Genomic DNA, 144,179 nt, shown 5'->3' with positions numbered 1-144,179 from the left:
CAGCATAAATTTGATTTAATGTTCTCAATATTGGGTTAAATATTTAGCATATTTGATGGTAATAAACACTTGGCAGTGCCGCAGAGTAAAATAATAAAAATTGCCAAAATTAGCTGTTAGAAAACATAAATCTGTAGAATTATGAGAGCAAACAAAAACAAAAAAGGACAAGAACCTCACTGCTAAGGAGGGGTTTAAAGGCGTGTCATCAGTTGGCAATGTTGAAGCTGTAAACTTGCTAACAGCAGTTCTGTGTTTACAGACAAAACTGTTGGTGCTGCTGTACCGAAAAATGTTAATCGGTACCTGAGTTGCCTGTTAACAGTATTCGACGGCATTAGATACCAGACAGTTGGGGAAATGTAAATGTGTTTAACAGGAGCTTAAGAAAATGGCTCTCAGAAGCATACAAGTATAGGAGTACATGTACATTCTTATGTAGAATTTCGATCAATGAACCAGTGCTATATTTTCATCTCACACCGAAGATCTGGAGAACCCAACTGACGATTTAAGAAATAAAAATAAAATATTTAAAAAAAAATTCATAATTTATGGCACATGAAGCTATATTTTGTGGAGGAAAAGTAGTTGCATTTGTATACAAATATTTTTTTAGTTTCTTTACTCTTAACTTAAGACTTTTTTTTCTCCTAACAAGCCATTTAGTGAGAAGCGTTGAAAAGTCGTTAAAACAGAAAAGTAAACTAAAATATATCACATTTTACAACTAAATCACAAATTACATGGTAATGAAATATGCTACTGCCAAAAACTGAAGCAACCCAAAAAAAGAAGAAAAAAAAAACGAAGAAAGTAATAAATAAAATAAAGCACCAAAGAAGAAACAGAAAAAGTTGCACAATCGGCGGGAAGCAATTAAAAGTTCATAAATCTTTTTTATCATATGCGGTGTTACTAGTTACTTTATGTTATATGAAATCAGTAATTAACTTGTTTGCATACAAAATAAAAACCAACAAAAAAAAGAGATCGTAAAATATATTATATGATAATAAAATCAATTACTGGGTTAATGAGAGTTTGTGAATTAGTATTATTACTGTTTTCACCAAAACTTCATCGAAGAAAGTGTGAAATTTTTCATATGCTTTGCTTTGGGGTATCCAGTTACCTCGTATGCGTTGAGGGTAAAGGTTGTGCCGCTTGAACACTTATCAAATGGAACTCTTAATGGCGATTTGTTTAGGTTAGTTAGAGGGGTTGTTCCAGATGGACATGGTAGATAGGTAGATTAGATGGCAAGAGTACCACAGGTACACTACAAGTAGCACTTTACGCGTCGTTTTGATACCATAATTTGGACTACTACCTGCGAAACAAATTTAGGGAAGAGAAAATCGTCTACAGCCATCCAGTGCTGTTGATGTAGTGGAGGAGAGAAAAGGGATCTAGGCTGGAGAATTTCTTTAAGCTGTCCCCAAAGGCCACCCTCGGGAATCTCAAGCGCTTAGCCGCCTGAGCCGGACCGACTGTCCAGAAGGACATAGTAAGAGAAAATAGTAAATGAATTTTTGAAAAGGCTTTGAAAGTTTTAAGGTGCATACATTTATTTGATCTTTTATTTTGTTGATTTGTAAAAAAAATTTTAAGACAGTGCCGAATATAACATCTTGTTTTAATTGTGTTTTTTTTCTAAATCTCTTCAAATAAATATTTTTTTTTCATAAATGGCGTAAAAATTGAATACGTTTATTTTGTTATAAAAATAAATAAATAAAATATTTATAAAAATAATATAAGTAAATAAAATATTAATAAATATAAATAAACATTACTTTCGAAATCCACTTCAAATATTTCCCCTCGTCAAATATTTCCATATGAAAAGATTTATGAGACAAACTGTATATACAAAGAATTGGCCTCTGTGAGTGCTTGACCAAGTTCCTTCTCCTACTTGTGGTGTGCGTCTTGTTATTGTTTGGAGGGACTTGCAGTTTTTAGCCGACTCCAAAGGGCAGATGCTTTTTTTGTTTTTATGAGCAGCGTTTTTGGCAAAAATTCATTCGGTGGTTTGCCATTGCCGAGAGGCGACCGGCAGCTATCAGAAAAACCTTATAAAATATAAATATATAAATTACCTCCAGCGCTTTTTGAATTTGCTTTTTACAATACTGAATACTGATTCTGGAAATAAATTCCCACAATTTATAACCGCTGCTTGGGTGTATACGAGTTTTGAAATTCCAAAGAATATTCATACCAAAGTAGTTATATTTTGGAAAACTTTCTTCCAGAAGGGCAATAGTTTAATAGTGGTGGTTTTACTTCCCACGCGACTACTTCTAAGGCAGTCACCTACAAAGTAAAGTGAAACTGTGCCTGACGGGCCATAAAAACGCTTAGGGATACTGGGTGTCTTTTCGTTCAACGAACTTTCTAATGATGAAATAAAAATTAAATAATAAGTAAAAATTTCTCCATAAATGGTTGCTACAAGGCTTACCGACTTCAGGACGTCAATTTAAAAATAAAATTCTGCAAAACACAAATCTATTCAAAAAAGAAATTGCGAAAGAATTGTATGAAAAAGTTGAAAAAAAAATTCGGCCGAAGTCTTTCTTCACAGATGCTTTAGACAGAAATACTGTGGAAGGCGAAATACAGAGCTGGTTCGATGAGGTTTCCAGAGGTTGTCTATATAAAATGGAGGTCAAGGCAAAAGCAAACTGTAACTTAGGTTTTTGTTTTTGGTGGGTGAGGTACGGTTCAAAATGCCTTCGCACTTACGGCGACCGTCGTCTACTGCGTCGTGTGGTGTGGCCACTAAAACCATTCCTCCTGTTCTTCTGGGGGCACACCCTTCGCGGAACTGCTTGCCATATTACTTCGGGAGGGCCCAGAACGGCATCCATAAAGGACCAATCCTCTTCACCTACGTCTGGGTCCACCATATTTGTAGCCAGCTTTCATGCTCGTTTTCTTGTGTCTCTGTCTGTGCGGCTTCGCTTTGTTGCACTGTGTCGAGGTCAATCTTTTTTCCGTAGTACGTTCCCGATAGATTTCTTTACCGCGTTCCAGCTGTCCTTGCGTTCGAGCACTTTGCTGATTATGTTGCTCAGGGCGATGTCGCCAATCTGCTCCCTCTGAGCATTTCTTTTCGCGAGCTATCTGTTACAACTAAAAACCTTGTGTTCAGCATCATCGCTCAGCGCTTCGCAGTATTGGAATCGGTTACCTTGCTCATACGGAATAGGAAGTATTCGTGGCCCGAGAGGAACTTTGGACCCATTTGTCAGTTGATGGAATAAATTTCGCCGTCCATCTGCATGGTTTGGCGTCTCCGTTCTGAGAAGCTAGTGATAACGTGTTTTTTCTTGGAGTCCCACGCATCCATTCGTTCTCGGACCATGAGGTCGACGTCTGCCCGCTGATCACGAAAATTGCTACACCTGAGACAGTGCGGTAGGCTGAAGCAACTCTGAGAGTCGCTGTTCGTTGCACAGCCTCCAGAGCTTTGCGCTTCGCTTTGCACTTTAGCACAATTCGCCATACTTCGCTGCCATACAGGAGAATTGAGTTTGTGAGAATTAATATTGCTTGCGAGTGAGAATGATTGTATTGCGATTATTTGTTATTTTTCAACAATTTATATCTTGAAAGTTTTTTGGTTTGCCTATTTTTTTCTTCTTTTATTTCTACGGCATTTCTATTTTGGACGTTTCAATTTCACGCGTCTATTTCACTCTTTTGATTATTCAATAAGATATTTTTGCTTGCATCTGCTCTTTTTGACAGTTTACTGCTCTGTTCACTGTCATTACTTGACATATTTTTGATTGACAGTCAAAGTTTGTCGGCTTCTTCGCTGTCCAGTGGCCGTCTCCAGTTACATGGCATAAGTCCGCTGTTCTTCTTCTCACATCTTTGCTTATCTATAGTTGAGCGTGTCTGCTGCTAATCAACCTAAATTTTTATGTTCTTTTAATGGCGTATTGTGATTATTTATATTTGTTTTTTGCTCAACACACCCACTAATTTTAATTTACATGCATACAATTATCTTGCCAACGCAAAAAAAAAAGAAAAAAAAAAACAAAATTGTACCAAATCTAAAGAAAAAATGCGCTAAAGAAAATTGATATTAGGTATGCTCCAGCCACTGAAAATCAACGCCTGTTTCGCGAACTACTCCCCCTACCTGCCAAACAACTTCCCCATCACACAACGCCATCTTCGACAAGAGTCGAACAACGTCGCTGTTGCAAAAGTCTGTAAGTAACTGTGCGCCAGCTGTCAGTTGGACATTGCTCAGTATGACCGTGTGGCTGTGTGTGCGGCCAAGCATGGAATTCAGTACAATTAGATGCATACTAATGTTGCTTAGCAGCTGAAGAAGTGATACCATGTACCATCCAACCAAGCAACCGCCCGACCAAAGACAACAATGTCACGCTCGCGCTCATCATTTTGACGAACTAGTTTGGTTTCGATTTAGTCGAGGTGGCGTAGTTTGGTTTCGCGGTCCGGTACGTACTTATAAATAAATTAGTTTGGAAGAAAATTACGCCTGGAGCGGAACTGAAAGCAAGAACAAACAAAAGCAAAAACAAAAAAAGTGTGTGGAAAAATATTAGCAGCAGCAAGCAAACAATCAAGCGGTGAGCAGTTAAAGAACTCGGCGGTTGGCTAACTAGTCACTGAGTATTAAGAACAGCTGGACTGTGGCTATTTGTGCGCTGGCATCAGCTGCTGTGGTTGGCATGCCACATAATAGTCGGGCTCAACCCGGCACTTACTTACAAGTAGATGTAGAGGTGCATGTAAATATGTTTATATGTACGGAAAAGTACCTTCAACAATTGGCAATGGCTGGCGAAATAATTTTCCACTCTGTTGCACAAAACTAAATGGCGAGGTAGTTGAGGAAACATAAGATTGAAGCAACCACAATTGTGCAGCATTTGAGGAATAAGAAGAAGAATTCGAAAAGAAAAAAATGCATAGCAGCATTTCAAAGAGTCGAGGCACTGAATGGGAAGCTTCTGGGTGGTTAAAGAGGCTCATCATTATTTCAAGAATAAAAAGTTATTGCAAGAAAATATTAAAAATGGGTTTATTTAAAGCGAATGGTGCAAAACTGATCAGGATTAGTCGATTTTTATGGATTTTCTAAAGTGTATAGAAGGCAAGAGAAAACAGTATAAGTTAAAATAGTACACTAAAGTAGAAAAGAGCGTAAAGAGAGAGGAAGGAGAGTAATTAGAGCAACAACAAGTAGGTTCAATTGCGCATGCAAATGCGATTTTTATAGCCAACGCAAGTGCGACTGAATGAAATTGAAATTTGAATAGGTCGAGCCAAGGAGCGCCAGGAGATTTGGCTGCTCCTAAAACACTCAGGCTAAAAATCCCATTGTATTTAGAGCTCTGGAAAGAGGGTAGATAGTCAAGGAGGGAATGAGGAAGGTATCAGAGAAAGACATAGGAAAGAATAGAGACAGAGATAAAGGTAGTTAGTCCTGTGTAAATTCTCCAGATTCTTTGGCATATCTGTAAATATCTTCCAGTTTTAGAGAACGAATATTACTCATTTTCACGACATCGGAACCAAAACTCGTAGCGTTGCTCTAGCAAAGGCTGCACACTCACAGAGAAAGTGCTCAGTGCTATCCGCCTCCTCCAAGCAAGACAGGCACATTGGATCCTCAATGATTCTAATGGTGGTGTGGTCATATGCTGACCCCATGGGTTGTGTCCCGACCATCAACCGAACTTCTTTTCTTCCAAGTTTTAGTAGAAAGTAAAAGTTAGTAAAATTTTATTAAATAAAAAAAAAGTTTGACTGTTTTCTCTTCGGACTTGTCACAAAACACTTTGCAGACCGGACCATCGCTCTTTATGTAGATTGCCTACATAATCGCTGATCCAATTCATGATTCCTGCGGAACTGATTCCGATTACCGGGTCTGGCCCTTGTGGGGGAACCGCTGATCCACGGTTGGCCGATTCATCGGAAATTTCGCTTCCTTGAACACCGGAGCGTACTGGAACCCATATAAGTACAAACCTGTTCTGTCTTGATTAATTGAGCCTAAAGTGGACGCTGTGGCCGAATGGGCTGGTGCGTGGCTATCATTCGGAAGTGCGTAGGTTTGAATCTCCTTGCATGAGACAGCAAAATTATAGAAACAGTGTGGGAGTATTTTCGCCACGAAAATGTTCCCCATAAAAAATCATTTGCAGTTCGGAATCGGCTTAAAACTGTAGCTGTAACTGTAAATTTGTGGAACAAAATCAAGAGGCACACCATAAATAGGAGGAGGAGCTCGGCCAAACACCCAACAGAAGTGTACGCGCCAATTATTTATTTCATTCTTTAATTGTTAATTAGCACTTCATATATAATGTGTATGTATCCTCTGTGCAAAAAGTACCTATAAAGTGTCACTAAAATAAAAGCAGTTCAACATTCATATTAATACTGCTTTTATTCTCTGCAAAGTATCGCCCTGAATTTGATGATGATGAAAGTAACCTCTATGGTAACCAGTAAAAATATTTCAATGTTTCTTCCAATCTTTAAAATACTCGTTAGGTCGATTTGGCAATCCGCTGCAATGATTCACAATTTCAACCACATATTCGTTATGTCTTGCTCAGCTGAAGCAGCAAATTTTGCTTCTAGCCAAAAAGGCGAGTAATATTTCATTTTCCTTCACAGTTTATTTCTTGTTTTTTCAAGCCTTGCACCAAATAATTTGAAGTCTCTTTATGATAAACAATTATTAACATCTTTGACATTAAAAGAGTTCTAAGAACTGTCTTTTGTCGTCACCATCGCCTCACTTTCTCGCTCTTTCTTCCTTGCTTTTTGCGAGGTTGAACTTCACTTGTGGAAAAAGTCGCACGCTGCAAGAGAGGTGAGGCGAGTACAGGACTTGCGGAAAGGTATTACATTTTTCTTAGACTTACAGTTTACACGATGTGTATGTCGGTATATCAGATAAAAAAATTTAATTCCGAAAAAAGTTTCCATACCTAATTCTAGACTGAGATTCCCAGTAAATGCGCCTGACCCTCTTCGAGACATGCAAAAATAAATATGTCGACACATCCAGATGCTTAAACCATCATACATAATAACGCAGCGATCCCACAAGTGGGTTGTAGTTTGACTTGTTCACCGAGAGCAAGACTCCTTTTAAGAATTACTGAGATAAAGCTGCCCTGAGCTTAACACACCTACAGTCTTTCTATGGCAGCCAAACGATATGTTATTTGGACAAATCTAAGTACTTAGCCAGGAAACCCTTGTACTACACCCGGATAGATTTCAGTAGAAAGAAAAGAGAGATAGGAAAGATAAAATGCGGGTGGTAAGACGGAAAAATTGATTTGAGGCCACTCTTTCACAAATCTCTTGGATTCATTGATGAATCTTAAGAGATACGGAAGAGGAAGGGAATAAACTTTATCCATATTCAGTATATCGTAACCCAATATCCTAAGTCTAATTCTGGAAAATGCCGGACAGCTACAGAGAAAATGCTCTGCAGTGTCGTCATCCTCAAGGCAGGATAGGCATATCGGCCTGTCGACGACCCCCATGGCAGCCATATGCTGACCACAGACGTTGTGCCCTGTGATTACACCCACCAGTACTCTCAGATCGTTTCTGCTGAGTTTTAGGGGAAACGTCGCTATTTTCCTGTTTGGTTCTTTCACAAAGCACTTGGCTACTCTGCACGGGTTCAACCAAGACCAACGTCCTCTATGGGTAGACCTCATGTGGTCGTCAATCCATAGTTGAATCGATGCAGAATTGACTCCTAGAAAGGGTTCAGAGTCGAGTGGCATACTTGCAGAGCCTTCATTCGCCAGTTTATCAGCGAATACTACATACAATGTTCAGGCACCCAGGTAGAGCAGCGTGGGTTTGCAAGGGCTTAGACTTGAGTTAAATAAGAAGTAAACTCTCACTACCACTGCGATAAGTTTTTCAAAAACGATTTTTTTTTATAAAAATATAGTTTATACAGCAAAAAAACATATAACGCAAAGTTTCAAAATAAAATTTGTCAAAATTTTTTGGTTAAAAACAAAAGTTTGAAAAATTTTATTTTGAAATTTTTTATTAGAACCTTTAACTTTTTATCCAGAATTTTTACAATTTTTCTGGGTATGCATTTTTAAATCCCATTGAATTTTAGTACCACAAAGTGCAAGTTTCGAGTAGCTCAAGATTCTCGTTGATTTCTGACAACTTTTTTTCGCAGAGGTGTACCGCGTTTTCTTCCATAATAAAGTAAATTTTTTTATATGGAAGTAAATGTCTAGCACCATCAACAATAGGGGTACGAATTAATTGTGGTTACGGCAAGTGCTATTGCTATTTTCAAAAGTGTAATCCAAATATGAAAATGTGAAAAGTGAGGTTGGGTTATTGACATTTTTTTGTGGTTACTTACAGGTGTGATTTGGATTGGCAAAAAGTATTATTAGACTGTTAAAATATTTAAGAAGAAGAACAAATGGTCATTTGCATAATTTTCTGCAATTTTGTGCGGTAAATACCTACAGATTATGAAGCAGATATTTCAAGAGCATAAAAACTTATCAAGTAATTTAATTACCGCTTATTACTTACTAAGCATTTTTAAACTAGCAGAAAATATGTATAATTAACCTTAGTGACATTTTACACGCCTCTGAAACATACATATGTATGTAAATACAACATTGACATTGTTTTTTTTTGTTTTTCTGTTGCTTTTGTTTTGTCTTTTTTGTGTAGGATTTCAGGTGACTTCTGTCAAGTCATTTGCCGCTGCTGTTATTATTCATTATTTCTGTAAATTTTTTCCAACAAAATTTTCAAACAGTTACAGACAGTTCAAACGTACATATATGTACATTGTTTATATACCTTTTTTCTCTTCATGCACACACACATACACGTATAATATATTTGTTTATTCTGCGACATTTTTCTGTCATTTTCCCACCACACGCGTAAGCAGTGTCAGCTGAGTATTGTAGTTGGTGTAGCGAAAATCTGAAAGACAATCAAAGCAATTACCAACGCAACTTCGTTCTTTCTGGTGCCATGCGCTAATGGGGTTCTTAACCCTTTCTGAAGATGAATCAAATTATGCATGGCAAAGTTTGTCGGCAGCGTGGGTATTTTGGTAGCAGCATTCAAATAAGCTTAAATATGAGAACAACAATTAGAAGTATAATTTTATATTTTTTTCTCAACTCAGTAGCAGGAAGTGCAGAAATCAATTTGTGGATTATAATTTGGGGTATCCACTTATTTATTTGTTATTACCCCAAAAAGAAAAATAAAAAAAATAAAAAATAAAAAAAAGAAGGAAATAATTGGTCTGAAAATTTTCCTACGTTGTTGACTTTGTCCGCACAAAAGCATGCTTGGGTCATCTAGTCGACTGATAAGCAATGCAAGACACGAATTTGCTGGCAAATGAGTTATGTTGTTCTAACTAAAGATAAGCAGTGAGATTATAACACAGGGTGGCTCGATTGCAATGCAATTTAATGCAAACTTCGAACATCTTACAATTTGTAAAGAAGTTCCTTTATTTTTTTGCGTGAAAATAAAGGGATTTTTTAAGAGATTAATAACTTAAAATTATAATAAAAAATAAATATTGTCGGCATGAATTTTTCTTTATTATAATCAAGCAGATAATTCCATGGCATTTATTTAATAAATATGATATATGGCATTTTATTTTAACACCAATTGGAGGAAGAAAAAGAGGACGCCCACGAAAGCGATGGTTAGATGACGTCGAATCAGATCTTAAGCAAATGAACGTACACAACTGGAGAGATGTAGCCATGGATAGAATAAAGTGGAGAAAAATTGTTGATGAAGCTATGGTCCACCACGGACTGTGAGGCTAAGAAGAAGAAGAAGAAGAAGAAGAAGAAGAAGAAGAAGAAGAAGATATATGGCATATATCCGCCAGGGCTAACGGTTTCATGGTTCATTCGAGTAGGCTAATGTTTGAATACTTTTTCCAATAAATCTGAATAATATGGTAAATCTAAATGAGCCCAATCAACAAAAATGCGTTCAGTGTTCAGTTGGCGTCAATTCTTTTACGAGCTGTATTTTTTAGGCACGTACTAATACGTTCACTAGGGCGGGTCGATTTAAAAATCGCTCATTGCTCTGTGAAAATCGTATTCTAGGGATCAAAATAAAAAACTTTGCCGAAGGAACCATATCTCTAAAACGAATTCTGATGTCCCCCAATTGTAATGTGAACATGCAGTTCAGTGAAGTTCCTATATTTTCGCTTTCAATATTTTAGTAATTTGCAGTTCATTTTAGCGACCCTGTGGTAGTACTCCAAACTAGTAGACGTGTGTGTGTGTACGTACGCTTTATGGATTAAAGGAAAAAATGCATTTATGCTTCACATCTTTTTGTGGCTGTTTAATTTATTACAAGCTAGGAAAAAACAAATTTAAATCAGAGATGTTGCAGCACTAAATTCTATTGAATACGAAGTTAGTTCTGCCTTTGACTTAAAAATAGCGGTACGCAAAACTAAGCCTTTGTCTCTCTCTCTCTGTTTTTGCTTTAGTCGCTAAATGCAGCTATTGTTGTGATAGAATCGGCATTGCGGCTACTTTTTGTATTGCAAAAGTTTGTTCTCAAATCAAGGTAGGTTTGCTTGTTACTGGCGGCTATTTGCACGCCTTTGTCTGCTTTAAAAAATCAACAAAAAAAAAAAAAACAAGAATGAAGCGCATTGAATTTGTGCTACCTTTTCTTAGAACTTTCTAGTCACTAGACTGGCCTTTTCTTCTCAGTGATATTGGGAGCAGATAAAGTTGGAAACAATAAAAAAATAATAAAATAATATTACATAAAGATGAGCAGATGAGTTAAAGAAAGCATGCAAACTGAGATTCAAGTTACGGAAGTTAAAATGCAGCATTCATTATAACCAAATTAGTGGCAGTAAATGGTAAAAAGTACGAGTATTCATAAAATGTGTGAAAAAAGCGCAGTAAAAACGAAGCAGCTGAGCAGCGGCAGTTCAGATTACATCAAAGTAAAAAGTAGTTACTTATGTTGGTATATCAAAAATAAACAAGGAAACAAAAAATAATAATAAAATTTGCTTTTAGTGCAGAGGTAAACTGTGAGCTACAGTTTAAAATATGAAGCACTAAAATGTGGGCTAACTTCAAATGGTTGGTTGGGATCAAATACTTGTGAACAGTTATTGACTAGCTGATAATTTAATTATTGGAAAAAATATGAGATTCACTTTTGATTTCGAGACTGAAGAGAAAATCTGAAAAACTTCAGTATTGACTGTGAGTGGAGCTTCTTCAAAAAATCAAAAAATATGTACCCCAAAGTTATGTACGATAAACAAATGAAAAATGGTATTGCCAGCGATAAACTTGTCGACTTTTTCATTAGAGAAAGTTCTGTTATAAGTGCACGTAGTCACGTGCTTAAAATCTAAAAAGTAAAATCAGTCTACAGGTCTGAGTCGGTGTACACAGCATAAAATGTCTTCTACAGGGCTCGACATTCGAAATGTAACTAATTAAAAAGCCCATTAATTTAGTTTGGAAAATTACTTTTATTCAATTCAAACTAAAAAATGTGTGAAAATAACACAAAATTAGGAATCAATTTATTTTTGCTCGATATGACCACCATTGGCCTTGATTATGGTCTTGAGGCTGTCCTGAAATCAATCGCAAGCTGCCCGAATGTGACCTGCAGATACTGGGGAACCTTTTAGTTCAGACCTTCCTCTTCAAAATGTCCCAAAAAGAATAATCCAGAATAGAAAGAGAATAATGAGAGCCATGTGGACGTTATGAAGTTCGAAACGTTGTTTTTTAGCCATTCTTGGTTCACTCGAGCTTTGTAAGACGGTGCCGAGTCCTGTTGCAACGTCCATGGTCTGCCTCTGAAATGTTTCTCTGGCCACGGCTTCAAAGCAACCTGCAGAATACTTTCCCGATAATATTTCGCATTTACCTTGGCGCCAGGCTCGATGAAAACGATTGGAGAGCACCCATCTGCGGCTACAGCGGCCCAAACTATTACCTGTGGCGGGCGCTGCCTTCTGGTGGTCAATCGATCGGTCAAATAAACCCTATCGTTTTGGGAGTTTACGAATTGCTCAATTTGAAAAATTTTCTCGTCAGAAAACACAATGTTCGGAAAGTCACCGCTTTCGGCCAAGCGAAGCAACTCCTTCGCTCTTTAAAGTCTGACTTGTTGCTTGTTTGATGTGAGACCATGTGCCTTTTGAATCTTGTAAGGCTTGACTTTGACATCATTTTTCAGTATGCGATGGATTATACGGTCAGATATTTTCAGTTCTTTCGCCATTTGATTGACACTTCGTCGAGGATTTCACTCAAGTTCCATCTTCACTTTTTGCACCGTTTCACGTAACGTTGCAGTCTTTCGATGACCACCTCCATGACGATGCTACCAGTATTATTGTAACGAGTACTGGTGCGATAAACAAAAAATGTATTTACTTTAAGGTGCTCGAGCTCACGATTCTTGCATAAAGTAGTCTTTTGAACCTAATATGCGAAAAGTCAAAACTACAAAATGTTCTAGGGGCAATGTTGAGATAAATCCTCCAATGTAGGGAGAATCAATCTCCAAGGCCACCATTGAGATTGAGATCTTCTAGTTTGCAGGAATTTCAAATTAATAAGAAAATATGTTGAATCCAGTATGAGGAAATGGGGTCAAGAAAATGCACCCTTCGCAAAGCAAAGCCAATGCAAGCTTTTTGGATGTGTTTAACTCGATCAATATGTCGGCATGATGCCATATATAATTTTATCTTTTGTATATTAAGTCAAAAATCCTTTATTGCACCGTTGATAGTGCGCCACCTAAATAAATTTTCTGACTACTCCTCAGTTTCGAGTCAATGACATAAGTGTTCACATGCCGATCCGATATGATTTTATCAACATTTTCGATAATACTAGACACCATAAAGCAATCATTGGAACCACAATTACATTCGGCACTGTACTGAGCTCATAAATATCATACATTTTGTTGGCCGTCTGCTCCAACATTTCATTTTTGTTCGCTGTAGCACACAACTGATATCGCCAAAAAATTTTTTCTTAAAAAATAAGAATGACTTGAAAATTAAGAATTCGGAAAAACTGTCTTAAAAAATTTTAAATTTTCAATCAGAATCTTTAGAAACTTTTATGGTATGCTGTTTGGTAGCCCATTCAATATCAGTGCAATAAAGTGAAAGTTTGGAGTTGCTTAAAAATTGCATTTTTTGTTACTTTTGTTTTTTTTTGCATGCGATGTTCATCATTTTCTTCCATATAAAATACGTCTGAAGATGTACTATATAAGGAACAAAATTGTAAAATAAAATTTTTTTATGTCATATATCCAAAAATTTATTTTTTTCTTCCTTAATTGCTGAGACGATGTTCATCCTTTTCTTCCATATAAAATACGTCTGAAGATGTACTATATAAGGAACAAAATTGTAAAATAAAATTTTTTTATTGTCATATGTATATCCAAAAATTTATTTTTTTCTTCCTTAATTGCTGAGACTATGTTTAGTATTATCTTAAAATTTCTTGGTAATATTCCCACAACTAATCAGTAACGTACAGCAAAGGAGTAGAAAATGAGCGCAAGAAACTGCTCTGGCGAAGTGTGCGTTTGCAAATCGATCGAAGCTACGTAAATTAGCAAGCAACACTTTAAAAACTTTATACCAACATCTTCAACACCGAATTTTAGTTTCTTCAGTCCACTTCTTACTTACCCCAAGCTAAAAAAACAAAACAAAAAAAAACCGATTTTCTGAAAGTACTTTGCTCACTCGGCATGCAGTCGTGCCCATATTAAAAACCAAGTCTGCAAAATTTTCTCAGAAATCGCTTAAGAAAGAACAAAAGAGCGTTCAAATGACGCTAAAGCCTCACTAATACCAAGTTGCCATTGCTAAACTCTTTCAATCAAAGTTCTATAAACCCATCAGTTTTCCTTTGATTTGCGTCAAATTTTCACATAAAATTACGGAAGCTTTAGCCTTTTTAAATATTTAAAAAACACAAAAATCTCTTCTTTACCCTCTTAAAGATGTTTCTCTGTTGTATTAAGGGTCAAGGCCGATTTTCTAAATTTTCTATTAAAATTCAATTGCTTTTCAATGACTGATTTGCTTCTCCGACTGCCTTTTTTTTATGTGCTGCACCAGCGCCATCTGCTTAGCAGGTAACATTTTTTTGAAAATTACCTTCTGAATGTAAACCAAATCGAAACATAAATACGAAATATCTTTGCTGCAGCAATACCTAGCGGTTCATTTTCTTTTTTCGCTATATAGATCACCATCTCACCAACTCAATCGACCCATAAGTGAGGTATTTCAAAGAGAGAAACGTAGTTTTCACTGCTGCTTCTCTATACCTTTCGAAAAAAAAAAAATCTTTAGCTCATTTCAGTCACAAGTTAAGGAGATCGATAGCCTGATTATATATAGGTGATTATTGTAAATTGCTTCAATACTATCTTCTTTCACCGAAGGTTGGCTGCTTATCAAATTTCATCTAAATATTTTATTGTAGATTGTTGAGGGTAATTCCGTACATCAGAAGAAATTTGGCAAAGAAAAAAAAAAAACAGAAACAAATTATGAATAATCTTGTTCAATGTATAAATAATCTTGTTCCTAGAAATATATTTAGTAAACAGTTTCTGCCAAAATTACGCACACATTTCCCTAACATACGCTGCCATTTATGTAACAGCATGACAGTTTGGCCTTCAAGCGACACCCATAAATGACAACAGTGGCTAATCATCGCCATTTCAACAAAGAAAAAAATATTAAATAATGAATTTGCAAATGAATGACTAACGGTGGCATTGTGATAAAAAACAAAATTGAGGAAATAATGTATTTGTAGAATTATAAAAGAATTATTGCGCTATGCTTTTATTATTTCTTCAGTGCTTTTACCAGGGTCGTTTGAAAAGTTTGGGCTAAAATGAAAACTACTGAAATGTTTGGGATAAACTTTTTTTTAAATTTTTCCACATAAGGAGACTATAGGCTTCCACACTTCGTTCAAGGCAGTTATAGTTTGTTAATCCCTTCCTATTAATAAGATTTGTCCAAGTCTGAAAAATAGACATTCATACCTGCAATCATATGGAACAAATAGTTGTCCAAGGGATCCGCGGGAGCCAAGTCTGGAGAATAGCGTGGATGTGAAATGAGTTGGAATCTTATTTCCATTAATTTTGTTGCCACAACTGCTGAGTCCTGAGTTGGTGCGTTGTCGTAATGGAAAAGGAAAATCACTCGACTTCCTCAATTCAAACGAATGCCAAGCGCAAAAAAATATACCGATTTGACTGAAACTTGGTGTGTGTTCTTCCAAGAGCTGCTACTAACCAAAAATAAGCTCGATAAGCGCAATTAGTGCCATTTCTCTAACGCTGCACGGACTTTTCAAGCGACCCTCGTAATACGTACCATATACGTACATATGTATTTTCGTACATAGGCGTATTTTTTCATGATTTTCAGCAATTTTAATTAAAATTTATTATTCGTTTTGAGTTTGTGACAACTGTAATTAAACAAATTTGCCTTCACTTCCAATTGGATGAATAAATGTCAAGAAAAAAGAAGACCACACACATACATACATTAATATAAAACATACATACCTACATATGCAGATACCGCCATCACTTGACAGCGCCTTGCTTTTCTGGCAAATTAATTATGATGCGCGTGCGTCATTTTGCTGAATTGGCGAGTGACTCAGTGGGCGAGTGAACCAGTAGCCGCTTACGCGCAAGCAATTTGGGCTTGCACTACATTTTTCCATTTAAATAATAAAGCAAATGATAAACTACTCAGCAGCGGCAGCAAAGAGTGATTGTAGCAATGAAAATAGAAAAATTGCAGAAAATCATCAAAATTGCGGGTTGAGTAACAGCACAAACATATGAGTGTGTCTGTATGTATGTACGTATAATACGCCAAACAATTTCAGAAGTATAGAAAAGGCACCACAATGAACTAGTCAACAATGAAGCTATATGTATGTATGTATTGCACATACACAAATAAAATCATTTTTTTAAATATATTTTTTGCATGCATTTGTGTGCAAAAGATGAGCAAGCGCTTAATTAGAGCAACATCTGTGTGGCACATTTTCATAAATTGAATCAGCACAATTGGCAAGAGGCTGCAGCAGCAACAGCAGCGAGAAAGCGAACAAACAAACTACAAAATAAATAAGTAATAAAAAAAAATAAAAATAAAAATTTAGTACTAACCCAGCAAAAAACACAATAACAGACAGATATTTCGTTATGTAATGCTTAGAAGCATTGAGCTTTCGAAAATCACAATTGGCGCTGCTCAAAGATAACAAAAAAATTATGATGAACCACAGATGATTTAGGTAGATTATGTTCAAAATTCAATGAAATTCTGAGCTCACTCACAGCTCACAGAAAACAAATAGGTATAAGTAGGTACCACATTAAAGTTGATTTTGTTTTTAAATTCAACAATTTCTATTTATTCTACCACATCATTTCGTTTACTTCAAAGTAAGCGGAGCTAAATCGGGCGAATACCGATATATGTACAGTCTGTGGCAGAAACAAGGACACGCTGTTATTCATGAAGTATAAAAGATATATAGTATATTTAAAAATTTTTTGCATGAAAGCATGTACAAAACTACGAGTTGCAATTACTCAATAAGCCGTGTAGTCTTCTTCGTTGTCGAATATAGCCTGACATCTTCTCGGCATGCTTTGAATCAGCTTTTCTGCGTAGCTCATCGACAAACTTGACTCACGACTTGCTTTAAATCATGGACTGGCCTTCCGGCAAGATGCGTTTTCATAGTTCCCCACAAATTTTCAATGGGGTTGTCGTCTGGGGACTGTGAAGGCCAGTCCAATACTGTGACGCCATTTGCTTCTTTTGCTGTTTCTCAATGTGTTTTTCTGAAAGCATTGGCCTTGATAATGTGGTGCGCTAGGATATGTTTACCTCCTTCAGCCGACATTCTATGGTGTTGATATTCACATTTATTTCCTTTTTAGCAAGAACTGGTCGTGCTTGGCGTAGTCGCAAAGAAGGGTCCCACTTAAAAAGTTAGACGATCACTTTATTCTGCTTTTTTGTTGTCACTCGCTTCAAGTCGCGCTCGGAAAAGCCATCGACAGTTTTGTACACCTTACACCTGATTGCATACACATCAGAACACACCTTTTTGATTTTTAATTACTTTTGCATCCACGGCGATAATTTCGGCCCTTTCGAATGCGTGCATAAAAATGTTACCTCAAAACGCTTTGCGTATTTCTCACTCATTTTTATTTGGTTGCGTTTACGGGAAAGTTTCGAACGACACTAACCTGAGTTAGCACTGGAGTCGTAGCCCTTGAGTGGGACTATTATGCAGCAAAGAGCAGAACGAAAAAAATATAATATACACTAAAAAAAAAAACAAAAAAGTACGTTGAGTGATCATCCATTGTTTGTTTGTCTATTGTGCAGTCTAGTTCACAATTGTCAAATACGAGTGACGTACGACTCCAATTATATGACAGCAATTTAGTAAGCTTCTACGACAACAACAGCAATTTAATGGCTTCTAAAAATGTTAAGCATTTGCTTTGTCTTTAAAGATATTTTCATATTGGAAGTAAAAAATTCTTCCAAGGTAGTTGTTTGTGCTTGAAGAAGGCAGCTTTGTCTTGATGAAAACAAAAAATATAAAAAATTACTCTTCTTCATAAACTGCCTCACTTTGCACTAATTTTATCTTCAAGCTACCCGCCAAGTTCGCATGCTAAGGTTTAACCCATTCAGTCCTGAATAATAGTCATTTTTACCTATTTTCGAGTAACAAATAAAATTTTAAGCGAAAAACTTATTGCCGTGTGTATACGCATTGGGTAGATGGAACTTCAGATTACTTGTTTTAGAGCCCTGAAAGTGAACGGCGGTTATCAACTCTATTTATGCTGCCTTTATTAGGAAGTGTTAGACATGGATATACTTTTTGGGAGTCCGAATTTGAATGAAAAGCAGTATAGTGAACACTTCAAGTTCCAACTATATATGTATATATATAATATATATATATATTAGGGCGGGTCGATTTAAAAATCACTCATTGCTCTGTGAAAATCGTATTCTAGGGATCAAAATAAGAAACTTTGCCGAAAGAACCATACCTCTAAAACGAATTCTGATGTCCCCCAATTTGGGTCGAACTTTTGGGTAGGGGCAAATTTTAAAAAATCCCACTTTGACTCATTTAGAGTGCTCCAATCGAGTCCAAATGTATGACCGACTCCCACTAACTTTGGACGGCCGATCCGCCCATGCCAGTGGCACACCCCCTGGAACTCCCCTGGGGGGTTCCCCATACAATCATTTCAAAATATCACCATTTTTGGCCTTTACATGAAAAAATCAGCTGAATGGCTATGTTTTTTCTTTATTTTTATTTATTTATAATAATATTTATTATTTATTTATAATAATATCTATTTTTTCTCTTAAGAAATTTATTTAGTCAGAACATATGTAAATGAAAAAATTAATTTAAGTGAGTTATAGAAAAGAAACTAAAACGTTCGACCCAAATTGGGGGACATCAGAATTCGTTTTAGAGGTATGGTTCCTTCGGCAAAGTTTCTTATTTTGATCCCTAGAATATGATTTTCACAGAGCAATGGGCGATTTTTTTGCGTCCCCACAAATCGACCCGGGCTAATATGGTATATATATACTAAATAATTGGCGCGTATACCCTTTTTGGGTGTTTGGCCGAGCTCCTCCTCGTATTGGTGGTGTGCGCCTTGATGTTGTTCCACCACTATATATATATAGGGTTATATAATAGGGGCCAAAGTTGTGTGATTCGATCCCAATATAATTTGTGATTAATCAAGCCTCACCTACGCGGCAAACGCATTGAAAATTAGATCTCTCAGATTTGTGCTACCTCATTTGAATGTATAGCGACGGAGGTCTTTCACAAAAAAAAAAAAAAAAAATTAGGTAATATCTTTTACCCAAAACAAAGATTTCTTACCATTTCGCAGCGTCCTTGTGGAAAATCATTCGACTTATTTTTAAATGAGGTTTAAAGGGCATATTTTCTTTCCAAATCCTTAAAACTTTAAAAACAAAAAAATAAGGTTTTGAATTTTATCCCAACTATTCAGCTCTGCATTTAAACTTACATGCAACTAACACTTTGATGCTCGCAAAAATATGTTTATACTCTGTAAAGTGTAAATTGAAGATCGAAAGTTGCTTGCGAAAGTTTTTTTCTCATTTTCCCTTTCATTTCAAACCGCAAATATGTTTGCAGAAACTTATTTTTTTAGCCTCACATAAACATTAAAAATTAAATCAGCTGTCAGACGGCTTTGACGTTAGCGCCAACTATGCTCGGCTGTCATTTAACGGTTTTCTATAACACTTGTACACACGCAACGCGGTGCTAGTCGTACGTATTGTGTGTTGTGGTGGTAGGTAGTAGCAGCAGCAGCAGCAATTAAGTGACTGAGCAAGCGCGTACAATGGCAAATACTCACCGCAGAAAAGCTGTAGGAGAGAGAAGAGAAGCCATAAGTGAATGAGTCGGTGCGAAAGCATAGACTGTGAGCATTTAATAAAATTTTCAGTTGCAAAAAATGAATGCACATATTTTATGTATGCACCATACACGCACACCAATACACATCCATACACACACGCAGATGTTTATGCGTGTGGCTAAGACAACTTTCACTAGCCCACCAATTGGCCGCAACAGATATTTTGCTTGCAACTTGTGGCTTCGATTTCAGCCACAAAGGCGCTTGCGGCTGTGGGCTTGAGAAGCGGGTGAAAAATATATAAATAATAAAAATTGAAAGTAAACAAACAAATAAAAATGCAGAAAATGCAGCTGTAAAGAGTAAAATATGCAAGTATTTTTTTTTTTTGTTGTACAATAGTTGACAAGTGCACTTTGTTGGCAACAAAATGTGGTTGCCTCATTGTGCATGCAACGTTGCTGCTGTTGCACGAACTAAACCATATAAAGCCATGGTCACAATACTTGAACAGTGACTTTTGGCCAAGTTTTGCATATTTTATAAATTTTTTTATTTTTAATTTTGAATTTTTTCCCATTTTTTTTAAATGTAGATATTAAATTCAATAAGTTTTCATCAAAATTTCAAACTCTTTAATCAGAATCTTTAGAAAAATTATTATAACTATTATAAAAATAAACATTACATTTATTACAAAAAATGTATTGTTCAAACAAATTTTTTTTAAGTTTATTTTTCTAAAAATTTTGAGTACGCAGTTTTATAGCTCATTTAATTATGTTTTTTATAAGAATATTGGTATACTACAACAAAAACCAAATAACTGAAAGATTCACACTTTGTAAAAATTTTTATGAAATTCAACAAATTTTTATCAAAGCTTCAAACCTTTTAGTTAGGATCTTGAGACAAATTGAGTTTATGCAGTTTTATTGAAAGTTTCATACTTTGTAAAATTTTTTATGAAATTCAACAGGTTTTCATCAAATTTCAGACGTTTTAGTCAGAATTTTTAGAAAATGTTTAGAAAAAAAAATTCTGCGCATGCAGTTTCATAGCTCATTTAATGTTTTTTTTTTAATATAGGTTACACCTTAACAAAAACTTTATAACTGAAAGTTTCACACTTTGTAAAAATTTTATGTTTTAAAAACAAATTTTCATCAAAATTTCAAACTTTTTATTGAGGTCCTGAGAAAATTTGTTGAAAGTTTCACACTTTGAAAAAAATTATATGAAAATCAACAAATTTTCATCAAATTTCAACTTTTTAGTCAAAATTTTTAGAAAAAAATTTTTTCTAAAACAAAATTTATCTAAAAATTTTTTTTTTTTTTAATTCTGGACATGCAGTTTTAATAGCTCATTTCAATTTTGTATAATAAAGTTGATTTAATTTTTTTTTTGTTACCCATGTTATGCATTTTTTTCCATACGAAAGCTCAAAACTGTTTTTATATGAAAAAAAAAACACTCAAGACAGTCGGAAAATTGTTTTTCATAAATCAGCCTGATTTTTGACACACTTAAAATTTGCAGTTTATTGAGCTTAAATGCAATGCGCTATAAAACTGCATACTCAAATTTGTTTCGAAAATTTTAATTAAAAAGTTGGAAATTTTGATGAAAATTTGTTGAATTTCATAAAAGTTTGTACAAAACGTAAAACTTGGAAGTATATGGGTCTCTTAGTTGGATGACTTATACTTTATAAAAAATAAATACAAATAAAAATAAATAACAAAAAGTCGTAATTTTGCAAAATGTTGCCATCTTATTATTATGGCTATGGCCGTACATGCGTTCTCTTGCTGAATATTTTTATATGTATATGTACATGCCTATGTGTATGTAGGTATATGTATGTGTATGCATGTATGCACATGTTCATGCCTGCCTACCGCCTTGTTTGTCTTTATTCGGCCTGTTAGCCGCTTGGTTAGTTCATTCATATGCTCGGTTGGTTTGATTGCTCGGCAGCCAATCTGCAGTGCATTGGCGTTTTGTTTTTGTTTTTGTACTTTTTCCCACCACCTGGTTTTTCTTTCGTATTTACATATTTTTTTCTGTCCCATTTTTTTGCTACATTAAAATGTGTGAAAAATGCCCATTGACGCAAAAATGTGTTCGCTCAATATTAAAGTTGCCTTTTCCATATATTTCATTAATTTGCGCTCACCTGGTATGCATTTTGTTATGAATACGCATACGTAGAAAGTCAATGAGCTATTGTTATCTGAATATTTAAAAGTACCTGAATTATTCTTTACTTACTTATTTTATGTTAATTTATTTTTATATTGCGCTTGTTTAATTACAATTGTTTTTTATTTCTAAGTGGCACTCCTCCTATATTTAGTATACAGGTGTAAGCCTCGCCTATACCCTGCAAGAAAATCAATTTGGAACTCTTAATTAATTCCTCTTCTGTCCTTTCCGGTGAATTTCACGCGGCAATACCTTTTTAGAAACAATAATTGCCATCCCTTACATCCTTCTTTTGTTATCAATAAATTATCTAGTAATAAATTCGATAGCTAGTTTTAGTTTTTTTTCGGGCAATAGTGCACTGCGATCTCTGATTTGATCTATTATGGTTAACCGCGAGCCTATAATTGAAGTCTTCTAAAAAAATTTGAGCACTTCCTTGAGTTTTTTATTCCATATTACCAATGGATTATCACCTTTGTAGCTAAGTCTTCGTCTTGTGAGAGCTCGACATCGCAGAGGATGTGCTTTGGTGTTTCATTGTCCTAGTTTTCTAAGATGATACGTTTTATTCTTCTATATCTGATCTCTTTTTGGTTGCTCTGAATCAGTTTACGGTAGCTTATGTGCTTGAAAGTCGTTGTTGTTGCCTGTACGGTGCCAGTGCGGTGTAATTACCGATCGTCATCGTCTGACTCATCTAATGGTAGACCCAAAAAAGGTGTTGTTTCGACGGGTTGGGTTCAGAGCAAGAGGGGTGTTAAGTGAATGGGTTTGAGAGGGCATGTGAATAGATAGTTAGTATTGTGTGTGTTACCTTCACACGCCGGACATGTATTAAGTAGGGGTTTAACCTGCTACAAAATATCCAAACCATAATAGAGTCAAAGTTATGCGGCCCTCACTAGGCAGCTGAAACTCTTCGTTAACCAGGGGGGTTATGGTTGGACTCCGATGATATTCATTCGAGGGTCGGGAGTTTATGAAGGGCGGACAACTCAGGTAGTTCGCGGACACCTCCCCCTGGGAGCGTAGACTGTTGGATATGGTCTAGTAGTGTGGAATTTCTGACTGTAACGAATGCTGACGCTACTAGGACAGTCTTTTCGCAGGGCCGGTTTTGGTTAAGCCCGCGACTAATCTAAGTGTTTATGACGGTATGTGCTATGATGGTATTGTGCACTCTATAGAACCCTTGCTGATGTGTACTCGTAGCTGGGGAGAGGTATTTCGTGAAAAGTGGGAATAGGCGTCTTGAGAGTCGTTCTGTATGAAGGCGTTGTGGACTGTTTTGTTCTTGCACTACTCATCTGATGATCTTCTGACATTCTTCCACCATAAAAAGAAGAACTTGAGAATCAAGGCAGCAAAATATTGGAAGTGACGCGAAACATGCCACAGTATGCCTTTGGCAATGGTCTCGTTGCCAGTTGTGCATGCCCTACTTTGCAGCAGGCAGAATTATGCCGTGGGTGATGGCGTAAGATATTCGTCCCATTAGCATGCATCACGATGTAGAAATTCCTGCAAACTTCAGTGCTTCTAAGAATATTTTTGCTGTCGATATCGTTGCTAGATCAGCTTTCAGATAACTTGAGCAGCGATGGGCGCAAGGGACACATTAACCCAGAATACCGGTTTTGGGCAGCACATCGGCTCTCTGAATTTCCTTCATCTATTTGTGTCCACGCACATAGTCTCGTCACTTAGTGTCAGCACTCGTCTATTAGTGTCAATAAACATTCACATGAGAGTTATGTAAGAACGATCACTGCGTCTGCACACTCAGCTCCTTTGTTCACAGTTTAGATCTCAGCTTGGAAAACACTGCAGTAATCTTGGCCGGGGAAAACGCTACAAGAAACAATCGCCGCAGCCGAATGGACTGGTCTGTGACTACCATTTCGATGTGTACAGGTCGAAAACCCCGGATGGTTGTTTCTCGGCAGGCAATGGTAAAACTCTGTGTGTTTTTCTGCCATGAAAAAGTTGCTCAAAAAAACCCATTTGCCGTTCGGAGGTGGCATAAAACTGTAGACGTACGCCACAAATTGAGGAGGAGCTCGGCTTAACACCCAAGAAGAGTATAAGTGCCAATTATAAACGACCCTATAAGAATTTAAGAAAAATATAGAAGCTTCCATTTCTTCAATGGTTTCAGGTACGTCTGTGAATGAGCTGTGGGTATGTTGATTTAACCAAAGTTGTTCCTTGAATGAATTAGTCCGAGCTGCCGGTCAATTCTCATGTATTACACTGGGCGAAAGACCGTTGTGTTAGTTTTCCATTATCTTGAGGTTCCACACCAGTTTCTCCGCTGATTGCCCTTATTAGAAAATCCTATATACAGGGTGCTAACAACATGATGTAAAATATTTGAAACGGTTGTTTGAATACCCAAGATTTTTGTGCTTCTTTTGGTCCATACTTTTTAAATATTACCTTTTTAAATATTGTATTTATTTGATATCCTTTTTTAACACCCTATATATTATATTTCTTACAAGTACGTAGCCGTACGAATATTTTAGAAGAAAGCAATAATTTCTTTTTAGTACCTATTCACGTCACATTTTCCTAATTGGATGCTTTTTGTGATAACATTTTGATTTGTATTCAATTCAATTGAAGTTGAAAAAAGCGTGTAATCAATTTCGCACCAACCATGAAAAACCTCTTCCCACTTTCATAAAAAGCTACTCTTAAACCCGTGAGAAGCTATTCACAAGCCAATTAGCTTGCTTTTAAAGAGGCAACATTGCTAAAAAATTAGAAATTTATTCGTTGGTTCGGCTTTCCCTACAGGGCATCTTCAAATATGCACACATGAGCATGCCAGTTTAAAAAAATTTCTTTCAATCTTTTTTTATGGCATTTTCCTTTCAAAATTGAAAGTCATTACTCATTTAACAACCTATTGCCTTCGACGCTTTAGTAGTTTAGCAGTTAATTGCAGCTACCTAACGCAATGCAATGTCTTTGTTTTCTACTGTCAAACTGCCATTTTGGCGTCTACAGTCTTTATGTATGGTCATCTGCTTAAATGGGAAATTGATTTGCAATCGTTTGAAGTAAGTGTTGTTCAGCTTTTAATGACATTTTTTGCCATCTGCTTAAGTAGCCTTTCCTTTAAAATCAGTCAGCTTAGAAAAAGTTAATTGAAATCGAAAGGTGAGTTGCGAGTGTAAATAAAACACATGCATTTGTAAACACATATGTATGAGTGAACACACATATACAAGTAAAGGAAATCGATATTGTATCTTAAGTCGATATGGTATACATTTCATCAAAACTCTGACGTGATGGACAATTTGGAAGCCGAATTGAGGACAGTCAGCAAATTTTTTTCATAAATCAAAGTTTTTTTTGGCGAAACGCGATTTTGATGAAAATTTGTTTAATTTCATAAAAGTTTGTACAAAACGCACAACTTGGAAATATATCGGTCCCTTAGTTATATGACTCATATTTTTATAAAAAAGAAATAAAAATAAATAAATAAACATTCGCACCACAGCGACCAAACTCTAATTACCTCCAGGTGGTATTAAAAAATATATTTTGTAGGGTATACCTATGCATGTAATTATAAATATTTGCTGTAAATTTTCCACGCATTCACCGAACGATGGTTTTTCGCAAAACTCTGATGTGCTGGACAGCTTTTGCAAGCGAATCCAGAATCAGTGCATTACAACTACCAAACTCGGCTAATAATTTTAGTGATAATGAAAAAATTAAATTTTTGTTGAATGGTGTACACATATATATATACAGTAATAATTATAATTAGTTAATTAATAATAAGATAATTTATACATATGTTTCGTGCACAATTTCGAGAGATTCTGTTTGTTATTTGTAAGGACGAACTGAAGTGTTTAACCTCTTCAGACAGTCAGCGCACGCTCGGAAGTCATTTATGTGGAAGAAAATTCTTAACACCTCAGCGAAAAAGTATTTTCAAAAATCAATGAGACTTTGAGCTACTTGAAACTCGCCCTTGTTACTCTAATATTAAATGAGCTATGAAACTGCGAACCCGACATTATTCTTAACTCTGGAAAAAAAAACTTAAGCATTTTGATTTATTTTCTTTTGAATTTATTAACGTTTTATGATTTTTGTGCATTATTTGGAGCCTATGAGTAAATGGTTTTCGCTGTAGTATGCACTATTCCTTAAAAAAATTAAATACAGACATAAAAAAGAAAAATTGTTGGAGCTTGGTACTTCGTTGTGCTACTATTATTTTGAACACTGGCGTAGGTGCATCTCTTTCTCTTGAAACCTTGTTTAAACAGAATATGTGTAGGTAGAATATAATAGCGATAGAAAATGATTAGGATTTTCACTACAAGTGCTTTGATTCGAAACTGCGTTTCCATTATATATATATATAAATAATTGGCGCGTACACCCGTTTTTGGGTGTTTGGCCGAGCTCCTCCTCCTATTTGTGGCGTGCGTCTTGATGTTGTTCCACTGCTTTTCCATTAAAGTAGGTAAATTTTACCTATTACTTGCGTTTGGAGACACTGAACTAATGTACCCTTGTTTCGGCGTGAAAATGATCAGTTTGGTTCGTTTTCGATTGAACTTCGATAAAGCTGACCAAAAAGTGATGTTCTGTTCTCCGAATATAGAGAATTTTGTTTGCCATGACGTATGATAAACTTCAAATCTTTCATTTCAGTTGTGAAGTGGGCGATATGGCGTATGATAAACATCGAGTCCTGATTATGCGCAGAATGGAAAATATTAGATATGCAATACACTTATTATGCAAGGTGGCACAAAATTAATCACCGTATTGATTTTAATTTTTTTAATTAATTTTTGCAAATGGCGGCCTTCATCAATCATATTTGACACGTTGAACTAGACAGCTGCCGAACTAGCGAAGCAAAAAAACCAATGGAGCGCGTAAAGGTCAAAATAAAGATTTCCATCAATCAAAAATTTAGTTTAGTTTCTTATCTAGTCAAAAAATTTTTTTTAAATTTTTTTTTTATTGATTTTGTGTCATCTTGTGCTCGTAATACTTTTTTTAAATAAATGTTTTTCACTTTTTGACTTCAATTGCATTCGAAAGTCATAAAAAGACGTGTCTAAATTAATATTGTAAGACGGTTGTGCTTTTGCTTATTTTTTTTTAACTATACAACTTCGGTAGTTAACGTATTGAGAAGTATGAAATTTGAATTTTCCCATACAGGTATAAGCTTTTTAGTTGTATTATAGTCATGCAGGACCGAATTTACACTAAGCGCCGCCATGGCGCACCATGAAAAATAGCGAACCATCATCTAAATTTGCATCAACTTATAATTTGAATTATTTCATTTAAATATTTGTAATCCATAAGTGGAATAATCACACAAAGAGCATTCCCTTTCAGTTTATAAAGATTAGAAATCTCAAGGGAATCGATTATGCATTAATTGAGAAATGTAATATAGGATAGTGTACATCGAAGTGAATTTCATGGTATCATTTTCTCCACTTGTGGTTCTATGTTCCAACTTGGAACTCTAGGATTTGATGATGCTCTCAATGTAGTATACGTACAAGTGCACAAATTCGCCATCTAACACGTTAGTACCTCTTATAGTAAAGTCATTTCATCTTTTGTGATCAGAAAAAATTTACTTTTAAGAAATTTTTGTCTATTTATTTGTGTATCTATTCATTTGTTTATTATTTTTCTACTCATAATAATTTGTAAAAAAATTTTATTGTATTATATAAATGCTTAAAACACAGCACTAACCTCGAGGGCTTGAACTCTCTTTTAAATTCTGATGCATTACACAAAACTCAAAGGAATACTCGAGTCTGAGAACCAAATTTTTTTTTTAATATCATATTTCGATATTTCACGATTTTAGCATTGCAAAATTCAGTGATAATTTTAAATCTTACGTGCATAATTTTATGTGCTAAGTTTTTACTTCATGATTTATTATCATTAACCCCTTGCCATGCCACTTAACTCGCCGAAACTCGGGCCCAAGTGTTACACGTCAACGCGTGGTAAACAGATCACAATAATATAAACTACTTTGTAACAGCAATTATGAGACTTGTGACGAAGTATGGTGGCGTACAGATAGAAATTAACATTCAATGACGACCCAGGCTCGTGATGTTTATGTTTGATCCGACTATCTGTACACGACCTCGGCTCGTGATATTTACTTTCGGCCTGACGATCTATTCACGAGCCTGGCTCGTCATATTCATGTTTGGACCAAAATTTGCATCACGTGTCAGACTCGTTAAAGCACGGCAAGGGGTTACTGTGAGATGAAAAACATCCATCCTGCATGACTGATAAGCGCAAGCTGGGACAATGCTAAGCCTTGTAGAGGCCCTATGCTTGTCAGAGCAGTAATCAAGAAAACAAAACTACCGATAAAAGTTGAAGATATTCATTTTAAGATGATCTGGACTTGGTAATCAAACTTCTTCGGTCTGAAATTTTTTTACTTTATTCTAGAGCAAAATGGCTTATATTTTTCAAACACTGAGATTTTTCAAGTCTTCCTCTCATATATTTCGAACGTTTTTAATGCATTCGCCACGACTTTGATTAGAAAATGAAAGCCATGAATCACAGCAGAATTGCCAGAATCGACTCTGTAGAATTTTTTGGTTGGCAGCGTTAATTTTTCCGGACAAAATATGTCAAAATATATCCATAAATGCTATGTGTTTGTACTTTTCAAATATTAACGTCTTTAAAAATTGTGCGCTATTGATTTTGTTGTGCCCCAGAAATATTGCCGCTCAGGGCATTAGGCGCTAGTGCCTCTAGCATAGATTAAGCGGATTTACTCACACATGATTATTTGTTGCTACATATTGCCATATAAGTTTAACAGCTCACTTTGAATGAAAATTAACATCCGATCAAGCATTAATTAAAACTGTTTTTGGAAACTAGAGCAATACAGCTATTCGTTGCCAACAAATTGCTTAAACATTTATGGCAAAAACGTGAGCTTACGACAGATATAAAAAAAAAATATATGCGAGAGATGTAGAGGCGGAAAGTCAGTTGCAAAAAGTTATGTATACGTATTTGCGTCGTAGTAAGCCACAAAAGTTAAAAAAAAAAATTTGTTCGCTTACATTTGGAAAGAAGTCAGTGCTGGTAGTAAATATCAATTAATTATTACTTTGGTTGTTTATTCTCACGCGGAATTAATAGACATATATTATTATATATCATATTAAATATTTTACATTCTCTTCTTAACACACTTTGTATAAGCTTTAAAAAAATGTATGTAAAAGCTTTCAAAGTTTCGCTTTATTTAAACTAAAATTTTTCACAGCAAATTTGTTATTAGCAGATGCTACCAAATTAATTTGCTTCAAACTTCCTGCTTTATGAAAGAAATTTTAAATTTTTTATTAGTTAGAAAGTTCATAGTTGCGCTAAGCTACACTTGAGTGCCATTAAGGCGCTGGTTAGAGGCAGCGAGCATTGGAATGCTAATAAGTACATAAAAATTATGCTAAGGTCCATGGCATTGGTGCGTCAAGACTATCAAGAGAAATCAAATGCAAGTTGTAAGTGCAATTCCACATCACTTTTTCGAGTAGCAGGGTGGCTAGTGTAGAGCAGGCTAGCGCAAACTTCACACATTTCCGAGGAAAATAAATAAAATAAATAAAAAAAAGTATTATATGACATCATGCGGTTGCTTCTTGTAATAAATTTATTGTCTCGTGCACTGCATGGGATATGGGCCTCGTTGAAGCCAAAGAAACCGCAGTCTCATTGAAGTCATTCAACTGGTTAATCAAAAGATCAGTGATTACGGAGTTATAACGAAATATTCTGGTTGACATCATCTCTAAAAAAAAGGTGAACGAATGTCACTATGAGCTCATGAAAAACATCGAAGAGTGCCATTTATTCTGGCTGTAGTCAACCTAAATGTCGTTTTCTTGAGTACCAAGATACCTTAGATCATCGCTTTAAGGTTCATTTCCTTCATGTTTGCTCATTTGCTCACAAGTGAGAACTAATGCATTGGTATAAAAACTTCAAAGAGGTGTTTAGTGATATTCAATCGCAATCCAAAAGAGTTTTGAGCCATTTCATAACCGTAGACGAAAATTTTTTTATCAAAAAATGTGACTCAGATTACTTAAGATTTAGATTAGATTTGTGGGCGGTTGGACTAGTCTACTACACCCGGATAGATTTCGGGGGAAAAATAGAGAGATAGGAAAGACAAAATGTGGATGGCTAAATTGGAACGATATAGGTATGTAGAGTAGAGAGAATACATAGGAGACTAAGTAGTGAAAAGGAACGCATTTGTTAAGTAAATAAAATTTGTTATGACAAGATTGCATTATATACACTTGCGCTCAAAATAATAGGAGCGCGGCGAATAACCAAAATTTAAATTTTTTGCACTTCAGTTTTTATAAAATTATGAAGCTTTCTACAACGAAAAAAATATAACTGAAGACTTTGAAATTTACAAAAATTTACAAATTTCACACAAAAAAAACTTAGAAAAATAAAAAAAAAACACATCAAAATTTCGAACTTCTCATATAGTATTTTTATAAAAATTCGGGTTATTCAATTTTACAGTTGATTCTGTATTTATTCGCGACAAATCATCAAATTTTACCTCTTTTTGCGCTTCTGTTTTTTAATTATATAGCATTCTACCTATAACAAAAAAACATATAACTCAAGGCTCTGAAATTTACGCGACATTTACAAAAATTTACATATTTCGAAAAAAAAAAAAATCTAAATTTAGAAATTTTTACATGCGTTTTAGAAAAATAAAAAAAAAACACATCAAAATTTCGAACTCTCATATATATTAGTATTTTTATAAAAATTCGGGTTATTCAATTTTACAGTTGATTCTGTATTCATTCGCGACAAATCATCAAATTTTACCTCTTTTTGCGCTTCTGTTTTTTTAATTATAAAGCATTCTACCTATAACAAAAAACCATATAACTCAAGACTCTGAAAGTTACGCGACATTTACAAAAATTTACAAATTTCAAAAAAAAAAACAAAAAAAAATATATCAAAAGTTAGAAATTTTGTTTTCACAAGTTTTAGAAAAATTCTGGATATTCAGTTTTATACTCCCTTCGATATTAATTTTAAAAAGTTTTTTTTAGCATTTTCTCCCATATTAAAGACCACCGAACTTTTACTTTATATGGAAAAAATTCTCAACGTGCAAATGCCAATTTTAGAGCGACTTCAAACTAACACTTTATTATTATTAGTAGGTTCGTAAAATGGCACACCTTAAAATTTTCGAAAGATTCTGATTGAAAAGGTGACATTTTTGATGATAATGTTATGAAATTAGTTGAATACTTGGTTAATTTTCTACAAAGTTTAGAGGTTGGGAGTATATGGTTTTTATTGTAGAATGCACTACCCATACAGTAAAAAGCATACAAAATTGCATAGAAAAAATTGTTAAAACATAGTAATTCGCACCGCTATTATGATTTTCAACACAGGTTTAGGCTACTAATCGGCCCCTTATTCAGAATGCCAACCTGTTGTTGCTTAGGAACAACGCCTTCTTACTGCTTGGAGCGCCATCTGTGTTTCACATTTTTCTGCCAAAAAGTTCGCACAGAAGGTTGAAGACTTCGCTAAATTTGGTGTGTCTGCGCTATTACTGCGATTGCCCGCTTCCTCTTGTTGGCGCCACTGATGCAATGTGTTACTGAGTGTTTTTATTTGATTTTGGCTATTTTACCAGCCACAATGCAAATAATGCGTTGGCTGTGGCAGTGAGGATGGAAAGGATAAGTTGGGGTTTGAGAAGCGAGTCTTGAAAATGTTTGTTTATGGAATGGAAAATTATTAGAAAAACGGAGTAGGTAAATTTGGAAAAGTGCGTGGACCGTGCGGAATTCAAACCCACAACCTCTGGGATGGCAGGCTAATGCACTTACGCTAGACTACCGAGACCTGCAAATAAGAAGGAGTTGATCGACTGTAAGAGATTTGTGTCGCATGAAAAAATCATCAAAGCAATAGGCGCCTATTTTGAGTGACTCGAGAATTCATATTACCTGATGGATATTTCATGATCATTTAACTAAATCATTTCTTGCCGAACAACGTTTTCTTTTTTCAATTTTCAGGCAGTCAAAGTGTCACTCTCTAACTAATATAACTACTGTGAAAATTTTTCTTGCCCATGCATTTGTGGGAAAATGATTTGGTTTCCGCCAACCGTCACTCATTTTATTGACTGCTGCAAATCATGATGTGATTTGTACGAGCTAGCAATTGTCGCATTGGTAGTCAATTACTTCCGCCTTTTAAGCTAAGCTCAATAAAGTGACACAGCTATTGAAAAATTGGTAATCTACTGCATGGCAATTTGTAATGTTTGCGCTCTCCAGATATAAAAAAGCAGATTAAATAAAAAAGTGAAGCATAAAATTATAAAAATAAAAACGAATATTTATCGCTACATGCAATAAATCTAGTTGTGGGCTGCATTCAAGGCAACCAAGCAAAGCAGAAATTTTAATTAAGCATTTGCGCATACAAGCAATTCCATGTGGCTCTCCCATCAATAGCCAAGTATGTGTACGCGTACTAAGTCATTTGCACACACACCTTTTTACTTGAGCAGTATTTAAATACTTACTTTAATTTATGTTTGCCAGCAGCTACATATCGCAGTGCATACATACACATGTCTTATAAACCTACTGTACGTTTACAGTTGTTAGCTGGCTGCGTTTCCCTCTCAAGCCAGCAGACAGCAGCCAGCAACCAGCCACCCACACGCTTGCGCACTGAACGCCAAAGCAAGCGATTTCATTGACAAATGAGTGGACGCACAAGACATGAATTGACACAAATTTGGCATTTCGTATGCCCACTGTGCATACATATGTATGCACATATGTACATATTAAAAATAAGCAAGTTGGCGGCATAATTGCTGATACGCTGTGTGTGAGTGAGTGGGTAAATAATTTACAATTATGTGGCTTAGTTTTGAGTTCCTTTTTTTCTTGATTTTTTTAGCTTTTTTAACTTTTTTTGTTATCATTTGTTATTTCTTTATTATTTTCTCTGATTTATCTTAGCGTTCGCCATTTGTTTGCGATTCAAAGCCTCTTCAAGCTCACTTGTTTCGATTTTTTCCCCAATTTTTCATTTCTTATTTAGTTTGCTATTATTTGCTTTTCTTCCATTCTTTGCCATAATCTTTCAAAACCATAAACCCGTAACGGCCGCCATCAGCGGCTGTGACTGGCGGGAGGAGCATATGCAGTAACAAAAATTACATCATTGATTATTATGGCATGACATAAGTGACATGGCGATGTCAAAGTGAAAAGCAAATCGGTGATTGCCATCGATTTGTTTTGGAAAATTTGAGAAATTGAGGAATGTGTGTCAGTTATGGGAAATGTGCCGATGGCAAAAATGAAGAGAAATATTTTTATGAGATGCAATGAAATGTTATGAAGTGAGGTGAATGATTTCAATGAAAATAAAGCTAAGTGATATAAAATTACAGTGGAGCCTCCATATAACGAAGATGAAGGGGAAGATTTATAATTTTCCATCACTCAAAATCATCTTCTTTATTTATTAAAAATGTTGGTTCGTTGGCCAGTGTAAGTGTTGTCTAAGCGACGCATCCCAGACCCAATTAGCACAAAGGATACCATTTTGATACGCCACTTGTAAAACTCCTGCTTTTTATTTATAGAACCCAATTGATTTGACTACGAATCTGCCTATGTAGTCAATTTTCTTTTCTGCAATTTCTTTCAAGTTAGCCATCGAGAATTTCTCCAACGTTCTGTATAATAGATCACCCAGACTTGGGCGCTCACATACATAGTAAAAAACTGTTTTCTAGATTCTTCTTGATTGCAGCTTCTACATTTATTGTTGAACGGCCACCCCATCTTCCTGGCAGGGTCTCCAAAAGGCCAGTGACCGGTTATTGTTGACGTAATATTGAAAATGTTTGCCCGTGGCTGTCTTAACAAGCCGTCAGCTCTCGATTTGTTGAAATTGGGTCTCGTTTGTTTAGATACTTTGCAGGTATCCGTGTAAGTCCAACTATCAACGGCCTGCTTCTGGAATAGCGAGAAGATCTGCCTTTTGCGCACTCCTTGGGCACAACCTATTTCTATTGCTTCTAATTCGTTATAGGGTTCCCCCTGCCCTGCCAGTTCATCAGCTTTCTTATTTGCTTCTATGTTCCTATGGCCAGGTACCCAGAGGAGCGTAATGTCTGTTGTGCGCGCTAAAGCATTAAGTTCTTCTTTGCGTTGTCCGACGATTTTTGAATTGGATATGGGTGACTTCAAAGTTACGATGGCTGCTTGACTATCTAAAAGAATACGCACTTCCGCTAGTTGTTGTGGATGGTTTTTAATCATCCTGGAAGCTTCTCTTATCCTGAGAGCTTCTGCTTGAAAAATATTATTCCAGTTCGCCAGGCGCAAGGACTTAAAAGTTTCGAGGTCTTTCGAGTACTGACCGGCGCCGACGCCACAATCCATCTTGGATCCGTTAGTGTAAAGTGCAGTTGTATTCTCTTTGACCACTGAATTCAAATCTCATTTCTTAAGCGTGGGTAACTTTACCTTAAATTCTATTCTGAAGTGTCTACAGTAGCGGTGGAAAATCTAATGGGCGTAAAAAAAACAAAAGTTATTCAAAAACAAAATTTGATAACCAAAGCTATATTAATAGAGCTCTAGAATCTTTCGATTTTTTTCATTGGTAGACATTTTCAAACTTTTAAACAATTTGAGCGGCTAAAAAAATTTTAATTTTATTTGCCAACATTTTTTTAGTTTTCCACTGTTTAGGAATAATTTGAAAAACGAAGTTACATGTGGCTGTCAGCTCAGAGTGAGACAAGACGAATTCGCTATTTGTTTTCTAGTTCTGATGCTTAGACTTGGAAAGTACTCTACGTGTACTTAGTTCGTGGCCGACTAGATTATTAATCACTAGGGCAGTAGCAATGCCAAACTCAAACGTGGAGTTTTATTCCCTTTGTTATGGTTTATAGTAGTCAACAATATCCTTTCCAAGTTCGACCGAAAGAGAATTAAGGCAGTGATGCATGCGGATGACAAAGTGATCATAGTTTCAGGAATGTTTCCGGCAATAAAAAGCGAGATCGTGGAACAAGTTCTGGGATTACTCTGCAATTGGGCCATAGACTGTAGTTGAAGTGTTAATCTGAGTGAGCTGATGCTGTTCACTAAGAAAACCAAAAAAGATCCTAAACTAAGCTGGAGGTCCAATGAAGAAAACAGGCTGAAGAAAGCTATCCAATTGGTCCTTCACAGCCATAATAAGACCGATACTAATATGCGCGGCATTAGGCTGGCGGCTCGCTATAGAAAGGAAATACGTGCAAACCAAGAATAAGAGCTGAACATGAGCTTGTATCCCAACCAAAGATCAGCTTGTCTCCTAACCACAGGGGCGTTTAGTATTAGTCCTACTGAAGCTGCTACCATTGGACTTACACATAAAAATAGTCGCTACATGCATCGCAGTAAGACTCAGAGACATAGAAAGCTGAACAACAAGATCGTACGGTCACAGAAAGATTCTCCTACAGGGATCCTCAAAGCTCAAAAACGAATCAGATTTCAAAATCCCCGAAGTTAACTTCAAGAACGTACGTTTTTCACGTTGTCGAGAGGCGAATGAAGTAAAGAGAAGGTGATTGGTAGATTTTAGATCGAAATCTACACTGACCTTTCTAAGATGAACTGTGGGGTGGGAGCTGGCCTCTTTTCGGAGCCGCTCGAAGCATCCAAATCAATTCGACTTCCTGACGATGTCAGCGTGTTTCAGGCAGAACTACTAGCAATCAGAAAGCAATCAAGAAATTTTTGCAAGAGTAGCTATTTTTTCAGACAGTCAAGTAGCTATCAAGGCCTTAGATTCCAATTCCATTTCATCCAAACTAGTTTTACAGTGTAGAGAGCAACTAAAATTGCTGGTCATTAGCTTCAAATTATTTTGAAATGTGTTCCCAATCATTAGAATAGAGAGGGTTATGAGATAGCGGATGAGCTAGCAAGAAAAGTTTCGGCACTAGACAGAACAGAGGCGGCGGCAGTTGTTACCCCATTCAAAAGCCTTGAAGGTAGAAAAATCTACTTTCGATTTTCCTTGTGTATAAGCTCTTGAATTCCAATATGAACTGCAGTAAGCTATTGAGTTTAATTAAACTTCAAACTGAGCATCAAAATTTAAGGCAGGTTGGTTCGTTCATTTGTAGATGAATGGCGAATAATGGTGAGATGCTTGCGATTCTAGAACAATTATCCTAACCTAGATTTTAGTCGAGGTTTATATAATTTTAAGCAATCTTTAACTAAATTCACAAGCACGTTTTTATTATATTCTGTAAAAATAAAGTTCAAGAAATTAAGGTCGAAAATACTAGCTCTTAAAATTTGACGGAACTCGAACTTAGCAAAGAAAATATATGAGCAAATGTTTGACTCATATTTCTCAAAAGAGTGATAATTATGAAACAACATATACATATGCACATATTTCAACTTTAAAAATATCAGGGCGGTGTTAAATTTATTGCAGCTACGCCTAAACAATAACACGCATTTAGTTGTGTAGAAAAAAAAACGATAAATTTTGATAATATTCAATACTGCTCTGACAGCAACCAGTGACAAAGTGCCTTAAGAGCTTTCGAAGAAGAATAGTCAACAAGTGATTTTCCCTACAAACAAATTAGTTATTGAAATTAGATAAGGTGAAAATAATCTGCAATCAACACAGCGAAAAAGTGCCACTTCTCTCAAAATACTCAGCAACACACCCATGCAATTTAGCTGAACTCCTCACCACACGCCCATCCAGTGAACACTGCCGCTACTAATAGCTAAAGTAAAAATAATAGAAAACAAAAACTCCAACATACATACTGTCGCTTCATAATGAGCAGCCAACCGGCCAGCCAGCCCGACAGCATCGACTTAGCCTATGACATGTGGGCTGGCCAATTCGAATTTGTCGGACCCGCCACGAATACGAACAGTAGTAACACCAGCAGCAGCAACAGCAACAGCACCACCAGCAGTACAATAACACTAAACAACGGCAACAACAACAGCAACGTACGTTTCGGCAGCGATAGAAATGCCAATCATAAAGGCTCCACAGACAGTTTAGAAGATTTGAATCTCAATTTCGATACCACACCCACACAATCGACACTGAATAGTAGCGCCTATTCGTTGGGTTGTAATCAATATCAATATAATTTTGGCAAACAACCGATATTGATTGATCAAGAACAATTTTTGAGTCTAAATCCTGCCGATTTTGAGGATATTGTGCCATCGGGTCCGAATTCATTGGTGTTTATTGAAAATAAATTGAGTGACGATAATAGTGAAAGTGAACAGATTAATAACAACAATAGCAATAATAATAATAATAACAATAATAAATTAGTGAATTTGGAATCATTAACGAGCAAATTTAATTCGAATAAAACGAATAATACAAACACGAACGGTTTTAAGTTGGAAAATTTGAAAAATTTCAAAAATAAATTACTCTGTGATTTCGAGGATAAAGCGTCAATGATGAACGGTAATTCCGGTGTTGTGAGTGTTGGTATTGGTATTAACGATAGTGGTGCGGTGGATGTTGGTGATATGCAAACACATCGCTGCTGCAACAACAAAATGAATGGCTTGAGTGCTGAAATCTGCGATAATCTGAACGAACAAGTAAGCATTTGGTTATAAATAGAGTTAATACAGTTGATTTAAACAAAATTTATAGAGAGAAAAAGTTAAAGCAATTTACCTATATATATATATTGTTAAAAAAAATAACAAAATAAAGAAAAGAAAAGAGAGGGTGTTTCAAAAGCCGAGCCTAGATGTTGTTTTAAGGCCTTCGCCTCATTCTAAATGGTGTTTTTGGTTGTTTTTTAAAATTTTGTAAAACGAAAACGAAATAAGATTTTTTATTTTTGTGTTGAATATTTTACTTTTTGGTGTATTGTTAAAAAATAAAATTTTTTTTTTGGCTTACAAGGTTCGTTCCAAAATTGGCAGTTTTGATTTTAAAAGTCCGAAAAAAAAATTCCGAACGTAGTTCACACGATAACAGGAGTAATATATACTAGACAGTAAATTGCTGTGGAAGCACAATTGTGAGGAAAGGGTGAAAAAGGCCAGTAACGCATTGTACGCATGTAAAAGAATGCTGGGCATTACTTGGGGTCTATCACCCTCTCTGATGCATTGGTGCTACACGGCACTAGTTAGACCGATATTGCTGTATGCGACCTTAGTATGGTGGACTGCGACAAGAAAACTGGCATACTTAATGCCACTGGAAAAGATTTAGCGACTCGCTGCTCTTTGCATAACAGGAGCGATGAAAAGCACTCCAACGGCGGCGCTGGAAATGATACTCAGCATGCCACCTATTGACCTTATGGCGAAAAACCTGGCAGCGCAATCCGCGAGGAGGTTAGTGGCTGCTGGGGGCTCAGGTTGCACAGACTACATGACACCGTACTTTAATTAGGGAACGAAATAGTAAATGAGATAGCAAAACGTGCTATTAGACTATCTTTTGAACAAGAGAACGACATACCAAAACCGTTAAATACAATATACAATGAAAGGGACGACTACATGAAAAGGCGAGTGAAAGCTAGATGGACTAATCTGGCAACAGGCAAAACAGCAAAAGTTATGTGTAGAACTAACAACAAAAAACTGACTCAATTCGTACTTACGCTCTCACGAAAAGACTACGGACTATCCTAGGTATGCTAACAGGTCATAATCTATTGGCTGTATATGCGTATAAGATAGAGATTGCTAACACGGACAAATGCAGGAAATGCAGAGAGGATGTTGAGGAAACTTTAGAACACCTTCTGTGCGTCTGTCCGGCATTATTAAAAACGCGTTTAAAATGCCTGGGAGCGCCATTGTTTGAGGGTCTGGAGGACGTCTCAAAAGCGGATCTCCCAGCGCTGCTTAGATTCGCTAAAAGCGCTGATATCCTACATGATGTCTACTTTCGGTATTCATAGAGATCGGTCTCCATCTGGTATCGCTAGGGACCAAAAGGTCTATGCGTGGCTTATTGCCAACCAGGCTAACCTAACCTCATGCGATAACAACATTAATTCTACGTCATTTAAATTATATTTCATCAAAATCGGTTCAGTAGAACCGGCTATATCTGTGTCTATTGCACATGTGTAGACCCATTTTGAAGGCTGAAGGACCTTAATATATAATATATAACATATAATAATAATACATTTAAAAATATAGATTCTTTCAGGTTTCACTATTTCTATTCGAAATACGGTTCTTAATAATTATATGTAATTAATACACATTAACGCATTGAGTTCAGCAATCTCGTTCCGAATGCTGTATTTCAGCTCTGGCATCATTGTTGGCTTCTTTACATGGTATTTACTTTCCATGAAACTTCAGTCTGGTCTGCCAGTCCTTTTTGTATACTCGACAGAACCATTTTCTTCAACATTTTTCACCAACGTTTGAATTGTTGACCCGTTCGGATGATTATTTCCACCGAAAAAAATCACGAGTTCCGCGATATGTTGTACTTAAAGATCGACCATAGGTTTCAATAATTTTAACGCCGTGTGTTCTATCCTGTAAAATTGTACATCTGCCCAATGGACGAATGGCGAAAATGATCAAAAAGGTACTGCGGGCAAATTATTCATTATTGCCAACTAGGTGTTACTTCTGAAAGACCTTTTACATCTAAATAATAAAGTGAGCTGAGCTTTACTAATTGAGCCAACAAACTATTCCTAACTTTAAAGAGCACTTTAATTCTTTTTGTCTTCCTAACTGCCCGAAAAAATAAATACCATTTAATTTTGACAATTTCTCAGTACTAGAATCATCAATCATTACACTTATTGCGCTTTCCTGTAAACAGCTGAGAGCTTGGGCTTTTCAAAAAGGCAGGTCAAATCGTCTGCATAGGTTTGGGCAATGATGTCAGAGCCATAATAATAGTAAGAGCAAGGTGGGAATCAATTGAGTAGTAGTTGAATGTATGCGGATCTATAAACCAGACTGAAGACCGTCAATTTTTGGATATTTTTGTTTTTGAATATTCTTTCCCATCCTGTTATGTGTAATTTTCACTCTTTCCTGCAAAAAAAACAAAAAGATTCATCTATCAAATATACTCTGCGAACAAAGCGTTTTACATACACGTGAAACTCTTTAAATCGCGACTGTTAACAATAGTCCCTAAACTTCGTGTGTAAAAGTCGCTAATCAGACAAATCCACAAATCCGCGGTTGTGAGTTATGGACCTTTAAAGCATCAGACATGGTAAAATTTAAAAAAAATAGTCAGAAAAATATATGGTCTGCATGGTAGAATTCCAAAAAATAGAGAAAGAAAAATAGGAAGAGCACAGAAAAGGTGGCTGGATTCTGTCGTAAAGGTACCAAGAGAAAAAGAAAAATAGCATTGCCAATTGGAAGAAACTACCAAATACTGTGAAGCGAATGATGATGGTTGAGGTTGGTTGGATTGAGGCAAAGCTAGAAAAGTTTCACGAAAATGTTTTTCATTATTTTTTCCATAGAAATGGTGTACACACCACGCATCTAAAATCGAAGGATACCATAGTTTGTTATGCCAATTTACTATAAGAATGTGCAAATGAGTGAAAACTTTGACCCATCCTAAACTAAAATGTAGACATAAACTTTTAAAATCGCTTAAACCGGTATTTTTTTTTCTGGCCTCTGCCAGAACGCATTGTCGGATCATTGTTATATGCAGGTATATTTTTTTCGCGCCTGTACTAGAATCCATTATCGGTACCTTGTTCTTTTTTTTTGTTCTTTGTTTTGTGGTTTTGTGTAGTTTGTTTTTTGCTTATACTGTGTTTGTACAAAAATTGAAAAATTTGCTTGAGTTTGTCACTGCCCCTTATATGATTACATACATTTTTATTTTATTTACTGAAATCTTCACAATCATTCAGATCTCAGTTCTGCAAAAATCAGAGATGTTCTAAAATTTCTGAAAAGCACACACTGGTTTTAAGAGAGATAGGGACAGGCTTCACACGCGGCATCGCAATGGGCTATGAGCCTCAGTGTGTCCCAGGGTACAACCGCTGCAACCTAACCTAACCTTTACAATAACTTGTTCAATTTTTAACTTGTAGTGAATTCTAACTATTTTGATTAGGAGGTATGTATATACAATGTGGCACAAAATTAATCATCCAAGTTTCTTTTAATACATTTTTTACTAAATAAAAAAAAAAAATTGAAAAAATGATTTTGAGTGTTGGAAATCTTTCTTTTGATTTTTATATGCTCCATTGCTTATCTATTTGTCTGCTACAGCTGTTAAGCCCACAAGTAGCAAAGAAGATTGACCTACGTCGCCATTTGCAAATATTATAAATCTTCCAATGGGATGATTAATTTTGCGCCACCTTGCACATATTAATGTATAAACAAAAATAAACAATAGAACAGGCAAATGATATTTCCAAGTTATGTTTCTTTGTAAAAACTCCTACTAATTTATCGCTTTACTTGAGCTTCACGTAACTATCGATCTAATGGCTGATGGATAATTTCACCCTGAAGTACTTTGCCCTAACCTCCGAGGGGAGTGGCATTTGTTCTTTTTCTATTTTGATTGTATGTATTTTGTCTTTCGTCCGATCCACACTACCCACTCACAGTCAACAAAAAGTACATCAACAACCCCCTTATTTTAACTTATCTGTACACTTTCGTTCTCCTGAGCACTCTTCTAGTGCTTAGGGGTAATTTGCTTAGAATCGAAGTGAAAACGTAAAATAAAGACTAGCGGGGTCAGCTAATATTGGGTTAAAAATTTCATTTGCTTACATTGAAATTTCCGTACATTTATTGTGTTGGTGCATTTTCCTATGAAGTTGTTGTGGGCAATTAATTGTGACCCATTAGATGACACTTGCATACACATATTAATGTATACTACGTACCCTGAAGGAAAAACTGAATCAATTTTTAACTACTATTTAGGAAAAAACGGACCATTGCGGCACTAATGGCATACATAGCGGCATCTGCCTTTAAATACAGAGTGTGACAGGAAAATACCGAGTTGTGGGTTTTCCACCAGAATTATAAAATATTTTTTTTGTATTTTAAGATTTTCCATTTGTGGAACAACATCACGACGCACACCACGAATAGAAGGAGTAGTTTGGTTAAACACTCAAGAAGGCTAAAAAGCCCATTATGTTTAGTGCTCTGGAAAGAGGGTAGATAGTCAAGGAGGAAAGGAGAAAAGTTTCAGAGAAAGAGATAGGAAAGAATAGAGATAGAGACAGAGGTAGTTAGTCCTATGAAAATTTTCTAAATTCTTTGGTAAATCTGTAAATATCCTCCAGTTTTAGAGAACGAATATTACTCATTCTCACGACATCGGAATCCAAAACTCGTAGCAATAATGTGGTTACAATTAAAACTTCTCAAAATGTATTCATCACCAAGTAGCCAACTGGCATTCGCTTTGTACTGGGTTCGATGGTTCTATGTGGGCAAAAAATATCCAATGCCAAGAGCCAATAATTTTTTCTTAATTTTAGGTAGGTATTTCTACTATAAATGCCAATGTGAATTCAACCGGCAGTGCATTTCCACGAGCTCCTCTTTACCACAAGGAAGCTACTCATCAAAGACATCTGCCGTTCAGAGGAGGCATGGCAACTGTAGTCATGCCAGTCCCTTTATTTCTAGATACACATAAAAAAATTGCAGCAGAAGCTCAAATACCCAAAAGGGGTTGTGCTCATATACGAGTACTTGAAGAAAAATGCTTATAAAAACAACTTCAATACAAAAGTTCCTTTTATTAAGGAGTTTTTTAGTTGCTGCTTTGCATTTGCTATAGAAAAAAAAGAACAAATTCTGTGCATTTGTGCATGTATGTATGTATTACCAATAATTTTAAGAAATTTAGAGCAATTTTAGGTGCGGAATTTTTGCGGAATGCAAACTAGTTATGCTTCTATATTTATTGGAGGCACACCAGTTCAGCACCAATGAATTTCCCTGCAGGGTGTGCTAAGAAACGCCGGGCGCGGCAATCCAGTCATATTTTATTAGATAGACAAATACTAAATATTTTATGGTGCTAGAAGGATACTAGCATACAAGTGTATGTGCATATTCACATTAGGGTGGGCAATGACTATGTTAAAAGTGATTAGTCCCGGTGCCACCAATAAACTTTAAATTTTATCAAGTAATTCAAATTTAAATTTGTACATTTCAATTCACAACTTTGCTGTTTGAAATGTCAATTTAGTCTGATAAATTTAAAATGTATTAGTGGAACCGGACATCAGAGATTGAACATTTTTGTGGGGCTGTTAATAGAGCAGCTTATAAGTAATTTTAAATATTTATTTAATTATTATTTTAGGGGTTTCTTGTTATACTTAATTGAAGTTATTAACATTTTTTAATAAAGTGTTCTCAAATAAGAGGTGTTATTTTGATATTCAAAGAAAAATGCTATTTTTTTATATAAATGATCGGATGTTTATTTCATTATAAAGAGGAAGGTAGGCATGCCGTTAGTAGTGGAAAATAACATCAGGCAAATTACCACCCTTACAGGGCAATATCCTTTTAATGAAAATTTCCATAACCCAGTTGCAAAGTGGCTCCCTATGTCCTCGACAGCCTCACGAATTCCATCTTTGAGGTCTTGAATCGACCCTGGGCTATTGGCGTAGACCTTCTCTTTCACGTAGCCCTAAAGAAAAAAGTCACAAGGCGTTAACTCACAAGATCTAGGTGACCAAATATCAATGGTTTCGTTGCTTGTGTGGCACGTAGCGCCGTCTTGTTGAAAATAAACGTTGTCCAGATCAATAGCATCCAATTCCGGCCATAAAAAATCGTTAATCATCTCTCGATAGTGATAGATAACACCTGTTATTGGAAAACCCTTTTTTAATTTTCTCATATACAAAATTCTATTCCATTATGACATTTGACCTCAAGCATATTTTTCAAGTTCAAGTTCACATTCGTTTTAATTCATGAATTTTATTTTTAAATGCTCCCGACTACCGTCTTGTGTTTAGCTTAATAAAAATTCTTTCATTTACATACATACACATACGAGGGTCGCTCTGTAGTTGGGTGTTCTATGGTACTTATAGCCTTTTTGTTGGTAATACGGCTTGTGTCACTTATTGGCTGCAAATTGAAATTGACTAGCTTTTTTTATTGATTTTATTCATATTCAGCTGTTTGAGCAATGCCTCCGTAGAATGTGAAATACGTGAAACGAAATTTTTAAAAGGTGTCATATATAAGCAGTTCAAAACTCTCAGCCGCCATACTCGATGATCATAAAATGGATACAAAAATATGAACTATCAGTCTACTGGCCTTCGCGGAGAGTGAAAGCAGTGAAGACCGCATAAAATTAGTAATGGTTGGCATGCAGCGCTAATTTGCGAGTTCTTGAGATTTTGTTTTGAAATAGTTCGGGTCGATTAAGATGCATTTCATAACCGTAACTCTTTTACTAAGGCGCAGCTGTAATATTCTTATACTGTGTACGCCAGCATGATTCCTAAAAATTGAAACCATTGAATCACAGCAACGCATAACAATAAGAAGAACCTTCGCACGATAGGCGGTTCTGTGTTCCTGGAATGACTCAGAATTTTAATCGGTCATGCATTAACACTTCAACAGAATTTTTCAAACAGTTTTGAGGCTAGAGAAGAAGAACAGATTGTTGAAAAGTAGAAAATATTGATTCTCTTCTAAAGGCGTTTAATCTTAGATGGCATTTCTGCGTCGAGTCGATGTCACGAATTTTTATTTTGACTATTTTTCATATTGACTCTCATAAAATTTCTATTTATTTTCAACTAATTATATACTTATACAAAAAATACTTATATAAAAAAACTACAAAGTGGCGCAAAATTAATCATCCGTTGTTTTTTTTTTGTTTTTTTTTTTAAATAAAGTGTTTACTAAATACTAAAAAACAAAATTATTTTGAGTGATTTAAATCTTTATTTCGACCTTTATGCGCTCCATTGCTTGTCTGTCTAGCTCACAATAATGACGTACGATGCCATTTGCAAAAATTATAAATACTCCGATGGGGTGATTAATTTTGAGCCACCTTGTATATTAGTTTTCTGCTATTTCTTTTAAAAAAAAAAAAATTCATATCAAATAGAAAATTCATTTAAAATAGGTTAGGTGAGGCTATACTGGCTGGCCAAAACCACCTAGAGACCATTTTGATCCAACAGCGATACCAGACCAGAGTCCTATTTTAGCCAAAATATGCTTCACTCAAGTTGCGCGTACAGTTCATGAATTTCAGCAACCGTTCGAACTCCACTTCAGGAATACATTCTAATGCTTCAAAACAGCGTCAAGGTAGCATAGTCTAGTTTTCGATAGAACCGGATAGTATAATATACTAGTTCCAGAGTTTCTCTTGTACTCGGCTCATTACATTTGATGTCAACTAAAATTCATTAAAACTAAAAGACCTTTTTTATATGGACAATAATTTGCAAGAAATCAAAAAAAGTAACTTATTGCACAAGCGGGTAGATCCTTCATACTAAGAGTACTATAAAATCACTACAATGAATAACGAATACTACAGTATTAACTTTAGTATGATATATGCGTTATAGTGACTCATGTTGTTCCGATGATAAATATCCTTGTATTGAAAATCACCTGTTTGTAACGCGGACCCCAAATCGTCCGCTGCCTTCCACAATGGAAGGACTAAATTCAAAATAACCATTCGCACTTGGTATGAAAAACTAATAAAATGTGATGGAATGATGCTGTTATAGATATTTTTTCGTCTCAACTGATAATCAAAATCATATAAGAAGAAGTAATTGTAAGAAAAAGTTGTGGGTGGGTCTTGAAAAAGAAATGACGCGTAATATGGTACGCAGATTTTGCAAGCCAACGTAACATATCAGTTTTACCACCTGTAATGCAGAACAAATCTTAGAACACAAAATATTGGCAGAATTTCGCTAGCCCTCCTATATTCCTAAACTGATATTGAGGAGTTTTTCTCGTTATGAGGAAAAAAAAAACCGAGCGTATAGCTGATGTTGCAGATTTTTCGAATTCAAAGAAATGAAGACTGCCATGAAACAACACTCTTTTCAAGGATAAATGTCTTTTTTGCGCTCCATTTCAAGTATTTTTATTGATATTTTCATACAAATGAGGCCTATACATCCTTACAATTTCGAACGGCAGACAGTTTCTGTGATCAATTTATTCCAAGCAGGAGTGCGTTGGGTGGAAGAAAACTATTTCTACAAGCATTTTAACGAGTTAGATATGCCCTCCATGCAAATCGAGCTTTACGCTATGATAGACGTTTATTGAAATATAAAAATTACAAACAACTTTATTTCCTCCAATAAAATGACTTAGGCTATGTACTTATCAGTCGCCTCTCGTACAAATATTCCATTGACTATTACTTGTGTTTTTTATGAATGTAGGCTGGTGTATTTATAGGTATGATTGCTTGTATGTTTTACTACCATGTCATATTGAGCGACACCCTTTCTTTCGTGCCTTACAGCCGTTTAATATAAAACTGACAACTTTGACCGCTCGCGAAATTAGTCGATTACAAATGTACGTAGTGAAATTATTAATGAAATACAAGTCGGCGCGAAAAGACGAGAATCGGTTAAAAGTGAACGGCGGAAAAAAGAAATGTTGAATGCCGATGAGGATACTGAGGTAATTGGATGACATTGGAAGAGAAATATAATAAAAATTAAAATGAGAAAAATAAAATATATATAACAAAAAAAAAAAAATATTAAAAAATCGAAATGAAAGAAAAATTAAAAAATGGGGTAAACATAAAATTATAATAAAATAAATTTAGAAAAACAATAAAAAATAACCAAATTAATTGGTGAATAATATATTAAAAAATAGTGAAGAAAAGTTCGAGAATAAAAATAACCAGCTATATAAAGAAAAAGATAATATCTAAAGAAATATGAATACATAAAGAAAGTTGAGAAAAATCAATAAACGCGCAATTAACTGTAATTTAACTGTGGTTTTACCTTCCTTTTGTTTCAACAGCCATAACTTTTTTGTGTTCGGTTGTTTCGCTTGTTAAGTTAGTGCGTTGGAAGTTACATCCCCAGCTGGCTTCCAATGAAAGCTTGGTGACATTCGGTTCAGTGGAAGCGAAATTATTGCGTCTAAAGTGTCAGTATGTTTGTGTCATCAGTACAAAAATGAGTTTCGAACAAAGAGCTAATATAAAATTTTGTTTTAAAATCGGTAAAACGTTTTCCGAAACATTTGAATTGATGAAAAAAGTTTATGCCAATGATTGTCTATCTCGTGCCGGAGTTCAGGACATAAATGATAATGATCATACGGGTCTCCCAAATCAGTAATCACTGAAAACTCCATCGAAATTGTTCGGAAATTTATCAACCATGAACCGAAATGATCGTTGAAATCCATGGAATTGGAGTTGAATATCTCCAAAACATTGATTTGTCGCATTTTAACTGATCATTTGGTCTGTGCACGTTTCATTTCACACAAGTTAACTGAGGACCAAAAATTGCTCAGAATTCAACATTCGAAAGACCTCACTAAAGAAGCGAGAAAAGACGAGAACTTTCTTTACAACATTATAACTGGTGATGAAACGTTGAACCTGAAACTAAGTGCCGACAGCTGGTATATTGCTAGTCGGATAGTGACAAGGGAATCGATAAGGTTTTCCTTATCTTCCTTTGAGAACTTTAAGTCCCCTGGACCTGACGGAATATATCCAGCAATGCTTAAAAAAGGAGGAGACAGGCTGATTGAGGCCCTGAAAAGGATCTTCACAGCCTGTCTTGCATTTGGTTATATACCATCCCAATGGCGACGCGTAAGAGTAGTATTTATTCCGAAACCAGGAAAAGATGACTATTCCCTAGCAAAAAGTTTCAGACCAATCAGTTTGACATCGTTCATGTTGAAAAGTCTGGAACGAGTGGTGGAGAAACATATTCGAGTGGGGGTATTGCCGAGAAGTCCACTTAGTAGAAATCAACACGCTTACCAGAGTGGAAAATCATGTGAATCAGCCTTACACGATCTTGTTAGCAAGATTGAAGCTGGGCTGGAAGCTGACGAATACACAATGGGCGTGTTCGTGGACATTGAGGGGGCTTTTGATAATGCCACTTTCGACTCGATATGTTCTTCTGCCGAACGACACGGAGTTAATCAAGCCATTATAAAATGGATATACTCCATGCTCTCTGAGAGGCTGTTAACCGCTGGTGGGAGCGATGACGAGCAAATCACAGTCAGGGCCAAGCAAGGATGTCCCCAAGGGGGTGTTCTTTCTCCGCTGCTGTGGTGCTTCGTCGTAGACTCCCTATTAGTGGAGATGCAGGAACTCGGCTTTCACGTCCAAGCATATGCGGACGACGTCTGTGCGCTAACATCGGATAAATCCTTAAGGAGGCTTTGCACGAAAGTGCAGAGGATTCTTGACAAAATCGATGATTGGTGCATGAGACAAGGTCTTTCCGTTAATCCGAACAAAACAACTATAGTCTTGTTTACGAGAAAACGGAAATTGGAGGGACTCAGTCTTCCAACACTGAAAGGTGTGACACTTGGTCTTTCCAACGAAGTTAAATATCTAGGAGTAATCTTGGATAAGAAGCTGACTTGGGAGACACACGTTTCACTGAAGGTGAAGGTGCCGTAGAGCCTTTGGCAAAACTTGGGGTCTGAAACCTGCTGTGGTCCTATGGATATACACGGCACTTATCTGACCAATCATCACTTACGCTTCTGTGGTCTGGTGGCGACGGAGCATGGTTAAGTCCACAATCCGGGAACTATACACGCTGCAAAGAAGTGTATGTTTATGCATCACGGGTGCCATGAGTACAACCTCTGGAGATGCCCTAAATGCTATGCTTGATTTGCTCCCCCTGGATCTTAAGATACAACAGGAAGCAATAAAAGCTATGTGTAGACTCCATAAATATGGTTTCTGGCACGAAGATGGAGCTTCGGGACACAGAGAAATCTTTAAGTTGCTGTCGGAGCAGTATCCACTGTTTTTGGCACCTAAAGATGACCTGATACCCACAGTTTCATTCGGAAGGAAATTTGATGTCAGATTTCCATTGCGTGAGCAATGGAGCAATCCAGGAGGCATGCAGGGAGGTTTGACGGATATTTTCTTTACCGATGGGTCCAAAACTGAAATAGGTTCTGGAGCCGGATGGTACTTAAACGATAGTAATAAGTATCACTACGCTATGGGGGGAATGGCAACTGTCTTCCAAACAGAAGTTTTTGCCATCCTAAAAGTAGCCGAATGGATAATCGAGAGGAGATGGAGCGGGAAACAGATTGGAGTCTTCAGTGACAGTCAGGCTGCATTGAAGGCCCTGGAGAACGCGAAGCAAACCTCAAAGATTGTTCAAGAATGTAAGAAGAAGCTTAATTCTGTCGCAAGACAGAACAGGCTTGTACTTATATGTGTTCCAGGACACTCCGGTGTTCAAGGAAACGAAATTGCCGACGAATTGGCCAACCGTGGATCAGCGGTGCCTCCACAGGGGCCAGAGCCAATAATCGGAATCAGTCCCGCAGGAATCAAGAACTGGATCAACGATTATGTAGGCAATCTACATAAAGAGCGATGGTCCGGTCTAGAACGCTGCAGAACTGCAAAGTGTTTTGTGACGAGTCCGAACAGAAAACTGTCAAACTTTCTACTAAAACTTAGAAGGAAAGACATTCGGTTGATGGTCGGCATCATTACAGGACACAACCCATGGGGTCAGCATATGGCCACCATTGGAATCATCGAGGACCCGGTATGCCTGTCGTGCTTGGAGGAGGCGGATAGCACTGAGCACTTTCTCTGTGAGTGTCCTGCCTTTGCTAGAGCGCGACTACGAGTATTGGGTTCCGATGTCATGAGAATGAGTATTATTCGTTCTCTAAAACTGGAGGATATTTACAAATTTGTCAAAGAATCTGGAAAATTCTCACAGGACTAACTATCTCTATCTCTGTCTCTATTCTTTCCTATCTCTTTCTATGATACTTTTCTCCCTCCCTCCTTGACTATCTACCCCCTTTCCAGAGCTTTAAATACAATGGGCTTTTTTAGCCTGAGTGTTTTAGGAGCCACCAAATCTCCTGGTGCTCCTTGGCTCGACCTTTTCAAATTCAAGTGCCGAATGGAGAGTCCCAGACGAGCAACCACACAAAAAAACGCGTTTGGAGAAGTCAAGAATTAAGTCGATGCTCATTTGATTTTACGATTCCAACGGAATTGTCCACTAGGAGTTCATGCCAATGGGCCCAACCGTCAATGTAATTTTCTATATTGGCGTTTTGAAGCGTTTGTTGGATCGCATTCGTCGAATTCGCTCTGAATAGAGCGAAGGAGGAAGCGGGCGCTTATTACATGATAACGCACCATCTCATCCATCCACTCTTGTTACTGAATTTGACTACAAATCACATTTTAACCATCAATCACTCACCGTATTTGCCTGATATAGCTCCCTGTAACTTCTACCTATTCGGAAAAATGTATTTGGCTAGGAAAGGAGAACGTTTTGCGTCCGTAGAGGCCATCCAAAAGGCTTGCACCGACATCATGAAGGACATTCCGCTCAATGAACTGAAACACTATTTCGAAAAGCTTTTAGATCGCGCAAAACAGTGTATAATAGAGGGACTATTTTGAATAAATAAACTCAAAGTTATCAGAACAAAACTCGTGCCGTTTCTATCTTAGCTCAGTCTTGTTTATTTTGGACTTCACCTTGTATATTTCTGTAACCTATAGGCAATTTAAATGAGCAATTTAAGGGGTAACACCACTGTAGAAATTTCAAAAAATTGATTTTTTTTTTATAAGCTTAAAAAATTCTTTGAACCTTTTAAATACAGAACAAAAAGTTTTATACGTTACCGAAGTTTATTTCATAAATATTTTAAGCTTTTAACCAAGCGTTAGTGACTGCTACCTAACGATTTCTCCAAATTTCCAAACTTTAAACGCGTTTTTCTCAAAACACGTTTTCTGAAATTGGCACGCAGCATAACTCAAACAATTTTAAATATTTTTAATCAGGTTTTTCACTACGTCTGTATAATAACCTTCTTAAGAGAAGAGCGTAGGGGATTTTCGATAGATTAATTTAAACGATTGTTATAATTATTTAAGTGCCGTTTTTTTAGTCCAAAATAGAGTATTTTCTTCAAATGCTTGCTAATTCCACAAAAATAAATATTTTTTAAATCCCCTACGTGTTTCTCTAGCTATTCTTATCTAGAATGAGAAAAAAAATGTTTCGTTGTTCCAGATTAAAATTTGCACCCTCTGTGCTGCGTGCCGCGGAGCTCCTTCAAGAGAAACCACATTACAAAAATGTCTCCAATGCCGCTATTTTGTAAAATTTTTCGATCAAACTTTGTAGTTTTGTATTTTAGTATATAAGTAATAACTTCCCAAATCAGAGTGATTGTTTTCCTTTTCTTTCTACACAAAAAAATTCTTTAAAAATCGTGTTTATTTTACGCGTGTAGAGTGGTGTTACCCCTTAAATGATCAGCTCCCGTTAATTTTTTCGCAAAATGTATGTCTCATATAACATCAAAGTTCTTCATCAGTATAAACTGAGCTGCTTATAAAAAAACTAGCTTAGAGAAATCGTTCCAAATAAAGTTTTCAATTATTATTTGCGATTTGATCCAATTAAATGTCATTATGTTAATGTAGTTGAAAAGCAAAAATTCAGAAAAATCAACTAAGCTTATCTTTGACTACGTACACACTCACATATGTACCTAAGAATGAATATGTATGTGTGTTTGTATTTCTAAAATTGTTTAATCTTCATATGCTCTCTAGCGCCCATTCTGCAGTCCAGCACAATGCCAGCTTGCCAGCCAGCCAGTCCGTTGGCCTATCACTTAATTAGTGCCATTGCCTTTCGAAATCACAAGTATTTAAGTGTGTATAATTAAATATGACTTTGCACTATAAATTGCAACATTGATGCCGAGCTGAGCGGCGCTACTCTTCCTTTCTCTAAACTGATAAGTGCAGTGAAGAAATAAAATAAAGTGGATAAACATATACGTACATATGTATGAGTATGTAAAAATATGTTTCACAACAATGGCTTTGTTGCAAGCATGTAATGCATACTAATGCATCCTATTAAATGTACATGCATATACTTATATGTAATTGTGTACTTCCACATATGCCAGCCCAATTATGCATGCCATTTATCTACAAAGTTTTTCCATTTGATTAGGCGGCGGAAATGCGCTTCGTGATTATTTCAACTGGCCCTAGAGTGCATGCTTTTTGAATAAAGAGTGAAAAAATCCGTAGAATTAAGAAATAAATTCATTAAAAAAATACGCAACTTTAAATGGTGAGTTAATTTAGAAAGACTTTTGCAGTCTAATTAGGGGGTCTGCTAGTGTAGAGGCATGAATTCCGCCGTTTTTGGAGCGCTGTACAAAGGAAACAAAAAAAGTTTTTAGTATCTACTTTTTTATCATTTGTTTATTGATTATTAATTATTACTATGAAAACTAACCCAAAAAACAATAAAATAAAATTTACAAAATTATGTGCGGTCAAAATAGGGGGTCCAGAGGATTTCTTGGCGTGCATTATTCCAACCCTCCTGGTGATCTGAAAAATAAAAACGAAACGGATTCTTAATTATTATAGATGCCGCTATCGAATGAGCCATGGACAAGTTAAAAAAAATTTTCTTCAGAATAAAAAATTTACACAAGCAAATTAAATAAAATTAAATTTAAAAATAATATTTTTTTTTGCATTTTTTTTCAACAATACCGATTTTTTTAAATACTAAATAAAAAGTTATAGTTTCGAGCAAGGGTCATCTGCCAGCTCGAAAGAAGTAGTTTTGTGAAAAACATGCTTCAAAGTTTTCAGAAGCCGTCAGATCGTAACCGATGCCATGTCACCAAAAAGGCTATAATTCATGAAATAACAGGAATTTAAAAAAATTATCTTAATGACATATTCTTAAATGTCTAAACTTTGAAAATATGCAAAAAAAGAACATTCGATTTTTTCAAAATTCTACACTAGAATACCCCCGTAACATAAGATTCAATCGAAGAGAGGGAAACAATGTTAGGCTAAGTTAATACTCGTACAATATACATATTTATGTAAATACATATGTACCTACATACTTAGCTAAGTACCATATATAAATATATATAATTGCCGCCTACACCCTTTCTGGATGTATGGCCGAGCTCCTCCTCCTATTTGTGGTGTGCGTCTTGAAGTCTTTCGACAAATGGAGGAGCCTACAGTTTTAAGCCGACTCTGAACAGCTGATGGTTTTTTATGAGTAGCTTATTCATGGCAGCAATACACACGCAGATTTGCTATTGTCTACCGAAAGGTGTCCGCTAATAGAATAAACTTTTTCTATCATTTGGAGTTTCGTGCCCGGAGATTCGAACCTGTGCACTTCTGAATCGTAGTTACACGCCAACTTATTTGACTGTGGCGCCCATTCCCACGACAGCTGGTCCTACGTAACCGGAACAACCCGGATTTATATCCGACGAAGAACTGTTACTTCAGTAGCATTATATGGTGAACGTTTATGCGCCTACAACCACAACAATAACTTTTATGGCGTCTGCTATTTACATAAGGATAACTGCCGCGATCACCGTTGTCCGAAATGGCATTTCCAGCAGCATTTTCGAATAGTGCCAATGATGGTTATTTTGTTTTTTTTACAAAGGCAACTTTTTACTTCATTTAATCGGTAAAAGCAACTGCACTGAATTTAATATTAAGAATTATAAAAACAGAAAAAACGTCTGTCTCTAAGTATAAACTTTCTTGCTCTAAAATCAATTCTAGTATAATTCGTTCATTCAAAATTTGTGCAAATAAATCGATATTTTCACTCAGCACAAATGCAAGAAATTCCCATCGATTTGCATGCACATACACACATGCATCTGCATGCACATATATATCTTCATATGCTGAAAATGAAATATGTACATTTATAAACAAATGCAAAATGCGTACATACAAACAATGCCACCACAAATTTCCATTAGTCAATCGCTTTGAAGTAATGAATTCATATTTAGCTTTCCGTCCACTGGCCACGAGTGTAATGAGCGCATTTTGTATTTTTAGAGCAAATGAAATGTAAAATTTTGCTTTTAAATGTGAATTTTTTCTTCAGACTTTTAATTTCATTTTAAATTTCATGATCTCGTTGTCGGCCCATGTGTCAAAAATTCGCTAAATTTCTCTGTCGATCTATTTTTGGGTATAACTTAGAACATATGTATGTACTTTTGTGAAAAAGTTGTATCCTTTTGAAATTTTCGGTTCTGCTAAAATGAAATTTCAAATCAAGTTTTTTATTAAAAAAAAAGTAATACAAAATTAAACAGCGATTAAAAATGAAGCTAAAATGTGATATAATAAAATAATATAAAATAAAATAAAATTATATAGAATAATTTTTGAAATCGAATTTTTTACTAAATGGGCATTAATAAATTTTTGTATGTTGTCCAGTGTCTACGGTGAGACCGCGGCTGTCTTAGCCGAATAGGTTAGTGCGTGATTATAATTCAGAATTCGGAATACGTTGATTCGAATCTCCATGAAACATCAGCCGTAGCCTCTGGGCAGGCAATGGCAAACATCCGGGTATATTTCTGCCACAAAAATAGTTCTCATAAAAAAGACCATTTGCCGTTCGGAGTCGGCTTAAAACTGAGTAACATCAAGACGTACGCCACAAACAGTAGAATGAGCTCGGCCAAAAAGGGTGTAAGCGCCAATTATATATAAATAATGTAAAATGAATGATATAAAATAAAATTTGAATTGGAATTTTTTCTTAACTGAGCAATAATTAATTATTATTTTTTGTATGTTGTCCAATGCCTGGGTACTCGTATTAATTAAATAAAGTAGAAACATTACATTTGGTAAAACAACACTTAAAAAAAGTCTATAAATAAAATAAAATAAAGTTAATTGTTAATAAATAATTAATAAATAATAATAATAAATATTGTTTTGTTATATAAAATAGACAAAAAAACATTAAAAGCTTGATTAAATTAATAAAAAAAAATTTTAATAAAATGATATAAAATAAAATTCGAAACCGAATTTTTATTACACGGGCGTTGATAAATAATCCTTTATGTTGTCAAGTGCTTGCGTACTGTATGAAAACAAAATAAAAAGTAATATAAATAAACTTAAAAAAAAAATAAAATTTAAAATAAAAATAAAAATTAAATAAAAATAAAAATAAAATGAAATAAAATTAAATTAAATTAAAAAAATCTTCAACAAAAATTAAAAATAAAAAATATAAAATAAAAAAGTTAACAATTAAATGAAACAAATTTAAATAATAGTCTTAAACCGACTTTGTTATTAAATTTGGCCAATGTCTTATTTGTATGTTTATAAAAAGGTAATATAAAATAAACAAAGTTTTAAATTAAATAAAAAATAGAATTAAATAAAAAATTTAAAACAAAAAATGTAATTAATTTTTTTTTTAATTAAAAAAATAAAATTAAATTACATTATAAAAAATAAAGTTTTAAAGCTATTTTTTTAAGCTGAACACTAATTTTTTTTTTCATATAGCCTAATTTTTTTTTCCAACTGAATATTAATAAATATCAGGCATGCAAAATTCTTAGGGAACGTGGGAGTAAGGGAGATACTAACATTTTCTCCTATAGCCAAGTCGCGATCACGGCTCTGACGAAGCCATGGTGCAAATCAAAACTGGTCAACTCCTGCAAGGAGGCGATTAAATCTCTTAAATCAAACATAGAGGTAAATGAAATGGTTGATGAGCTTGCCAGGAAGGGAACTGAATTGGCCTCAGATACCTGCTATCCAGTCAGCGGCATCCCCTTGACTGTTGTTAAAGAGGAATTGAACAACTTATTCTCCATGCCATTCAATTTCCAAACTCGTAGCTGTGTTTACCGGTTATTTTACGATCAGCTCATACTCAGAAAAGCTAGGTTTACCATTTAACTTCCATGGCAGAAGCTGCGGGGACCTTTCAGAGAAAGAGACTGTTGTGCACTTCCTCTGTAAATGTCCGCATTTGACCGCTAGACGACTAAGGTCACTGGGTGCTTCTTTCTTAGACAACCTGGAGCAGTGCGTCAACCTAAATCCCACCAATCTTCTTCACTACATCAACAGCTCTGGCTGGCTGTAGATATCTGCCTGTTGGAGGTGTCATAATGCTATCAAAACAGCGCCTTAGTGCTACTTGGGGAGTTCCAGAGTGGTACTTCAACCATTTCACGTACCTATGTACCTACCTAATGTATGCAAACTCGTAAGTAAATAAAATAAAGAAAAAAAAATTATTACAAAAATTTTAAAAAATTCAATCAAACTAAACAAAAAAATAAATAAAAAACAATTTGTTACCGAATACATTTTTTCTGTGTTGTACAGTGTATGTATGCTCGGAAACTGTTCTCCCGTCAGACCGAAAAAATTGCTAAGTGACATTAGTTCACATTTTTGTCACTGTGTTTCTTCCCCGGCTTATTGCAAGTGTACTTTTATATGGGAATGCCCGTACAAGCGTGTGGTGTTGTTTGCTGTGACCAAAAAATTCGAATATGTTCGCTGCATTACACACTCTTTCAAGTTTTTCACTCAACTGCTGGGTTAATGTGTTTTGTTTACACACAAATGAATTGTTTTATGGCTTTTCAGATTTCGTTATTTTTATGAATTTTAGTTTGCTTTTTCTGCTGTCCACTACTTGCGGCTATTAACTTACACAGACCGTGTGCATGCACACGAGTATGTATGTATGTATTATAGTTTATGTGCACATACATATTTATGTATTTTTATTTCTAGCTGCCTCATCTGCCTGTCTAGCAAAGTGTAAATATTTAGGCGAAAAATGTGAAAATAAAAGTCAACACAAATATTTGTGCAATAGAAAGAGAAGAAGAAGAGAAGTGTGTGGTAGCAGCATTTTTGGCAGCCACTACCATTTAGGCCGCAATTCAGTCTATTCCAACAAACATGCTCGCGCTCATTTGGCTACCGCTGCTGTGGCTCGTGCCCTGATTTGGGCGCCCAGACAGCAAGGCAACCAGTTAGTTGGGGTACAAAGTTGGGAAGTTCTCAAAAAATGTTCGTTTTTTCTGTTTGTCAGCTGTCAGTTTTCAGTGCTTTCTAAATGCATACACATACCTATATATGTGTGTGTGTGTATGTAGATGTTTAGTTGCTCTTTATTGTTGTGTGGGCAACACATGTGTACTATGTAGAACTGGGCAACTTTTGACGTCGGCCCGCCTCAGTCAAATGTGTGTCTCTAGCGTTGTTGGAAACGCGCGCGCCGGAATAAAGTGTTTTCGAAAATTCTCAAACTATAGTAGATATTTGAGCTGAGAAATATATATTTTTGTGTTTTCAAAACTGTTGTGTGTGTGTGTGTGTGTGTGCAAAAAAGAATTTGGCGAATCTATATTTTGCTAACAATGGGTTCAATGAATATATAGACAAATTTGCGCAGAATTTAAATTTAACTAAAAGTATCAGAATTCATTCAAAAAAGTGAATTTATGTATAAGTGATGTGCTAAAAAGTAAAAGATAAATAAATAACTATGAATATGAGGATATTTAGGATTTCAGTTTTCCAATTAGCAAATTCTTTTGAGTTCAATAATAATAATTTGATTTAATAAAATTTATTATTATTACAAATCAGTTTTTATGATTCTATTCTCATAAACTTTTCCATTTAAATATTTTGAGCGAAATGCGTTCCATTTCATTTTTAAAAACGTTATAGTTAATGGATATGTATATATATATGAGCAAGGTGGCGCAAAATTAGTCACCCCAACGAAGGATTTATAAATTTTGAAGGTGTGCAATATAAAAACAGACAAGCAATGAAGTACAGGTATAGTTCAAACGAAAGAATTCCATCAATTAAAATCATTTTTTAAATAATTTTAAATTTTATTCAGTAAAAAAGTTATTCAAATACACATTTGGATGATTAGTTTTGCGCCACCTTGTATAAGCATTTTTAGTAGGGTTTTCTGCTGATATTCTTCTAAATTTTTTTTTACTTATATTAATTTTTTGTATTTATGAGAAACTTTTTCATGACAAAAATAGCTTGGAGGTTTTCCTTTGTCGGTCGAAGGTCGACTGTTTCTAGAAAAAACTTGTTCTGTATATTAATTTCAAGCTTCATGCCTTCTCTTGAGTGCCCAACGGGGAAGTTAAGGTATTAATTTTAAGAACATAAAAAAATTTAAAATTTAAAATTAATTAAAATAAATATTTTGTTTTTGGAGTTATGCGAATTTCATTACCCAAAAAAACCCATGGAAATTCGTATGGTCCTTGGGCTCCTTTTTCCATGGGTCCTGTCTATGTTGTTGTTGTTGTCAATTCGTGTTTGCATACAGGCATACAATAAGTATGTTTTTACCTTATAACTGCGCTTTTATTTTCACCAACTCCGGCTATCGGTTTTTATAATAACCATTAGCAGTTGTCCTCTATATCGGTGCTATATACGTTTTTAAGACTTTTCCTGATATAAGACTGAAGCAAAATCCTTATTGCAGAAATATGTCGAAGGTAAACTTAGTAGAGTAGAATGGGGTAAGATAGGTCATTTTTTTTTGGAGAGCTCTTGCTACGGTGTTTTTGCATTGATTTTGAAAAATAAGCAAGATTTTGAAAGGTTATTTATCTGCTAACATTTTGGTTATACTGACTTATGTTTGGCTAAATATTTTTTGGAAGCTGCATTCAATAAGACAAAGGTACTTTTTTTCGATATTTTCAAAATCGGGGGGCACGATAGGTCACTATGTGTGAGAGGAAAAGAACAATGTACATGGCTTGGAAATTAACGTTTTAACTTTTATTTATAGAGTATGAACACTGCACATGTAATAAAAGTTAGGAATTTTTCTTTAATTCATCACGCGAGCACGTAATGTTTCGAACGGAATTTTAAATTGTTTAGAGGCTGATCGAACACTAGCGCCATCTCGGACTGCCGCGATTGCGTTTTTTACATCCTCTTCATTTCGTTTCGGCGTTTTTCGCACATAATTACGCACCATTTTGCTGCAAAAACAATTAAAATTTATTTTATTCAATTAAAAGTAGTGACCTATAATGCCCCCAGACGGCTGACCTATAGTGCCCCCAAGCACATGTTTTATGTTAGTGTCGATATTTTTTTTTAAAACAATAATATCAAAAAACTAACACATTATTCGTGTTCAGCATTATTTTCTACGTAAAATAAAACTCACCTGACAAATATTTACATACATTAAATGCACTGCACCATAGAATAAAAAAAATGCTATGTCGGAGAAAAGCTCACAAAAAACTAAACGACGCCAGAACTAGGATAACTAATGAATGGTGACGGCCGAAATGACAGTCGCAAACGTTGTTCCCCACCACGTATTCAATTCACATAAGACGAGTGACCTCTGCAAAAACAGTGCGACGAAAACCCCACCTACCTATTGTGCCCCCATACCTATCTTACCCCATTCTACTCTACTTAACACTCTGTATTTTTTTTTTTTTTGATAAAATATTAAGCATGCCACGGCTTTTCGGCATCACCTTTTCATTCATCTTAATTAAGTCTTTTGTAGAGTTCGACCTTAGCGTAGAATGTTGCCGAATCAATATACCCCAATCATGGCGTTGCAGTTGTATCGTAAATATGTGGGTCTTAAAATTGCATATCTAAAAACCAAAATCAACTAATTTGCTGACAAATCCATCAGTTTACTACTGGTGTTAATATTATAGCCAATGAGGAACTTGTATGATTTATTCTATTAAATACCAGCATCACAACTAGAATATTAATTTCTCCCATCTCTCTCTTGCCGCTCACACTGCATTTCCACTTCTTTAGCACACTTGCCAAAGTGTGATCGGCCAACAGTTGTTTTATATGTTGTATACATTCATACATACATTTGTATGTATATATCCACAAATTAGATAAGACATGTTGCTTGTCAGATTGTTACTGGTCGCGCGCATGGTTTGTATACAAGAATTCGCAAAGCATTTCACGCCTGTTAACCGGCAATGACTTCTCTACTGGAGAAGTTAGAGTGTGAATACAGTTTATTTGTATACGAGCATGCAAGTGTTTATGTGTGTATGTATACATTGTACGATAATAAATGAGTAACGACCGTACAAGGAAGGGGTTAACTATGAATGAAGGGGAAATAAAAAAAAAAGTCTACAAACAAAATTAAATAAATACCACAAAAAAAAAAACAATTAGTATTAGAATATGAGCAACTTACTAAATAACTTTGCATTTCTTGACAAAGTTGGAAGTGTAGGAAAAATTAGCTCTTAGTCGTTTATAGGCAAAAGCGGGGCTGGGATACACCAACGCTGAGTACTACTCAACTCTAAACATTGAACATTGAATGCCGCCGCCGCATCTGCTATTAACACCAATGCGGGCGTGAAAAGTCGTTACCACCAGTCGCTCATCGGCGCCTCCCTAAAAGCATATAAACAATTAACAGCAACTGTTTTACACCGATCTGAGTGTGCAGCAAAGTTCAGTTGTTGATGAGTGTGACTGCGCATAAGACGTGTGTAAATAAATATAATTTTAAATTTTTTATAAAAAAAACCAAATTTATTAAGAAATGTTTATCTACATTCAAGCAGCAGTGTAACGGGGGCCGCGACCCAATTCATATCATTTTTGCGATGGTGAATCATAAATTGTAAAGTGAATTTGAATTAGAATTTGAATGCGTGCCAACTAGCAAATCGCACACACACACACGCATGCACTTAGAACAGTTTAAAATTCTGTATTCAAAAAATTTAAGGAAAAATACGATTTTCCAAAAACTAGTCAATTGTGTCAAAAGTCTATAAAAAAAAGGAATAAAAACTTTAACAAATGCATTTTAAAACTCCAATGGCGGATGTGTTGCTAATTGATGATCTACTCGGCGATTTGCGTTTACTAAAGAGCGATTGTGTTAGTATTGTCATTAATTGAAATTAAAGAAAAACCCACAAAAAAAAATTAAGAGTTTATGAGTTTGACATTTGGCCTGCGAGACGCGGCAACTCGCAAATGATAGCCATTATACAACAATGTGATATTTATACGACGCTTTCTTATTCTTCTTTCTTATTCGTAATACTCGTTTAATATTTAAGTTGCTTGCCGCTTATCAGTTGGCTGCCCAACAACATTTGCCGCTCTTCTCTTATCAACATTAGATGAATGCTTATACTCGTGTACTCACACTCATACTCACCATCACTCTCTCTCTCTTTCTTTCCAGCTGGAACTGCTGCAGCGTCAAGTCACCGACTTGGCCGACACACAGAATATCGCCGAGGATCGCACGACGCGCACAAAGACGGAATATGCTGTGCTACAGACACGCTATCACATGCTCGAGGAGCAATACAGGGAGGTGAGTAAGGAATTAATTGATATTTTTTGCTACGAAAAATTACTTACAAATACTTTAAAGTATACGCAAATCGACTCAGAAATTTTGGGCTAAAAGATATCGTCTGATAAAGCTTGAGAGTTCCTTCAAGCTTCTTCAGAGACTTCCCAGAAGCTTGGAATCGAATCCACAACTTTTGCACTAACAACTAATTTGCGAGACTCTTTCAGAACAGTTTTAATTGGAAAATGTAATGGGGAAAATTTTGTTCCTAGTTCCCTGTTTAGAGAGATTTGACCATCAGTCGTAACAGGCGGACCACCCAAAATCCCATTGACCAGAACCCTTCTGCGGGCTTACCAAATCCCACATATCGGAAATTCTTAACAAGTGGGAGAACTCGGAGGTCATACGTCCCTGACTGGAAACTCTAAGACAGAAGCAGGCTGAACAATTTATACTTCCTTTTGGAGGAATGTCCAATAAACTCTTAAATCTGAATAAAGAAGTCTTACAAGCTCGCACTTGTTACTTAGTCTTCGTTATCATTTGAGAAAACTAGGATTAGTAGAAAAAAGTGTCTACCCTTTCTGTGACCTGGGCGGTGAAACACCAGAGCACATCCTCTGTGAAGGTGCAGCTCTGGCAAAACGAATACACACTCACCTTGCTGATACGACTCTTGGTCCATTGGTAATATTGAACAAAATGCTCTAAGAAGTGCTGAAACTCATTATATCCACAAACAGTTTAAGTCGACCATAAACGGCAGATGGTTTCTTATGAGGAGCTTTTTCATGGCAAAAATACACTCGGAGGTTTGCCATTGCTTACCGATCGGCGAGTGTTATTAGAAACAACTTTTTCATTTTTTTTTCATCATTTGGTAATTCATACGCGAAGATTCGAACCTCTGCACTTCCGAATGGCAGTCACGCACTAATCCGATCAGCTACGGCGGCCGAATTTAAATCCACTAGAAGCCTCCAATGATAGGCTCGCGAGCAAGCACAATAGAACACATTAGAGATCGCAGTGCACTATGATACAATAAACCTACTCAATCGCTCGTCGTCGTCATGATCGATATTTTCTAACAGTTGACCCAGTAAACGAGCTATTTCGCCAGGATCGGATCAGAAAGAAAGAGATGGATTTTAGAAAGTTTGTTTAAGCGTAAAAGTGAGTAGGTGGTTAGTTATCGAACGTCTTCTTAGTAAGCGTTTGGTCGACTTCAAAAAGGATTGAAAGGGAAATCTTGTCCACCTTGTCCACTTGATCTAACTTGCATCTTGACTTAATCTGTCTAATACTTTCAAGGGTGGAGTGTTTGTAACCACTCAAATGGCATGACTTAATCAGTAAAGCCGCTGTTCAGTGTCTTGTCGGCACTCTTCGCAAACTAAAAAAATCTCGAGCAAATCTCTTTCGATTACACTTTGTCTCTGCTCTCTTTCTGCTTTTCTTGAACTTGAAATGTGGCTTTTGTTGGGCTCCCTTGCTTCATTGTTAACCTTGGAGTTTTAAATTGAGGGGCATTGTATCTTTTTCTACTTGTCGCAGTATTTTTTGCAGTTTCTACTGCTCTCGACACTCATTGTTCCAATAGACATAGACACAATTGTTCCCGAGCAAAAAGCCGACAATTTCTTCATAAAATTTAAATATAAAATTATAGCCACGCTTGCGAAAATTTGTGCAATGGACTAAGCGTAGAAGTCAAAAGTTCTAGTACCAGTGATTAAGTGTCTTTATCTTAAAGACTTTCGTGCAGCATAATCGCCAAAATGGCATAGGTATCATAAAGAGTGTAGCATGAACAACTTTCTTTCCAGAGCAACTTTAGAGAAAACAAATAGTTTTTAGTTTTTGTTTTTTTTAGTCAGGAGGTGTGAATCAAAATGTTAGAAACATCATCAGAGGTGCTGTCACACCAATGGTATGCGGGGCATGCTCCCACTAACACTATAACATTCTTGCTCCTCGGCTGATTTCCACCCTGGGTCCGCGTTAACATATCTTCAAGGTGGAGCCGCGTTTATGTCATGCAGCTGTATTTGTAGGTCGGCTTTACTGACACACCCAGACTTAAAATGTCCTTTTATGTGTCAATTTTATTTCCAACAATTAATTTACTCATTTCTTCATCTAGTCCGAGCTACGCGCTGAAGAACGTCTGGCCGAAGAACAGAAACGCTATCGCGAACTACTGGCACGCGTTGAACGTGAAGCGGCACTCCAAAATGAAAATTGCCAAATAAAAATCAAAACTATTGAACTAGAAGCCAATACATTGCGCGAAGAGGCGCAACGTCTGCGTGTACTGTGCGACAAACAAGCCAACGATCTGCATCGCACAGAAGAAAAATATGAATTGGCGCGCGATCAAATTGTCGCTCTGCAACAGGATCTCGATGAGGCGACGCAACGTGAACGCAGATACGAAGGAGAAAAGAAGGCGGCCGAAGAGCTGATGTTGGAATTGAGTAAAGAATTGGAACGGTTGCGCGCTGAAACGGGTCCAGCGCTACCGACCACCTCACCGGAGACAATAAGACTGGAGGAACTGCATCAGGAGTTGGAAGAGATGCGGCAAAAGAATAAAGGTATGTTGAAATCAATATGCGGATCTCGGAAGCTTTTGTAAATAATAAATATTTCATAACTGCTTTAGCTTTGGAAGAGCAAAATGAGGAGCTGCAAGCGCAAGTGCTCACACGTGGCGTTGAGGAGGGACGCAATCTGCTTAACGGCACGCTTAACAGTTTGGCGCAAGAGCTGGAGGAAATGTCACAAGCACAGGTAGGTGGTGTCACTTTTTGAAGTTTCCTATGGAGAGTTTTAAGAAAAAATTTAAACTATTTCTATTCTACACTGCCTATGAGCTTTTGTAGTCAAGCTTTTATCGCTCTCTAACCCCCGTCGCTCATGCTTTCGCGTACAAAACTGTACACAGCACTGCACACGCCGCATTTAGCATAGCTTAGCATAGTTCGAAGGCTTACACACAAATACACACACGCGCAACGTGCACGCACACTGCAGGAATGCTTTTGAATACGTTTTTTTCGCAAGTTAAGCTGTTTCAAAGCTTTTCACAAGAGTTTGAAGCTTTTAAAAAGTAAATGAGGCAAGCGGCTAATATCGAAGAATTAGTAGATTTATTTCGATTTTAATTTTTTTCATTTATTTATTTTTGTTTTATGCAGCTTCTCTTCAAAGTCTGGCTTTAGTTTTAAGTTTGTTATTGAAGTTTTTAGTTTTAATTTTTTTTTTGTTGTCTTTTGTCGTTCGAATTTGTTTCTTGTTTGTTTCGTGTCCGCACACGTGCACATATTCGTTTACACCGTTATATCACTGCCATTATCTATGTATATGTATTCGTGTATGTTGTTTATTATTTTGTATTCTCCTTTCTTTTATTTATTTTTATTACAGGATTCTGTGGATTCAGCCACATTAGCATCCCTAAGTCAGGTAATAATCAACACAGCGCGAAAGCAAACAACAGAAAATTCGAAAATTGTTCAGGTTTATGTTGGAATGGTATATAACAGTGGTTTTGGATTGGTTATTGGTTAATTAAAAAATAACTAAACTTAACATAAATTTGAATGAAATAAAAATTTAGAGTATGGAATAGAAAATTTAAATAAAGTAGCGCTTTAATGGTATCAAAATGGCGCTTGAGTGCTACTTGAGGGGTGCCAGACTGGCACTTCAACCATTTCACCTACCTACCTAACCCCTTAAAAGTTGCTTAATAAAAAATCAGTAAACATATGAAGAAAATACGGCAACGAAATGGTTAAGGGTAATCGGCTAAACAGAAATAGGGCTTGAAGCTCCAAAACCGTCGTCCAACCTCAAAACAAAGAACCCAAAATGTCGATGAAAACTACTTTCGCGAGCCTAAAAAACTTCAAACAAAAAACCAAACAATTTCAAAATGTCGATGAAAAATACTTTCGCGAGCCTAAATAACTTAAAAAAAAAAAATTTCAAAATGTGGATAAAAAATACTTTCGCGAGCTTAAAAAACTTTCGAAGCAAATTTGTCGTGAAAAGTCGCTCGCTGCCCTGCACTCTAAATGGCAAAAAAAAATTAGAATTTGTTGAGAGAAAAAACTGTTATATTATGTATTTTTTCACTTACTCGTGGCAAAAAGTTTTTTTTAATGCCTTGTCTATTTGAAGTCTGATTAAATCACAATATGAGTAAACTACCAGATAATAGAATTTTGTAATTTTACAAGATTGCAGAGCAATGTGTACCCGAAATTTCAAGGATTTCAAGTTTTTCAGGCGTTTAAAAGAAATCTGCTCATAAAAAAGGTGCTCCTGAAAACTAATGCCTCTCATTATGAACCCAAAATATGCTGCAAGTATCCAAATTAAGTGAACAAAATAAGCATTTGGAAAAGGGAAATAAAAAGAAAAAGAAGAAAAGGTGAAACTTCCCTTGCATCGAAAATACTAAGAAAGCAGGACTGAGCTTCATTTGGTATCTCTAATAAGAAAAAAAGTGAAACTACTACGATCTTGGTATCCTTAATTGACTTCACCTACCACCAGCAGACACCAACGAATATCGCTTTTGGTTCTACGTTAGTGAAACGGCCCGGATTTATATCCGGCTAAGAATTATCGTTCCAGCAGCATTCTCGCTAAATGTATGGGAAATGTTTATGCTGCTACAAAAATAACAACGTTTTATTTTTTTATTTCGAAAAAAATGTGCTTGAAAAGTGTACTTTAATTTGAAGAAAGTATAACTTAACCGGGGATACCTAAAGATGAGCCTTATGAAAAGTTTAGATGGTCGCGCGCGAAAACAAAGCAAGACTGAAAAAATGATTCGCTGGAAATGCATGCGTTGAAGGACTAATGGAATATAACGCTAGTTTCTGAAATGAAAAAAAAAATTACCAAAAGTACTCAAGACCGTGGAAGAAAAAAACAGAATATAGATAATTGTTTTTTGTATTTTTAGGAAAATCATTATCATTAAAAAATGTAGAATTATGCACAGTGAATGTGCCTGAATCGTACAACTAATTTAAAAACACATTTTTTCGAAGTTAGTTTTTTTAGTAGTAGATACATATACACTCAACAGCATAAGTTTGCGTACAATGATTGTTTTTGCAATATTCACAAAGGGTTTTGTGTTAAATATTTTTTATTTATTTTTTTTTGTTTTTAATAAATTATTAATTTTTTTGTCAGTATGTTAATTACAATATAATTAAATTCATCATAATTTTAATTAAAAATAAAATAAATTTAATAAAACAATTAAATAAAAAAAAAATTTATAAAACAATTAAATAAAAAACAATATAAAAAAATAAATTTAACGAAACTATTAAATAAATTAAAATTGAATAAAACAATTAAAGAGAAAAAACATAATAAAATAAAATAAATTTTATAAAATATTTAAATAAAAAAAATATAAAAAAAAAATAAATTAATAAAAATATTAAATAAATAAAAATAATAATAAAATAAATTCAAGAAAACAATTAAATTAAAAAAAAAAAAATAAGAAAAAAAATTTTATTATTTTTTATTAATTTTTTTTTAATAAATTCAATCAATTAATACATAGTTTTCATTAGTGTGTTATTAGAATATAATTTCATTAATTATCATTTTAAGTGTAAAAATTAAATAATAATAATAAATAAAAATAATAAAATAAAATAAATTTAATAAAACAATTAAATAAAAAATAATAATTAAAAAAAAATTTAAATAAATAAATTCAACAATATAATATAAATCACATAAATCAAGGCTTAAAACTTATTTTTCTTGAATTTTTTCAATGTTGAAGGGGTTATATACAGTTAGAAGGCCGAAAAAAGCGAATTTTCCAGAATTTTTTCTGAGACATATTTTAAATTTATTGATCTAAAAACTTGTACACATATTATGTTATCTTTTAATTGTATTTTAAAACTTAGTATTAGTAAACATATTTATTTGGAAAGGAGCTACAGCTGATCTTCGGGAGCTCCGCTCAAGAAAGACGTTTTGCGGCGACCACTATATCCCTGAACTGGACCCTCTGAAATTAAAAAACGAAACAGGTTTCGTTAGAGTAATGTTAAATCTAGTAATTCATCGAAGGAATAAGCAAAATAAATATTTTAGACGAAATGGCGGTTTCTCAAAAACAAAAAAAAAATCGAATTTTGATCGAAATTTCTGCCTTAAATTTTTTATGAAAAAAATAATTTTTTTTCGGTGAGAAAAAATCTTCTTCTAATTACTAGAAAATATATTTAAGAAGCTTGTGTTAAAATTTGGGACTAATCGGTTTAGCCCTTTTGGAATAATGTTGGTCACCACTTTGAAAACACCATTTTGAGAAAAACGCGTTTAAGTCTGCCTTGTACTTTCAACCACTCTGAAACGGCTTTTTAAATTTGCGCGTAACTTCGAAAATATTCACCGGAACGATATTAATTTTTCTGTGTGTATTCAAATATATGTGCATTAAGAAAAACAATCGATTCTAACTGTATATAACCCCTTAAACTTTATTCGAATGAACCATAAAACAAAATAACGAAAAATATATTTAACAGAAACTTCATTGTTAAAATTCTGCTGTTGCGTGTATTACCAAAACTCGTACCTATATAGACCATATTCTAACAGAAATTGTATAAATCAAAGTCGCAATAGTTGTAAAAAATCTGTAAAAAAAATTAATAAAAGACAACCAACCCGCCAAAATTTCATCGTTTGTAAGACATTCGGTTCTGCCTTACTGGAATGACGCGGATTTATATTCGGCCAAAAACTGCAACTGCAGGTATGGGGTATGTTTATGCTGCTACAAGAATCCGAACATTAAAATTTGATCAAAGTTTAAAAACATTGTATCCAATTGTACTAAATTTTTTTAGGTTTTTTTTCTTTGCGGTATGCAGTTTTGTAGCGCATTATTTTTATCATATCGAAGTTATAAGGACTTCGCTATCAGTCTTGCACATTTTATACGCAGATAGTAAAATTACGTGAATAACGAACTCGCTGAGGGAAAGAACCTAATAACTGCTAAACTTGTTTTTCATATTTTTTTTTTAAGTCTGAGTTCATAAAATTTTTATTATTTCTACTATAACACCGTGCAATAGCAAAAATTATCCAGAAAAAATTTCAAAAGTATACTTTAAATTGCTTTAACAAAATTAATTGATGAGAAAACGAAAAAAATTAGTATGAAGCGATACTATGATATATAAAGTCCATAGTTCCATTTCATTTCATTTATTTATTTAAGTCTATGATTACAAGAACCTGACAGACTGGATACATACCCTGTGATCAGAAAGTACCAAGAATGCTTAAATAATACAAAACAGAGTTAAATTTCAGGCAAATTTATTTTATCTCCTTCAAATATGACCCATCTGAAGCAACACACATGTGCCAACGTTTAACCCAGTCCTCCATGCACACCTGATAGGCCGACGAAGGGATGGCCTTCAGCTACTTCGTCGCATTCTCTTTGATCTCCTCTATCGACTGAAATCTCCTTCCACGAAGTGGTAAGTTAAACTTGGGAAACAAAAAGAAGTCGCACGAGGCCATAACAGGTGAATACAGTGCTTGCACAATGGTATTTACTTGGTGTTTGGGCAAATAATTCAGCATAATTTGGGCTCAGTGCGGTAGCGCGTTATCATCATGCAAAATCCAAGAATAGCATCTCTCAAATGCTTCAAAACGGACAAATAGTGACACATGTGTGTCTTACAGTCCTACCAACATAAGAAAAATTGTTTAAATTAAACATTCCCGGTACTTCTTGATCATAGGCTATATTTATCTGAAAGTAATTCTTGCACGCTGGAACAAAAGGGAGTTATTATGAATAGTGGGACGCAATTCTCAAATGAAAAAGAAGTCTAGGCATAGCAAAATCTTGGTCGAGTTGTCTGTAGATACTTTTTCACTCAGTAAGAGTCCTCCTCAAAGGTTCGAATTGTCTGTCAAATGTACATATACCAAAATCGTAAAATTTTGTGAGGAATATTGAAATAAATCTGCTCAAGAACTTCGGGACAATCAACAGAACTATAAATAACATCGAAAACAAACATCAAGGACTGAAGCGTATGCCTATTGGCAAGGGACCTCAGATTTATTAGCATGCATCGAGCACTGTATGGTGGTAGTGGATCAGAAAAGTGAAGAGGTTGCAGAGGGAATCGGGTTTTACGGCCTTATAAATGTTTTTCTAGGTAATGAAAGAAAAGTTGATTTTTGTTGCATGGTGTTATACTGGGAAAAAGTTAGCTTCGACACAATAAATCAAAAAAAAGCTACATGATTTTCAACAATTGATTGAAAGTATTACCGTTATAATGTGAACTATCGTTCAAATAAAAAAATTGAATCTGAAAAAATTAAAAAAAAAATCTAAACGATTTTCAGTGGCATTCAAGTGAAAGTGAGAAAATTAGTGTTAAACAAGAATGACAGAAAAGAAAAGAAAACTAATTTTGAAGTAAAGAAGAAAACTAATTTTAAAATCAAGAAGAAAACTGAGAAGAAAACTAATTTTAAAATTAAGAAGAAAAAATACTGCTGATTAGCGGTTAGACGATTCCTCTTATGCTTCCTGTAAGATGTCTTTATTCAGAGTGAGACAGTCATTTTTTTTAGTAAGTCATTACAAATGTAAGCTAACATGAATAATAAGTTCTGTTATGTGTTAAATAATACAAAGGGCGTTAAATACAGGGTTGTAAGTAATCATTGGAATTGCTTCGTATTTGTTAGATATACGTTAATTTAAAGATCTTGAAGAGGAATGTTCATTTAATTTGATCTTTAATTTAAATCTGAATGCTTATAATGGCACAAAAGAGCACGAAATTAAGCACACGAAATGCAACAAATTATTCTATACCCTCGAATTTCAGAAAATTAAAAAATGGAATTTTTTTTGAAATTTTCAATATGATTTACACAGTTACGAGTATGCGCGAAGAAGGCGCAGTAGCAAACTGGGGAGTGCTCCTAAATACAATTTTTTTTTTGTGTTTTTGTTTTTTGTTTGTCGGGACAGACCAGCTAGTACAGCGCTCAGACACAATTAAGTCCATTGTACTGCACTCGGGTTCGCTTTTTAATTTTATATAAATTTACTCGACCTCCGAAGAAATCTGAGTAGATCTTGTGGTGCCAAGGAGTTGCACTCAATTCAATTGGAAGTAAAATTAATGCAAATTGAGAAGAAATTTATTATAAATGAAAAATTACAATTTCAAATACCATTCAAATTCAGTTGCAACTAATTTTTAAACTTATCACTTTTTAACACATTTACCATATCATTTATACATAAAGGGTATTCACTAGTTATGAAATAATGGTAATATGGACTCATTTTGTAGCGTACATATTTGTGGTAAAAGGCACAGGAAAATACGGTATACTAACAACTATTTTACGTAGAAAGACTTCTAACTTCGGAATTAATAGACAAATTAGTGCTTTAGCTATATACTATAAAAAATAAAAATAAAATATTTTTTTGTAGGTGGCGCAAAATCCAATTTTGGTTCTGAATAACTTCTACTAAATAAAATAAAAAAAAAAATGATTTTGAGGAATCGAAATGTTTCTTCTCTGTTTGTACACAGTAACTGTCTAGTTCACAAGTGTCAAATATAATTGATGTCCGACGCCATTTGTAAAAATTTTAAATCTTTCGAAAGGGTAAAATCATAATTTTTTTTTCTTGTTCACTCCTCTCCGGAGCAAAGGGCTTCGACAAGACTCTTCCGTCGTATACGGTTTTGTGCTACTATTTTTACACCGCCCCATGAGATGTCGGCATCTGATAGTTCGCGCAACATCGACCTTCTCCAAGTGTTTTTTGGTCGACCGCGACCTCTGCTCCCTTGTGGGTTCCAGTCCAGAGCCATTTTCGTGATGAAAACATAAAATATTTTTGTAAACCTTTTTTTATTTCAGTCTGGTAGATAACACAGGGCAACAAAAAAAAAAAAAAACCTGCGGCAATAATTTTGTTAATGGTTTTCATTAGCACTTGTATTATATATATTGAGTATGAAATTACATTTTTTGAATTGACTCTGGTTCTTGAGATAAACGCAAAGTTAAAAATTACTAAAAAGATTTAAAGTGCCCTCCTACAGTTGCACTAATCTGAGTAAACCTAACTACGGTTTCGTTATCTGTTTGCATATTTAGGTACAACACTTTCACTTATTTGCTGTTAGACTCAGAAGTTATCAGTTAGTGTCATTTTTCAGTTTTAAAGAAATTGTTGTCTCGAAAATATGAGTTCGTCACGAAAACCTTGTGTTAACGATTGCAACAGTTTTTGTTATATATGTGGCAAATTTTGTTCGCAAAAGCAAAGAAAACAGATCACAGAGCTTGTGAAAACAACCTACCAAGCATACTTTGAGATAAAGTATGTACAAAAGAATAAATATTGGGTGCCCAATATTGTGTGTGAGTCTTGTGGAAGTAGGAAAAGCAAATGTGGTTCATGAACCACTGATAAGCCGAGAAAATATTCTTCTTCCACCACTTCACATCAAGCTTGGGCTAATGAAACAGTTTATCAAAGCCCTTGATAAGACCGGTGACTGTTTTAAATATGTGTGTCAAAAATTTAGGTCTTTAAGTATGGAAAAATTAAAAGCAGGTGTCTTTGATGGGCCGCAGATCCGTACTCTTATAAAAGACATTGAATTTATAAACCATGTCACAAATTGAATCTAAAGCATGGCTAAGCTTTGTCTTAGTAGTCAAAAATTTTTTGGGGAATTATAACGCACCAGATTACCAAAAACTAGTTGATGAAATGCTTCGAAATTTCTGCAGTTTAGTAGCTAATATGAGCATTAAATTGCATTTTCTTCATAGCCATTTGGACAAATTCCCGAAAAACTTGGGCGATTATAGTGAGGAACAGGGAGAACGGTTCCACCAGGATATAAAAATAATGGAAGAAAGGTACCAAGGTCGATGGGACTGCCACATGATGGCAGACTACTGCTGGACCTTACTAAGGGATTGTCCTAAGCAAAACCATAACAGAAAAGCCAACAGAAAAACTTTTTTGTCATGTTTTTAAATTATTTAAGTTAACTGCAAATATATATTTTTGTTTTTGTATAATTTTTAATGATATATATTAATAAAAATATTTTTTTAGTGCATATTGGTATTTTAATACTGTTTTTTTCAGTGAAATAGATAATAGTCTTTATCTCAAAAACTAGAGTCAATTTGAGAAATCTAAAATTTTTCTAGTATTCAGCACACTAGTCTCACACAGAGTTGACTTAAACCAACCCTGCCGCAAAATGACTGTTCCCCAGTGTAATTTCATGGCATTTTTTTCTAAATATGAAATCCGGCATATATCCGCCGCGGCTACGAGTTGCATGGTTCATTCGATCGATCCAATTTTTACTACTTTCCCAATAAATCCGAGTAATAAATCTTAATGAGCTCAATCAACAAAAATATGACGTAAACGCTGGTCATTTGCACGAGCTGTATTTTAATAATACATAGACATGTAACATTTTCTACATATTCAAAGAACAAAGGCCAACGAATTGACATTTCGGCGCCTTCTTCAACACTTCCCTCTATGAATTTAAATGGTTCGTGATGGCCAAACCTTAATGAACTCAGCTGCGAAACCATAGTTACCGAAATTTTCTCCTGCAGCTAAAAAAAAACGCCCTATATATATGCCCGTCGATTAAAGTAGAGAAAAATAATTTTTTTTTAAATATCAAAATTATGGACCAATATGAATTTTGCAATGGGTAAACGGGTATATATATTGGAATGCGATTACTTGTAAATAGAAATTAGTAAAGAAAAGCTGTTGGCCAAAAATTAACTTTACTTAAGTACTTTTCCTGAGTAAATCTTTTACGAAAAACAAAATTAACTCCACTTAAGTTAAAAAAAAAAATTAAATAAGCTTATCCCAAACAACCTAAGTGCAATTCTTCACTTAAACGTTTGCTCTGTTTTCAAGCCGTATATAGAAACTGGGAATCATTCAGTTCACATTGTGGAAGATTTTACGTAGAAATTTTGATCTCTTATATTGACACCATTATTGGGTGTTTGGCTGAGCTCCTTCTCCAATTATCGGTGTGGTTCTTGATAAAGTTTCGCAAATGGAGGGAGCTATAGTTTTATGCCGAAATTTATCCGAACGTCCGATGGTTTTTTATGAGTAGCTTTTCATGGCAGAAATACAATCACAGGATTACCATTGACTACCGAAGGGCGTCTACTATTAGAAAAAGCCTTTGATGTTGTAAATTGGGGTTTCATGACCGCTGTAGGCTACAAACTCGAGCTCTACTGCATAATAATCATACACAATTTTGTTGCGCAACGGCGGCGTACGTTTTTAGTAACTAAAACTAACTCAAAAAGTGATGTGTCCTGAACATTTATAAATAGTAGCAAAGCTGCAGGAGCTCTGAAAAAATATCGAATGAGAAATTGACAACGCTGGACGGTATGTGTAGGCGTGATTAATAATTATGTAGCTCCAAGGATTTGATAGCCGCAAACGTGCTTGTGGTGGTCATATGAGCGATATTGAACGCCATATTTAAATTTGGCACTTCTTCTATAAAATAAAATACATGAATAATTGGCGCGTACACTTATATTAGGTCTTTGGCCGGTGTTTGGCGAAGAATAAATTTCAGCCGAGTATTGGAAATACTCTGTGTATTTTTTTAATACTAAATTTTAAGAACCCTATTATTTTCTTTCAACTATCGGTTTAGTGTTTTTAATTTGACTAACTTTTTCTAAGTTTACTTTTTAAGTTAGAAGTTTATATTTTGTGCATTTGTGAGAGCAAAAATTTTAACCCATAAACGTTTCACCTTTTCATTTATAGTTGCAGCAAGCCTTTCAAGAGAAGGAAGATGAGAATACCCGCCTAAAACATTATATCGATACGATACTATTGAACATCGTAGAGAATTATCCGCAGCTGTTGGAAGTGAAGCCAGTGGCGAAATAGAGCGTTGAACAGCAGCAAAAAAAGGAGAGAAATGGCAGTTGGCTATGAAACGGAGAGCGAACAAGGAAAAGGAAGCCAACAAAAGAGCAATTGATGCGAGAAGAAGGAGCGCCAATGCATTTGAGGAACAGCAGCAAAGGGGGCAAAAATTATAATTGGAATTTGCAGTTTAATGCTAAAGGAAATACCGTTACAAAGACATCGGCGACTGGTTGCAAACAAATAAGCCGCTATGAACTACATGCGAGCCACTATCGCATTTCATATGAACAGCAAGATGTGCCACCGAAGTCCTATCGAACTCGAGTTTTCCTGAGGGACTTCAAACAAATCTGTGTAGTTCCCGGTGGTACAGAGCTGTATTGGCATTGGTGTTCCTAAGTGGCTGAGCAGTTTTTCCTTATACAGCGCGCAGACAATCCCATGGCTGACTTATATTTTTCTTGTTTTTAATTTTTGGTTTAATTACAATATTACCGGAGTCACCGGAAACTGATGAAGAACAAATTTTGTAAAAATAAATATAATAATTTTAAAAATTATACATGCATACATACATAGGTATGTATGTGTGTAGTTGCATGCGCGCATAGATTAAAATATGTAGACTACACTAACAATAGCTAAGTATGAAAAAGATAATGAACTACTAAAATAATTAATAATATAATTAATTATATAGACTTAAATAATATTAAAAAAATAAAATAATATAATTAAATAAAATAATCTTAAAATGTAACCCATTTATACCATACCAGCTACGAGTATTTATAAGCAAACACAAGCAAAAAATATGCCAACATACACACATACAAAATAATTGAGAAAAAAGTCCACTAATAATCGTAATTCTGTATTAAAATAAGTTTTAAGCAATTTTAATGTTAAAATCCTTTGCTATTAGTTGTACGTGTAATCAAAAATTGTGTATAAATATTTGTTTTAAATTTTTGTATAAATTGGCAACACTAATTGTGAACAGAAATTTACATAAATGTTAAACAAAATTGTTGAATATCGATTGGTAGATTTTTTATGCAATAAAAATAAAAGAAATATTTAAGCGTGAAAAAGAGGAATGCTTAAGGGGTGAGCCTGGTTTATGAGGTCTAAAAATTGCATCTCTTTGCGATTATTTTGTTTAAGGAAAAAATTAATTTAGCACTGCAAAGTTTTTTCTATCTTTTAATGAACATTTAAAAAGTATAAAAAATTTTTGTACTGGTTAAAATAAGTTGAAAAAAATGTTTAACATAGAAATTAGTAGAGCGCTGCAACGCTGGAGTTTCCAACTGGCGTACAAGATACAGCTCTTAAATTATCTAAAGCGAAAAATTCAAATGGATTTCTAATTATCATGATTTTTTATTCTAGATGAACTAAGAAAACTGAGAGAGATTCCAAAATTTCAACTTTTTGGAGGTTTTAAAGAAAAAAAAAAGCCTTTCTATAAAAAAAAAATTCTCTTCAACTTGGTTTTTTTATCTATTTTGTTAGTTCAAATAGAAGAGAATTTAATACTGAAGGGAACAAACTATGATTCATTTCAAAAGGTTCATTAGTTTTTTTTCATTCATGTACGCCAATTCAAGGAAATCATAAAAATCAAAAATTCGAGAAAAGAAGATAAAGTTTGTACTATACTCGTAGCTGTCCGGTCACAGCGTAACTACCTAACGCTCGCCTACCTTTGGCTTTGTATCTACGGAAATATTGAGAATTAGGCTCCGTAACTTTGTGTGAATGTTTTGAAATATGTATATTAGGAATCGCTTAAAACGAAAAAACAAATTGATTTTTTTGACCTTATAAACCAAGCTCCCCCCTTAACACTGGCAAGTGTTATAAATGGTATTTGTAGGATCGCATGATATATGGAGGAATGAAATTATTAGTACGCAGATAATATCCCAATGGGGCTCACCTACCGGTTCCTGCTTGCATTCGCTCTTTTACCTAATTTATTGAAAGCGTAGCGAGTTGCTGGCTCAGATAGGCAATCATGCTGGACACGAAATGTATGGGGTCCCGGTGGTCTAGAGCTCGAAAATTCAGGGTATTTTCAGGATTATTTTTTAGAATATAAAAAATAAAACAACGATATTAAACTTTTTTTTAACTTCTTTTATTTAACTTCTTTTACACATAGAAATGAAAAACAAAATTGTTTTTAATTTTAATAATTTGAAAAATAGCGCTGAAGTTGCCCTCCCGAAAAATTGGGCCTGGACGATGTAGTCCATTTTGGCTCTTCTATTTATCTGAAACACAAAAAACAAAAAAAAAAAAATAATCAATCAGTATGACTGTAGGTATGCCCCGTCTCGGCCGCCATAGCCGAATGGGTTGGTGCGTGACTAGCATTCGGAATTCCCAGAGAGAACGTCGGTTCGAATCTCGGTGAAAGCACCAAAATTAATAAACACATTTTTCTAAAAGCGGTCGCCGCTCGGCAGGCAATGGCAAACCTCCGAGTGTATTTCTGCCATGAAAAAGCACCTCATAAAAAATATCTGCCGTTCGGAGTTGTCTTGAAACTGTAGGTTCCTCCATTTGTCGAACAACATCAAGACGCACACCACAAATAGGAGGAGGAGCTCGGCCAAACCCCCAAAAAGGTTGAACGCGCCAATTTTTTGTTTGCGTTAATAAATAAAAAATAAACAAAATTAAAACACGTTAAAAAAAATTTTAATTTAAAAAAAATTTAAGAAAAATTTAAAAAATAAAAACAAAATTTAAGAAAGAAATGAAACATATGTGATTGTTTATGTTTTTGGTTTTGTTATAAATAAATAACATAGCATAAATACTCTTAAATTTGATATTCTTTTTAAATGATATGATAAAGAAACTTATTTTTTCATATAAATGAATTTTGCTTACAAAAATGATAACAAAATTCAAAAAAAAAAAACAATATTTTTATAAATAAATAAAAAATGAAGTGACCATTTTTGTTAATAAAAAAATGATTTAAAAAACAAACAAAAAAAAATTATTTGCAATAATATAAGCAAACTACCAAGTTATATAAAAATAGTAGCCAAGAATAAAATGTAATAATAAATGCTTATTTTAATTCGAAAAAATTATAAACGCTTGGTCGCTAGGGAGGGTCAATTTTTTCGCCATCGTTGCAAGCAGATTCGTATTATGCACGAAATTATGAGAAAAAAATTCAATTAGAGCAAAGCTGTAAAGTCCACTTCGAGTCCCAGAAATTTGAAAAGAAGCTACCTTTTGTCAAGCTATCTGAATGGGAAAATTTATATCATTAACTAAAGTAGCATGAATGAATACTACAATGTATATACATGAGGATGCCTGAAAAATTACCTAACCTAACCTCGTTGATACGGCTCGATTCAAAAAGAACGACACCAAAAATTATCTCGTTATACAGGGTCCGCCATATAACTTTACGGAATTAAAAATGCTATAAAAAAGAAACTACTCAATAATTTTCCAAACTGTTTTTTTTTTTATTTTGAAGTGCAATCCTTCCGGTTAATGATGGAACACAACTTCATTCATATGGCTGCCTCGGCTAGCCATGCACCCTCCCATACGATCGGTTCAATTTTTCAACACATTTTCGATTGTATGCGGCTGTATTTCAGCTAGGACATAGCGTATGTTGGTCTTCAGTGCATCAATTGTTGCTGGTTTGTTGGCATAACACTGGTCTTTGACGGCACCCCAAAGATAATAATCCAACGGCGTCAAATCGCAACTCCAAGGCGGCCAAACGATATCAGAATTTCGGCTGATAATGCGATCTTCGAAGACAGTGCGCAAAAGATTGATCGTAGCATTCGCTGTGTGACAAGTAGCGCCATCTTGTTGGAACCAACTGCCACCAATATCCTCCTCTTCAATTTCTCGGAACAAAAATTCGTTCAAATGGCCCGGTAACGCTCTCCATTGACCAAACAGTGACTCGTTGTGAATGCATCGGCTTTTCTTCGAGTGCGTGCAGGTTTTCTGAGCCCCAAATGCGGCAATTTTTCTTGTTAACATACCCGCTTCATTCGGTGCTTTTCTTCTTCCCATTGCCGTACGTAATTTTCGTACACATTCTGCAACATTGCCATGATTTTTAAAGTAATAAAGCAATATTTCCCAGCGTTCTTTGAGCGTATACACAACCATTTTCGTTCAGCGGAAGAATAAAACTAATTTTCTGTCAAATCAGATGACAGCGAGGTGTTACCATTCTTCAAATAATACCTAGTTCAAGCCCGTAACGATCGATGGCGGGCCCTGTATTAGCTGAAAAATACAAATCTAAGCAGAGAATGAGGTATTAACAAAAGTAAAAAAAAAATCACACAGGGTTGCATTTTAAAATACGATATTACAAATATGATACATTTGACTAGTTAGATTTCCATATACAAATATACTTTGATCACAAAGTTGCCGGAATATACCCAGAGGGGGGGGTAGCTGCTCCAGACAACGAGTTTTTCAATCAGTTTTTGCGAAAAAGTGAGAGTATTTATTACCTTAAAATAAATTACATATTAATATTCATACTTAAATGAATATACAAAAAAAAATTTTTAATAAAAAAAAAAAACGAAATGGCGACGTTACAGCTACTTAAACTTGGTATTGAGGTACATGGATTTGAGGTACATGCAAAGACCAATACAGGCGAATATGTGAAAGAATTGTTTTTTTTTTTTTTTTGGTTTTTTCCTTGTCTCCTTTTGGGAGCCTTGGGCATCGATAAGATTCTTCCATCGTACACGGTTCTGTGCTGTTGTTTTTGCACCGTCCATGAGATGTCGGCATCTGCTAGTGTTTTTCGGTCGACCGCGACCTCTACTCCCTTGCGGGTTCCCGAATATAATATCTCTGTAAAGTTTTAAGTTGACATCTTGATTACTTTTTGAGTTATATTCGACAGCGCGGAAAACAACGTATTTCGAGAAAAACAGGATTAAAGTTTTTATTTTACTAATCTTTCGTTCGACGCTCATCACATCACTGACTTTATGGGGACTTTATAGATTTTCTATTAAGCTCAAAATATTGAAAAGATATTCTTTAGATTGTAAATGAATTTTTAAACCAAAAAATCAAAAAAAAAAAAAATAAAAACCAAATGGAAAACTTGAAAGTGCTGGGGGAGCTGCAATTCTTCATTCAAAAAGGTTATGCCTCGAAAGTGATGTTACCGCTTTCAAAGTACTCCCCACCAACTGCCACCGTTTGAACCAGCTCTCTAAACATTTCTATAACTCTATTTTCAGGATAGCTATCTGAGCCGTCTTCGATTTTTCCATCACTTCCTTTCGGCTACTAAAACGCGTTCTCCATAGTGGTTTTTTGACTCGATCAAACAGAAACAAATCGCTGAGAACCGTATCAGGTGATGGCTGTTGGTTGGTATTCGTTTTGTTCTTGATCAAAAATACACGTTGCAAAATCCACGAGTTGGTTTTCCACAAATCCTTTCGTTTTTTGGCGAAGCGCTTCACGTAAATGTCCCATAGTAGTCCTTATTAACTGTCAAGCTTCTGGCAAACATTCGTCATGTCTTGTAATCCATCAAAAACCGCGAGCATCGCTTTTTTTTACTGTAAACGACGCGGAATTTTAGTCGTGATTCGTTCGGAGCTCTCCATTCACTCGCCTGTTGTCTGGAGTGAGTGTCATACTCTTAAACCATGGTCTCATTTCCAGTAATGATGCGTTTGATTTGGTTTGATTCCGCCTTGGAAATAATGTTTTTGCATTAAATTCAGGTGCTTTGGACCAACTTTGTAACAACACGGCGCAAACCCAAATCATTAACTACAATATCCTAAACGGACTGAGCAATGTTGAAGTATTCTGCCAGTTCTCTGTTGCTTAATTTTCGTTTATTATTCAACTTCTCTTTCATTTTATTGATATTTTCATCAGTTTTCGATGTCGATGGACTGCCACAAATTGCTTCATCAGCGATGGATCCACGATCTCTTCTGACACGCTCATGCCACTCGTAAACGGCTGGTTTCTATACCGAACAGATTTCGACCATTTCTAAGGTTTTTGCACCATTGTATTTGCATCGCATTTTTACAGCAAAATTTAACACAAACTCTTGGTTGCAAATTCCAATCCATTTTTAAAACTGTAAAAAATCGAAAAACGTGCAAAAGTATATTAGATTTATTCACGACGGTGTAACTTTTACGAATGTTAAGCAATGGCGGTACAATTTTGGTAGACATTTTAATCACAGATGTCGTAATCTAACAAAGAAAAACCAAAAAGAAACAGAATTCAAATCAGTTCACTTAGAGCGCCACCTGCGGTTGTTCCCTGATTTTTGAAAAAAATGCGAATTTGACTTAACATCAGAAAATCAAATTAAAACAATAAAAAACGTAGAAGTAAGAGAAGTCTGTATATTTAAGGAAAACAAATTATATATGTTGCAAAATAAATAAAAAAGTTTAAAAAAATATCTATTGGGGCACATTTTTCACACAAAACGAGGCGATGTTGTTGTCAAATTGACATTAGGGGCTGAAGCGTGTTAAAAGACTCCAGGATGGCGTTGGAAAGCAAATTATTCTTAATAGGAAAAAATACTTCCTGTCATTTTTCCTTGTATGTAAATCAGCGCCGTAGCCGATGCGTGACTACCATTCGGAATTCAGAGAGAACGTAGGTTCGAGTCTCCATGAAACAACAAAATGAAGAAAAAGTGTTTTCTAATAGCGATCGCCCCTTGGCAGACAATGGCAAGCCTCCGAGTGTATGCTGCCATGAAAAAGCTTCTCATAAAAAATATCTGCCGTTCGCAGTCTGAAACTGTAGGTCCCTCCATTTGCGGAACAATATAAAGACGCACGCCGGAAATGGGAGCAGCAGCTCGGCCAAACACCCAATAAGAGTGTACGCCCCAATTATATATATAGGATTTTTCAGTAAGAGCGCTTCAACTTTTGAACTTTTTTGAATAAAACACAAACGGTTTGACTTTTTTAACTAATTTTTTTTTATTATCGAGTTTGAACATATATGTACATTTAAGTATGAAATTCGATTTCTTTTGCATGACCACCGCGTGCACGTTTTACGAAGTCCAATCGTTGAACCCAATTTTCGACCACTCTTTTGCATAAATCGGCCGAAATTCCAGCAATTTCGCGTTCAATATTGGCTCTGAGCTCACAAGTCGTCGCCGGCTTGTTACTGTAGACCAATGACTTCACATAACCCCAAAATGGGACGGCTTGTTAAATGGGCCGTAAAATGGCCGTAATGCTCTTAAAGTAGCAGCAACAGAACGATTATTTTCATAAAGAATTTGCACGATTTGCAATCGTTGCTCAAGTGTGTAGCGTTCCATGATGAAATGTATACTAATGAAGTTTACAAATGACAAGCGAAAAATAAAAAATATTGCGTCGTTCGCCCTCCCTATCGGAAAAAAGTTGAAGCGCACCTATTGAATAACCCTATATAAATATAAATCAAAGTAAAACTTGCAAAAAAAAAAAATAAATAAAATTTACTAATTTTTGAAAATTGAAAATAAAAAAAAATTTGTTTCATATCATTTATTTTTTTTTTTTTTAATTTTTTTCTTATCATTAATTTTTTTTTTTTTTTGTTTTCTATTTTTCAATTAACAACGTATTTACGATTATTTTGGTTTTAGATACTCTCTACATATTTTCAACATGTGGAGTCTTTTATGCTTTATATCTTCATAGCCATAACTGACCCTCCTTTTTTCATTTCATTAATGAAAAGAAGCTTATTTTAACTTTTGGAGTGTTCTAAATTATTTTTACAGCTTTACTCTAAGGGACTTTTTTTCCTAGAATTTAGTGTGTAATCAGAATCTACTTGGAACGATGTCGTAAAAAAATCGTTCAATACAAATTGACCCGCCCTAATGCATATATAAAAATTTTTCTTTTTCGAATTGAAATAATTTATAAAATTTATATATTTCTTAAAATAAAATTAAATATTTTGTAGACTAAAATGCATGCAATTGTTTTCGTGACACCACTAAGTTAGAGAATATTACGGATGAGAAAAACTGTAAAATAAAGTTTAAGGTGGGCAATACTTAGATGTTAATACAAAATTAGTATAGGAATAATATCATAGAATCATATGAAAATAGCAAAGAAAATTTAAAAAAATTATATAAAAATGTAAGAAAAATTTTAAAATATATAAAAAATAGAAGCATCTATCCATACATTTGCATATCAAGGCATTTCGTTGCATTGCAAAGCGATAATTTTATTATTGAGATGCTGTGAGAGATAAACTGAATAAATTTGCGTTGCTTAAGAATGGACAATCGCGCATAGAAAATAAAAATATAAGAATGTGTCAGTTAAAATAGGAAATTAAGACACAAAATATTTAATTAAAATAAACTAATAATAAAATGAAAATTAAAATAATTAATAAAGTAACAAAGTAACACATAAAAAATAGATTACAAAAATATTTACTGAAAGTAATTGGTATCAAAAAAGATTAACGAAACCAACGCAAGACTCTGAGTCTTGTCGAAGCCCTATGATCCCGAGAGAAGTGAACACGGAAAACAAAAATTTCAAGGAAATATCGAATCTTATGTTAGCTAATACCAAGTAAAGTAAATTTAGCCCATGCATTAAGAAAGTTATTAATTTGAAATTTTTAGTAATCTGAGAACTCTCAAGTATTTGAATATTTTAAAAATCCTTTTTATTTACTTTATAAATAAAAATTGCAACTAAAGTAATACTGCAATGTATAAAAGCAGCAAATTATTGTTCAATATCGTATAAATAGTACAAAATTTTATTTTCACTAGAAGCCAAGGAAAATCAAAATTAAGAGAGCAAAAAATTTAAAATTTAAACCAATCTTGAAGAATAAGTAAAATAAGCAGTAAATAAGTGAATAAGTAAATAAATGAAATGAGAAAAAAAATATTAAAATTTAGAAAATTGTAAACTATTAAACAAAAATTAAATGTGAAAAAAATAATCTAACATGAAAGCAACAACTATTTACTATTAATGAACTAATATCAAAATAATATTCTATGATAATTTAAGAAGTGCATCTGTTATGTGTAAAAAGTAGCTTTAACATTTTTTAAATAAAATCAATAATAATGAAAAATAAATAAATATTTATAAACCAAGTTCAGAAGCAACTTTTTCTTTGTTAAAAGGTAAAAATAAAAAAAAAGGAAAATTCATACTCACTATATGTGGCGCAATATTAATCATCGAATTCTGTTTTTGGAATAACTTTTTTCCCAACTTTTTTAGTTTTATAAAAAAAAAAACAAATGATTTTGAGGGATGTAAGATTTTTGGTCCTTTTACACGTTGGCAATGGCGAATATCACTGGCGATGGAACGATGAGCTGTATGAGTTTTACGACGACATAGACATAGCGCAGCGAATAAAGATCCAGCAGCTATGTTGGCTGGGTCATGTCGTCCAATGGATTCAAACGCGCCAGCTTTAAAAGTATTCGATGCTGTACCAGCTGGTGGTAGCAGAGAAAGAGGAAGGCCTCCTCTGCGTTGGAAAGATCAGGTGGAGGAGGTCTTGGCTCCTCTTGGTGTGTCCAATTGGTGTCGGTTAGCACGAGAAAGAAACGACTGTCGCGCTTTGTTAAACTCGGCCGAAATCGCGTAAGTGGTTATCGCGCCAATTAAGAAGAAGAAATGGTTTTGAGTGATACAAATCTTTAGCTTGACCATTACGCGCTTGTCTGTTTGTACTTAGTCTTGCCGTAAATTCTGTGACAAATTTTACAATGCATACGGCGAGAACAAATTCGGAGAAAAAGTTTTGCTTTGCATTATCTACTCATAAATTATACACAGATTCGCGGCAAATTTTGTTTGTTAACAATGGAGTGGGGAGCTAAGAAAAATCGCATTACAGTGATTGCATTACAAAAGTTGGGTAAAAGTGCAAGTGACATTTACGAAGTGCTGAAAAAAATTAATATTTCGAGAATTATTGTTTGCTGCAACATCAATCGGTTTTCCCAAACTTCTGAAGTGACAGTCAAAAAAAGAAATCAACGTCTTCGCGTGGTTCGAATCAGCCATAAGCCATAAGAGCCGTCCGCGAAAGAATTCGCAGAAATTTCCGTAGAAAGCAGAAAATCATGTCCAGAGAAATGAATGTATCGACCAGATCTATGTCAAGACTAATTAGAGATGATCTACACATGAAAGCCTTGCGTTGCTCAACTGGTCAGCTTCTGACTTAGACTCGACAGATGCAAGCCGCTTCTTCGGTGGCACGCGGTCAAGGGCCACGAAAATACTCTTCTCACAAATGAGAAAATTCTCCCTATTGAAGAAGTTTTTGATAGCGAAATGACAAAATCTATGCTAAAACTTCTAACATATATAATTTCCTTCGGATCCTGTTGGGGCGTGACCCTACGCAACATAATTATTGAAATCATGTCGATTATGATCAAGTCATTTTAAAGAATTCCATGTAGAATTTGAGTTTAATAGATCTGTATCCGCCATGCCCGAGGTCGAGGAGGTCCTTGGTCTTCCACGGTTCCTTACACCCTGCGGATGCCACCACAGAGCAGCCCTGCCAACTTCGCCGGCATCTTTGCGCAAAGTGTGACCTATCCAGCCAAATCGTCTGCGTTTGATGTTGAGCTCGATTGGGACTTCGTTGTTCGAGATAAGCAAATCCTGGTTTGAAATAACTCGAGGCTACCATATGCTCAAAATTTTGCATAAGCACGCGTTGTCTAGAAAACCTAAGCTAATCCCCCATCTTTCCGAATTACATCGATTACTGAGACCAGAAACAAAGTAAAGAAAAACTTCTAAAGACGCAAAATACAATATGTTGTTCTAAGGGCCAAATGTTTTTCAGCTTGGCCACCATCCAGCCTCCGTGACGATTTGGTTGGGAGTGTATTGTAAAGACGTCACATCTCTTCATTTCTGCGAAGAAGGGGTCAAGACTGGGGAAAAATGTTCCAGGAGGATGTCTTAGAAGGCAGTTGAGTAGTACTCTCTTCAATGGAGAGCGTTGGATCTTCCAGCAAGATCCCGCTCTCGCCCATAAGTAAAAACCAACCAGCAGTGGCTAAAAAACTATATTCCTGGGTTCTTAGCTGCAGAAGAGTGGCCGACTGGAAGTCCAGATCTGATTGTTAAAACTGCTGACTTAGAGCAAGACCACAAGGCTCCGTGACAGTTTCGAGCATTTCCCAACCAATATAGTTTTAAACAAGAGCATCTACTTACTTGTTTGCGACTTCCATAATTTGTTGTTGGAAAGCGTAAGAGCCGCCATGAGTAGCACAGGCAACTGAGCCACAAAATTACGTTGCTGCTGGCATACAAAGACGTCAGTCAGTGATTGTTGTTGTAGACTTAATATAAGGCCTGGGCCATCAACGATGAATAATTTCAAAATAAGTTAGCGCCTAGCAACAAGAAACTATTCTACGGGTATTGGCGCAAACATCACTGTTGGCAGTTGCAACTATTAAAATATTTTGCATACTTGGCTACCGTCAGCATCGTCACTGACAGAGTCAGGGTTCAGACCAAACGAAGAATAAATCTTACCAGCAGTTCATATTTTGGGCTCCAAAGATAAATGAAAATCAAAATCCTCTTCCGACGAACAAAATTCACACTAAAAGTCCCGCATCATTCAGCACAAACCAAGCAAAAATGAGAAGCCGCTTGAAACATGCCAATCAAATAGCATGCGCCAGATATATGGACTTGTCAGCGTGGGTGGCAGGTACCGAAGAAGAAGGGATTTTAACTATATGAGCTTTCCAATAGCACAGACATTGTGAACAGCTTAAAAGTTCAACGACTGCGTTGGCTAGGCGCTGATCAACCGGCGAAAAGATCTACCCACGAGTAGACATTGAAAGCTAGAACGGCCACGAACATAATGAAAGCACTAGGTTAGGTTAGGTTTCGCAGCCGCATCGCACATAGAGACAGCGATGCCACTTAGACCACGAAATGGGTCCGTTGTGAACCGCAGGGACTGGGCTAGAGTTCCCCTTTCATATTGAACCATCCTGAGCTTTTGAGAAAGCGTAAAAGGTTGTTGATACCAAAAAAGGCGTTGAAAAGTTTTCAACTCCTTCTCCTTCCTGCAGCTACAACAGAAATCATGCATGTAAACGTCTAATCTCCTTGCGTGATTTCCTGTGACGACCCATACTAAGGTCCTAATTCGAAGTCTACTCAATTTTATAAAATTCTTAGTTAGACGCAAGGCCGTGGAGAGAGTATTCGGGCTCCGGGGGAAACTTGAGATGCGGGCCCCTTCAAATTTTTTTTATTTATCAAAATGCGTATTACCCTCGAGTCCGGGCCCCTCTGAAAACTCCGGGCCCGGGGGAAACTTGAGATGCGGGCCCCTTCAAATTTTTTTTATTTATCAAAATGCGTATTACCCTCGAGTCCGGGCCCCTCTGAAAACTCCGGGCCCGGGGGAAAAAGTACCCGATCCCCCCGCCCCCCCCCTCGTCGGGCCTGGTTGGACGTAGATTTAGCCTTGGCCTTGGCCATCTCAGGTATTGGCATCCATCTTTGATTTACGGAACTGATTAGTGCGTTCATAACAAGAAGCTTACAAGCACTAATTTCAGATGAGCCTACCTGCTAGTACAGTTTCTGTGACGTAGGTATAATCGCGTCATGCTTTTTCAAAAATCGAAGAAGCCCATTCCCAATCTTCTCTTGTTACATTGGCTGGAGGTTACTTTCGGCAACACAGAGCCACATATGGTATCCTTCTGCACACGCTAGCTTGGGTTGATTGAAGGAATTGTAGGTGATACGTTTATTTTCCTAAATTAACCTTTAAATTAATGAGTCTAAGTTTTTTTGTGAGGCCATTTGAAGTTATTAATCAACATGAACAAACCAGCACCTATTGATGCTCAGGAAGCCAGTTTAATGCCTTCGCCACATTTAAAATGGTTTCTTTGGGTGTTTTTTAAGGAGTTAGGGGTAGTCAGTAGCCCGAAAAAAAATATAATTTACAAAACTTTTTTTTGCTAGTCAATTTCTTTATTCTACAAAAATAAAAACAAAGCAAACATTAGGAAAATTTCAAAAAAAATAATAATAATTGTAAAAGTTCGCTGATTGTGTAGATCCCGTTTCTCCAGAAGTCCCTTGCGGTCATCATCACAAAAACTTGGGGATTCATCTAAAATCAATCGGACAAGAGAAATTAGTTGTATTAATACATAATCTTGTGCCTGATCGAAGCTTTTTTCAAAATCAACAATATAGCGGCCTCAGGAAATATTTTTCAGATTTTCGAGAAAAAAACCGACAATTAAAAAACCGAAATTTTGAAAAAAAATCCTTCGATCAGGCACTAGTTTCATTAATTTTTTCAAAAGCAGTAAACATTTTATTGAAATCTACCAAGCGGCTTTTAAGTTACAGTAACCACCAATCAAAAAACAGAGTTTTGAGAAAACGCATTTAAAGTTTTGCTATCTGCCTATAACTCGAAAAGTATTTGTCGGATTGACTTCAAATTTTCATACAATATTTTTAAGATATTATACTTTAGGAAAATGCAAAAAAAAATTTTGAAAATACTGACTACCCCGAAACCCATAAAAACGTGTAAAACGGAAACGAGAAAATTTTTTTTATTTTTCTTTACTGTTTTTTATTTTTTATTTTATTTTATAAAGGTTTATAAATAACAATAAAATTATTATACAAACTGAAAGTAGTGATGATAATGATTCATTGTTAAAAAACAAAAACAAAATTTTTGGCTACAAGGTTCCTTCAAAAAGTTGTTAGCCTTCACAAAATGGTTTTCCAATAAAAGTTATGTTGCTGGCGACACGAATTCCGGACCTCACAGGTGTTAGAAGTCAAAAGACAAAACGGTTCTTGTTAAGTATGAATGAAATGTCTATGACTGACTATGTGTGAAGTTGCGCCCTCTATTCGCGAACAGATTGGATGCATAAGATTTCTATTAATTCGATTACTCGCCGACATGAAATTGTAGGGTTAATGGTAATGGTAATGGTTTTACGACTTAGGCTAAGGCCTTTATGCACTGCGATCAGATTGATCTATTGCGCCGCCCTCCTGTGGCCTAATTCCTCACACTTGGTGAGCGGAACCTGCATGATCTTGTACTAGATAACCCTATCGTGTTAAAGTGTTTATTACAGGCAAAGGGACCTGCAAGTACTCCACAGAGTAATCTGAGGCCCTTTTTATCTAGGGTCAGAGTAGATTTTGCTCTGTTGGCAATGAAGTTCAAAAACTTTTTGGAGGGATTAAGGCCACTTATGCCATTCCAGTGTTCCCTGAATTTAGTTTTGATTCAATTTTCTGCCCCTTTTTTGGCATAAAAGTCTGCCTTCTCGTGTCCTTCGTGTTCCTCATATCCTGGTACCCAAATCAGTAAGACCTGATTATGAGTGGCCAGTTTGTTGAGTGCATTATTGCACTCTATTAGGGCTTTTGACTTGAATGTGAAGCTATTCAAGGCATTGAGAACCGATTGGCTGTCCGAAAGCATTTTAATTTTTACTTTCTCGAACTCTATTTTGGATATGTTTTCCACTGTTTCCATTATGGCGAAGAGCTCCGCATGGAAAATTGTGGTTTCTGGTTTCCCTAACACTACGTCTATTCCATTTATTCCCAGGGTGGGTATATTTAGAACCCTTTTCATGGTAAATGGGATAATAGTGGTTTTTGGAAGGATGGATTGATAATCTCTCTTTTCTACACCACTCCCAGGTTATATTTAAGGCATCCTGCATTAAGTCTTTAATGGTTCTTTCGTGGTTGCCAATAATTATTAGAGAATTGTCATCTGCATACTCTATTGTTTTATACCTTTATTGTTAGGGGTTTGTACCAAATCATCAGCCAGGATAGACCAGAGCAATGACGATAGTACTTACCCCCTTTGTGGACATCCTTTCGCTGCTGTAACACTTAGGCCCAGAGAGGCTGTGATTATCCTTTGATTTAGCATGTTGCTTACCTATGTATTTAACAATTGCTGGATCGGCTCCCCTATTGGAGAGTGCCAGTTCTATTGCTAAAAACTACTTTTTTCTTCTCACAAAAGGAAACGCTGCAGTAGAAAGTCAAATTGTTTGAAGTCTAATGATTGTATACTTACCGCTATTGACTTTTCACCGCGCCTTCGAGTCATTGAATTGTGAGTATGCACTTGAATTTATTTATATGACCAAAATGTGTCAGAAATGTAAGTACGATTACATTGTATTAAACGAACTGCTGGGCTTGTGTCGGCGACACCTTTTCAAATTTATAAATGGATGTAATAAAAAAGTACGAATTAAAAACTTGTTTCAAATATTTAGGCTCATAACACAAAGAAGAAGTCGCTTAATACGAAAAACTAAATTAAACCAGTTGAACGAAACCTGCGATGCGATCGCAAGCAGCGATTATAGGATTAATTTGGATCAATAAAAAAATAACAGTCTAGACTCGTCATAATGCCTAAATGAATGTGTGTTTATAATTACATTGAAAAAGGTATGCAAATGCAAGCCATAACTCAATAACGCAGATCAGAACAATACAAGGAAGATATGGGGAAAAACAATGGAAGAAGTGAAATTTTATTAATAAGTCGCGCAAAATTATGTTTCGCCAAGTTCGTTATCAATTGCAACAATGGTAAAGTACATTTAATTTTAATCACATCAACTAACCGGAAACGAGCCAAATTTCAGACAAGTCTTGTATATAAAAGGGTCCGTTTTCAGGATAAGAGGCATAACTAAGTCAAACATCTACCGCACAACATGAAGTCGTTTGTGATTTTCGCCGCTGGTGAGTATAGAACAACTAAAGATTTTAGGGATTAAAAAAAAAAGTGTAACCACACTACCTTTTCCATTCCATTCTTCCGTTCTCGCAGCACTCGTATGCGTACAAGCCGTTCATCTGCCAGTGATAGTCTCCCGTTCTTCCGAATCCAGCGAGGAGGAATATAGCGTACTCTTGCCAGCTAAAGGTCAACGTCCTGTCAGCCTACCGGGTGTTGGCGTTGTTAATCAGCCTGTTTTAGAAGCAGTTAAGGTGAAGGTGCCAACCTATGCAAGTCCAGAAACTAAGCAACAACTCATCACGCAAGCCTTAGCTGCACGGGGCCATAGTGCGGCACAACCCTTAGTAGCGGAGAAAACCAACGTGGATCAGGAGCAAGTCTTGGTGGTGCGTGAACGACGTGCAGTGCCTGTTGTTACAACCGCAGCCAATAAAATGGTCTCAACAACTGCAGCTGGCGAGGTTTCAACTAGTAAAGTGACTGAGGTGCCACCAGTTGGAAACGTCACAAAAGCACCCGTCGTGGCCGCAGTTCCTGTTGGTGTTTAGTAAATTAGTGAACGCCATATGTCACATTTAGAAGCACTTTCCATTAAGCAGCAAGAAGGAACAAATTGCATATTTCCAGTTACATGTTTTCTTCGTAATCATTAAGATTTTTAATTTTAATTGCAAATTTTGAAAAACTTTTTCAAACATTTCGCATTTGCTCCGAAAATTCAAATTTACACATTTTTCTGATACTGTGCGCTATCGCGTAAATCGCAATAAAAACTGCCAAAAAATTCTATAAAAAGTATATGATTTTTATTACAGTGCTTTCCATTTTGCTTAGAAACCTTATGGCCAGTTCTTTTCAAGGGTGAAAAACTTAAAATTAAAGTTAAGAACTTTCAATTTAAGTGAATTCGCGCATGTCTTTGTTTACTTTTCTACGAGTTCCACGTTCCAGGAGTATTCGTTTTCGTTGCTTCAATACAATTAATTAATTTCATGGTAAACAATTTTCAAATCCTGAACTTATAACGATATATTTTAGCGGAGTACATTCTCAAGATTGCCTTCTTTTTACGATGCTCAGAATCGCTTAAGTGATTTGGCCAACAATCTCAACAAAGCGTGCCAGTTGTTTCATTTTCGCGCTAACCAACGTCAATTATGGACATCAAGGGAATCCAAGTCCTTCCTCTACTTCATCGGAGGTGCGCTTCCTCTTTTTCTGCCTTCACGAGCTGGTATTGCATCGAACTCTGAAAGTATTGAAGTATTTGTATAAATTTGTAAGAGAAGATCTAGCGAATATAGCCGCTGGATCGTTCTTCCACAAAGCTGTGTGAGGCTCATTCTCCCAAGCTCTGCAATATTTGCTGTTGCCAATGCGCAAAAGTCCATAAACCTTCAGTTGCATCTCTGAAACACTCTAAGTGGCGCCTTCTTGGATGCTGTCAACATCACAACCGTATTATATAACCAGATGGTAAGCGTCACTTTACTGGAAATACCCAGATTTTTATCGATGCTAGGACGTCACTTCAGCCGTATTCGCCAAACCTATGCTGGTACAATACCAACAACGTGATCATGATGAGGGATTAATGGAGTGCGGAATTTGTTCCCCGAGAGAAGTCGTTATTTCTATATGGTACTTAGTCCAAGGTAGAACCGCTCGAATTCAAGGTAGCTTCAGCCAGTTGGAGAAGCTCAGCATTCGAATTCTAGTCGGGGACTGTCTGCAAAGGAATTGCATCAATCCACTCTTGAGTTGAATGGCAGTCAAAAACTGTCTTCGGTTGCGTGAAATATTGCAGATGGACTCAACTTTTACACATTTTTTCAGGTAGTCCAAATAGAATTCTATATATTATGTAATAAAAATAAATATACTATATAATAAAATTAATAAAACTTAATTCCTTTTGGTATCTTTTTGGTATTTCTTTATTATAAAGAACAAACACTTCTATTATTTATTGACTACACTTTTCTTCAAGGGTTATTCACGATTTTCGGCTCTATTACATACATGTCTTGGAGCATTGCCTATTGGACTATTCGCACAACATTAGCCTTTAATGAAATCCTGCAAAAAAGTATTAAGAGGTCAATTGTCTTAACCCTTTGGGGACGCGTGTCGGCATATAGCCTCCCAAATTATTTCGTAGCTGCAAAGATCGCGACGCCTGCCGTTCTGAGCAATAAGATACGCATACGTATAGTAAAAGAGTCACGTTTTCATTCAAAGACATTAGGGCCATTAGTGATGAAGTCTTATCTTCCTTAAAATGTAAATTTGCGATGTGAAACGACGGTAGAATCAGAACGAATTTCAGTTCTTCGATTCAGTCTCTCAGTGTCACTGCCTTTTCTGGCAGCAGGCTTTTTATATATTTTATATTTTATCCTACGCACGATGGCTAAGCGATCTAGAGATGGTAAGTTATATAGCGACAGTTCTGATGAATATTATATTGAATCTGAAAAGACGGAAGATGACGTCATTACTTCGTCAAGTGGAAGTGAAATCCGTGCAATAAGGAATCCACTCAGGCATTTCAACATTAGCAGTGATACCAATTTGTTTATATTTATTTTTTGATTTTATGAAAAAATTTTCTTGTGTTAAATGAAGCCTTAGTTTTTATAACGTTCAACGTATTTATTTTCTTTACTGCGCACTCCAATACCTCTCGTCATCAGCGACGACCGGTTCCGTCCCCAAAGGGTTAAAAGCCATGCAACACTGTGCACTATTTCCATGAAACTGAAGATCGCCCAAATTCATATCTTCAGTTAAGCCTAAGAAAAACCTGTAATTATAGGTCAGGAACCGAAATGGTTACCGGACGAATTTTTGACGAAAAAAGAACACTATAATGATGTAATTTCTGCAATCCGTTGGTGTCGCAACAAGGGGTTTCCTATCACCAGGTTTAATTTCTCAAAACGTTGCTTCCAGAAAATTTAAAAATTCAGAGGAAAGGTTTTCGGTAATAACGAGGAGACAACGTCGAAGATGTAAAATTAATAAGCGGCTTCAGAGATATTTTTGAAGTTAAATGTGTATTAATGGCAATTATTTTGAAGAATTTAAGAAGTGAAAAGTTAAAGCTTCGCTAAAGATGGCGTAATGAAGGCACCTGCAAAATCGCCCGTCAACTGTGGCCGACTCTCAATGCTAAACGCACAGAAACTCTGCTAAGCCAAAATATACACATTCTTAGCACACTGATTTCAGTCATAACGGGGCACTGCCTAATAGGATAGGTGTACAAACACATGACTTCTGTGGATCTTCTCTAGATGAGGACGAGGAAGAGACAATCTCGCACCTACTGCGCCACTGTCCTGCTGCATCCAGACATTGGTTTACTATTCTAAGTAAGCAATTTTTTAATGAGTTGGATGATCTCAGTTCTGCAGTAATCAGAGATATTCTAAAATTTTTGAAAAGCACAAACTGGTTTTAGGAGAGATAGGGACAAGCTCCCCACGCGGCATCACAATGGGCTATAAGCCTGATTGTGTCTCACAGGACAACCGCTTCAACCTAAGCTAACCTAAAGTTAAGCGTATGGTCAAGCCGATTGAGAAAAAAAGTGAGATACGAGTATATGCGTATAAACTACCGTATTTTATCAACAAAACTCTAAACTTACATGAAATAACTTATTTAACTTCCTAGTTGTGTTTTTTTAAGGTTAGTTATAAAATCATTATTGCCTTAACGTATTGTCTCCTATAAATCATTCTTGCTTTTCGACCTCGGCGGTAATTGTTTGTGATCACAAATATATACATACATGCATTTACAAAAATATTCATTTTTTGAGACACTAAATTGGCTTCATAACAATAAGTAAAAAGGGGATGATTAAAATTTAAAATTACGACCCTGCTTTCGAAGTAGTACGCATGGCCCAAAAGCCAGCTAGCACCAATCGTTTAATGTGAAACCACTTATTTCGAATGCAGTACCTCTTTCGCTTTAAGGTTGTTTTTTGCATCGAGAGAAAGAGATTACAACTGAGAATATAATTGTTGAGAAACTTCACATGAAACTTGGAAAAAAACGTCCCTGAAACTATTAATTAATTGCGATAATTGATTTCAAGGAGACGGTTGGCAATGCCTATTTTCTGTATATTTAACCTTTACCTCGTAATATATTCATGAAATGAAATCGTTAATGTCCTCCACTTTTCTATATAATTTAGAATTGAGTGAAGTGCCATCTGATACACGGTTTTCTTAACCGACTTCTAAGAGAAAATCTGCAAATACGCATTAGATGGGATTTCCCTTTCGAGACCTTAAAGTTAAGTGGTAACGACACACATAAATCATTTTTATCAAAGTTTTTTTTTCTTTTTTTGAACATATTTTGATGCCCATATCCTAACTTTTGAACGAAGTTCGTTATTAATTAAATATTTTTATTTAAAATTAGCTGGCAGCGCCGTTTAAAAATATTTTTGGATTGAAGCTATCTTTACTCATATTTTGTTTTTTGGAATTAATATATTTTTCTAGTCAATTTCTTTATATATAGAAAAATGTGTGGCAACACCAGCTAAAATAATTTTTTATTACACCTACTTTAAACAATTTTCACCTAATATTCTTAATTAAGTATCCAAATTAAATCTGTGAAAAATTGACGTCTTTGCAATAAAAATCATGTGGCAGTACTGTATGAAAATATGTTTCTATTAAACCTTAGGTTAGGTTATGTTGGTATGGTTGTCCAGGGAGTGAGCACACCTGGACGAAGAAAGATTCGTCCTTTGTGATACCATTGTGAAGGAGGTGAGGTGAAAGGGAAAGACCGATAGGATGCAGGGAGAGGGCGAGGAGAGGTGGTATTAAACCTTATTTAAACACACTCCATTTCATACCTGTGTCTTGGAATAGGTTAGGTTAAACTGGTTGATTAGCAGTTACGCGTAAACCGGTTGTGTCCAATACGATGCCAGGTGGAGTTCATTAGTTACGCTTTTAAAAATAGTCCAGCTTGTTTCCATTGCGAATTTAAGAAAATATTTTGAAACTACTGCTGAGATATCTTCCCAGCCCTCAAACTGTGGTGTGCCCAGATATTTTAAGCGCGTTTTGAATAACGCAGGATGTACTGGACATTTTCCCTTGAGCCATGTTCCCTACATTTCCTACATTCGTTGCTGTCCGAGATTCCTTTCATATAAACATGCGCTGGTACTGGGTTATGTCCCGTCAGCACGCCTATCATAGTTTTACAATCTCTTCGACTTAGTGATAGTATGAATCGAGTACGACTGTGATCGTCATGTTTACACATAATCTTTGCATTCCTGTAAGTGTAGTTAAGTTATTTGTATAGTATTCGTATTGTCCTTTTAATTTCGTTGACAAAATCCGAGGATAGAGAGACTCCGTTTTCCGCTATATCGTATGTTCCCTTCAATGCCCTTATGGCCTGGCACCCAATAGATGTGAAGCTTACAATTCGCTGCCAACCTTTCTAGTGTCTCTCTGCTCTGAAGAATGATCTTGGACGTTATACTAAACGGCGTAATAGTATCAACGGCTAGTAGTATTATAAGCTAGGTATGCTGCCTTTCCAAGTTTATACGACTTCCTTACGTCAAATTCTGGACTATATATCCCCGCGCCTAATCTCTATTTTAGAACCGTACATATAAAAGTTAAGTGCATTGCGTTTTCGAGCTAAATCCCTTACGCCATCCTTCTTTTTCCATAGCAATCTGAACCTACGTCTTAATATTCAAGTGAAATTTGTGACAAGGTGCTATTTTTGCAATACCTTAAAAGATATGTTTTTCAAATAGATTTTTTTTTACTCCTTGATATCTCGATATTTATCACTAGACGTTGATTACTTGGTAAGAGCTATAATACTTATTTTTGTCTATGCTTTGACAAACTACTTATTTTAACACAAACATGTAGCATCTGCATACAAGCATCTACAACCCATAAGCGAACCCTAGATCATCAATAAATATCGTGATATTTAAATCGCAATACTCCATCGTGATATTTTTTGACCTTGTTGAGTGAAATATTCAAATTGAAAGTAATCCGAATCGCATAATATTTTAACATTTTTAAGTATCGGTCACGATTCAAAACTTTGGATGCACAGTGTGGTATTGACTGCTAAGTTCCAGCACTTTACCAGTGGCGCTGCCAGAGGTACGCAGTATGAGAAATTCAATTTGTATAGGAGATGCCACACACTTATTTGTCTAATCGAGACAAAAGCTATGCTTTACTTCAAGTTAACAGCAGTAAAATCGTAACAGCAAACAAAATCACTCGCACATATAAAATATTGGTAGGGACTGCTGATTTTTCAGGGAGAAGCCAACACATTGGCACAAGAAATAAATTTAACTTCTTCTAGATTTACGGGAAGAACAACTGCCGCAGCTTCGAAAAAAAAGTACAAATTTGGCAGTTGGTTATCAAATGTCGCGTTGGCCTGACTAGGTAAACTGGTGGATTAACGAACTTGATTTAAACGCGATAATGTTTATATGTAAACGTACTTCTGGGCTCGTTATTTAACTGGCAAATCTCGCATAATTGTTTTCTTCACCTCTATAATTATCTGTAAAGGACGAAATTGAGTAAATGAAACTAAATGAAAGGAAAGTTGGGAGTAAATTGATTTCAGTTGCAGTCAGCATAAAGAGCTCTATCGAGTTCCATTTTTTATATATGTCATTGCAAGCGGCGTATTCTTTACGCATGTCAAAATAAATTTTACACAGTGTTGACAAGGCAATTACCTTAAATCAAATATTTGCACGAAGTGCTACCAAATAAAAGGATCAAAAGTACAATACGAGTACAACACAAAAATAAACATAATATCAAATCAAACTGAGATGACGGGCAGTGGTTATTATTTCCAATGACAAACAGATGGAGAACAAGAGCAGAAGAACAAAGTAATTCAAATAAATTATTGAAATTAAGTAAACACGCATGCTTATTTAAATATACACACATACATGCATAATTAAAAATATATTTAATCGATCTTTACTAAGGAATTGAACTGTTGGGAGTGAATGCAACACTAAATGAAACGGGCTGCTTGTGACGACAATTGGAAGTGCACACATACACGCACACTGCAAGTACATACATACTAAAGATGTAATTTTTAAATTGTTTCGATCCCGGGATTTTCGGGATCACGATACTGGAATACCGAAATTCGGGATAGCTCTCGGGATTTTGGTATTAAGTATTTTGCAACAACTTAACCCGAAAAATTTAATCGATATTATTTGAGAAGCTCTCTTGCCATAAAATAAATTAAAAATAAATGGGTTTTAAACAGTTTTTTATTTAAAGGCCGAATTAAAAGGGCCATAAATTTAGTTTGGAAAATTACTTTTATTCAATTCGAAGTAAAAAATGTGTGAATATACCACGAAATTAGTAATCAATTTACTTTTGCTCAATATGAACACCTTTTGCCGTAGCTATGGCCTTGATATGGCCCAGAAACGGATCGCAAGCTGCCCGAATTTGGCTTGCAGGTATTTGGGCCCGCTCGCGAATAATGGCTGTTTTCAGCGCCCCGAGACTCGTGAATCTTTTAGTTCGGGCCTTGTTTTCCAAAATGACCCAAAGAGAATAATCCATCGGATTCGCGTCTGGTGAATTTGGGAGCTATTGTGTGGACGTTATGAAGTTGGGAACGTTATTTTTTCGCCTCCCTCGGCTCACTCGAGTTTTGTGAGACGGTGCTGAGTCCGGTTGAAACGTCCATGTTCTGTCGGCTACAAAGCAATCTCCAGAATACTTTCCCGATAATATTTCGGATTTACCTTTACGCTAGGCTCGATGGAAACGATTGGAGAGCGTCCATTTGCGGTTACAGCGGCCCAAACCATTACTTGTGGCGGGTACTGCCTCCTGGTGATCTCGTATTAACGGTCGGTCAAATAAACCCGATCGTTTTGGGAGTTTACGAATTGCTCAATTTGAAAAATTTTCTCGTCAGAAAACACAATGTTCGGAAATTGACCGTTTTCGGCGAAGCGAAGCAACTCCTTCGCTCCCTGAAGTCTGACTTGTTGCTGCTTTGGTATGAGATCATGCGCCGTTTGTTACTTGTAAGACTTGAATCTGAGATTTGATTTGATTTTTCAGTATGCGGCGGATACTACGGTCAGATATTTTTAGTTTTTTCGCCATTTGATTGGCACTTCGTCGGGGATTTCGCTCAAGTCGCTTCTTCACTTTTTGAACCATTTCACGTGACGTTGCAGTCTTTTGATTACCACTTCCATGACATTTCGCGATGCTACCAGTTTCAGTGTAACGAGTAATGCTGCGATAAACAAAAACTTTATTCACTTTAAGTTGCTCGACCTCACTAACAATCGTTGGTTGTGATTTTCCAGCCGTTTGAAATCCATTACTGATTTTCTTTTTTCGCGTTTACTCTCAGCAAAATGCTTCCGCGCGCTTGTAAACAATACTCTGGACTATCATTTCTGCCGCGCATCAGCTGCGCTGGCGGGTCTTAAAATAAACTGAAATCCCGTGGTCACGAGATTGACATCCCTCACTTATAAGTAAGTATTTGTGTAAACCGCAAAAAAAGTTAAATATAAATTTGTTTGCCTAAATCAGTTACATGACTCAGTGGATTTTAAATTAAAATTATATAAAACAGTGCATTTGAATGGAATCACAAACACTTCAGTACGAAACATACTGAGGAAAGGAACATGAGGGTGCTAGTGATATTTACCGCAGGTAAGTCTGATACAGGATATTCATATGAAATTTTGAAACTAACCGTATTTCACTTTCTATACACCTCCTCCTTTCGCCGTGCGCAGCGCTGCTATGCGTCCAAGCAGTTAGAGTGCCGTATATCATATCAGAATCCAGCGAGGAGGACTACCACATACTCTTGCCGCCTAATAAGAAAGGACAAGTGAATTTGGGTATAGTTAATCATCCCGTTATACAGGCGGTTAAAGTGAAAGTGCCACGCTATCCAGATCCTTTACTTAAACAACAAATTATCGAAGAGTTTCTAGCCGCTCAAGGATTGGATCCGAAAGGTTTTGCCGGTCAAAACTTAGACGCTAAGGAAATTAAGGCGAAAAATGTTGCTGCAGATAATTTGAATGCACGTAACTTCAATTTAGAAAACTTATACAATCTAGGTTTGGACCTGCAGTACGCAAATGCGCCGCGAAATGTAGCCACACAACCTACCGAGCAAAAGTCTACTAAAACCGCTAACGAGCCATTTTTGCTATATGCGCTCGCGCCGGTGCGCAATCGACGTCAAATTGCGGTAGGAAGCAGCACCACATCACCCTTAGATACCACAACAGTACCTGATGTAATCGAGACAAGTACAATTACTGAGTTACCAGCGATGGAGGGCGTTACAGAAATGCTGGACGCCGTATCGTCGGTAAGCAGCACTGAATCACCGATCATAACGACTTTACCACCACCAGCACCAGTAGCCACTACTGAAGCCGTGCCCTTTATCCCACTTTTTGGTTTCGGTTCTTTATTGCCAGCTGAAGTCTCACGCGTAGCCTTCGTGCCAAGAATTCCTATGGTCACGCCATCAACCAGCACTACTGAGGGACCAGTACCAACAATAGTCGCCCACAATCGTTTCGCACGCGCGGTGCCCTCCAATATCCAAGATCATACGCAGTTAACCAAAGCAACACCTGTGCCACCGGTGCCTCAAATGGATTTACGTGGTCCGAAAATGTCTGATTTGGCACGTTCGCGTAAATTGCGTGCTGCTGCTGACGTGGCTGTTGAGACACCACCAGCACCCGTGGATGGCGCAGTGGTTGCTGAGCAGAAGGAGACAACTGAACCGAATTGCGATATTGAGTGCACCAAATTTGATTTGAATCCCGTTTGTGCTTTTAATGGCGAGTGTTACCACGGATTCGCCAATCAATGCGTTATGGATACATTCCTGTGCAAACGTCCAGATTTGGGTTTCAAGGCAACGCCGAGAGAACGATGCACGATGCATTGGCTCAAGCCTTGTAATGCGGAGCAGCTGAAAATGGAATAGTGGGTGGGTAGCTGGACTTAAGAAATTTGTCGACTTACTCACAATATTTCACTATTAAATGTATTTTGTAAATAGTTAAACTTTTTGATGAATAAAAGAATCCTTGGAATCTCTTAATTGAGAAAGGTTAAATCGCAGTATTTGTATACGACTGTAAGCTAGCTTGCCATTGAACAAAGTATTTTTTAAATATCGCCCCTGACTTTAAAATTTACTACAACGCGGCTCGTAGTGGATCTAACTCGTAGTGACTCAGAATTTATCCTTGTTAAGAGAATAAAGAAAGAAATAATAAATAAATTCAGAGGTCACGTCGGAATGCAGCGATGAAACAAGAACGCTATGTGGCCTGGACAAAGAATGGCACAGTCTTAATGAGCCCTCCATACTATATATAATAGAGTGAGTTACTTGTTGTGAGGTATCAAATGATCCGAGTTACTGAGCAATTTATCGTTGAATTACAAAAGTGTGCAGATCAATTCAATGATTTCCAATATTTCATATCAGAAAAGCTTGGCATCTGAAACAAACTTTTATTGAATACATAAACTATTTAGCTTATAGATTATTTCTCAGCGCTCATAGATGAATTGCGAATCAAATTAGATTGAATTTGAATTTGAATTTGAAAAGGTCGAGCCAAGGAGCACCAGGAGATTTGGTGGATCCTAAAACACTCAGGCTGAAGAGCCCTTTGTATTTAAAGCTCTGGAAAGGGGGTAGATAGTCAAGGAGGGAAGGAGAAAAGTATTAGAGAGAGATATAGGAAAGAATAGAGACAGAGATAGAGATAGTTAGTCCTGTGAGAATTTCTCAGATTCTTTGGCAAATCTGTAAATATCCTCCAGTTTTAGAGAACGAATATTACTCATTCTCATGACATCGGAACCCAATACTCGTAGCCTTGCCCTAGCAAAGGCAAGACACTCACAGAGAAAGTGATCAGTGCTATCCGCCTCCTCTAAGCATGACAGGCATACCGGGTTCTCGATGATTCCAATGGTGGTAATATGCTGACCCCATGGGTTGTGTCCTGTAATGATGCCGACCATCAACCGAATATCTTTCCTTCTAAGTTTTAGTACAAAGTTTGACAGTTGTCTGCAGTTCTGCAGCGTTCCAGACCGGACCATAGATCTTTATGTAGATTGCCTACATAATCGCTGATCCAATTCTTGATTCCTGCGGGACTGATTCCGATTATTGGCTCTGGCCCCTGTGGGGGCCCGGATAAAATTAGATTAGAAATCCCACTTATTATCGGCGTAGTGCAACACTATTACTATTGTTATTAATATTGGAGATGGAGCACTGCAACCCCAAAATTTTTTATTGTGCTATCCACAAGGATTTAGAGAATATATTTGTATCATATTTCCTATAGGAGTCCAATGTTCGCGGAATGCATCATACCAACCGCAGATGGGCACTCTCCAATCGTTTTCATCGAGCCTGGTGTCAAGATAAATCTGAAATATTATCGGGAAAGTATTCTGGAGGTTGCTTTGAAACCGTGGACAGACAAACATTTCGGTGGCAGACCATGCACGTTTCAACAGGACTTGGTACCGTCTCGCAAAACTCGAGTGAACCAAGAATGGCTAAAAAACATCGTTCCGAACTTCATAACGTCCACACAATAGCTCTCAAATTCACCAGACGCGAATCCGATGGATTATTCTCTTTGAGCCATTTTGGAGAGCAAAGTCCGAACTAAAAGATTCAACAGTCTCGGGGCGCTGAAACAAGCCATTGTCCGTGAGTGGGCCAAAATATCTGCAAGTCACATTCGGGCAGCTTGCGATTCATTTCTGGACCATCTGAAGGTCATAGTCAAGGCAAAAGGTGGTCGTATCGAGCAAAAGTAAATTTATTCTTAATTTCGTATTATTTTCACACATTTTTTACTTTGAACTGAATAAAAAGAATTCTCAAAACTAAATTTATGGCCTTTTTAATTGATTACACTTCTAGTGCCGGACCCTGTATAACTTTCATACACATTTTTTTTTAAGTTCGTCGTTATTTTTGTCAGTCATAGAGGTAGAGATAATATGTTAACCCTGGCACGTTTCTCTTAAAATTATACTACTGTACGGAAATCTTAAAAAAAAAAATAATAGAGGTGTACACTTCTGTTAGTGTAGGCGCTCCTAAGGTTAGGTGCTCATCCTCCTATTTGTGGCGTGCGTATTGATGTTGTTCCACAAATGGAAGGACCTACAGTTTTATGCCGCCTCAGAATGGCAGATGGTTTTTACGACCGTCTTTTTGATGGCAGAAATACACTCGGAGATTTGCCATTGCCTGCCTAGGGGCTACTTCAATTCTTTACCTTATTATAATGAAATTGAGTTGGCTGCAAAAATTTTGTATATTGTAGGGTAAAAAAAAAATCGATTTTGGTTTATTTGAGAAAATGAATGTACATAATCTCAATAATGTTGTGTCCAAATTTTAAGGGTTTTTAGGGTAAAAAAAAATCGATTTTGGTTTATTTGAGAAAATGAATGTACATAATCTCAAGAATGTTGTGTCCAAATTTTAAGCCAATCGGTGCAAAACTCACAAAGTTAGAGCATTATAACCGTTGGCCGCTCCGACTCGGCTACCTGCTATGGTCGAACTTTAAATCGATTTTCTGGAAAACGACGTTTTTCAAGTCGGTGGACACTTTTTCTCTGAATCTACTCGACCGATCTTCCCGAAATTTTGTACACACTTTCTCTACATAATTACCGAGGTAACCCCGGGAGGTTTTTTTCAATTTTTATTTATTTTACAATAAACAATATTATGTGATTTATCGTCTAAAAATCGCACTTCTACTTCAAATGTTAAAAAAAATTGAAAAAAAATTTTTTTTAATAAAAATTCGACAGGGTTACCTCGGGCAATTGATTACCTAATGAAAACTCTTTGATTTTTTGATTTCAGATGATCCAATGCTGAGAAAAACTGTCCACGGCAAATTGCCTTTTTTCGAGACGTCTGCGTAGATCTGCTGTCAATGGCTCAATTTTGTATATTTTCTTGTGAAAATTTTTGAAAATATTTTTGAAATATGAGTTTACAGTATAGTAATTGGATAAATAAATTTTACATGAATCATCTTTCCAAAAAAAATTCATAAATAAGTGCATATTTTTAGTGGAATTAACCCTACCCCCCTTAAGGAATGATCACTGGACTTATTCCACTTTATCTTGTAGCCAAAGGGATGGCAATCAGTGCATCTCTAAGGCTTCCCAATCTGTTCCATCTGAAAGAAGGCAATCTGAACTCACCGTGCCTGGCAGTTCAAGATGGAAAGGAAATTAGAATTTTCCAAGAAATTCAAAGTGGCCATTAGTGACCGCTCAGCGTAGAAAAACAATGAAATATTCTTAAAACAGGAAGCACGGGTGTGGTTTACTGATGGGTCCAAAATGGAAAACGGTAGTGCTGGGGCTGGCATTGTGGGATTTCAAAAAAGCAATTGCAATGGAAAAAACCGCTTCCATTTTCCAAGCGGAGGTCCACGCCTTAGAGCTGTGTACCAGAGAATGTCTACGGAGAGGCACGCGCGAGGCCAATATTAACATTCTCTCTGACAGTGAAGCAGCTCTAAAATCGCTGGATAGCTTCTTATTCCAATCAAGGTTGATCTGGGAACGTTTTAAAATCCTCAACACCCTTGCGCCAAGAAACTTTGTTACCTTGATGTGGGTTTAAGGACGTGCCCCTCATACGAAGGGAATGAAATTGCGGACACTTTAGCGAAAAAGGGGGCAAACACTCGCTTAATAGGTCCCGAATCTTTCTGCGGGGTAAATAACAGCTTCAAAAGTGCCTTTCTGCGTAAGCAGGAACAACGAGACCTAATCGATTACTGGTGAGCCCAATCGGGCATGCGGCAATCAAAAAGACTCGGAGATCTAGAACGGATAAAGGCAGAAGCAATCCTTAACTTAAGCAGAAAGGACATACAACTTTACACTGAACTACTAACAGGACATAGTAAACTTAATTATCACATGAAAAAGATAGGTGCGATAGAAAACGATTCCTGTAGACTCTGCAAAGAGGCACAAGGAACAGCAGGAGACGTTCTATGCGACTGCCCAGTAGTGGCACGACGCAAACTAAATTACCTGGGAAATGGGGCTATAGATGCAAATCTTCTGGTAGAAATTAAGGCTACAGAAGTTTAAGGATTTATTAATGGTAAATTGTTCGAGTAGCCTACATGGCTGCGCTATAGATATATTCAGGTCGCAGTGCACAAACAGCCAATCAATAATAATAATAAACAAATTTTATTTTTTTTTATTTTTTATTAATCAACATATCAGCGTACACCTACATATTTGCGTACGTAAACATTTTAAATAAACGAAAATGTGTCAAATGTTGTAAAAAAATACCGAAGCATAGATTTTACGGTACAAGCAAATTCACGGTAGAAAGTTACAATCTGCATGAATGTAAAAAATTACATAAAAATTTATTTCAATTGAACAGTTCTTGTAGGTCAGCTTAGCACGTTGCCATTCAGTTGAGATATAAATACTAAAGTTGCAATTATGCAGATACATACATACACACACATATTCACTTAAATAATAATTTGTATTAATAAATTAAATAAAAAATTAAAAATTTATCTTTCTGGTAAAAATTTTACTGCCTCTGAGTTATAGAGGTGACACGTAGAAATATATAATGCAAGGTGGCGCAAAATTAATCAAACAATTTCTTTTTTTTTTTTAAATTTTTTAGTAAATACAAAAAAAAAAATGATTTTGTGTGATGGAAAATTTTATTTTGATATTTACACCTTCCATTGATTGTCTGTTGCAGTAGTTTAGTTTACAAGTGTCAAATATGGTTGTTCCTTCGTCGTCATTTGCAAAAATTATAAATCTTCCGATAGGATGATTAATTTTGCGCCACTTTCTACATTTCATTGTAGTACTTTTTACACCAAAATATGAGCCGTTATTTAAAAAAAAGGAAATATTTTTCAATCAAAGCACTTGGAGCAGCTCTTAGCGAAACTCCAAATCCGGCGCTTGGCACTCACTGGTCACCCAAATCCACTGCATTCCATATTTAAGAAAGATATTTCTTTTCACATACACATAGCAGCAATACTTCTTTAACTCTGTTTTGTTTCTTTAATCACCACGTAAATGCATTACAGCACTTAATAGTTCTGCTCACTTTTCCATCCCTTCACAATCGATGCAACGCCCGCTGCTGTTTGATTCAGCTTTTTGCTGCCCATTGCCTTGCTGCTCATATTGGAAATCATTATGATAGTATTGGTGGTATCGTTGATTTTCATTATACTGCTGATGCTGCTGTTGGTTGTTGATAAGAGCCCAGCTCGTCATTTTCGTAACGGTAATGTGGAAGAGCGCTAAAAATTAAATCGATATAAAAATTTCATTGCCAACAAAGTACAGTAATAATTTGATTAAGAAGAAGCACAAATTACTTAGGCAGAGAAAGGCGGTGAAGTATTTCATTATTTTGGACTGTTTTCTACGTGTCGTATAGAAGTATTTATTTTTTTGCAATTTTGTCATTGACTGTGTGGCCTCTTCTTCGATGATCGCAGTGTAAGTGCTAATGATGCTCAGGTGCTTTAGTGCTTTTATATTTCATGGCTCTGCCCTTATTTGGCTGCTTTGTTCAGTGGAAGTTAGTGAGGTTCGTTTTCTTATGTTCTTTACTTTTGTTTATATTTCTTATTATTCAGATTTTGTGCCTTTTGGTGCACAATTTTCGATTGATATTTATTTTTTGCATTATTAAATGATATGCAATAATTAAAATTTTTCTTCATTCTTAGTTTAATTTTGTGTATATTTGTGTACTTGCAGGTATGTGTGTGTGTGTGCATGCCTAACTCTTGCAATCTGGGTGTGTTTTGGTAATTTTGTCTGCTGACGTGAATAAAGCCGCATTATTGTCTTAATATACCCATAAAGACTGACTTTCTTAAGAGCATCGCTGCAGTTGGCGCATTTTTTTACACAAAGTGACGAACGACATTTGCATAAACACTATGCGCAAAAAGTGTCGAGAAGTGCTACGTATTGGGTATGGGAATAAGTTTTCGCCCTCGTAAAAGAGGTGTCGCTGCTGATACTATTTTTGTGTTAGCTCTAGTAATATACTGAAGATTTGAAGGTGTACAAGAATATGTGAGGTCTGAATCGTAGTAGTTCATATTCGTTTGAAGCGTAAAAATCCTTTTTTCTCTGACGTCAAAAATGTCTACGTTCGTCCCGAAAAAACAGCATTTGCGGGAAGTCATGCTTCAATATTATCTTTTAAAGAAAAGTGCAGCTAAAACGTGTCGTATACTGATCAATTTTTACGGTAATCACGCGCCATCAAATGCTACTTGTAAATAGTGGTTTCGACGCTTCCAAAGTGGCAATTTCGAAGTGATTGATAAAGATCGCGAAGGTAAAAAATCGAAGATACTCAACTACAACAATTATTGGATGAAGACGCATGTCGAACCTCGAACCCTTGATATATCTTAAGAGTTGGATGTTGACAAATCAACCGTCGGTAAACGTTTGCACACGATGGGAATGGTACAGAATGCAGGTCACTGGGTGCCACATCAATTGAAGGAGAGGGATATCGAGAGACTTTTGGTAACGTGGGAGATTTTCTGCATCGCATCGTCACTGGCGATGAAAAATAGATCTATTATGATAACCTCGAACTTCGAAATGTTGGAGCCTGCCAGGTGAACCAGGTGCATCGGCAGCGAAAAAAACTATTGATGCTTTAAAGGTTATGTTGTGCATCTTGTGGGAACAGAAGTGTTTCATCTATTATGAACTCCTTAAACTATCTGAAGCCACCACTGGTGATCACTGGCGGTCGTTACCGACTGCAGGTAATGCGTTTGAATCGAGCTCTCAAAGAAAAGCGGCCGGAATGGGACGGTAGACATGACAAACTGATTTTGCTGCATGACAACGCCAGGCCACACGTTGCTAAATCGATCCACAAATATTTAGAGGAACTGAATTGGAAAATCTTGCCGAAAACCCGCCGTATTCCCCAGACATTCCAACTTCGGATTACCATCACTTCCGATCAATGCAGTCAGCGGTTATTGGAGAGCGGTTCACTGCTTACGAGGGCATCACAAACTGGCTCAATGAATGGATCAAATAAAAAGAACTAGAATTTTTCGGCAGAAGAATCCGTATGCTGCCTAAAAGATGGAGTAAAGTTGTATGTAATGCATTATATAATAGTCTAAATAATTCATACCTTTGGCTAAGAAAGGACGGAAACTTATTCTCATACCCAATTTTGTTTTTTTTTTACTTTGTACTGTAAATTTTTGATAGTCGGAAATTGAAGCATTTAGTTCCACAGCATTTAGTTCCAACAAGACGGCGGACGGCGCTACTTTTCCATACAGCCCAATGGATTTACTGTTTCGTCGTTTGGGTGCGCAATTTATTTCTCGTCTCAGACCAGCGGATTAGCCACTAAGATCGTAATATATCATACTTTTGGTATTTTATTTGTGGGGTATGTGAAATCTAAATGCTTTATGGAGAAACCAGCTTCGATTGAGGTATTGGAAGGCAACATTACTAAAGTTATTCCCGAGATACCGAGCAAGTTTTGCAACGAGTCATTCAAAATTGGTGTTTATGGATGGCCAAATTACGGTGCAATTGCGGCCAACATTTGGAAGGAATTACTTCTAAGAAATAAATATCCTGAGTGGTTCTACACAAAAGTAATAAAGGCTGTCCAATCAATTTGAATATACGTTGTTTTATTTCAATTTCAAATCCGATTGCTCTAAATTGATTACTTTTTATATTAAATTTTTCGTAGTTAATAATTCCAGAAAAGATTCATTTTTTTGACCTCCTATAGAGTACTCGGTGAAGGTACTATGCAAAGAACAAGCAGGCTTTCGTCCCCACTGCTCTTGTGTCGATCATGTAAACTCCTTGAGAGCGATCGTGGAGCAATCGGTTGAGTGGCGCTCGCCTCTCTACCTCTACTTCATTCGACACTCTCAACCAAGAAGCAACAGGAAAGCTTTTGAATGCAAAGGAGTGCCTGAGAAAATTGTCACCACCATAAAAGAATTGTACTCGGGCGCTTCATGCCGCGTGAAATACGAAAATGCTCTAAGTGGTAGTGTCGAAGTTCAAACCGGTGTCAGACAAGGATGTGTATCATCTCCACTCTTGTTCAACCTACTTCTGGACCTATCGATGCGAGAAGTGTGTTCGGTCAGCAGGGGCATTTCCTGAGGTTTATTCGGCCGGCTTGAAGACCTAGACTATGCGGACGACATTTGCTTAGGGTTTAAAAATTAACATAGCAAAGACCAAAGTAATGCGGATTAACACCACCGAAACGCAAGCCCTTCAAATTGCCGACACTCCGCTTGAAGATGTAGAAGAATTTTGCTACCTTGGGAGCATAATTAAAAAAAAACGGCGGATCAACAATTGACATTCGCAACCGAATATCTAAGGAACGCGTTGCATTTGACATGCTTGACAAGGTATGGAGATCAACCCACATCTCTAGGCACACAAACCTGAAAATATTTGATGCCAACGTGAAGTCGGTAGTGCCGTATGGATGTGAAACATGGAACTTAACAACAAGCATATCACAATCATTTCAATCCTTCCTAAACCGTTGCCTACGAAAGAATGCGGATATTCTGGCCTTATATTATAAGCAACTAAGCAACGATGAACTTTGGGCGGCTACTGGGCAAACACCAGTTCACATAGAAATTATGTGTCGCAAGTGGAAATGGATCGGACGTATAGTGCGTAAACCACGGGATGACATCGCAAGGACAGCGCTGGACTGGAATCTCCAAGGAAGCCGTAGGTGCGGGAGACCAGCCAACACATGGAGGCGACAAGTAGTAACAGAGGCGGACAGAGCAGGCCGTTCCTGGAGTCAATCAAATTAAACCTCTAGCTCTAAACAAACCAAATTATAATTTATTTAATGATACCCTATGTTTCATCTAGGAGTTATGGGGAAAAAATATATATAGGGTACTAGTACTTAAAACTGTGTGTGTAGATGATAATAGTCAGTATTTTTTCTTCTCTGCCTACAACGATTGGTGTATAAGTACTTGTTTTGGCACTTTTTTTCGCTGTAACAAGGTGCTTCCTTTTTGGTTATGATGTGTCGAGGCAGAAGCTAGAAGAGAATTAGAATTAGGATGATCAAGAGATAAACAATTATACGATATTGTGTCCTGCAATCGTAAAATGCAAAGCCACGCGCCAGAGAGCGACAACGAAAATAAACTTACGTTGGGAATATTTTTAAAACACCAATTCATCTTTTTATACACCAAATGTTTATTTTAAAACGCCTAAAAGTATAAACGCTTAAACCAATAAAAATACGATATTTATAGCTGAGGGAAAGGTGAAAAAATGAGTGAATAAAATTGGAATAATTTAAAAATATAAATAAAATAAAAATGTATTATCATCTCTCATTTATTTTTATTCTCTGTTGCATTTTTTGTGTTTCCTTCTCGCCAGCTACTTCACTCAGCGTATTTTTAACACATTAACTTATAATTTATGGCCAATTGAGTGGATATAAATGGTTGGCAATAAAAACGGTTGCTAACCATAACTTGCGCCAGTGATGAATGGTGGTGTTTATTGAGCTCGCTGCGTTCGGTGAAATTTAATCTTGTTATTACGATTCGGCTAATCATTTCGTATTTTAATTAATATATTATTTTCGGCGTTAAACCTGGTTTGTATCACTCAAAGATTTGAATTTTTATAATTGTTTTATTCTATATAAGCAGCCATCCAGCTTATGAGGATAAATGTAGGCGGCCGTAAAATTGTCGCGTCCTCCCAAATTTAAGTGTACTCTATATACGAGGATCAAGGATCGAGGATAGGCACTTTGTCTATAGTCATTTGCTTTCTACGTATGTCAGATCATAGATCAGTAAGGTAGGAGTATTCTACTCCTCCTCATTTGGAAAACTAGACTGTCAGAGGCCACAATGATCGTTCGGCAGTGAGTGGCAGTCCCGGGGGAACTATAACAGGAATGTGTTGCGGGCCTCAGAGAACGACAGGAGAGAGATGGGAAAATATTAATTGAGAAGTATAATATGTAACGCCAAGAGTGATAGAATACAAGATTGTGCCCATCAGGGAGGTGTGACGTCTCACTAGTGCATTTGCGAGCGAGAAACGCGAAAATGTGAGCAAGAATGCAAGAAGAAGGGGAAATTAAACAAACAACACTGGAATAAATTGCACAAGTGTGACGTCACACATACAGCAATACTGTCAAATCCACTTAAAGCGAAATAGTGGTGCCTAATCATCTTCGTATTTTGTCCAACGCCCTGACATGTCTCAGATTTACAGGTAGATCTCACCACGTACAGAATATAGATGTCATATTTTACAGTTTCTAGATTAGAGATTATTATCGAAGAAGAGGAGACTATAAAACACTTTCTATGCGGGTAAATGGCTCTGGATAGGAAAAGTTGCCTGATAGGATTTTAGGAAAAAGTTGCCTGAATAACTTGGCAGAAGAAGCCAATATAAAAATAGCAAGTCTTGTTAGATATGCTAAAGCCACAGGTTGGTTCGATGAGGACAATGTAGAGTGAAGAGAGGTGACAGGCCTGGTGGTATCACAACGGGCCTACAGCAGTCCTAGGTGGGTCAACCGACAACCACTACACCCACCTACCTTAGAGATTACAGATTACAAATTACAAGATAAAAATTATACATTACAAACTTCCGAAAACGGCTACTAGACCCAGCAAGAGGGTTGTTATGGAGTGGGTGTCATGCGGGATACATTCACATGCCGGACATATATTGAGTATGTCGGAGTTGATTCTGGATAAGTAGGGCTGGATCTGCTACCATATCCAGACCGAAATGAGCCAAGGTTACGCGGGTCTCAAGAGCAAGCTGAAGTTCTTCGTCCGCTATGGGTGGTGGTTGGACTCCAAAAATGGCGTTCGGGGACGTTTGATGGCTGTCTACATATAGTAGTCTATATCCAGTAGTGGCAGTTGTATTTGGGCCTGGATCTGGTCATTGTAGTCGATGAAATGTCTTTTGACTCGCCTAGCAAATGTCTGATGGGATGATTTCTACGGTACCACCCAAACAAAAATTGCTTGCTAAGCATTTTACTGTGCTTCTTGACCGGGAAAACGGAAACCTCGTTGTGGAGATGTTGCAAGGGAGACATTAACTGCAGTTTGATTTTTTTTGTCCTGATGGTAAAGTGGATTACTGTGGATTTAGTGGGAGCGAAGATGGAGATTTTTCGCTGTGAAAAAGCGCGAAAGGCTCGTGAGGTAAACGTGCAGTTTGGCATACAAGTCGCCGATGCCATTACCGAATGGCACTATCGATCAATTGTCAGTAAGCGAGGCTAGTGAGACTCCCTATGGTCATTGGGACGCTTCGAGATATAGAAGTTGAAAAGCAAGGGTGAAAGGATACAACACTGCGGCCCACCTTGTTTAGTCCTCCTCTGTTTTGAGTTAAAAGTTGGCAGATGAGTGCCGACCAAACAGATAGTTCTCTCTCCAGACTCTCCGATGGTAGCTGATCAAAGGCGGCCGCTCCAGTAAATTAAGCCCGTCTAGTGCACTGAGTCTCACCCCTGAGACTGCATAGCAGAGATTGATCGTATTGTTTGATTGAGATGTCTTCTCACTATATTACGGAAAGTGGAGTCTAAATATGCAATCGCGAGGGGCATTGGAAATTCAACTATAGACCCCACTACAACGATTACGTAACAAAACAGTAATGCAGCACTCAATGCTGGCGCACTCTTCTTGATTGGGGTAAAATTTTGTGGTAACCGCTTCAGAGATTTTGGCCAAACTTAATAAAGGGTGTCGGTCCACGCGACAGCACTCAACCCATGCAGACTTCGAGTTGCAAGATACAGCTTATTTATTAGCGAAATATGTGCCGCAACTTATGCTAATATTTCTTTAGCTTTCCCTCATATCTTCAGCTCCCGTATTAGGCTTACGAAATGCATAGCTGACTTGACGTGTGCCTGCAAACCATAACGGCGCATGTCTGATCTTGATAAATATATCGCAAGAATAAGGCAGTCACTCTGACACTCCTTTATGACTTTTACTGTACTTCCAAATTATAAGTTTTTTTATTTAGTGAATATGAAATTACTAAACAAAAATGGAAGTTTATAAGTTATTTTTGAACAGCTGATGAAATTTTTCGTTGTTCAGAATGTTTTAGCTTCCATGAAATGTCTTGAGAAAATAATCATAATCAAGCATCTTTTGAGGAATTTTTAACCATTATTGACTCTCACTCTCACTCTCTCTCCACCTCAGCAAAAGAGGTGTTGTAGGCACAAGCACTAAAGATGAATGAGAGTGCAGTACCTCTATTAGATAGACCATTTCGTCTAGTCATAACGATGTCTCGCAGTGGCTGCTGTTGTCAAAAAGACGAGAAAGTCTCCTTATTGCCGAAAGGCTAAGTAAAAGCAGACAATACATATAAATAAATGTGTACTTACACACAGCCGTGTCACAAAAATTTTTTTCACGCAAATACTTTTTATAATTACACTTGAGGCAAAATTTCCGTGTTGCTAACAGCAGATAATACCCAAAGGCTACTCAATATACACATATGCAAATAATTTTTAAAATAACCAACAACAACAAACCATCGTCACAATGACCAGATAACAAGAAAATTATACAGATTCGAAATTTTTGCAAATACCTGTATTGAGTGAAATGTAAAATAAAAATAATAAAAAGGTATGCGATGCATTAAAGAATATCAGTGCAAACTTCGTGTAAACTTCGAAAAAATTATATGGGAAAGTAATTAGTGAAGATGCAAATTTGTAATAAAAAAGTACAAAAAGAAAATTCTCTTGATATTTCAGACAAAGGAAATGCAACGGTCACAAAGCGCAAGTGCACAGGTGCCGATGAGCCGAAAAATTCGGTATTCGGAGGTATAAAAAGCATTCGAAGTGGATTGTCTTGAGCACAGAACGGCTTTGAACGTTCATTGGAAAGCATTTGAACGATTTTTTTTTTATTTTTAATTTCCTACGTGGGGTGAAAATATGAGGGGTTACTTACTATACGGTGGGTAGCAAAAAAAATTTTATAACAACAGTTAACTCTCACGTAAACGTGGCGAAAAGTTAGCATTTTTTATTAAAATTTCAGAATTTATAAAATCTGAAAATCGATTTCTTAGTTTAATTTTTGTTTGAAAATATTTTCTCTCTCCAAACTTAGTACTCATTGTCAGCGCTTACGCGGTTGCTGTAACGGCACAGCATTACCAGCAGCAGCAACAAAGTGCTCACGGTCAACAGCATAATCAGCATGCACAAGCAATTCAGCAACATGTTGAACAACTTGTATCACATGGCCAGCAACATGTTTCGCATCTTCAGCATGGACAGCAGGTTGTTTCAAATCCTCTACAAGTTCATGAACATGTTTCGCATGGACAACCACATGTTCACCAACACGTGTCACACCACCACCAACAACAACAACAGCAACAACACCACCAATCACACCAACACGGATCACATGTACCACATGTACCCAAAATCACCATCACTAGTGTAGTGCAACATGTACCCATACCACATGAGGGCTATCAGGTCCCCAGTCGTATACAAAATATCGTCGACCGGGTCCACCAGCACATCCCACAGGTTTTGCACCATCAAAAACAAATAAAATCAGCAATTGTTGGTGATAATGTGGTGACTCCAGCAATAGTGCCCGCGCATGTGCAAAATATTGTAGAACAGGTACATGCACACATTCCACAAGTAGTAAATCACCATTTACAGCAGCAGAAGCAGCAGCAACAACAAGTGGTTAATCAAAAGCCGCAGGGTGTAGCCGCCGCTGAGAAGCAGCTACAATCGCAAGTGCCTGTTCAACATGTTCCACAAGTTCCAAATGGTCAACAACAAGTCTCTCAGGGAGTACAGGGTGTTGTTGCTGATCAGAGTAAGAAACCGGATGTGCAGCAACTTGTCGCAGAAATACATCAACACATTCCACAAATAATTCAATACTTAAATCAGCAAGCTCACCAATTACAGCAGATTGTTGACAAATTTCAACAACAACAAAAACAGCCACAAGGTGTTGCGGTTGGACAGCAAGTGCAGCCGGTGGTACCCGCTAAGGTGCAGCAAGTCGTCAATCACGTGCATCAACACATTCCACAAGTGATCAATCACACACAACAACATAAGCGCCATGTACAAAATCATCAACAACTGGAAGTTCCTCATGAGGTTGAAGGTGTTGTGATACCCCCACATGTTCGAAAAATTGTCGAGCACGTGCATCAACACATTCCACAAGTGATCCACCATGCACAACAACGCCATGGCGTTGCTCAGCAGTCACAGAATGTTGTAGTTGGGAACCAAGTCAAGCCCGACGTACCCGATAAAGTGCAACAAGTCGTCAACCAGGCGCATCAGCATATTCCACAGGTGATCAGCCAAGTACAGCAACACAAACGCCAAGTACAAAATCAACAACAACCACAAAAACTGGAAATTCCTCATCAAGTTCAAGGTGTTGTGATACCCCCAGAAGTTCGAAAAATTGTCGAGCACGTGCATCAACACATTCCACAAGTGATCTCTCATGTACAACAACAGCAACAGGGTGCGGCGAAACAACCCGAGGCACCCGCTAAGGTGCAACAAGTCGTCAACCAGGTGCATCAACACATTCCACAAGTGATCAGCCAAGTACAACAACATAAACGCCAAGTACAAAATCAACAAAAAACACAACAATTAGAACTTCCTCATGAGGTTGAAGGTGTTGTGATACCCCCACAAGTACGAAAAATTGTCGAGCACGTGCACCAACACATTCCACAAGTGATCTCTCATGTACAGCAGCAACAGGGTGTTGTTCAGAAGCCACAGAGTGGCGTTGCTGCAAGCCAAGTGCGTCCTGAGATACCCGCTAAAGTACAAAATGTGGTAAATCAAGTGCATCAACACATTCCACAGGTAATCAATCATGCACAACAACAACAACAGCAGCATCACCACAGTCAACAAAATGCACAGCCGGCACAGGGAGGCCAACAAGGTGTTAAGGTCTAGGAGATGATCGCAGTGAGCGCGCACTAGGACTTTACCACTTAAACATTAGTCGAATTTTCCCAATAACTACGTGTGCACATACAATTTTGTTAATAATTTTTAGACAAATTTTCATTTAACCCAAAAATGTTTTTAACCCAAAAATGTAAAATTGTTTTGTTTTTTTTTCTTGGGGTGCTTACATAGAATCTCAACAAAAAGGATAGAAAAACTGAGATATATAATATATCTCGTGCTATCTCTGTTGAAGTATCGGTATGGCGTCGAAGGGCTAAATAAAATGTCTCAATTATTAACTCTGTACCTATCCCATTCCTCACATAAAGTATTAATAAAAATTTTTATTTTAATTAATTAATTCGACAGCTCAATAAATATACTGTGTCCCAGTTGTGCCGTTTTCCACATTCACGTTTCCATATTAAGTCTAGGTTAGGTTAGGTTAGCAACCTGTTATCTAAACCAAGACACTCGGTGGTCCTAAGGCCAATTGTCACACCTGCATTTTATTTCCATCCCCTTACTAAGTTGTTTAAACCACTTAGATCTTTTTAAGAAGGCAACTAGTCCCTTCAGTCTCAGGCCTTCAAAAAAATAATCACCAAGATATTTGGCACGGCTTCTTTGGATTGCAAGACATTCACAGGGAGGTGTACCGAAGTTATTGTGAGGTAGACCCATTCCACTGGCTAGGGTGCCAATAGCGCAATGAACCGTTATAACATCTGTGAGGACGCTGTCATTTGACCTTTTGAATTCAAGCAGGCATTTTGTACTTTTAAGATCCAGTTTGCTGATCTAAGGTTTGCTGGAGATAAGTTCATCAGTCTTATTCTTTTTGCTGTTTGCTCTGTAGCGTAGATCTCAACATGGAAGACGCTACACCGATTTGGGAGTCTAAAAGAGCATTTCAAGGATAATTGTTTCGAGGATATATTAACTCTATGGTAGTAAAACTTTGCTGCAGCTGAAGCACAGGGTATCTTAGTTTGTACGCTCTGTAAACACCTTTAGCCTAATATTTTGAATAATTTCTGTTCTGACTCTGGCTGAAAGTGAGAAATTGAGCAATGGTGTGCAAGATCTCCAGGAAGTGCATATCCAAAAGTATTTCATAGTCTTTTTCTTGTACAACTCCCAGAGACAGGCGTCTAGTTAGTGTAAGCTGAATGAACTCCAAGGAATCTGGAAGTTTTGGATATGTCTTCATATCGTCAAAAAGAAAAAAGTCACTGCAAGACGACCTCACGATGACTTACATCTAACTTTCAAAAAAAAAGGTCGTGGTAAAGGTAAGAGTAGAGCTACTCTCAACAAGATTCATAGTGTCAGCCTGGGTGGATGCTAGGAATGAGGACCTCAGTAAAGCAATTGATCAGAATGTAAGAAAATAAAAACTGTGTATTCCAAAAGTGATTTTATTGATTGGCAAGTCTAAATGTTTACATATCCAGTCTCTTGGATTTTTTTTTTAAGCAAACATTATAATTCATTATTGTACACGAATGGAATAAGAAAATCAGTTCTTCTGCCACTTTTCTCCACCTAATTTAAAACTTTTTTTTGTAATTTCACAAATAATTAGCCCAAATTTAAATTATTAATTTCTCTCATCTGTTAACTAACACCTGCCACCTTCACCATTTTTAGATCTCATTCTCATCAATATTGTTGGACGATTCACCATTAAGCTTCAATACTGGCCAGCGCTTTCCTGCCTTGGTTTCTTGTGTATTTTTGTCGTCAGCTTTTCCATCAAGGTCACCTAAGTTTTGTTCCTTTACGTCTTGCGCCGCTAAAACTGGAGTGAGTAAAAGATTATTTTCAATTCCATTCGACTTAGGTGGCTCTGTCACTTTAACAGTCTGTAGAATAGGTAGTGTGACTACACCTACGCCCGTTAATGTCAGCTGTTGCTTTCCACCAGTAGGAATATATAGAATCTCTTCACTCGATGCAGAGGAAACGGAGTCAATTTGTGGCAAAGGCAACGACGGTGGTGGCTTTCCTACAGATGGATTATTCAGAATCTCTTCACTCGATGCAGAGGAAACGGAGTCAATTTGTGGCAAAGGCAACGACGGTGGTGGCTTTCCTACAGATGGATTATTCAGAATCTCTTCACTCGATGCAGAGGAAACGGAGTCAATTTGGGGCAAAGCCAACGGTGGTAGTGGCTTTCTTGCAGAAGGATTATTCAAAATCTCTTCACTCGATGCAGAGGAAACAGAGTCAAGTTGTGGCAAAAGCAAAGGTGGTGGTGGCCTTCCAGCAGAAGGATTATTCAGAATCTCTTCACTCGATGCAGAGGAAACGGAGTCAATTTGGGGCAAAGGCAACAAAGGCGCTTTGGGCTTTCCACCAGTACGACCATACTGGATCTCTTCACTGGACTCAGAGCTAACGGAGTCGATGTATGGCAATGCATCTACCTGACCACATATCAGCACTGTGAAGGAAGTGGGGAAGAAATATGTAAAGAGAATTGACTTATTAAAGGTGCTCATTGGCAATGGCCAAGTTTTTTCACTTACATGCCACAAATAGCACAAGTAGCTCCATGATCTTCTTCTGCTTAAATTCAAATTTAAACTGACTATTTTTCAGGCAATAATTCCTTTTATAAACACAGCGTGAGTTGGAAAGTGCTGCGTCATATGACCTCATCTGCTTGAGCTGGATAAGCTCTGCGTCATCTGACCTCATCTGAGGAATTTTAATATTATTTATTTTATGGTGTGCAAACAGTGTTTTTTTTTTTGTTTTTGTATAATTGGTATATGAGTCTGTGCAAGCATGTCTTTTCTACTCTCACTACCTTAACATACATATGGGCTGCTCTTCGCAAATATACTCGTATGTAAGAATGTATTCCAAAGAGTAAGTGCACAGCGTCAGAACTACGTTCTCGCATGCATGTTCCAATTACATGCTTATGCATTTTTGCATTTCTTTTGCGGTTTTGCGACATTATTCTTCACTTATTGACTTCCTCGTGGAATTTTGAGCATCATATTCATTTGCACCTTTTTTACACCCCCCTATGCTACATACTTAGATATACCGGAAACATATTTAAGCAAATATTGCGGATGAGTGCCTCTAAACAGGTTTGATATTTTTTGAACTTTTGGTCAAGAAGTTTGAGCTCAAATGAAGTAATAAAACATTCATATGTCGCCTTTAATTTTGTGAGTATTTTTGATTAATAACTTCATTAACAGTGTGTTAAAATAATTTATGGCTAAGATGATTGGGGCAACAGTTAATGAATGTTATCAGCGCTACTTTGCGAAAACGTGCCCATAATTCACTTTCGTGGGGAGAAGATGAAGGAAATTGTACAGGGTTTTCCAAACAGAGGTGTTATTTTGATATTCAAAGAAAAATGGTATTTTTTAATATAAATGATCGGGTGCTTATTTCATTATAAAGAGGAAGGTAGGCATGCCGTTAATAGTGGAAAATAACATCAGGCAAATGCCCACCACGACCACGCTTACAAGACAATATCCTTTTCATTAAATAATTTCCATAACCGAATTGCAAAGTGTCAATCTCCTCGATAACCTCACGAGTTCCATCTTTGAGGTCTTGAATCGACCCTGGGCTGTTGGCTGGCCTTCTCTTTCACGTGAGAAAAGTCACAAGGTGTTAAATCACAAGATCTCGGTGGCCAATTGTGATCACCTCTTCGAGAGATAACACGGTCCGGAAACTTTTCCCGTAAAAGATCAATGGTTTCGTAAAAGATCAAACATCGTTTCGACGTTACTAAAAAAAATAGTTGTATAAAATTATTGTTATACGAGGTGTGTTCAAAAAATATGGTAAATTTTCATTTCTCTCAAAAAATATTTATTTTTTCATCAATTTCTATTTTATCTCCTTCAAAGTAGTCCCCGTATATATAGTCCCCATATAAATATAATACACTTATGCCATCGTTTTTTCCAATCCTCGAAGCAGCGGTGTCCAGGTGCATTATCATGATGCAAAAATCCATACATTTTTCTCCACAACTCCGTGCGTTTTTTTCGTATTGCTTCACGCAAACGGCTCATTACTCCTTATTTAGCGTATGACCTTGTGGTAAGAACTCCTGATGCACTACGCCATGGTAATCAAAGAAAACAGTGAGCAAAACCTTGACATTTGATCGAACTTGGTGTGCTTTTTTTGGACTTGGCTCTTATTTACTCTTACATTGGGCCCAATCGTTCGATATTTCGTTGTCATAACGCTATACCCATAATTCGTCACCAGTTATGACCCTTTTAAGCAAATCTGGATCATCGTTGACGTCACTCAACAATTCCTGAGCGATGCTGATGCGACGTTGGTTTTGGTCTGCTGAAAATTCAGCAATTTTGGGCCGAATTTCGCTGTCCCACGCTTCATGCCCAAAATTTTCGAAAATATTGCATAGCATGAGCCAACCGATATGTCGACATCCTCAACAACTTCTTTAATTGTGATTCGATGATTCTCTCTAACAATTTTCTTCACTTTCTCAACATTTTCATTGGTTGTTGATGTTCTGAAGCGTGCAGAGCAAGCAGCGTCATTCACATCTTTTCGACCTTCTGTGAAAAGCTTGTACCACTTGCAAACATTTTTTTGACTGAGATTACTATCACTGTATGCCACTGTCAACATTTCACGTACTTTTGAGCACTTAGTTCCGTTTTTTAAGCCAAATTTGATGTAACTTCTTTGATCCATTTTTTTCAAAGATAATCGCCGAACACGCAAAACACTTGTCTTATCTATGCATCTGACAAACAAACTAAACATGAAATATTGCTAAAACTGTGGACATATCTTCGAGACGAGAGTACCAACATAAAAAAAATGATAATCGGAAGTCGAATGTATGTAGTCCGTGAAATTTGAAAAAATTCACATTATTTTTTTAACACACCTCGTATGATCAAACGAACTCTAGAGCATTTAGCAATTGTACGTCATGTACGTACCACAACAACAACGTACCACTAAGAATTATCGTTGACCATTTTTTTATAAATGGTGGACCAGGCAAAAGCAGACAACATTAGCAAAAGTAGTAGGTACGACAGAATTATCTGATATGTCTATGTTTCCGCAAAGTATGATAGTAAATTATATAAATTCTATGCGCCTGGTCTCGGGTCTAATGAACAGAGTAGACATCGAAAATGAAATGATAAAATAATTTTTTCTAATAGAGGCTGCCCTATAAAGGTATTGACAAGTCTCCGAGTACATTACAGCCGTTCTAAAATGGCATAGAATTTTAGGTCTCCCTCGGGCAAACACCTAATAAGAAATGCCTCTTTATGTTCGATAGAATAAGCTGATCTATAAATAAGGTTCTTAGATGGCTCGAAAATGCAAAGTTGTGCCTTCGTTGACCTCTGAATCATTCTGATAAAAATACACAAATGAGGAAAATGGATATTCGGAATTTAATAACCTTTTTCTTCAGTATTCATGCTTACTATAAGTACTGTACGGATTTCACCACTTCCCGTATTTGCCTGGGCTTAGAGAATATTGCGCGCGGTCCCGAACCCGGGAAAAAATAACTACCTCCGAACGGCCGATAGTGTTTTATGAGGAGCTTTTTGATGGGAGAAACACACTCGGAGGTTTGTCATTGCCTAACGAGGATGTGTGATATTAGAAGAAAAATGTTTCAATCATTTGATATTTCATGCCGGCGTAAGTATACTCATTTTCTTCCTGACTATGCCAGCGTATTCTAGGCAGAACTACTACCAATCAGAGAAACATGGAAATCACTAGAATACTACAAAGAAATTTGTGCAAGAGTAGCTATTTTTCTCAGACAGTCGAGGTCCAAGTCCATTTTATCCAAACTAGTATTACAGTATAGAAAGAAACCAGAACTACTTGGTCATTGGCTTGAAGTTACTCTGATATGGGTTCCCGGGCATTGGAATATAGAGGGTGATGAGATAGCGGATGAGCTGGCAAGAAAAGGTTCAGCATTAGACATAACAAAGGCGGTGGTAGTTGCTACCCCATTCAACGCAATAAATATATTCATTGCACATTGCACTCAACATTCATTCACACTAATATGCTTTAGCTGTGGAAGATGGAATCAATGTAGCACCACAATAAGAAAAACATGGCCGTCGTACAACATCCAGAGGACGAGTTACATATCTATTAGAAAGCTCTCGTATAATCCTTTTAATCCCATCTGCAGAAGCTGTCAGGCGGAGGGGGTAAAAGAAAGTCTGTTTTACTGCTTATGCGAATGTCCAAGTTTAGCTAGAAACGTCGATAAAAAGTTTGCTGTTATACTTGGATCTCACGAAATGGATTTGACTGACACAAAAAAAAAAAACACAAGACATCACTTCAACAACAACAACATACTCATTTCCGATCATCTGGGTAAATTCTCGTTCTTGCTCTTCCATCGTCAAGATCTTTGACCAAAGTAGCTGTGTTGCTTTACTAATGGGTGCTCTATTTAAGGTGGTACTTTCAATTAGCTGATACCATTAGGTTGGGTTAGGTTGAAGCGGTTGTCCATTGTAGGACACATTCAGGCTCATGGCCCATTGTGATGCCGCGTGGGGAACTAGCCTCTATCCCTCTTGAAACCAGTGTGTGCTATTCAAAAATTTCGCAAGATCCTTAATTTCGACAGAGCCGAGGTGTTCTAACTCGTTGAAGAAATGTCCGCCCAAAATGGCGAGTTTACGTCTGGATAGAGCAGGGCAGTGACACAGAAGGTGCGGGATCGTCTCTTCCTAGTCTAGAAAACTTCTGCAGAAGTCACCCATTCTCTGGGCGATTAGGTAGTGCCCCGTAATATTTGAAATCAGTGTGTTAAGACTATGCTTATCTCTTCTTAGTAGAAGTTCTGTGCGTTTAGCATTGAGAGTCGGCCACATCTGTCGGGCTATTTTGCAAGTGGCTTCGTTACGCCATCTTTCGTTCGCTACTCTAACAATTTCCTCGCGGATACGTAGCCCCAACGTCCCATCCAGGATTTGGCTGTGGCAATAGTCTGTGTTTGACCACTAACTTAAAGTTCTCAGCCTTATTGCTGCACTGCGCGCAATGTACTTTGCTTGCAGGTCTACCGGAAGGAAGTTTAATATCACATATAGTGCTTTCGATGGAGTGGTTGACATTGCACCGGTTATAAGAATAGATGCAAGTCTTTGGACCCTGTCAACTTTTTTATTGTTCACGCCCTTCTCCAGGGCATTCCACCATATTGCAAACGTCGTAGTAGAGAAGTGGTCTAATTACTGCTGTGTTAAACCAGTGTATGATTCAGGGTTTCAAACTCCATTTTTTCCCAATGAGCCTTCCGCAGGGGCATAGCGCCGTCGTAGCTTTGCGTACTCTATCGGGCCCCCAATTTAGCTTCCTATCTAGTACAAGTCCTAGATATTTAGCGTTTTCTGTTACCCTAAGGGGTTTTCCTCCTAAAAGTATTTATTGAAGAGCAGGTATTTTATGTTTTCTGCTGAACAGTATCACTTCCGTTTTTTCCGGATTTACTTCTAGTCCTCGACTTTTGCACCATAGTGATAGTCTGTTGAGAGCTCTTTGTTGAAGATCGCACATAGTTGGGAGGTGTTTACCAGAGATTACTATTACAATATCATCGGCAGAAGTCGGCACAGAAGTGGGGAAATCACCCCATCCTGATGTGTACCCCTGATCGGGAATTTCTTAATGGATGTTTCACCCAAATCTGCGCGTATCGTCCGCCCGACCAGCATTCGTTCGTTCTGATACCATTACATCCAGTAAAGGTCTACATTTGTTGCACCTTAATGGCCAGCGGAGTCACCGGCAGGCTAACTTAGATTACTTAAACTTTCTGTGAGAGTATTTGAAGTCAAACTAGAAACAACTGACTTTTCTTTCCGCAGTTCACATATTTCAGGGGCTCTATGTTCCATTCGGGAAAAAAGGAATTGATGTTGTTGATGAACTGAGCTTCCAGACGCGTTATTACCGAAATACGATCTGAAGAGTGTGTAAAAATATTACCTACAGATAACGCCATGTGTGAGGCAATTGTGGTATTCACATATTCAAATAAAGAAAGCCAAACAACTTTTTTTTTGTTTTTCCATTTAAGCTTCTGCGTGAAAGAAAAAGAGAAAATGTAGGCTAACGTTTTAAGAGGTTATTAGAGGATCGTTACGCCGAATATGCACAGAGCCTTGATTGCCTTGATTGAACTTCAAGAATGGATATAGTAGGATCCAAGTAGTTTGAGTCTTAGCCTGGCGATGATTTCACCTCGTTTGTTTTCTAAACAATTTCCATAATAAGGATTCAAAATTATGTAGAGAGTAGATTCCTGTCGAACTAAGCTCAGTTTAGTTATCCAACATTGACCAAATTCGTGGCTGAATTGCTCTGAAACCCACTACAGATTACATTTATGCAGTGCAAGAAGTTTTAGGAATTCTGATAGGACTTTGTCTGCTTCGAAAAAGCCGTAATCGACACCAACGCTGTCAGTTACATACATTTGGTCACTTTGATAACTCTATTTTACTGGCTAACATCCGCGGTTAGAACAGTAGGGATATTGATAAAGTGAGTTTCTTAGACTCACGGAAATAAGATCCCTGAAGAGATGATGTTATATGCTTACAGCGCATCCGAATATCTCCTACAAAAGATAAAATTAAATAATGTCAATCTCACGAGCGATCCTATCAAACAGTACTCTCATAAGATGCCAACCCTCGTGGTTACCATGAACTGATTTGAGGAAGTTGAAGAAACTCTTTTGCACACTCACTAGTCATATGGCTAGGGGGACTCTTGTAATGAGTCTGGATCTGAACGAATACAACAGAGTTTTATTCTGTAGCCCACACATAAGGGCAACTAAGTTCACACCAGCTTCACTGCCTTGCCAGTTACATAAATCTGGCTTAATAGCGATGCGGAAGTTTAAAGGTTGTCAGGCAAATTCCATAAGAAACTACACGCGATATCGTTTCAATATCAATTCTTAAGACTTCTTTAAAAACTTGAATCTTCACTAGGCCAGATATTAATGCAAAACTTCATTGGTTAATTTTCCTTCAAAACAGATTAATTGCCATTGAAAAATAAATGTGTTAAGTTTGTCCGCCAATTTAGAGGGTTAAAGGTGCATCAACGCATTTTCTTCTATTGCATATCTACGGACAAATGTTGCTTATAAATTCTACAATGCGCAGTTAGTTTTTGCGTTACCAACACGAAATCTGTGAAAACATGTGTACTAACACTGATGAAGATGGGCAAGTGCCGAAGAAAAGCAGGCAATGGAGGTGCGAAAATGGGCAAACTGAGATAACGCATTTAATCTATTTTGAGCCGGTAGCCAAAGTCTCGAAAATCCTGTTTGGTAGTAGAGATACCATATGCCAGCAGCATGCAACATGCGTGTTGCACTATCAATTTTCGCTTATATCCATTTTCATTGCCGCTACACGCACACGAATTTTTCACTATGCCACTGCGACACATTTATCACGAAGAAAAATGCGTTATTGGCAAATGTTCCGGCGAAGGCGTGGTGGAAAATACAAGCTGCTAACCGCCCGAATCTTGGAAATAAATTGGAAATGCGCCTATCGCTAAGTGTTGTGCAAGAAGGATTTAAGCTGACAAATATCTAAGCGCGAATAAGTAAAAAGTAGGTGGTAATAAATTAGTGCGTGTGGAGGGTGTTCACAAAGGAAATGCAATTAGCGCTGCCGTAGTGCGTGCATAAAAATAACGTTCGTAAAAATAACGGAACATGTTTCTTTCAACTCTCTTTTATTTTTTAATGATAATTCCGTCGAATTTTAGTGGCGCGAAATGATAACTGGGAGCATAAAATTATAACTCCAAATTCTATATACTCCGAAATTTCAGACATCACACACTTTTTCTCCGAAAAATGTGCAAGCTTACCGAAAAGGAGAATCACGTGGAAATAAGACAAAATTATTAACTCCGAAATTTTTGGGTACTCCGAAAATAACTAACCATCTAAAAACTATGAAAACAAGCGCAAACGGGCAAAGCACAAATACTTGAAAATATAAGAACATTACAACTCCGAAATGTTTGGGTAGTCCGAAAATAATTCACGTTAAGAAAACTATTCAAACAAGCAAAAAAAGACAAATACATTAAAAACAATTAAGAAAAAGACACTCCGAAAAAAAATTTTAACTCCGAAAACTTGTAATTCACAAAAACGAAATGCGAAAACTTTTCTGAGGAACTTATTATTAAAGAATAAATACAATTTTCGCCGATTTGCAAATTTTATGCCAACACATAGCAAAAAATCTGCACACAGTGAAATTTTCTCCAAAAGTTTTTGTTTAAAGCAATGCTTAAACATTTATGTAAAGTATTTTAAACAAAACGGTTCAATCATTTAAGAGAAATGTATACTCCGAAATATTAGTTTGATATGTATTTGCTTTGAAATTCGACAAATATTATAAATTACTACTTCGTTGTTAGAATATATCGCGGTTTTTATACTCCTTAGCCAAATATCTCAAACACCTACTATGCTGGGGTCTGGTTCCTAGCTCATAAAGGTAGCTGGTAAAGAGTTTCCCGAAAACAGGTGTTACAGGTGAATGGATTGCGCTATTGAGAGATGATTAAAGATTTTTATGGCTGGAATTGGATGGTATTGATCGAGACAACGTTAATTTTCAACAAAACGGCGCTACGTGCCCCACAGCGTGGTCGTGGTGGTGGTCATTTGCCTGATGTTATTATCCACTATTAACGACATACCTTCCTCTTTATAATGAAATAAACATCCGATCATTTATATTAAAAAAATATCATTTTTTCTTTGAATATCAAAATAACACCTCTTATTAAAAACCCATAAGTTGTCTAGTGACTGAAACGGGATGACTCGAAGTGGTGATTGACAAAGAGAGAACTTTCGGAAAGGCGAGAAAGTCAGCTGGAGCCGTATAAAAAAAGAATAATTGGTGTCAGGTATTTGGCCGACCTCCTCCTCCTATTTGTGGCGTGCGTTTTGATGTTGTTCCACAAAAGGGGGGGTTCTACAATTTTAAGCCCACTCCGAATGGCAAATGGTTTTTTTTATGAGGACCTTTTCTATGGCAGAAATACACTTGGAGGTTTGACATTGCTTGCCGAGGGGCGACAGCTATTGGATAAAAACTTTTTCCACAATTTTGCTGTTTCATGTACGGATACGGAGCTTACACACCCCCAAATAATAGTCACGGACCAACTCATCCAGCAACTTCGGCCGCGGAGCCATATAGGAGCAAATATTAGCTATTGATGGATGATATTTGTTGCGTTCTTGGCCTAAGATTCGTTCACAGCGATAGCCTTGTGTGACGGTGCGCTATCGTGATGCAGGATCTTCGGATTTTTCCACATACTAGGTTGTTCAATAAGTTCTGCGGTTCTATAAGAAAAACAGAATTTTATGGTTTGAAATGCACTTTATTATTCAGTATAGTTTCCCTGAACATCTATACTCTTGTTCCCACGAGATTCCAATACATGAATTCCATACCTGAGGTGAGAATTTGGAAAGACCGCAAAATACACTTCCACAGCTGTTATGACCTCATCCTTTGAAAAAACGCTTTCCACACATGAATTGTTTTAGGTCTGGAGACAGAAGGAAGTCACTAGAGACCAAATACGGTGAATATGGTGGCTGCTCCAACAATGCGATTCTTACATTTTAGCCATTCTCAAAAAAGCCGTTGTGACACGGTGTATTGTCCTAATGAAAACATTTTTTTTCTTTTGGAAACTGGGTTTCTTGTCACGAATTGTTTCATCACAGAATTGTCAGAATTTTTCCTTCAACAGGTTACACTAAAACTAACTAGTTTCTCTAGTTTGCAAGTAATCCACAAACGAAATTCTTTTCGCATCCCAAAACACTGATGCTAACACCTTCTTGGCCGATTTCTCGACACGAATTCGTTTCGGAACCGAAGAGCCAGGTTCATACCACTCTTTAACCTCTTGTTTTGATTTGGGATCTTAGTGATAGACCCAGGTCCCATAGTGTTGAATCCACGCACAAAATTCACTTTGTCATTTTAGAAACGCTCTAAATGTTCCTGAGAAAGTCGGATTCGAATGTGTTTTTGTTCCATTGTTAGCGAATGCGGCACACAGCTTTCTGAAACCCCACAGTTCTGTGAAAATATTGCTTACACTGCCCAGAGCTTCTACCTAACCTCTTTCAGTCCCTCGACGATTTTCCAATACGATTTCCTGTATTTTTTCTACGATATCTGCTGTTGTTGCTTTTTTTTTGGACGTTCTTGACGTGGATCGTCTTCAAGGCTTGTAGGACCACATTTAAATTCAGCAACCCATCTTTCTATATTACATACTATCAAGCATTTGTGGTATTTTTTTAGCTCTACCAGAAAATATTCTGTAAATATTGTACCATTTGATCTTTCCTTGGCAATCCCTTTAAATGAGCTTTAGATCACTTACCAAATTCCAATATTTTGTGACAAAATATACTGTAGTTGAAAATAATACGCACGACTAAAAGTATTTTATATTTTATATATTTATTGTTATATAATGTCTCTATGTCGCTTAGAGCATCATGGCCAACCTTTAAGTGAATAAATTTGTACTGGTTACTACTTACCAAAGAGGTTGCGATACAATAGCTAAGCTCAATGGAGCGGATAAATGATTTAAAAATTTTTTTATCAGTTTTGTTGACCTACAAAGCGACCTCTAGGCTAATATGTGAACACTTGAACAAAAGAAAGGAACTTTGTGTATTTTTTTCTAAGCAATTTTGTTGGAGCAAATACTTCTAGCAACTAATGCCGCATAAGCTCCAAAATTTCGAAAACCAATTTTGCGCTTATTTGCGCACATAGAAGTACGCGAAAACAAACACTACTACAAACCATACACATACGAGTATGTGTGCGCTACAACTAGCAAGGAGGTGCATGATGTTCCAAATCGCAGCCAATGCATTCAGGTGTGGCAAGTTCAGCCCAAGTGGCATGAAGAGCCAGTCCCATATGCTGCCCACACATACATACGGACGTGGAAGAAATGTTTTTTTTTTAGTGGGAGGCTGATTCGTTAAATGCAGATGGTAGCAACAGTTTTCAAAGTATTTTTGCTGACTTGTTTGAGAGCAAGGAAAATTTTTGCAATTTAACAGTTGATTGAGTTTTGAGAGAAAGGTAAACAGAACAAGGATAGAAGTAAGATCAGCGAAAAAGTAACGTAAAGTAAAAGATATTAAATTTTTTTTCATAAACGACTACTGTTAGTTTACTGCTATGGATACAAAATAATTACGAATGTAACGCGAACGTTTAACTGTGAACCTTAGTGTAAATTAAAAGTGCGTGCAAAAGTAAAAAAAGTTAAAGTAATTATCTTTTGCTGATTTTAATATAACCAAATTATTTTGCAAGAAAATATTTTTTTATAAATACCGAGCAGAAGAAGAAAAATGAAAAAAATTAACGCATATTATGACAAAGGACTAGGCAAATTCCGATATTTACAGTCTTTATGAGACCAAAAGATAAGAACGGGCATCACTGATAGAAGGTAAGACCAGAACAGATAATTTGTAATTATCTTATATTAAATTTTTTAGGTATTTAAATCATCTTCGATAGTCTCGATCTACTTTTCATTGTAATGAGGCTATAAAAAATTAGTTTTGATAGTTATGGATTGGATTATGATTGATGTTATGGAAGCTGAGAAACGGAAAGCGAAAGCCGTGGAATAGAATATTCTCAAACCAGTTATGCGAATATAGGAATAGTGTAGGTGATAATAATAGTCGAATAGTCTCATTCACGCGGTGTAGCAGGGCAACGTAGAGCTCCTTGTTGACCATGGCATTATTGTCGAGTATTTGCCAATGCACCATGCCAGGCTAAAAACATATTATGATCTTCTTTGGATGAAGGTCTGGCTTGACTGTCAGCTTTGGCGTATCTCCTGGAGCCACCCATTCCTTTCTTTGCTTCATATTGATGAATAGACACCATTTCTCATCTCCCGTGACGATTCTGTACAAAAACCGCTGTTTATGATCGCGTATTGCTCGATGGTGGGCGAGATGCTGAGTAGCAATTTGAAGGCGACTTTCTTTGTTGTTTTCGTTGAGCCCGTGAGGCATCCAGACTCCCAATTTTTTGGTAAACCCAATTGAATGAAGGTGATTAAGAATCGTTTTACGAGTATGATCCCAGTTCATTTTTTCCGCCAATTCCCAATTGGTTTGGCGACCGATCTGCTTCAAAAGTGATTTAGAATTTAAAAGACCTTCCGCTGCGGAACGTGCCATCGACGTCAAAGTCGACACTTTTGAACCTTGCAAGCCATTTTCGTGCTGTAGACTCGGTTTAGCAGAACCTTTGGGCTCTGAGGCCAACTTCTTTGGCCGGAACTTTTCTGCAACCATCAAAGCCACGGTTAGCAAACGGGTTACTGTAACCCACAAGCGAGCTTGGCACGCTGAGAGAGGCTGCAGATGAACAAAACTGATCTACTCAAATGTCTTCGGAGGTCGAGTAGATTTAAAGAAAATTAAAAAGGGAATCCGAGTACAATGGACTTAATGTTGTTTGAGTGCTGTGCTTGCTAGTCTGTGTCAACAAAAACACTCGCCCATGACACCTTCTCCACACACGCCGCACATGTCCCAGGTTCTTTCGGCAGCTTTTCGACCTCGATGAAAAGCAGAGAAGAAGAGCAAGTGTCGGAAATGTTGATTTTCGTCTGCTGGGTATTCTTCATTTCAAAGCCTCAAAACTAATAAAAATTAAATAACTCAAAAATGAACTTAACATAGTTTTGTAGAGCAGAAAGAGTTCTATCGAATGAATACTTACCCTTTGCCAAACAGCAAACAAATCGTTGTAAAATGAAAGACAATACGAGGGGTGCCTTTTATATTTCGGGATTTGGCAACCCTGGTGTTGCAATCTGGCAACTGACAGCTGTATCGCAGAGTTTGCCATTTTTTGGCTTTTACGTACTCAGAACGTTTTGAAATACCAGCGCTATTTGTGTCACAAGAAACATAAATCATTGCGAGAAATCGGTTGTTCAATAGATAGGAGTTTTGCTACAGTTCAAAAGTTTGTGAATAAATATAAAAGTGCGGGAAGCACCACTAATAAAGAGCATTGTGGGCGTCCGCCGCTCTTAAGTCCCAGAGAAAAAAGCTTAGTCGTACGGAAAATCAGGACAAACCCCAAAATAAGTGCCCCCAAATTGAAATCTGAAGTTGAAAATGAGACTGGAAAACAATTAAGCACCCAAACTATTCGCCGGGCTTTGCATAGTGCTGGTTATCATTGGGCAATGTTAGGAAAAAGTCCTTCGTGAGTAGTGTCAATCGGAGTAAACGGATTTCATTCGCAAAAGATCATGAAAAATATGACCAAACGTTTTGGAACCAAGTCATATTTTCTGATGAGTGTAAGTTCAGTATCTGTGGATCTGATGGCCGTGAAAAAGTTTGGAGAAAAGTTAACGCGGAATTGGATCCAAACAATATGCCCGGCACTGTGAAGCATGGAGGGGGCTCTGTGATGGTTTGGGGATGTATGGTGGCGAACGGGGTTGGAAACTTGGTATTTATCGAAAATATTATGGACCGATATGGTCACTTAAATATTTTGAAAAATATTTCAAAAGAAAGCGCTACGAAATTGGGCCTTGGAGCAACGTTTATCTTCCAGCAGAATAATGACCCCAAGCACACATCCAACATTGTACGAGAGTGGCTGTTATACTCGTAGAAAATCGATACACAGATACACGAAATTTAGCGAAGTCTTCAACCATCTGTGCGATCCTTCTGCCAGAAGAATGGTAAACACATGGCGTTGTTCCTAAGCAGCGACAAGTAGGCACTCCCACTACTTAGGACTGGTAGCGGCAGGCTAATCACCTACCCTGTCAGAAATCAAAAACAGATTAACGAAACCAACTCAAGACTGAGGCTTGTCGAGGCCCTATGCTCCCGAGAGGATTGAACAAGGGGGGAAAAAACACATGAACTTGAATTGTATGAAAAAAAATTCAATAGTTTAAAATGCCAATCACGTTACTTAATATCACCACCTCGTGGAAAAAGTGTTCATTTAAAGTAACCGCCGTCGGATTAAATGCATGAAGTATCATTTCTAATTATTTACCGGTTATTACTGCTAAAATTGATATTAAATATTTATCAGTGACAGATAGCTGCGAAAGCTTTGCTGCCAATTCATTAGATATTAAAGCGAATTTCCTTTAGAAGGTAAGCCGATTACAAGCATGCAAACTGTTTACAATTAATCTGTGCCATGCTTCAAAGACTTCAACGAATTATTGCTGCTCTCTGGCCTGCTAATTTGTGGATAAAGTGAATAAAGTCTTCACATACATCCGCGTACATCAGCAGCCTAGCCCCTCCGCTTAATAAGGGAATTGTCATATCCTGCAGTGACCACAAAGAAAAAGACTATGCACTTACGAGTACATAGACAATAAACATGTACATATATCCACACATACATGCATGCGCTAGATTGCACTTATATTTGATTATATACGTATGTAGATAAGTGGTCAGCGCAACTTAAATACAAGCTTATGATTTTCGATGATCATGCAGATTTTACCATGCATTTCAAGCGGTAAGCAACCAGAAGCAATAGGAGCCACAAAAGCAGTCATAAGCAACTGCAACCTAATGCCGTGTAACGTTGATGTCGGCTAGGCAAATTATTTTAAAGGCTGACCAATAATAAAGCAATTATAGTCGCAGAAACAAAAATATAAAAAAAAGTGAAGCGTGAGGCTGGGAAAGTGGTGAAAAAATGCCAGGAATCTATTCACATTCAAAAGAAAGAATGAACGGTGCTGGTAGTATGTACTGTCTGCCAGGCGTGAATAGAGATGCTTAAGAATTACAACAGCGAAACAGGTAGCGCTAAAGCACAAAACTTAACTATAACTTTGGAGGCACTTCAATGAAAAGCGATAATTGGCCTTCGTTACAATTTATAAATACAAAGAGAGTTCAATACAGCAATAACAACAATTAAGCGGTGCATACGGTGTACCAAATGTGTACTCATACTAAATACCGCTAGCTTCTACATTATAGAATTTCGAGTTATAGTATCAGGTCAGTCCATAAGTTCGTACGTTTTTTAAAGGTGGTTTTATAATTAATAAAAATGATGTTTAAAGTATTTATTAATCAATAATATAATTTCCTTCATTATTCACAATATCTTCCCAACGTTAACGAAAATTTTTAATTCCCTGCTCAAAAAATTGTTTGTCCTTGGAGCCAAAATACGCTTCGATATACCTTTTTATAGCTTCTTTTGAGGAGTAGTTCTTGTTACTCATATGGGATTGAAGTCCACGGAAAAGGTGATAATCACAAGGTGCAATATCCGGAGAGTATGGTGGATGCGGCATTAGCTCCCATCCGAGCTCATTCAGCTTGCCTAATGTTTGCCTTGCGGTGTGAGGTCTTGCGTTGACGTGGCGAAACAAAGCTTTGCGTCTATTCACTAAAGACGGTCGATTTTTTTTAAGTGCTTCATTCAGGTTTGATAGCTGATGGGAATAATAATAAGCAGTTATCGTCTGGTTTGGTTCCAGAAGTTCATAATAAACAATACCGGCTATATCCCATCAAATAGACAGAAGAATATTCTTGGGGTGAAGGCCATCTCTAGGGGTCGGTTCTGGTGTTTCATCTTTATCTAACCATTGGCGTTTGCGAACAGGATTATTGTAAAGGACCCATTTTTCATCACCAGTAACGATACGGTTCAAAAAACTTTCATTTTTAAGCCGTTGCAGCAGCTGAGAAAACACATTCACTCTCGGCTGAAGGTTGGCGACCGAGAATCTATGCGGAACCCATTTTCCCAGCTTTGAAACCTTTGCCAACTGAACCAGGTGCCTGTGAACTGTTTCATGCGATGAATTTAACCTCTGAGCTATCATATCGACTGTCAAATTAAGCTCAGCTTCCAGGAGTTCGAGCAAGGCGTCGGAGTTACAGACTTTAGGACGACCAACGCGCGGGCCATCCTCCACGTCGCAGTTACCACTTCGGAATTTTGAAAACCACTTTTGCGCAGTCCTTACACTCACGGTATCCTCTCCGTGAACAGTGTTTATTTCTGCAGCAGCAGTTGTTACATTTTTACCACTTTTATAAAAAAAATACAAGGTAGGCCTATTATACGCGTTCGAAGATTCCATTTTATTTTTTAACAACACGTGCCTCTGCCCGCGATTAAAATCACTTGTTGAATGCACAATATATCAAAGAAAATATAATATATTGTACAATAAATAGTTCCGTTACATTCCGCGAATAATTTTTTGTATGCAAAAATCGTACAAAAGTGAAATTATGGGTAAAATACGCACGAACTTATAGACTGACCTGATACATCGACCGCATTTTTCTATGCTTAAATCTCCAGTTTACAATACTACAAGCTTTTCTCAAGACCCCACTTTTTCTAGCATCAATTACATTATGTCTTAAAAATATCGGGAATTGTTTATTTAAGGGATTAGGGGTAGTCAGAGCTGATTTTCAATAATTTTTTTTTTGCAGTCAGCTGCTTTATTTTACAAAAATAAAAACATAGCAAAAACATTAGCAAAATTTCAAAAAAAAAAAATTAATAATGGTAAAAGTTATCGCTGTTTGTGTGGAGCCCGTTTCTCCAAAAGTACCTTACGGTGATCATCACAAGTCTTTGGAGACTCATCTAAAATCAATCCGACGAGAGAAATCAGTTAATAAATAATCTTGTGCCTGATCGAAGTTTTTTTTTCAAAATTAACAATATGGCGGCCTCAGGAAATATCTTTCGGATTTCCGAGAAAAACACCGACAATTAGTTAAAAAAAAAATCGAAATTTTAGAAAAAAAAATCCTTCAATTAGGCACGAGTCTTTATTGAAGTCTACCAAGCGGTTTTTATGGTAACAGTGACCACCAATTCAAAAAACAGAGTTGTGAGAAAAAAGCATTTAACGAAAATGTATAATATCTAAAAATGTTGCAGAAAGCCGATTGCGAGTGTGCTTTATAAAAACCACGGGTCTACGATTGGTATAGGGCTTTTGCAGAGGGTCGAAAAGTCGTGAAAGAATTGCCCCGATCTGGTCGCCCATCAACGTCTTCAACGGATGAAAGCGTCGACAAAGTCAAAGAAATGGTGCGAGAAAACCATCATTTAAGTTTGAGAGAGGTAGCTCGTGACACCATCACCGTCAATTGGGCATGAGCCGCGTGGCTGCTCGATTAGTTCCAATAGAGTTGAATTGCTTTCAATAAATTCATCAGAAGGAGATGGCTGAAGGCATGCTTGAGCAAGTGAATTCGGACCCACCGTATCATAACCCCAGCGCATCATAACAGGTGATGAGATGGGGGTATATGAGTTTGACACGCAAACTAGTCAACAGGCGGCTGAATGGCGATATCCATATGAGCCGAAACCCAAAAAAACACGTCAAAGTCGGTCAAAAGTGAAAGTGATGCTACTTATTTTCATTGATTATCATGGTGTTGTGCACTCGGAATTTGTTCCAAATGGTTCTACGGTAAATAAATAATATTATTTGGAAGTTATACGACATTTGAGAGAGAATGTGGGTAGGAAACGGCACAATTTGTGGGAAGAAAACTCATGGATCTTGCACCATGACAACACACCGTCTTACAAGGCTTTTTCTTTCTTCCAAAATTTAAATTGCCACTCGGCGGACGCCGCATTGAGTCGATAGAGCCCATTAGGGAGAATTCGCTGAAGGAGCTGAAGAAGATCTCTTGAAACGCGCTTAAAAGGTGCTTTGATGACTGGACTAATCGTTGGTGTATTGCTTCGAATGGAGCCTATTTGGAAGGCGACAAAATAAATTTTGTTGATTAAATAATTATTTTACGTTTTATTGAACATTTCCCAGTACCTTTTTGACAGAATGTATGTCTACTTTTGTGGCTTCAAACTACGATATGTGGGTATATTTTTGTTTGTTTTAGATTGCTGCCTTAAGCAGTGGCTTATGCCTTATAACTCTGGGCTCGAATCCCGCTGTTACAATGATAAAAAAATCGTATTTCCAAAACAGCAGAGACTCTTCTCTTCCTCTGCCATCATCAAAGGGCATCGCTTCGTATACTTTCAGGCTGTCAGCGCTTCGTACAACATCAGCTAGACAGCGGAGTTGCGGTTCATAGGCGTATATCATTTATTAAATGAGTGATTTTTTAATGGTGTAATCTGGTGAATATCATTGTTTAGGGTTTTTAAATTGGAGTATAATTTTACATTCAAATATAAAAAAATCAAGCAAAAAATTTTAATTTTTTTTTCTGAGTTGCAACATAAAATATTATTAAAGAAAATTGTTAAGCATTTCTGCTGAAATTGTGGGTGGGCGCTTACTTCATTCGTAATTAATTCGAGTATAGATATTCACTACTAAATTTTCCTCTGCCTGTGAGACAGCATACCATTCGAATTATCGAAATTATTGCAGCCGCAAGTACTTCAGTTCCAAATGAGCTAAATAACTCGATTTCACGCCATGGAATTGATACTCTCGCTGTTCATATAAATAATTTTTATTTTACATCTTCAAAGGACCCAACAAGCCCAATATGTGGAGTGAATACATAGGTTAGAATCGGTAGGTCGATTCGGATAAATAGGTGCCCCACAGCAGACAACCTTGTAACGCAAACGCTGAACTCGAAAGGGAAGTAGGAAGCAGTAAAAACAAGTTTGCAGCAATAATAGTAATAAAACCCGGAAAGAAACTCTAAAGTAGCCATTTTAAAGCAGATCTCCTGTTGGAGTCACTGTATTCACGAACAGACGACAACCACGAACGCGTGAAGTAAAGCCTCAAGACGGACCCAAGTAGACGACAAGTCAATATCGAGTACCGATATTGCAATTTTCCGATGCCCCATTGGTCACAAAGCAATGGAAGCTATCGATAGCGTATGTCCAAAGGGCGTAAACACGGCTGCACCTTGTTGAAATGCTTTTAGCAGCCCCTGGGTGGAATCAACCCAGAGGGAAGGAATGTTATAGGGTTAGCGGGAGCATGCCCCACATACCACTGGTATGATGATTCTGATATTTTCTATTGGAACCTCCTCTAACCAAAAAAAAAAAAAATTGCTCTTACAAGAGCCCACTTGAACAAAGAATCAGATCCGTCCATTGTGATATCTTCTTCTTCTTGATCGGTGCGATAACTGCTTACGCATTTAGCCGAGTTTAACAAAGCGCGCCTGCTAACAGGTGCCAGTTGGTCACACCAAGTGAAGCTAAGCCTTGTCCTCCTGATCTTTCCAACGCAGAAGGATCTTTGGATTAGAGAAGAGTGATGTCGGTGGATAATTATAATTAACTGCTTCAAGCTGTTGATGAAACTACTATATCTCCAGGTGACGCAAATAAAGTGAGAGCCTAGATATCTGAATCTTAGCTGGACGAGAGCAGAATAGCGAAGAAGAAGGTCCTCAGATGATTCCACCTCATTCTTCCGAAAGAACTTGAAGCAATCCCTCACGAGAGTTCACAGCAAACTTACTGTGCCTTTTCGGATTTACAAGTTCCGCTTATTGACAGAATCAGATCAGAATTAAGGTATATTTATATCGAAGATATTAACTTAGTAGTTTAGTCTACCACATTTTTGCTTTTGCACCATCTTACAGTTTAATGTCATCAAGCATAGCCCTTTTATTACGACCAATAATAAACTGATTGAGGAACAATCACGATTTATCGGCTATTTGGATCTTTTATTACCATTTTAAGCCCATATTTCCTGTACTATGTATTTGACAGATACATTTTACAGTACATCTGTTATTCCCCTCTCAGAAAAAATTCCATCTAAGTCCGTTGGTTTTCAAACCCAGCTATCTACTTATTTTTGAAAGAAAGCGCTTGCCGCTGGTTGAACTACCCATAACGAAGTTTTTTGTATTTTCGAAGAGATACATACATATGTGATCCCCAGAGCTCAACTCTGTTTAATTGGAGTGCAATAGTGGATATGATAAGGTTTCTAGGTTTGCACGAAAAGCTAATGATCAGATCTAATATTGAGGTGATCTGTAATGATGCGGAGTCTACGCTTGGCGAAATTCGTTGGAGAACAGAACGTTCGTTAGGCAGGTGAAGTATAGAAAAATAAAAGGAGCTGCCTTCATTAGATTCAGTGTCGTACTTCAGATTCCCAACACTCTAGCGCCTACCGCTATGCAAAATATTGTATCCATAGACATTGCAAGTAAAGCGGTGCTTTTAACCGAACTAAAATTTGGAGTAGGGTCCAGTGAACTTGTTCACCAATCGTTTGTAAGAGTCTTCTGCGAGAATTCCGACTCAAGTGAAGATTACTTATTCAATGAAGTAGTCAATTAGCCAGTGTGTGCTCTTTAATCGGTGGTATAACAATGCTTCCCTATCAAGCTAATATGGGTACCTGATCAGAGGAACTTCGCATAGACATGTATGGACAATGAGATGATTAAGCGTAGTATTCAGCAGGTGGCGTCTCCGCGAAGAGTCTGACACGCAAGGTTGTAAGTCTTAGTGAAATTTGAGTTAAGGTTAACCGAAGCAATGTAAATGGATTGACAAATTTTAATTTAAAATACTTGTTCCCCTTTGCATAGCTACTGATGTGTTAACTTCTCTACTTCGTGGCATGGGCTGGTAAATTCTTTCTTGTAGCATTCTAGTTTTTGACATCATAAATTGCAAATGCTCAGCATGCATAAGTTGGAAACATTGTTGCAACAACGCTAATTGCCGCCGGGCCCGAGAACGAGTAACTTTGTTGATGCCTTCTCATCAATTTAATGATATTTTTTGTAGTCCTCCTCTACGGGTATGCAATGCTTGTGCTTCTGCAACTCAAGCAAAGGGAGGTTATTAATTTACCTCTTGCATAATGTATGCATTAATATCAATTTTCTGTTGGTCAAGTTTATATACTGCCAAGCTACTTGCCAACGGCTTTTAAGTGGTGACGGAAGTAGTTAGGCGGTTATATGCTAATGGCGTACTAACTAGCAGCACTGATGAATACATCAGCCCGTAAAAAATAGTTTGGTGAAAGTTGCAATTTTCTCCACGGTTTTCCAATTTCTGAGCAAAGCAATTTTCTTATACCAATAAAAAAAAACAAGATGACATTCTTGATGAATAAGTTAAGTAAAGGAAAATTTTAAGTACCGGAAATACATACATACTGTGAGTTGACATCCCAACAAGAGGAAGCGGAAGGCCTCCTCTGCGTTAGAAGTATCTGGTGGAGAAGGACTTGGCTTCACTTGGTGTGTCCAACTGGCGCCGGTTAGCATAAGAAAGAAACTACTTGTGCGCTTTGTTAAATTCGGCCAAGGACTCGGTGTACCCCTGTGCCCAATGTATAATGTTTGATTATAGTCCCCGGTCTTTACTAAGAGATGAAACTCCCTTTCCATCTCCCTCTTCAGTATTCCAGACCGAGAAAAATTTAGGGTCGAATATTAATCTTTCCTGCTTCTGAAAATTGGGAAATGTGTAAGGCGGATGAGCAAAAGTTTATCATATTTGAGCGAAAAATCTTACACCGCATCTTTGGGCCGGTGCGGATAGACCACTTCAACTATCGCCAAAGTTACAACGATGAATGCCTAGTTGAGCTAAACGACTTCCAAGTCGCTGACTACATCAAATTTCAGCATTTTAAGTAGGCTGGGCACCTTTTGAGGATAGACTCAAACTAAATTGCCAAAAAGATCTACAATAGTAAGCTGAGGCCTTGTAAAAGGGGTTGCCCAAGGGAAACCTGGATTGACGCAGTTAATGACGACGCCAAGATCTTTGCACTGATAAACTGGAGGGTGCCTGCAAAGGATCCGGTTTCTTTGTTGAAGCTATTGAGGGAGATCAATTCGCAGTTTTAGATTTATACTTTTATAGTTTTAGATTCTGAAAATACCAGGTATTAATTGTCTCGTGAACAGAAATAAGTTGATTTTAGCAGTATGATTCTCAGATTATTTTTTCTTATCTATTAGGCCAGGTTGTTAAGCGTAGTTTGTGGTACTGTTCAATTACAACTAACACAATAATAACACTGGGGAACAGTCATTTTGCGGCAGGGTTGGTTTAAGTCAATTCTGTGTGAGATTAGTGTGCTGACTACTAGAAAAATTTTAGATTTCTCAAATTGACTCTAGTTTTTGAGATAAAGACTATTATCTATTTCACTGAAAAAAAACAGTATTAAAATACCAATATGCACTAAAAAAATATTTTTATTAATATATTTCATTAAAAATTATACCAAAACAAAAATATATATTTGCAGTTAACTTAAATAATTTAAAAACATTACAAAAAAGTTTTTCTGTTGGCTTTTCTGTTATGGTTTTGCTTAGGACAATCCCTTAATAAGGTCCAGCAGTAGTCTGCCATCATGTGGCAGTCCCATCGACCTTGGTACCTTTCTTCCATTATTTTTATATTCTGGTGGAACTGTTCTCCCTGTCCCTCACTATAATCGCCCAAGTTTTTCGGGAATTTGTCCAAATGGCTATGAAGGAAATGCAATTTAATGCTCATATTAGCTCCTAAACTGCAGAAATTTCGAAGCATTTCATCAACAAGTTTTTGGTAATTTGGTGCCTTATGAGTCCCCAAAAAATTTTTGACTACTAAGACAAAGCTTAGCCATGCTTTAGATTCAATTTGTGACATATGGTTTATAAATTCAATGTCTTTTATAAGAGTACGGATCTGCGGCCCATCAAAGACACCTGCTTTTAATTTTTCCATACTTAAAGACGGAAATTTTTGACACACATATTTAAAACAGTCACCGGTCTTATCAAGGGCTTTGATAAACTGTTTCATTAGCCCAAGCTTGATGTGAAGTGGTGGAAGAAGAATATTTTCTCGGCTTATCAGTGGTTCATGAACCACATTTGCTTTTCCTACTTCCATATTTTCTCTCAAAGGCCAAACCTTTCTAGTCCAATGTTCTTTTTTTGCGCGACTATCCCATATACATATGAAACAGGGGTATTTAGTATACCCACCTTGCTGACCTAATAAAAAATTCACCATCTTTAAATCCACACATACTGACCATTGATGTTATGCGTATGAAATCTTTTCTAAAACAATTTTAATATTTTGGTATTCTTCTTTTAGTTTCGTTGAATGACCAATTGGAACCGAAGCAAATTTATTTCCATTGTGCAGCAATACACATTTCAGACTTCTTTTTGAGCTATCTATAAAAAGTCTCCAATGTTCAGGATTATATTCAGGATGCCCCATACAATTTAACAGACCAGAAACATTGCTACAAAACACAAGCTTGTATTCTTCTTGAAAGAAAGGAAGAAGTTCTTGCTCTCTGGTCCTAAAGAATGTGATGGTAACGCCAGGTTGAAGACATTGTTTTTCTTTTAGTCTTGAAACAAGAATTTCGGCAGATTTTTTTGATAAATTTAAATCACGAACCAAGTCGCTAAGCTCTGCTTGCGAAAATCCTTGTTTCATACAACTACTTTCTTCGAACTCGCTTTCACTGCTGCTTGCTTGATTGTCAGAATTCTCTAACATTTCAATGTCATTACAGTTAGCAGAAGATGGTCCTGTAAACACAGGAATTGGTAAATTGTCACTGTGCAATACTGGGGGCCTAACTGATTTAATATTAGGATAAACCCAATTCCGTTTCTTAAAACGGTTTGGACCTTTCACTTTTACTGCACAGAAATAACAGTCATTAAAATGATTCGTTGGCTCATTCCACATCATCGGTACTCCGAATTGAAGCCCTTTACGTCCTCCTTGGCTCCAGTATCGCAAAGATTCTACACAAGACTTACACACAATATGGGGTACCCAATATTTATTCTTTTGTACATACTTTATCCCAAAGTATGCTTGGTAGGTTGTTTTCACAAACTCTGTGATCTGTTTTCTTTGCTTTTGCGAACAAAATTTGCCACATATGTATATAACAAAAACTGTTGCAATCGTTAACACAAGGTTTTCGAGACGAACTCATATTTTCGAGACAGCAATTTCTTTAAAACTGAAAAATGACACTAACTGATAACTTCTGAGTCTAACAGCAAATAAGTGAAAGTGTTGTACCTAAATATGCAAACAGATAACGAAACCGTAGTTAGGTTTAATCAAATTAGTGCAACTGTAGGAGGGCACTTTAAATTTTTTTAGTAATTTTTAATTTTGCGTTTATCTCAAGAACCAGAATCAATTCAAAAAATTTAATTTCATACTCAATATATATAATACAAGTGCTAATGAAAACCATTAACAAAATTATTGCCGCAGATTTTTTTTTTTTTGTTGCCCTGTGTAATTTTTATTTTTCTCCATATACTCGTACGTTTATGTCACAAACAGATTTCGTCTATTTCGTGTGTAGATTCTGATGCTGGTACTGTCAGCCAACTGCAACATTAATCGCTCGAGCCCATTTCACATTTGACAATGTGAAGTCTAGTGATTTTGCATTCTGAGCACAAAATGTGACACGAGAGTGAATCAGCAGCAACAACTCAACTCAACTTTCTGACTGATCACACATCAGCGCCAAAGGCAAAAAGTTGTCTGTCGCCGCAAATGTGCTTGCGTAAATTGAAAGCGTGGAATCGAGCGCCTTGACGACAGGCAACGGCGCATAACTGTAGACTTGCGGCATAGGTAGACAACTTGTTTTGTTTTGATTGCAAAGCGACGCACCGAATACAGCGACGAGTCAACAAGTGTCAATTGCGATCAATCGGTAGCTGCGGCAAGTAGTTGCCGGTACTGCTGCGATTCTATGTGGATTGCTAGTTATTGTATGTAAGTGGTATAATGGGTAGTTGTTTGAGTCTTGCATGTCGGACAGCAGTGGCCGCAGTTTATACTTGTATACATACACTTGTGTTTCAAATAAAAGCAGCACGACATATACAAAATATCTCGGCATGCATCTAGATAGCAAACTTGCATGGAAAACTCATATTTTCACCAAACGGAAGGCACTAAGAACAAAATTCAGAAACCTAAATTGGTTACTTCATCGAAAATAAGCTTCTCTCGAAAATAAGCTCTCACTTTAATCAGCGATCTTGAAATCGATATGAGCCTATGGACATCGAAATATTGGGTTGGGGAATAAATTCTATTTTATGATACAACGATTTGTTTGCTGTTTGACAAAGGGTAAGTATTCATTCAATAGAACTCTTTCTGCTGTACGAAACTATGTTAATTGTAGTTTACATCATTTTCGACACCTCATCTTCTTTCCTTTTCATCCAGGTCAAAAAGCTGCCGAAGGAACCCGAAACATTTGCGAAGCATACGGAGAAAGTGTCATAGGCAAGTCTACGGCACGGAAATGTTTGCAAAGTTCAAAAATGAGGACTTTGCGGTCAATGACACGTCCCGCAACGGAAGGCCTTCTGAATTCGATGAATAACGTGTCAAATCACTTTTGAGGTGAGAACGGTCGAGGAACTAGTTATGAAATGGCGAGAAAAATGAACTGCAATTATAAAACGATTCTCAATCACCTTCATTCATGAAATTTACCGGAAAATTGGGAACCTGGGTGGCCCACGAGCTCAACAGAAAAAAGCAAAGAAAGTCGCCTTCAAATTGCTTCTCTTCATCTCGCCCGCCATCGAGCAACACGCGATCATAAACAGCGCTTTTTGTACCGAGTCCTCACGAGAGATGAGAAATGGCGTCTATACATCAATATAAAGCAAAGAAAGGAGTGGGTGACTCCAGGAGATACGCCTTAGCTAAGAGTCAAGCCGAATTTTCATCCAAAAAAGATCATGATATTTTTTTTGGCAGGACTGGGAGGGTATAGTGCACTGGGAAATGATCTGAAAGAATACCACGGGTAACAAGGAGCTCTACATTGCTCAGCTACACCGCGTGAATGAGGCTATTCGATGGAAAAGTCCTCATAGACAAGGTCAAACCATACTCCTTCACGACAATGCCAGGTCGCATGTTGACCAAGTCGTCAAATACGCTCTCCAAGAGCTCGAGCATCCGCCGTATTCTGCGGACCTTGCACTGACCGATTACCATCTTTTTCGCTCCCTGTCGAACCCTATGAATGACGTTATTTTCAATAACAAATAAGTCCTTAAGAACTGGCTCAACAACTTCTTTGATACCAGACCAGCCGATGTTTGGCGGAATGGCATCA

The 144,179-nt window shown here is 36.6% G+C and overlaps 4 protein-coding genes across 8 annotated transcripts; 3 read left to right on the top strand and 1 right to left on the bottom strand.

Moving 5' to 3' along the window:
* The first annotated feature begins 36,407 nt into the window (after nt 1-36,407).
* Nucleotides 36,408-76,993, top strand: LOC128860183 (rab11 family-interacting protein 3). 5 transcript variants are annotated; one of them, XM_054097478.1, is made up of 6 exons: nt 36,408-37,655; nt 61,478-61,612; nt 63,744-64,197; nt 64,266-64,393; nt 65,030-65,068; nt 74,544-76,993. In XM_054097478.1, exons 1-6 carry the CDS (start codon nt 36,855-36,857, stop codon nt 74,667-74,669), a joined length of 1,683 nt encoding a protein of 560 aa, XP_053953453.1. In that variant the 5' UTR covers nt 36,408-36,854; the 3' UTR covers nt 74,670-76,993. The 5 variants fall into 5 exon arrangements, with proteins under 5 accessions (XP_053953453.1, XP_053953454.1, XP_053953457.1 ...); XM_054097482.1 differs by lacking the exon at nt 36,408-37,655 and adding an exon at nt 46,707-46,748; XM_054097480.1 differs by lacking the exon at nt 36,408-37,655 and adding an exon at nt 61,087-61,164.
* A 13,429-nt stretch (nt 76,994-90,422) lies between these two features.
* On the top strand, nt 90,423-100,762 carry LOC128861912 (uncharacterized). Its single transcript, XM_054100290.1, has 4 exons — nt 90,423-90,538; nt 90,627-91,083; nt 99,234-99,316; nt 99,403-100,762. The coding sequence occupies exons 1-4, from the start codon at nt 90,511-90,513 to the stop codon at nt 100,623-100,625; spliced, it is 1,791 nt and encodes a 596-aa protein (XP_053956265.1). The 5' UTR covers nt 90,423-90,510; the 3' UTR covers nt 100,626-100,762.
* Nucleotides 100,763-111,978: 11,216 nt separating this feature from the next.
* Nucleotides 111,979-116,190, top strand: LOC128861911 (putative mediator of RNA polymerase II transcription subunit 26). Its single transcript, XM_054100289.1, has 3 exons — nt 111,979-112,087; nt 113,613-113,684; nt 113,977-116,190. Exons 1-3 carry the CDS (start codon nt 111,979-111,981, stop codon nt 115,836-115,838), a joined length of 2,043 nt encoding a protein of 680 aa, XP_053956264.1. The 3' UTR covers nt 115,839-116,190.
* A 1,120-nt stretch (nt 116,191-117,310) lies between these two features.
* On the bottom strand, nt 117,311-118,426 carry LOC128862063 (uncharacterized). The gene is made up of 2 exons (XM_054100470.1): nt 118,373-118,426; nt 117,311-118,287 (listed from the first exon to the last, which is right to left on the bottom strand). The coding sequence occupies exons 1-2, from the start codon at nt 118,398-118,400 to the stop codon at nt 117,485-117,487; spliced, it is 831 nt and encodes a 276-aa protein (XP_053956445.1). The 5' UTR covers nt 118,401-118,426; the 3' UTR covers nt 117,311-117,484.
* Between the last annotated feature and the right edge of the window lie 25,753 nt (nt 118,427-144,179).

Source organism: Anastrepha ludens, chromosome 4, assembly GCF_028408465.1.
Source record: "Anastrepha ludens isolate Willacy chromosome 4, idAnaLude1.1, whole genome shotgun sequence".
Taxonomy (NCBI): Eukaryota; Metazoa; Arthropoda; class Insecta; order Diptera; family Tephritidae; genus Anastrepha; species Anastrepha ludens.
Note: the sequence above shows the minus strand (reverse complement) of the source record. Positions and strands in the feature narration are given on the sequence as shown.

Coding starts and splice junctions, on each gene's coding strand:
- LOC128860183 (XM_054097478.1), top strand. CDS start 36,855: ATGAGCAGCCAACCGGCCAGCCAGCCCGACAGCATCGACTTAGCCTAT. Junction 37,656..61,477: donor GCGATAATCTGAACGAACAA/GTAAGCATTTGG, acceptor CTTTCTTTCCAG/CTGGAACTGCTGCAGCGTCA. Junction 64,198..64,265: donor GATGCGGCAAAAGAATAAAG/GTATGTTGAAAT, acceptor TAACTGCTTTAG/CTTTGGAAGAGCAAAATGAG.
- LOC128861912 (XM_054100290.1), top strand. CDS start 90,511: ATGAAGTCGTTTGTGATTTTCGCCGCTG. Junction 90,539..90,626: donor GTTTGTGATTTTCGCCGCTG/GTGAGTATAGAA, acceptor CCGTTCTCGCAG/CACTCGTATGCGTACAAGCC. Junction 99,317..99,402: donor GCTAGTGATATTTACCGCAG/GTAAGTCTGATA, acceptor CGCCGTGCGCAG/CGCTGCTATGCGTCCAAGCA.
- LOC128861911 (XM_054100289.1), top strand. CDS start 111,979: ATGGAGATTTTTCGCTGTGAAAAAGCGCGAAAGGCTCGTGAGGTAAAC. Junction 112,088..113,612: donor GCACTATCGATCAATTGTCA/GTAAGCGAGGCT, acceptor TTGATATTTCAG/ACAAAGGAAATGCAACGGTC. Junction 113,685..113,976: donor GAAAAATTCGGTATTCGGAG/GTATAAAAAGCA, acceptor CTCCAAACTTAG/TACTCATTGTCAGCGCTTAC.
- LOC128862063 (XM_054100470.1), bottom strand. CDS start 118,400: ATGGAGCTACTTGTGCTATTTGTGGCAT. Junction 118,288..118,372: donor ACTTGTGCTATTTGTGGCAT/GTAAGTGAAAAA, acceptor CTTCCTTCACAG/TGCTGATATGTGGTCAGGTA.